We start from the raw sequence: 144,179 nt of genomic DNA, 5'->3' as shown, positions 1-144,179 counted from the left end.
TCCTCTGGGTGTGGCCTATATCCACGTGCGTAAAGCGGTGTATAACGTTGTGCAGAAAGGTATACTGTGCCCTATTGGCTGAAGTTTAATATAGATGCGGCTTTCAGTTCCCTGTATTCAATCTAAGTCAAAATATCATAACCACTTATCAGGACAATAATATAACACCACTTTCATAACCTGGGCAGGCAAGTTGTTCTGAGCACTTTAAATATGATCTAGAGCATGTTGTGTCCTTAATGCAAAGTGCTGATGTCGTCTATTTCTGTTTAAGCACTTCCTCCACTGCTTATAACAATTGCTAAAGTGTGGGTTTGTTTGATCACTTTTCTGCAAAATGTTATCTCGTGTGTGTGTCACCCCAGAGTAACTGTTTTGACAAATTATTGGAAATATTTACTTCTCTATTGGTACTTATTCAAGGCAGCTTGGGTAATGTTCTCCAATTAACTGTTGCAGAGCCTCTTGCAATATGACACCCCACTCTTAAAGTAAACTCTACACCGTCAATATCAATTTCTTCATTTGTTACTTTAAAAGTACTTGCTGTATTACTGCAAGCACATGTGATTCTATATATTCAAAGTTGGGGACATGACACTTTATGCTGCATTTATATTCTAAAACATATTCTACGTGATACAGCAAAAGACATAAACACAAGACATTATCATAAGAGGCTAAAAAAAAGGAAAAAACTAACAAAAATGTCTTAAGACAGGTCTGTCTTCAACTACACCTTACGCTTATTGATGTTTAAATGACACATAGACAGACAATCAGGCAACACTTAACATGTACGTAAAACACACTTAGTTTCATAAGGGCTGTATCCTAATTGGTTCAAACTGACTCCTAGGATCAGTCTTTGATGAAAGCCAGGTCCTGCCTATTACAGCTTCTATCAAAGAAAGTCCTTAACAGTCTTGTGAACACTGTTACACCTCATGACTTATATTGTGTTTACCACACATACAGACAAACAAACAAATACGCTTTAGATCTTTTCAACTGAGCGTTAACCAGAAGTAATACTCAGTGTTTATCGATCATCAGTCACGCCTCGTGAAGATGGCGTCCAGTCATCCAACATAAAACATACAGTTACTGACACACAGTAGACACACATAGTTACAATGACAATACAAACACAGTACAAAAATATTACAGCTATACTTAATGTTGTGTGATATCGAAGTACTTCTGGTTCTATAATAATGAAGTCTACAAGGAAGAACTGAAATGTACATTTACACTCTGCTTACTACATAGGTAACTAACAGATCTGAGCGAGCAAAGCAGTCTTATAATTAAAAACAGATTATACTCACTCAGATATGTAACGTAGCTTCAGCAGAGAACAATACACAGTTCTATTCCTTCAAATTTTCAATCCCGAACGAGATCCCCAAATGATGGCTTGTCTTTTGAGCCCCAGGAAAGTTTCAGTACTTGGAAATCACACGACACAGTTACGCTGACCGTCAGACAGATGATGGTGAAGGAGATGTGTTTTTAATATCAGCTGTTGCCTTTTTATACATAAAGTCACCATTTCTTTACTCCCATAAAAGGAGTGCTTATTACAAAAACATATTCATATACAACACACCCCTAAAGTGGGGTTAACATTAAATCTTTGGTTCGACATGAGAAACGTAAGAATAGTGAGATAAATGGTATCTCTTATATCCATTAAAGGAGTGAAGTTCTATAGACTGGGAGTTGCTTCTATATTATGCTGACTCTTGCAGTAAGTCTAAGTAGAACATACGTCTTTTGTATAAACATATGAGGTCTCATACATTCCTGTACTATCTTGGTTTACATTGAAGGGGCCCATTTTCAGTAATGTCTAGTTTTTCTAATGGAAACTAGACTTAAAGAGATATACATTTAAATTTAACTGTTTCAGCAGTCTGAGAGAGAGATACAATACGTTTCAGCAATACTTAATACTGGCTAGCAAGTCTAATATGATATAAGAAATATAATGTTAAGTACTATAACTCTATCAGTAATAATACAGGGACATGACTGGGAAAGTGAGGGGATCTGGCAGTGTCACTGTGACATCACTTATATCTATAGTAATAATACAGGGACGTGACTGGGGAGGTGAGGGGATCTGGGAGCGTCACTGTGACATCACTTATATCTATAGTAATAATACAGGGACGTGACTGGGTAGGTGAGGGGATCTGGGAGTGTCACTGTGACGTCACTTATATCTATAGTAATAATACAGGGACGTGACTGGGGAGGTGAGAGGATCTGGGAGCGTCACTGTGACATCACTTATATCTATAGTACTAATACAGGGAAGTGACTGGGGAGGTGAGGGGATCTGGGAGCGTCACTGTGACATCACTTATATCTATAGTAATAATACAGGGACGTGACGGGGGAGGTGAGGGGATCCGGGAGTGTCACCGTGACATCACTTATATCTTTAGTAATAATACCGGGAGGTGAGGGGATCTGGGAGCGTCACTGTGACCCCACTTATATCTATAGTAATAATACAGAGAGGTGAGCTTATCTGGGAGTGTCACTGTGACATCACTTATATCTATAGTAATAATACAGGGACGTGACGGGGGAGGTGAGGGGATCTGGGAGTGTCACCGTGACATCACTTATAGTAATAATAGAGGGTCATAACTGGGAGTGTCTCCAGTGATAGTGTATTTTCTTATACACAGGGTTACACAGTAGTGAAGAAGACCTCTGGTGATCATGAGACACCCAGTAGCCATCACTGTGTGTCAGAAGGACAGAAGAGGACCCAGATTCCCATCATGGTGCCTCCACCTCACTCACTGATACATGGGAAAGTCAATGAGCAGAAGATCTTGGAACTCACTAACAAGATCAATCAACTGCTGACTGGAGAGGTGACTGCTGGGAATGGGACATTATACAGTAATACTGGGGGATATGAACAGAGAGGTGACTGCTGGGAATGGGACATTATACAGTAACATCGGGGGCTGTGACCGGAGAGGTGACTGCTGGGAATGGGACGTTATACAGTAACACCGGGGGATATGACCGGAGAGGTGACTGCTGGGAATGGGACATTATACAGTAACATCGGGTTATGTGACCGGAGAGGTGACTGCCGAGAATGGGATATTATACAGTAACACGGGGGGATGTGACCGGAGAGGTGACTGCTGGGAATGGGACGTTATACAGTAACACCGGGGGATGTGACCGGAGAGATGACTGCTGTGAATGGGACGGTATACAGTAACACCGGGGGGATGTGACCGGAGAGAGGACTGCTGGGAATGGGACGTTATACAGTAAAACCGGGGGATGTGACCGGAGAGAGGACTGCTGGGAATGGGACGTTATACAGTAACACCGGAGGATGTGACCGGAGACTGCCGGCAATGGGATGTTATACAGCAACACCGGGGATGTGCCTGGAGAGGTGACTTTCGAGAATGGGACATTATACTGTAACACCGGGGGATGTGACCGGAGAGGTGAATGCTGGTAATAGGGCATTATACAGTAACACCGGGGGATGTGACCGGAGAGGTGACTGCTGGGAATGGGACGTTATACAGTATAACACCGGGGGATATGACCGGAGAGGTGACTGCTGGGAATGGGACATTATACAGTAACACAGGGGGATGTGACCGGAGAGGTGACTGCTGGGAATGGGACATTATACAGTAACACCGGGGGATGTGACTGCTGGGAATGGGACATTATAGAGTAACACCGGGGGATGTGACCAGAGAGGTAACTGCTGGGAATGGGACATTATACAGTAACACCGGGGGATTTGACCAGAGAGGTGACTGCCGGGAATGGGACATTATACAGTAACACCGGGGGATGTGACTGCTGGGAATGGGACATTATACAGTAACACCGGGGGATGTGACCAGAGAGGTGACTGCCGGGAATGGGACATTATACAGTAACACCGGGGGATGTGACCAGAGAGGTGACTGCCGTGAATGGGACATTATACAGTAACACCGGGGGCTGTGACCGGAGAGGTGACCAATGGGAATGGGACGTTATACAGTAACACCGGGGGATGTGACCAGAGAGGTGACTGCTGGGAATGGGACATTATACAGTAACACCGGGGGGATGTGACCGGAGAGGGGACTGCTGGGAATGGGACGTTATACAGTAACACCGGGGGGATGTGACCGGAGAGGTGACTGCTGGGAATGGGACGTTATACAGTAACACCGGGGGATGTGACCGGAGAGGTGACTGCTGGGAATGGGACGTTATACAGTAACACCGGGGGATGTGACCGGAGAGGTAACTGCTGGGAATGGGATGTTATACAGTAACACCGGAGGATGTGAGTGCTGGGAATGGGACATTATACGGTAACACCGGGGGATGTGCCTGAAGAGGTGACTTCTGAGAATGGGACATTATACAGTAACACCGGGGAATGTGTCTGGGTGATGACTGTATCATTGTGTGTGTCAGGTTCCTATAAGGTGTCAGGATGTCGCTGTCTATCTCTCCATGGAGGAGTGGGAGTATATAGAGGAACACAAGGGTCTGTTCAAGGACGTGATGATGGAGATTCACCGGCCCCTCACATCACTGGGTAAGCAGAGATTACATTTTATTGCACATGGTAGAGCAGGTATGGGAGCCCCCTATATAATCGCACATCTGCTAATCGCACATGTACAATGTCCTCAGTCACTGTGTGTCTCCTACAGATGGGCCCAGTAACAGAGATACCCCAGAGAGATGTCCCCGTCCTCTGTATTCCCAGGATAATCACATATATACCATGTCCTCAGTCACTGTGCGTCTCCTACAGATGGACCCAGTAACAGAGATACCCCAGAGAGATGTCCCCGTCCTCTGTATTCCCAGGATAATCACATGTATACCATGTACTCAGTCACTGCGTGTCTCCTACAGATGGACCCAGTAACAGAGATACCCCAGAGAGATGTCCCCGTCCTCTGTATTCCCAGCATTGTACAGAGGAGACTCACAGGACCCCACAGGTTCATCAGGTAGGTGGGAATTAGGGTCTCCCCAATATACCAAAGTGACTGTCACTATATGAATTGCAGCAGTTGTGTGTGTGTGTGTGTGTGTGTGTGTGTGTGTGTGTGAGTGTGTGTGTCTGTCTTATACAATGATATTCTATCTCCATAACATCAGACATTACTAATGTGATTTTTTTTTTTTAGGTTTATTGTGAAGATTTGTCTGATATTAAGGCCGAAGAAATAAAGGGAGAAGAAGAGACGGATGTGACTGATATTAAGGCAGAAGGAGAAGAGTCTTGTGTGACAGATAAGGAAGAAGATACAGAGACAGAAGACACATATATGAGGGATGACCAGCAGTGTAAGGAGGAGGAAATCCCTACAGATACCAGCACAGGTGAGGAATAATCACTTATTACATACTATCTGACCTGCCCGGGAAAACCTGGGAGTTTTATTTATTTTTATTCCAAAATTGCTGTAAAATTTCGTCTTATGCTGCGCCAAAGGCCCAAGATTGTAAATTGTTAAAACATTCACCGTAATGTTAGTGTCTGCATTGACACTCAATGACCGCAATTAGATCAGGTGTGGTGGGGTTTCAAACACACCGCTCCTGACTTGTGTGCATACTTGCCTACCTGACCCTCTCCATGCAGGAGAAAATGCTCTGTTCCTGGACTTCCCTGGTAATGTATGACTGCCATCACCTGTGGGGAGCTGGGTAATTGATAAGAAAAGGTGTCACCATAGGTGATGGCAATCATACATTACAGGGAAGTCCAGGTACAGAGCACTTTCTCCCGCATGGAGAGGGTCAGGTAGGCAAGTATGCTTGTGTGTTGATGAATTCTACATCCACTCCTGAGATTTAGCACCTATAATGCATTTCTTTTTTCTGTGTGCTGTACTGTTTTTGTGTATGTGGTGTTATGTATGTGTTGTGTTGTGTGTTTCTCTCCCGGGACGGGGGCGACCAAATGACCGCCCTGGCGCCGGAGACCCCACCCCCGTTCACCGCCCCGCTGACAACCTAAATTACCTCCTGTGTGCAGCCAGCGGGGGTCCGGTGACAGGCAGCGGGGTTCCGAGAAGCCGCTGTAGCGGCAGCTTGACTCCGTCCGTCTCTCCTCTCTCCTACTAGTGCGGCGTCGGGAAGCGCTGGTGATGACTTCGAAAAGACTTGCCGGACGCTAATTGGCTGACCCCGCTGGCTGTCCCCGGACCTGAGAGCGCCCCCCCCCCCCTCCAGCGCCCGGTGCGCGTGCCCCCCCCCCTAATTACGGCCCTGCTCTGGTGTATCTCATACATCAGGAGCCATCAGCCCCTATTATACTCCTGCTCTCCCCCTCACACCATGTCACTGTGTGTTACCAGCCCAGAGATCTGACCAGTCTCCTCCCCACCGCTGGTATATATCTGCTCCTGGTGTCTTAAGGACTTCCTTTTCCTGTAACTCCCGGTGCTGTAAAGTGACCTGTCGCTTTGCAGCATCACTTTACTGCACTAGGGGTCACAGCACAGCAGGAGGCCCTGTAGACTGGAAGCAATCCCCTGGGGTGGTGAGTGTGATTGTTTTTTACACTGTGATCAGCATGTGTGACACAGGACACACTCAGCTGATCATCCTGGCCCCATCCCCGCACAGCTCTCTCTGCCTAGGAACAGAGAGAGCTGTGCAGAAGCCCAGAATTTGCACCTGAGCTCTGTGATTCCCCAGCTGAAGCTGCATTATTATCACAGGGTATTTGACTATTTTTTTTTTTTAGTTAATTTGGCTAGAGCACGTTTCTCAGGTATAAGTATGGGAGATGTGATCTGCTTACAAAAAAAAAATGCGAATTGAAGGGTTTTGATCAGGTTTATCATGAAAATTTAACCAATTAAAGATAGCGCATGTATACCAATGTATAAAGTTTTTTTATTAAAAGACAATAATTAAAAATACATTAGTTAATATCAACCTTGTAATAAACCTATTAGGTATAATTGCCCCTTAGGCAAAATGTCCCGTTGACAATTAGCAATGTCCCAAGACCCGTGCTAATCACAGTCTCTAACTGGCGCTTAGGGACCAATAGTCAATATAAATCCTGTAGGGTAAAACACATGTGCAGATCTAATGTTACTTGAATGGTATGCTTCCCAGAGCAAAAGATCTCACCACTTGTCTTTCCCTCTTTAGAGGATATTAATTGCGGGCATTGATGGTTTTGTAATTCCACGCAAGAAAGTCTCCACACTGATGTATTTGCGGCCGTCTCAGACTCGGCGCTTACGGGGTCCTAGCAGTATCCGTTTGGCAGTGTGTGGGCTCCCGGCTCCGTCTAGGTTGAGCGGTCCTCTGCAGCCGCACACCACGTGGCTGACAGGTGCTGTGTCAGTATTATTAGCCGTGCCCCTCCTGCTATACCTCAACCCTCAGCACCGCACATCAGTTTCCTGATGGGCACCGGATGGGTGATCGGGCAGGTCCTAAGGTTAGGACGGTGGGGTTTTAATTGCCGCGGCTGAGGAGACGTAATGGCAAGTCTCTGTGGATATGCTCCTGGGTGGCCCAAGGAGGTGAGAAAACCTCTTTTACTTGACGCGTTTCTCTGTCTATGTATTCAGACGGTTTCCTCAGAAGGTATAAGAACCCATTTCCTCTGCCTGTCTTATAAAGCACTCCTGCCCAATCAGCCTGGGGCTTTCATTTGCATACACCTGTTGTTTAATTAACTGTATCTCCAGGTGTAATCATCTATGAAGTTTTCACTTTTTAGGTATTCTCATTTTCTTCTTCATCCACCTGTGACACCTCACTGGAGTAACAGTGGGGAATAGAAGGGCGACTGCAGGGAGCATGGGCACTTTAAGAATTTTGTGGCCAGCTCCTCCCCTTCTACTTCCCCCAGACAGTCAGTCTTATGTTGTGCCCTGCGGGAGCTAGGCACACTTCTGGCTTGCTCCAGGGCAAGTTCAGGAGAATTTCTTTATTTTTTGATTTTTTTTACTATACAATCAGCAAGAGGAGGGTCAGACAGCCTCTGCCCTCTGTCTGACCCTGCCGTTGGAGCTGCCGGGGGGACCAGTTCGCAGCTGCATGCGGCTTGTGCTCTGGCCCCGGCTGAGGAAACCACAGTTTCCAGAGTGGACAGAGACACTGATGCGTGCGGCGCGTGTCCTGATCTCCCACCAGCCACACTACCCACTGGCCAGCCTGGCAGGGGTGAGTAGAGCCCGGTCCCTCTACTAGAGAGGGTGCCACGGCAGTGGCGTATATAAACAAGCAGGGCGGCACTCGCAGCCATGAGAGGTCAGTCGGATTCTCCTCTGGGCCCAGGACAACACTCAGGCTATTTCCGCAGTATTCCTCCCAGGGGTCGAAAACTAGGAGGCAGACTTCTTGAGCTGACACGACATGCACCCCGGAGAGTGGTGTCTGCATCCTCAGGTGTTCGAGCAACTGGTGAGGAGGTGGGGTTTCCCTCAAGTCAACCTCATGGCGTCTGGACACAATCACCAGTTGCCCCTATACGGAGCTCGGACTCTAGATCCATGAGCAGTGGGAGTAGATGCCCTGACAATGCCTTGGCCTTACCGGTTTGTGTATCCTGTTTCCTCCATTCCCTCTGCTTCCGGGACTGCTACAGCGCATTCAGAGGGAGGCGGCCACGGTTCTTCTGATAGCACTGTATTGGCCGCGCAGGTCTTAGTACACAAACCTCACGTCCATGCTCGTCGACGAACCATGGCCATTGCCTCTGCAGGAGGATCTGCTCGGTCAAGGCCCTTTCTACCATCAGAGCCTGGAACATCATTTGACGGCGTGGGTACTGAGAAGTCCATCCTGAGGAAGGCAGGGATTCCGGCTATGGTTATCCCTATGATGCTGAGGGCCAGGAAAGAGGTGACATCTCTCCACTATTACCATATCTGGAGAGCTTACATCAATTGGTGGGAGGGGCGGGGTGTTTCACCGAAGTTGTTCAAAAAGTCGAGACTCCTTCTCTTCTTACAAGCAGGCCTGTCCACAGTCTTGAGGCTGGGCTCCCTCAAGGTACAAGTATCGGCCTTGTCTGTATATTTCCAGAGCCGTTTGGCCTTACTTTTGGAGGTACAGACCTTTTTCCATGGGGTCCTCCGTATTCAACCCCCTTTTAGGGCTCCTACCGCACCATGGGACTTGGATTTGGTTTTAACCTTTCTCCAATCCTCTTTGTTCGAACCTCTAGAATCGGTGGAATTAAAATATCTTGCATGGAAGACTGTGCTCCTTTTGGCCTTGCCCTCCGCAAGGAGGGTCTGTGACCTAGGTAGGGGCGCTTTCTTGTAAACCACCATTCCTGATCTTTCACCCGGACAGGACGGAACCTGCAAGGCTTTTCTGCCTAAAGTGGTTACAGCCTTTCACATAAACCAGCCCATTGTAGTTCCGGCATTTGAGGGGGATTCTCCGGCTGATGAGTTTTTGGATGTGGTGCAGACCCTCCATATCTATGTAGAAAGGACGGCCTCCATTAGAAAGACTGATGCTTTGTTCGTGGTCTACGATCCGGTAAAAAGAGATCGGTAAAAAGAGATTGGCCTGCAACCAAACAGACGCTATCTCGGTGGATTCGTCTGACCATCAGACAGGCATACATCGCGGAGGCTCGTCATCCTCCTTCTACCATATCGGCGCACTCTACGCGCTCGGAAGGTCCCTCTTGGGTGGCTGCCCAAAGGGTTTCCATTCAGCAGCTCTGCCAGGCTGCTACCTGGTCGAGTAGGAAGACCTTTGTCAGGTTCTACCAATTTGATACCATTACAGACCCTGCTTCTCAGTTTGGTCGCGTGGTTTTGATGGGATCTCAGCGCTGTCCCGCCTGTGTTGGGAGCTCTGGGACGTCGCCACTGTTACTCCAGTGACACCTGGTGGATGAAGGAGAAAACGGGATTTTGTACTTACCGTTAAATCCTTTTCTCCGATTCCACAGGTGTCACTGGACGCCCGCCTCGGAGCTAAAGTTCTTGTTTGCTTCATTCAGACTAGTTTGTTTTCTTTGGTTTTCTACAGCACCATAGGTCTGTTCCAGTAAGATTAGAGTTTCAGTCAGTTGGCTTTGCTGAAACTCTCCATGATGGTATGTGTGGTCTAGTTTGTGTTTTCTGACCTTTTTCCATTTCAGTTCTTTTCTTATGTTGTTCTGTGTAAGAGTGTATTGTTTGTACTAATCTCCTCCTGGGAAGTGTTTTTTCCTATCTTCCAGCTCCCTCCGGGCACAATTCTGTTGACTGTCTGGGGGAAGTAGAAGGGGAGGAGCTGGCCACACTGTCTCTAAAAATTATTAAAGTGCCCATGCTCCCTGCAGTCGACCTTCGATTCCCCACTGTAACTCCAGTGACACCTGTGGAATCAGAGAAAAGGATTGGAGCAATTCTATTTAAACATACATAACAAATATGACCTCATATTATACAATATATAAAAAATGCATATACATACACAAATAAAAGTATCTATAAGTATTGGCATCGCTGAACGTAATCACTTTATTAACATTACTAGTCCTCAACATTAATTGTTTATTCACATTCATTTGAGCCAGCTCTTGGCTCGACGGTAAAGACCCGGACCTTCAGTTTACACCAACCTTCCGATTGCTGGTTCGAGTCACACATCAGACCAAACCCAACTATGGGTGTGTATAAATAGATTTATTTTTTATATTATTTTATATTGATTTTTTTAGAATATTTTATATTGTGCCAGGCATAAAAGGCTATATAATTAAAAGTGGTAACATAAAGATATATAATAATAATAATAATAAATGTTAATTTAACCATAATCAAAATATAAATGAGAATAAATAAATATAGATAAATAATAAAAAATAGTAAATAAATGAAAATAAAAATAAATAAAAATCCAAATAAAATAAAAAATGTAAAATAAAATAAATGTAAATAAAGATAAAAAGAAAAATATTTATACACACCCACAGTTGGGTTTGGTCTGATGTGTGACTCGAACCAGCAAGAGCTGGCTCAAATGAATGTGAATAAACAATTTAATGTTGAGGACTAGTAATGTTATTAAAGTGAAGTAAGGTGATTACGTTCAGCGATGCCAATACTTATAGATACTTTTATTTGTGTATGTGTATGCATTTTTTATATATAGTATAATATGAGTTTATAATTATGTATGTTTAAATAGAATTGCTCCAAATAATGAGAAGAGCTAAAAAGTGCAAAACTTCATAGGTTGATTACACCTGGAGATACAGTTAATTAAACAACAGGTGTATGCAAATGAAAGACCCAGGCTGATTGGGCAGGAGTGCTTTATAAGACAGGCAGAGGATATGGGTTCTTATACCTTCTGAGGAAACAGTCTGAATACATAGACGGAGAAACGCGTCAAGTAAAAGAGGTTTTCTCACCTCCTTGGGCCACCCAGGAGCATATCATCACCCTTGCCATCTCCACAGAGACTTGCCATTACGTCTCCTCAGCCGCGGCAATCAAAACCCCACCGTCCTAACCTTAGGACCTGCCCGATCACCCATCCGGTGCCCGTCAGGAAACTGATGTGCGGTGCTGAGGGTTGAGGTATAGCAGGAGGGGCATGGCTAATAATACTGACACAGCACCTGTCAGCCACGTGGTGTGCGGCTGCAGAGGACCGCTCAACCTAGATGGAGCCGGGAGCCCACACACTGCCAAACGGATACTGCTAGGACCCCGTAAGCGCCGAGTCTGAGACGGCCGCAAATAGATCTGTGTGGAGACTTTCTTGCGTGGAATTACAAAACCATCAATGCCCGCAATTAATATCCTCTAAATAGGGGAAAGACAAGTGGTGAGATATTTTGCTCTGGGAAGCATACCATTCAAGTAACATTAGATCTGCACATGTGTTTTACCCTACAGGATTTATATTGACTATTGGTCCCTAAGCGCCAATTAGAGACTGTGTGATTAGCACGGGTCTTGGGACATTGCTAATTGTCAACGGGACATTTTGCCTAAGGGGCAATTATACCTAATAGGTTTATTAGAAGGTTGATATTAACTAATGTATTTTTAATTATTGTCTTTTAATAAAACTTTATACATTGGTATACATGCGCTCTCTTTAATTGGTTCTTTTTTCGCTCTTTAACTACTGTTGCCTTGGTAGCTGCACATATATACCAATCATAAGCACTCATAGTGAATTGTGATATATATATTTGGAGTAATTGATTATTTAGAAGTTTTGCGACTGAACTATTATTGTTTTGCTTTCATAAAAACTGCTCTAAAAGCCCGCTAGTACATTCAGGGGAAACTAAAATAATGTACAAATACCCTTTATCGGATTATTTTGGTAAAAATAATGTAAATGGGTCCTTCTATTTCGAGGGGCTGATGGGATACAGAGGGGAGAGACTGGGGATCATAGAGAGGGGATTTAGAGGGAAGAGACTGGGGATCATAGAGAGGGGATACAGAGCGGAGAGACTGGGGATCATAGAGAGGGGATACAGAGCAGAGAGACTGGGGATCATAGACAGGGATACAGAGCGGAGAGACTGAGGATCATAGAGAGGGGATACAGAGCGGAGAGTCTGGGGATCATAGACAGGGGATACAGAGCGGAGAGACTGGGGATCATAGAGCGGGGATACAGAGCGGAGAGACTGGGGATCATAGAGAGGGGATACAGAGGGGAGAGACTGGGGATCATAGAGAGGGGATACAGAGCGGAGAGACTGGGCATCATAGAGAGGGGATACAGAGCGGAGAGACCGGGGATCATAAAGAGGGGATACAGAGCGGAGAGACTGGGGATCATAAAGAGGGGATACAGAGCGGAGAGACTGGGGATCATAGAGAGGGGATACAGAGGGGAGAGACTGGGGATCATAGAGAGGGGATACAGAGGGGAGAGACTGGGGATCATAAAGAGGGTATACAGAGCCGAGAGACTGGGGATCATAGAGAGGGGTTACAGAGCAGAGAGACTGGGGATCATAGAGAGGGGAGAGACTGGAGATCATAGAGAGCGGTTACAGAGCAGAGAGACTGAGGATCATAGAGAGGGGTTACAGAGCAGAGGGTACTTATGAGTTATCCGGGCGCCCGATGTTGTCCTTAAGTTTGGTTAACTTAAGGACACCCGACCGACGCGATGCCCACGATTTAGCTCCAAATCGGGGGCATCGCGTCGGTCGTGGCCGTTATAAGGGGCCGCGACGCGATGCCCCCGATTTCCCATAGACAGTAATGTTAAAAGACACGATATCGGGGGCATCGCGTCTGTCGTGGCCGTTATAAGGGGCCGCGACGCGATGCCCACGATTTCCCATAGACAGTAATGTTAAAAGACGCGATGGACCCGATTTCCCATAGACAGCAATGTTTTTAAAAAATATGTTTCATGGCCCCCCACCACCGTTAACGCCACCCCGCTATTGACGCCAACCCGAAGCGTGGCGAGCGCAGCGAGCCCGCGAGGGGCGGCGGTACTCGTCCTCCGACCTTTTCATGCCCTACTATCCACTAGGGCGTGGAGTGAGAATAGAATAGTGTGGCGAGCGCAGCGGATACCTGTGAAGGTGTCCGCGTCCCCTCGCGGGGCTCGCCTCGCTGCGCTCGCCACACTATTCTATTCTCACTCCACGCCCTAGTGGATAGTAGGGCATGAAAAGGTCGGAGGACGCGTATCGCCGCCCCTCGCGGGCTCGCTGCGCTCGCCACGCTTCGGGTTGGCGTCAATAGCGGGGTGGCGTTAACGGTGGTGGGGGGCCATGAAACATTTTTTTTAAAAACATATTGGCCAATTTCACCTTGTAATTTTATTTTAACATTGCTGTCTATGGGAAATCGGGTCCATCGCGTCTTTTAACATTACTGTCTATGGGAAATCGTGTCGGAAATCGGGTCCATCGCGTCTTTTAACATTACTGTCTATGGGAAATCGTGGGCATCGCGTCGCGGCTCGTTATAACGGCCACGACCGACGCGATGCCCCCGATTTCGGGCGCGATGAAAATATCGGGCGCCCGGATAACTCATAAGTACCGAGCAGAGAGACTGGAGATCATAGAGAGGGGGGTACTGAGCAGAGAGACTGGAGATCATAGAGAGGGGGTCCAGAGCCGAGAGACTGAGTATCATAGAGAGGGGATACAGAGTGGAGAGACTGGGGATCATAGAGAGGGGGGTACAGAGCGGAGAGACTGAGGATCATAGAGAGGGGGGATACAGAGTGACAGCAGGAAAGCATTAGTAAGGAATTGGGGTATCAGAGTCTGACTGATACATCAGAGAGAGGGGAAGAGCTGGGCGGGGAAAGTTCCCATGGTGGTGGGCAAAGTCTTGCAGGCCTGAGTGGGAGGAGGTAATTAGGTGGGAGGTGAGGTGCCCGTCATTGTCATTGGACAGAGATGGAAGTTGGGGAGGAGACATAGGAGCAGGTTACAGTAATCCAGTCTGGTCTGTAACCAGTGATTGGATGAGAGTCTTAGGGCCCTATTCAGACCTGCTCGCTGTGCTGCGTGCTCTGAACACACGCCGCCCCCTGCCCTCTCCGACCCTGTGCAGGGATACATACGGGTACACATCCATCCGCTAGCGCCCGCACAGAGAAGAAATCATTTCATGGTTACCTACCATCGTATGATTGGTCCTGTCCCTGACGCTCACAGCCGCCACGTAACCCGGAATCACTCGGCGGCTGTGAGGATGTTAGCGATTTTCGTTTGGGAGCCCACAACCAGCTCAGACGTCAGGTGGCACACGCGGTTCCTGCTGTTATTTATTACATCTCTATTACATATGGACAATTCCACCTGCTCTGGCGTGTTTTCTACTCCTTTACCGTTTCCACTATTTTCTATCCGATTTATCATTCGATCAACACTGGCTTCAGGCAGGAGATGGACATGGACTGGAATGCTGCAGTGATGCATTAGATTTCCGCTATATAGTCTTGGCTGCTATGACTATTTTTCTTTATCGTCCACTAGGGGGCACAGGAGTTCACGCTGGGTATGAGAGGTGAGGTAGCAGAGCGTGCACCAAAGGGTTACAAAAATGTACCCAGCATGCTCCCTGCCTCCCTTCTCCCTCATAACCCGCCCCCTGACCCTGGGTTACCAGTTTTTTCTTTGGTGCCAAGGAGAGAGCAGCACCATTATCGCGGCTGTTAGAACAGCCATGGGTTAGAGCTGCTGCGGAGGGTGCTCTTTTAGTGAATCACCGGCAGCGCAGCTCCATCACTCGGCGGCGGCGACGGCAGCGCTGGCGACTGGGCTGGGGACTTCCATCGCGGGACCCTCTCTCGGAGGCTCCCGCATGCTGCACTCCGTTCCCGGGCAGGTAAGCGGCGGTTCCCTGCTTGCAGGCAGCCGCGTCTAGCAGCGATCCCCCCCGTTTGTATGGGAGTCAGCGGGGGGGCAGGCAGTGGGGGTCTGGACTGCTCCACCTTTCCACTAGATCACCAGGGACAATTAGTCAGGCTATGTCCCGGGGGTTGATGCCTGAGGGGGAGGTTAGACAGCCTGGGAACCTACAGCCATACACATTGGAAATGTTGTATATTGGGCCTGGTTAGTACTTGAGTGGGAGACCACATAGGAACACCAGGTGCTGTAGGTTAGTCCCTCCCCCACCCCTGGGGAAGTTCTGAGGCTTGCTCTCTGATTGCCCCAGGTGTCCCAGCTCCTCGTTAAGGTCCTAATCAGCAGCCATTCTGGCACTTGCTGGGTTTAGAGACGGAGGCTGCTGGGATTCTCCCCCACACCCTGCTCCTGGAAGCCTGGTGTGTGTGTAGTATTTCTCCTCTCCTGCTGCTGGCTGGATTGTTGAGCTCTGCTGATGTCTTCTTTCCAATATCATTGGAAGCTTGAAGACAGCCTGAGATCTACAGCTAATGCTGTATATTGGGCCTGGTTAGTACTTGACTTGAGTGGGTGACCACATAGGAACACCAGGTGCTGTAGGAGTACGGAGGGTGTAATGGTTAGCATTACTGCCTCACAGCACTGAGGTCCTGGGTTCGATTCCCACCATGGTCCTAACTGTGCGGAGTTTGTATATTCTCCCTATACTTGAGTGGGTTTCCTCCGGGTACTCCGGTTTCCTCCCACAATCCAAAAAAAATAAATTTGCCACAGGTGTCCCAGTTCCTCATTAAGGTCCTAATCAGCAGCCATTCTGGCACTTGCTGGGTTTAGAGATGAAGGCTGCTGGGATTCTCCCCCACACCCTGCTTCTGGAGCCTGGTGTTTGGGGTATTTATCCTCTCCTGCGGCTGGTACTCTGATGCTGTCTTCCTTCCAATATCATTGGAAGAGATGAAAGTTTGAAACACTGTCTCCATTCATAGTATTGGCTTTGCATATACGGTGTCTCCTTTTCAGCTTGCTGAATTGTTGAGTTTATCTGCCCATACCAAATGGCTTTGCTAAAGCTTTGTGGGTAAGGCTGCAAGTGTGTTGCTTGGGTGTCAGTGTTGTAACTGCTGGTGTTTTTTGTCTTTTATCATGGACAGTATGCCTAAGGCGAAACCTGGCAAGGAGACTCCATCTCCGATGCAGCGTACCTGTAGGGTATGTGTGGACATACTCTCTCGGCAGGAGGAGGATATCTGTTCCAGGTGTTTGGCCCTTGAAGCAGATCTTCTGCTGCCTTCACAGCAGGAACCAGCCTGGGCTTCGACCTTGACTCAGGTATTGACATATTGACCGCTTGTCATCTCCTTACCTCCTGCGCCCTGCCCCCTATGCCCATGCCCCCTGTGGCAGTGGCCAGCACCAGTGTTGGGGCAGCTCCTGCTTATGTAGAGCCCCCTTGGTGGCAATCCTTTGCACAATCTGTGCAGGGGTTGACGGCTACTCGGGCGGGCAGGGATTCCAGGAGGCAGTGTAGGCAGCAGAGTCCCGATTCGGGTTCTCCACGTTCCGATTCGGATTCCAGCTCAGTGGCGGAATCCGCAGGGGTCGATGACACTTTGTCCTCAGTGGAGGTAGAGTCTCTGATGCAGGAGGTTAAGGCAGTCCTCCAGAGGGAGGATGAGGCTCCTGCCCCTAAAAGTAAAGACCTGCTTTTTAAGCGTCTTAAGAAAGTATCGGCCCAGCTCCCGCCTTCGGCCCTCATGGAGGATTTATTGGAGACTGTGTGGTCTCAACCGTTTAGAAGGTTCCAGCTTTCCAAGCGACTTACTACTTTTTAACCTGTTCCTCCCACAGAGAGGGCTAAGTGGGGAAATCCTCCCCTGGCGGATGATCATGTTGCGCGATTAGCTCGCGCTTCAGTACTGCCCATTTCGGATTCTTCATCTTTGAAGGACCCCTCTGAGAATTTCCTCAGGACTGCTTTTCACAGGCAGGTGCCATTAGGTGTACCGCGCTTGCCGCGTCATGGGTGGCCAAGGCAGTGTCTGAGTGGGCGGGCAAGGTGGAGAGAGGTTTGTCCGACGGCACTAGTCCTTCCTCTAGATTTTCCTCATCCACTAAGGGAGCCAAGCCCTGCACCAAGCAGCCCTGGGCTACCAGACGTCCAGTGGCTAAACAGGTCAGGGAGGTGGTCTACAGGGGCTATGCCCTGACATTCCGGTTCCCCCCTCCTCGGTGTTATTTTTGCACGGGTCTTCCAAAGGACCCAGCGAAACGACAAGTGCTTCAGCTTTCCATCTGCTCTCTTTTGGACTCGAACGTCATTGTTCCAGTTCCTCAGGAGCAGAGGGGTCAGGGGTTCTTCTCCACCCTATTCTTGATTCACAAACTGGATGGTTCTCACCGTCCTATCCTGAATCTGAAGTCGCTCACTATTTTTCTGCGAGTGCCGAAGTTTTGCAGTCCCTGCGTTCGATCATTCTCTCACTGGAGCCAGGGGACTTCATGGCCTCGCTAGATATACTTCACATCCCCATCCAACAGGAACATCAGCACTTTGAGGTTCGCCCTCCGGGTCGAACACTTCCAGTTCAGGGCGCTACCTTTTGGTCCATCTACGGCTCCCAGGGTGTTCACCAAGGTGATGGCGGTCAGGGCTGCACACCTGCACCGGCTGGGGGTTCGGATGATTCCATACCTGGACGGCCCACTGATTTTGGAAAGTCCCCAGACCTACTACGGAGTCATTTGCAGGTCGTGATTACACTTCTGTTATCTCACGTTTGGAGGATAACCTGGAAGAAATCGTTTCTTACTCCTTCCCAAAGGACACTTCACTTGGAAGCTCGGCTGGGCACTCGGTTGTAGAGAGTATATCTTCCAGAGGATAAGATCCACTCCCTTCAGAGGAAGATTCATTCCCTTATAGGTCACAGAAGGGTTTCAGTACACAAGTGTATGGGGGTGTCTTCGACATGGTAGAGTATACACAGTTTCACTCGCGCCCACTTTGGCTTTACACTCTCAGCCAGTGGACAGGAGATCATACTCGTCTAAGGAGTCAATTGATCACACTGCCCCCGAAGGTTCGCCTGTCTCTCACATGGTGGTTAAAGACAGACAACTTGTCTCAGGGCCGCCCGTTTTGGATTCCAACCTGAGTCTTGCTTACCACGGATGCCAGCCTATGGGGCTGGGGAGCGGTTGGCAATTCTCAATCTTTTCAGGGTCGCTGGACGGCTCAGGAGAGTCGCCTTCCGATCAATCTCCTGGAATTGAGAGCAATCCTTCTGGCTCTTCAGAGGTTGGGGTCCCTCATCCGAGGGTGCCCTGTAAAGATCCGGTCCGACAGCACAAAGCCTGTGGCCTTTATCAACAGGCAGGGCGGGACATACAGCAAAGGAGCGATAAAAGAAGTCTCCAAGATATTCAGGTGGGCGGAGAAGCAGATTTCTGCAATTTCTGCAGTCTTCATCCCAGGGGTTCTCAATGTTGAGGCAGACTTTTTAAGTCGGCAAGATAGTGTACGCATTCCCCCTGTTTCAACTCCTACTTCGCCTTCTGTGGAAGTTCAGGAAGGAGGGAGGAATGATGATCCTAGTGGCCCCAGATTGGCCCCGTCGAGGTTGGTACGCGGATCTATGGAACCTGTTGGTAGCCTCTCCTCTGAGTCTACCTCTGCGTCCAGACCTAATTTCACAGGGGCCATTCCGACACCCGGACTCGAGTCGCCTGGCTTTGACGGGCTGGCTGTTGAGGGGTCCCTCTTTAGAGGTTTTCCAGGCACTTCAATCGTCTCCTTTCGACCCTCTGGAGGAGGTGGATCTGAAATGGCTATCCTGGAAGGTGGCTTCTTGTTGGCTATTTCCTCAGCACGAAGGGGGTCTGACATGAGTGCATTATCATGGAAACCGTCTTTTCTGGTATTTCACCCGGACAGGGCGGTTCTTTGTACTAAACTGGATTTTCATCCAAAGGTGGTGTCTGAGTTTCACCTTAACCAGGAAATAGTGGTGCCTTCTTTTCCAGGTTCTTCTGAAGCTGAAGCTTCTCTTGATGTAGTCCGTGCGTTGCAGATTTATCTTCGCAGGACTAAGTCAACTTGTAAGTCGGGTTCACTGTTTGTGCTTTATGGGGCCAATAAGAGGAGCTGGCCCGCTTCCAAACAGTCCTTGGCGAGATGGCTCAGATCAGTGGTTCGCCAAGCCTATCTTTCCACACTGATTACTCCCCCGGAGGGGATTACTGCACATTCTACCAGGTCTGTGGGTACATCCTGGGCCGCTAATCGAGGCGCCTCGGCTGAACAGCTCTGTAAGGCGGCTACTTGGTCCTCTTCCCAGACCTTTATCAAGTTTTATGCATTTGATACCTTTGCATCGGCTAATGCACAGTTTGGTAGACATGTGCTTTCCGCAGTCCAGGAGCGTCCCCCACCCGTGAGGGGACAGCTTTAGGACGTCCCAGCGTGAACTCCTGTGCCCCCTAGTGGACGATAAAGAAAATAGGATTTATGGTCTTACCTTGATAAATCCCTTTCTTTGAGTCCATAGGGGGCACAGGACGCCCTCCCAGACGCACCTGGTAGCGGGGCTTCCTATGTAGGAAAGTTCCATGGCTTTAGGGCCTGTATGCTATGTGGGTGTGCGTTTGCTCTTCCTTCTTCTCTGGCTCTGCTCCTACCTTGGGCTTGCTAACGAAACTGGTGACCCAGGGTCAGGGGGCGGGTTATGAGGGAGAAGGGAGGCAGGGAGCATGCTGGGTACATTTTTGTAACCCTTTGGTGCACGCTCTGCTACCTCACCTCTCATACCCAGCGTGAACTCCTGTGCCCCCTATGGACTCAAAGAAAGGGATTTATCAAGGTAAGACCATAAATCCTATTATCTATTTGATTTGCATTGGGATCCAATCTGCATCTAATGTGCAAAAAAACATTTGATGTCCATTCCATTTTCTATTCGATTTTGCTTCTATAAAGCCTATCTCACCATGTGTATGCTCTATTAGACATATATATCTGTGGATGGATTGTTCTCCATACACCCTGCCCAATCCATAGTGACTGATGTCACAACTGGGCGGGTACAATTACATGCGCCGGTCAATTCCGCTGCACATCACCGCTGCCTACTGCAGCGGGTGTATGGGAGGTCAGGAGATATCACACACAGCACCATGCACTATCTAGCTTTAGGTATGTTGACCATTGGCTGTGTTGCAGAGCTGACGCGATATGTCTGGTCATTCATAGACCTATCACTGGCTGACAGACCATCGATATATCGGCCAGTGTGTGCGCAGCATTAGACATGTTCAGTTTAAGTGATAAAACATCCATGAACATTTGTTTCTCAATCACAATCCTGTCTGTTGTCATTCATCTGTTTCCTGTAGATGGGCGCACAAGCAGGAATACCTCGGAGGGAGATCTCATTGTGTCTCCAGGTTATATACTAGAAGATAAGAACATCAGACAAGAGTCTCCAGAAGAAAACCCCATTATCCCCAATACACCCCCAACATTTCCCATTGCAGATATTTCATCTGGTCCCTCTAGTCATGAGGAACCTTCTCCTGATCATTCAGACCTTACTACACACAGTACAGACCATAAAGATGATACAGTATTATCCAGTTCTGAGTTTGGTAAGAGTTCTATACATCCGTCAGATTCTGTTTTACATCAGAGTCATCAAACAGGGGTGAAACCATTTCCATGCTCTGAGTGTGGGAAATGTTTTAGCAATAAAGACCGTCTAGTTAAACATGTGAGACTTCACACAGGCGAGAAATTACTTTCATGCTCTGAATGTGGGAAATGTTTTAGAAGGAAATCAAATCTTGTTAGACATGAGAGAATTCACACAGGCGAGAAACCATTTTCATGCTATGAATGTGGGAAATGTTTTAGAAGGAAATCAAATCTTGTTATACATGAGAGAAGTCACACAGGTGTGAAACCATATTCATGCTCTGAATGTGGGAAATGTTTTAGAGATAAATCAACTCTTCTTAAACATGAGAGAAATCACACAGGTGAAAAATCATTTCCATGTCCTGAATGTGGGAAATGCTTTAGCGAAAAATCAAATCAAGTTAGACATGAGAGAAGTCACACAGGTGAGAAACCATTTTCATGCTCTGAATGTGGGAAATGTTTTGCACATAAATCATCTCTTGTTACACATGAGAGAAGTCACACAGGTGAGATACCATTTCCATGCTCTGAATGTGGGAAATGTTTTAGAGAGAAATCAACTCTTCTTAAACATGAGAGAATTCACACAGGTGCAAAACCATTTCCATGTCCTGAATGTGGGAAATGTTTTAGCGAAAAATCAAATCAAGTTAGACATGAGAGAAGTCACACAGGTAAGAAACCATTTTCATGTTCTGAATGTGGGAAATGCTTTAGCGAAAAATCAAATCAAGTTATACATGAGAGAAGTCACACAGGTGAGAAACCATTTTCATGCTCTGAATGTGGGAAATGTTTTAGAAAGAAATCAAATCTTGTTATACATGAGAGAAGTCACACAGGTGTGAAACCATTTTCATGTTTGGAATGTGGGAAATGTTTTACACATAAATCAGCTGTTCATAAACACCAGAAAACTCACACACAAATAGTATAGGGTGAGATTTAATAGGATGAGAGATTCAGAAAGTGAGAGATTTGGTGAGAGAGAAATCTCCAGTTTTTATAAAGCGGCAATCATTTACACTTCAAAATCAAACTGGTTTAGCAGTGTTAATGATTGCCGCTTTAAAAAAACTGGAGATTTCTCACCAAATCTCTCACTTTCTGAATCTCTCATCCTATTAAATCTCACCCATAATTTTAATTAACTGATCTACATGAAACGGAAGCATCAATACTAAATTCCTCTATCATCCATTGTATGTGGATTCTTAGATACAGTGTCTAGGTAAACTTTCCTATGCCGAAATTGAATGTCTAACAGGGTCAAAATGTCGACCTGAAAAGGTCGACATGTGTTTTTCAAATTTTTTGGTGTCAGTGTTGACATGGACTCCCAATTAGTGTAAAGCATAACCTCTTGGTTCCCTCTCCACCCTTGGTGCAAGTTACACACATGTAATGCCGGTGGCCCCATCTGATTGGCTGAATGCCTCTGTCATTTATGCTGATGTTCCAGTTCTATTGCTGCTGTGATGTATTGCCATGGTTACAGTGACATGAGCGATCAGTGTGCAATAAGACTCCATGTCTCCTAGTCTGACTGTATATGGGAAAGCAGCTGGTGTATGTATTACTGAGTCATTATATAACCGCATTGTTGTACCTGTGCTTTATGTATAACAGCCTCTCTGTAATATATATGTAATAAATACACTGTGTGACCCTGTGCTGTAATGTGTGTGGTGTATACTGATATTTGGGCCATCACTATGACTCTGCGCCTCTTGTCATACCCCCGGCACCTATGTAGGAGGTGCATGTGCTGGGATTGCCGCACCAGCCACGTTCTGTGGTACTCACAGCCCAGGGGCCCAGCACCATGCAGCTTTATGGATCCCATTTGGCATCCGGTACTTAGACACAACTCCCGGCCACCTCCACATGAGCCCCATAATGTGGGATCTGTTACTCTGTCACTGGGGTCAGAGCTGGAAGATAATGTGTTCCCACAGGGCAGGTGCAGGTGTCTGATGCTATGTGGCAGGATCTGTACAACTGCCCCCATTATATAACATGAGACACATAGGGGGGAATGTACTAAGACGGGCGTATACGGCAGATCCCGATACAAATGGAAAGAAATGAGATTGGCCGTATAAGACCCAATAATAAGAATGGACCATACATTTACAGAGATGTCATATTCTCCTCATTTGTATTTTCCGATGATGTAGTCCATATTCTGTTACCGGTGGGTTAAAGTTCGAGGTGACCAAGATGGCTGGATCCCAGAAAAGTACTTCAATAAATTACTTTAGTTTTAAAGTACACTTACTGTATTTGCTGGCGTATAAAACTACTTTTTTCCCCTGAAAAACATGCCTCCAAGTGGGAGGGTCGTCTTATACGCCGGGTGCACTTGTATAACAAACTATATTTTGAGTGGAAATATTGGGGGGGGGTCGTCTTATACGCCGGCAAATACGGTATCTACCGTTATGATCAGCAGAATTTCCAATACAGCATACGGTACTTGTGTATTATCTGGGCGCCCGATTTTTTTCATCTTATGTGATTGTACAACCAAAAATCGGTCGCATCGCATGTGATGCGACCGATTTTGGACCCGATTTTTTATTGTACAGGCACCCAGATGACTAATTCCTATGTTAAATGCCCCCCAGACCCGATTTTTGATAGGCATTACCCATCAGGGTAGGTGTACAATGTCAAATGCCCCCCCATTGTTAACGCCACCCCACGATCAACACCAACCCGAAGCGTGGCGAGCGCAGCGGTACGCGTCCTCTGACCTTTTCATACCCCCACTATCCACATCGGCGTGGAGTTGATTTTATATAGTGTGGCGAGCCCCGCGGGATACGAGCCCAAAGCGTGGTGAGCGGACGTGGAATACATGTTAAGTAATCCGCTTCCCCTCGCCACGCTTCGGGCTCGTATTCCACGTCCCCTCGTGGGGCTCGCTGCGATTGCCACACTATATAAAATCCACGCCGACGTGGATAGTGGGGGTATGAAAAGGTCGGAGGATGCTGCGCTCGCCACGCTTCGGGTTGGAGTTAACAATGGGGGGGGGGGTTGCATTTAACATTGAGTACAATGTAAAAATCTGGTCGGAACGTCCAAAAACCCCAAAAATCGGGTCCCATCGCATGCCTTAAGTACTGGCATGCGATGGAAAAAATCGGGCGCCCACATATTACACAAGTACTCAGCATACACATCAGCAAACTCAGGAGCCCTGCCCCCTGCATCAAGAGGCTGAGTTGGTTTCTTCCTGGCACTTCTGCAGACAGTGTTCATCCAAGAATGAGGCTACCCTAACACTTACAGGGTCCTGGTTATATAGGCTACAGAGGCTACTCTAACACTGACAGGATCCTGGTTATATAGGCTACAGCAGGGGTTCCCAATCTTTTTTGAATCAAGGCACCCCTACAGTATCAGAATTTTCTCACGGCACCCCTAGGTCAAAGGAATAAAAGCAGAATAAATATAACATAGACATATAACAAATTAGTTGGGTTCATATGCGAACCTTCTGGTCAGTTATGTGGTAAAGGGCATGATTTGCTTCTGTTTGTACACATTTTATGATTGGCAGCCACCAGCACTGGTTTCGACCATAAAAAAATAACCATAAATAATTTGAATTGGTCCTGGACCACCAGGCCGGGGCACCCCTGCAAGTGTCCCAAGGCACCCCAGGGAGCCACGGCACACAGTTTGGGAACCACTGGGCTACAGTGACTACCCTAACACTGACAGGGTCCTGGTTATATAGATTACAGAAGCTACCCTAACACTGACAGGGTTCTGGTTATATAGGCTACAGTGACTACCCTAACACTTACAGGGTCCTGGTTATGTAGGCTACTGAGGCTACCCTAACACTGACGGGGTCCTGGTTATATAGGCTACAGAGGCTACCCTAACAGGCTCCTGGTTATATAGGCTACAGTGACTACCCTAACACTGACAGGGTCCTGGTTATATAGGCTACAGAGGCTACCCTAACACTGACAGGGTCCTGGTTATATAGGCTACAGTGGCTACCCTAACACTTACAGGGTCCTGGTTATATAGGTTACAGAAGCTACCCTAACACTTACAGGGTCCTGGTTATATAGGCTACAGAGGCTACCCTAACATAGTTACATAGTAGGTAAAGCTGGGTAAACATATGTACAATCGTCGGGCCGTTCTTCCGTTCTGCGGACGAACGGCCGTTCGATTGTATATATGTGTACGCAGTCCCAATCCCTTCGTTGCGATCGATAAACGGCCAAAAACGCTCTTGGCCGTCCACGGTCGGTCGGTCGGTCGGTCGAAGGTTCTTTGCTGCTTAATATTCTTCCGACAGGACGGCTCCATATCGAAAGAAAAGTGACATGTGTACGCACGTTCGATCGATATGCAGCCCGTTCCTGCGATCATTCCTCCCAAAAGCAGCACGCCCATGTGGATGTTGACTAGCTGCGTCATCCCTCCATCAGCGCAGCATGTAAACAACAGGAAGTCTTCTCCCCCGTACTTTCCGCGCCATGCTGTTAAAGAATATTCGTTGTGTGTGCATTCCTTTTGAAATAAATAATCGTTGTGTGTGCATTCCTGACAGATATAGTTATAGATAGATAGATAGATATGTGATGTTCATTGTTCTGCATAAACACTTAACATTTATTAAGAAATACTGACAAAAAATACTGTGAACACTTTGTTTATTTGAGGTAAAACGGTGGTCGGACCTGAACAGAGTGTCACATACAGGTGCTTGTCATGACATAAGTGCCACGTGTGAAGGTGTAGCAGGAACGCCCACCCACCCAAAAAACATCAAACACATTTGAACATGGTGGTGTATGTAGTGGAAAGCGGTCCCACGGCAGCAACGCATCACATGGGAACATCCCGGCCTGCTCACATGTGATGCATTGCTGCCGTGAGACTGCTTGCCATGACATAAGTGCCACGTGAAGGTGTAGCAGGAACGCCCAGCCACCCAATAAACATCTAACACATTGGAACATGGTGGTGTATGTAGTGGAAAGCGGTCCCACGGCAGCAACGCATCACATGGGAACATCCCGGCCTGCTCACATGTGATGCATTGCTGCCGTGAGACTGCTTGCCATGACATAAGTGCCACTGGTGGAGGTAGAGCGGATATTCTATGAAACGCTGTACCGGGCCCGTGTGGGGACTCTGTCCCGGCACACACGGCTCACCGATGACACCCCTCTGCCTAGGGTTGAATTTCAACCCATCAGCCCTGCCCCTATACCCCAACAACCGGTATTTCACCCGGGGCAATATCCGCAGTACCAACATTTCCAGCCACCAACCGGGCAAAGGCAGCACCAACCGGCAACGTCGGCTAATACACTCCCACCAGGTCCACCTGGTGGCCCCTTCCAGTGTTTAGTGGAAAGTCCATCTCCCTCACAACCACCGATGGATACAGGGGATTATGGGGTGGGACAAGTTTACTACCAGATGTAAATATTTTATATAGTTGATTTAATTGCATTATTGTTTTAATAATATAGTTTACATATTTTTATGTTTAAGTATTTCTTTATTATTTATTTCCTTGTTATTTATGTTATATTTGTTATAAGTTTATAAGTTAATAATTTATATAAAAATTAAAAATTCTCTAATCTAGTTGGTGTCCGTGTGAAAATATAATTTACCATGCAGGGTGACTATAGGGCACAGATATACATATGGGGTACATGTATGTTGTTTCAATATTTACCTTCATGTATTGCTCCTGGAGATTGTACAAAAGTACCAGGAGAAATTGGCATAGAAATAGGTGTGGTGGAGCCACTACTTGCTAGTACATAAACACCAGTACTGGGTACAGTCTGCACTCCAGGTGTCGTGGCATTGTGCCCTCCAGGAATGCCTGGCACCTGAGTACTACCACTCACTTGCCGTGATTCGGTCAGTAATCTGGCCCAAGACCAGGCTATCGCCTCCACCTCCTCCTCCTTGCTGCAAGAAGACGCGGAGGACAACTTGTGCGGCACTGAGTATACAAATTTTATTGGCAAAATATTGATTTGTACACACCAAAAAACAATATATTTACAATGACAAAAACGTACATTTTTAAGCAATCATGTCATTCTGCCACTCCACAGCCCCAACACCATTGAAATTATTCAAGTACTCGTCTCTTGACAACTTTGCTTGCGTTGATGCATTTCTGGTGTTTAAATTATTTGCCAAAGCTGTCAGACCAATAGGCTCGTCAACAACTTGGCTTTCGTCCACTGTAGCCCCCAGTTGTTGTGTGTGCACCGCTTTTCTGCGCATGTAGTTGTGCAGCACACAACAGGCCAGCACCACTTTGTCAATCTTATCTAGGCGCAGATTGATAGCACTGTGAAAAATTCTGAATTTATTACTCAGAATCCCAAACGCATTTTCAACCACTCGCCTGGCACGTGACAGGCGATAGTTAAAAATGCGTCATTCCCTGTTCAGTGCCCTTTGTGGGTAGGGTTTAAGGACATTAGGGTGCAATGCAAAGGCCTCATCCGCCACAAAAACAAAGTTCAAACCGTGCTCATTTTCAGTCCGCTCTGGCAGATTAAGTTCATTTTTTTTTCAGTTTGTCATGGAAAAATGTATTCTCCAGGGCTCCTCCATCTGAAACTCTACCATTTTTCCCAATGTCCACAAATACAAACTCGTATCGGGCATTAGCGATGGCCATTAGAACAATGCTGAAGAACCCCTTATAGTTATAATAAAAAGAGCCACTCTTTGCAGGGGGCATGATTCTGATGTGTTTGCCATCGATAGCTCCACCACAATTAGGGAAGTTCCAAAGATCACTGAAATCACGTGCAATAATTTGCCACTCCTCCTTGGACGATGGAAACTGCAATATAAAAGTATATGCGTATTAATAATCTGTTGGGTTGATTTTAGACCCATCAGCCCTCCCCCATTGCAGCCTCAAAGCTATTACCCGCCTTATCAAAATGACCCCCCACCCACTGGTGTAAAAGTTTAAATTAACAGGCATTGTAAAGATATACATATAGGGTACAGGTATGTGCACATATGGGGGACATGTATGTAATTTCCATATTTACCTTCATGTATTTGTCCTGTAGAACTTGGACGATGGCATCACAGGTGTCTGGTATTATCAGCCCCAGCGCTTGAGATGATATTGCGGTGGTGAATCTCAGGTCGGCAAGGGTCCTGCCTGTTGCCAGGTAACGCAGCGTTGCCACCAGTCTCTGCTCTGCAGAAATAGGCCTCCTGAAATAGGTGTCCTCTCTTTCTATTAAAGGGGTAACCAGTGTCAGCAGCTCCATGAAGGTAGCGTCATCCATACGGAGATAATTCCTGAAGTCATCAGGATTGTTCTCCCGTATCTCCTGTAGCAATGGCATGTGGGAGAAGGTGTCTCTCCTCAGAAGCCAGTCTCTGGTCCAGCAGCTCCGATTCTTGGTCCTTTTTCTTTTTTTAATAGCCTGCAATCTAATGGCCATAGCAGCCAAAATGCACGCACGAGCCTTCCTTCTCCTCAAGCTTATAATTAAAAAGGCCCAAATGCACCGATAGACAAACGTACGTACGTATATCCTGTACAGCTAGCAATGATCTGAATAGTCACGGCTCTATTCACTGTACTACACGAACGATTCTTTGTTCTGTGATCACGCCTTGTTTTGGTATGCTCTTTTAATCCAGCCCATTATGATAATGTTGTGTTCATTTTTATCGTGCAAATAGCCAGAACGGGAGAGTGTGTACGGTGGTACAATCTTTTTCTTGCGATTGTTTGGACGGGAGTACATCGGACGTCGCAAGTAAAATTGTACATATGTGTACGCGCAGATCGGTCGTATGTTTCGGACGGCCGAACGTGTATTCGGTCGATCGAACGGTCGCAAGAAAAATGAAATTGTACATATGTGTACCCAGCTTAAGGCTGAAAAAAGACTTGCGTCCATCTAGTTCAACCTGGTATAGATATCCATTGCTGATTTGGTAGGTTGTGGTATTTTACAGACAAATTATATTTCTTATTTGTACCCATGGATGTTTTTCTCCAGTAAATGTTTGTCCAACTTTGCCTTGAACGCATTTAATGAGCCAGCCGTTACCACCTCTCTGGGAAGAGAGTTCCAGAGTTTGACTGTTCTGACCGTAAAGAAATTCTTTCTACTAGCTGAATGAAATCTTTTTTCTTCTAATCTATACTCATGCCCTCGCGTCCTAGATTCCTTTCTAGTAGAAAAGAGGGTATGTGACAGTTCCTTATATTGGCCCTTGATATACTTGTACATGTTGAGCATGTCCCCCCTTAAACGTCTCTTTTCTAATGTAAATAGTCCCAAATTGCTTAATCTCTCCCCGTAGCTTAAATTCTCCATTCCCCTAATAAGCTTTGTTGCTCGCCTTTGGACTTTTTCTAATTCTATGATGTCCTTTTTATAGTGTGGAGCCCAGAACTGTACTCCGTACTCTAGGTGAGGTCTCACCAATGCTTTATATAGTGGCATAATTACCCTTGAGTCCCTAGTTTCCATTCCCCTCTTAATACATGCCAGAATTTTGTTGGCCTTTTTTGTAGCTACATTACAATGGGCACTACATCCTAGTTTGCTGTCTATTTGGACTCCTAGATCCTTTTCAAGTATGGAATTACCCAGTTCCTCTCCGCTAAGGTTGTAACTTGCACACTGGTTGTGTCTCCCAAGGTGCATAACCTTACATTTATCTACATTGAACCTCATCTTCCATTTTTTTGCCCACTCATCTAGAATTGCAAGATCATTTTGAAGCATGGTGACAGGGTCCTGGTTATATAGGCTACAGTGGCTACCCTAACACTTACAGGGTCCTGGTTATATAGGCTACAGAGGCTACGCTAACACTGACAGGGTCCTGGTTATATAGGCTACCATAACACTGACCGGGTCCTGGTTATATAGGCTACAGAGGCTACCCTAACACTGACAGGGTCCTGGTTATAAAGGGATTTTTGTAAGAACTTACCGTTCGAATCCCTTTCTCTGATATGGTCCTGGTGACACAGCTCAACACTGGGATGTAGGAGGGTCCGAAGGAGCCAGGCACCTATCCTAAAGCTTTTAGAGGGTAGGCTCCTCCTCTACTGCATCCCGGACTCTTCAGTTCAATCTTTCATAGCCACTGGAATACATTAACTCAGTACAAACGCCTGCACATATTATATGCACATTTTATAACAATGACTGTTAACTTTAACCGTTTTAACATGAACATCATGAAACTTCTGGCATACTTACTGAGCGTAAGGCAGGGATCGCTGTGTCACCAGGACCATATCAGAGAAAGGGATTCGAACGGTAAGTTCTTACAAAAATCCCTTTTTCTCTTTCAATGGTCCTGGTGACACAGCTCAACACTGGGACGTTCCAGAGCCGGTCCTTTGGGTGGGTACGCTCAGGTCTGCAGCTCTCAGCACTGCTCGCCCGAATGATGCGTCCTCCGACGCGAACTCATGGAATCTATAGAATTTGGCAAAGGTATGAACAGATGACCAAGTGGCAGCCCTGCAAACCTGCTCAGCTGTTGCCCCATGTCGAACCGCCCAAGAGGTGGCAACTGACCTGGTGGTATGCGCATTTATTCTGGCCGGTACATGCCTTCCCACTTTGGTGTATGCAAAAGCTATCACAGATCGCAACCACCTAGCAATAGTCTGCTTAGATGCAGGCCAACCAATTTTGTGTATGTCATACAACACCAACAAGGTGTCAGTCTTTCTGACACTCTTAACTCTGTCCACATAAATGCGTAAAGCACGCACAACATCCAAACTCCTCAACTTGTCCCTTTTCTTAGATCCCTCTGGGGGCTGAAACACAGGTAGAATTATCTCCTGATTTAGATGGAAGGCAGAGACTACCTTCGGTAAAAACTGAGGCACTGTCCGAAGAACTGCCCTATCGTCATGAAAAATTAAGAAAGGAGATTTGCATGACAAAGCTCCTAACTGACACCCTCTTAGCTGATGCCACTGCCAACAAGAACACCAGCTTCCATGTGAGAAACTTAAGGTCCGCCGACCTCAAAGGTTCAAAGGGTGCCTTTTGAAGGCATTCCAAGACCAGTGACAAATCCCAAGGCGCTACTGGTTGTTTGTATGGAGGTTTCAACCTAGATGCCCCCTGTAAAATAGTCTGAATTTCCGGTAAAATGGCTATCCTCTTCTGGAAATAGATGGACAAGGCCGAGATCTGCACCTTCAATGACTGAAGGCTTAGGCCCGATGAGAAACCATCTTGTAAAAATTCCATCATTTTAGAAAGCTTAAAACGAGATGTGTGTGACTTCCGTCTCTCGCACCATCGAATGTAAGTTTTCCAGACTCTATAATAATTTGCCGAGGATACAGATTTCCTGGCTTTAATCATAGTGTGAACCACTGCGTCAGAAAAACCTTTACTCTTCAAAATGGCGGTCTCAATAGCCAGGCCGTCAAAATTAATCGAGCTGAATCCAGGTGATTGAATGGGCCTTGTCTTAGAAGGTCTGGCCTCAGAGGTAGACGCCACGAGTCCACAGACAACCTCTGAAGCCTCGAGTACCAGGACCTCCTTGGCCAATCTGGGGCCACTAAGATCACCGGAACCGCCTGCGCCTGTATTTTCTTTAAAAGTCTCGCCAGCATTGGTACTGGTGGAAAGGCATAAAGGAGATTCCCCTCCCAGGGGATAGTCATGGCATCCACCGCCTCCGCTAGTGGATCCCTTGTTCTGGCATAGAACCTGGGCACTTGGTGGTTGAACCTGGATGCCATCAGGTCCACATCCGGAGTTCCCCACTTCAAGGTGATCTGCTGAAACACCTGAGGGTTTAAGCTCCATTCCCCTTCCTTGAGCTCCTCCCTGCTCAGGAAGTCGGCCTCTATATTCTCCACTACTGGTATGAATATAGCTGATACAGCTGGAACATTCTGTTCCGCCCACAGGAAGATTCTGGACACCTCCCACATGGCCAATTTGCTGCGTGTACCTCCCTGGTGATTCAGATATGCCACAGCTGTGGCATTGTCGGTCTGAATCCTTAAAGGAACGGACTGTAACCTGTCTCCAGCCAAGGAAATCACTTTCCAGACAGCCCTCAGCTCCAAGATGTTGATCGGTAGAGCCGACTCCTCTGTAGTCCACAAGCCCTGCAGCCTGAGGTCCAAGACTACTGCCCCCCAGCCCCTGAGGCTGGCATCGGTAGTAACTACTAGCCAGTTCCAGGTCTGCAATGACCGACCCCACTGAAGGGAGTCCACTTCTGTCCACCATTTCAAGGAGTCTCGGGTGTCCGAAGACAGCACTATCAGCTCCGACTTCATGGTCTGTGTGTTTCCTGACCAAACCGTCAAGATGTTCCATTAGAACACCCGAGAGTGGAACCTGGCAAATTGCAGCGTCTCGAACGACGCCACCATTTTCCCCAGCAGCTTGAGGCACCTCCATACTGAAATGCTCCGAGCGCTGAGAATCTCCTGGACTAAGGCGACCAGATCCCTGGCCTTTGCCTCTGGGAGAAATACCCGATGGAGATGGGTATCCAGAATAACTCCCAAGAATTGGAGCCTCTGTGATGGTACCAACTGAGATTTTTGCAAGTTTAAAATCCAGCCGTGAGCCTGCAAAAAACTGAAGGCTTCTGCCAAATGACTCTGAAGCATGGCTGCTGACTCTGCTTTGAACAGCAGGTCGTCCAAATAAGGTATCACTGCGATTCCCCTGAGCCTCAGCACAGCCGCCATCACTGACATTATTTTTGTGAATACCCTTGGCGCGGTGGCCAGACCAAAGGGCAACGCCTGGAACTGTAAATGCAGGTCTCCTATTGCAAACCTCAACAAGGCCTGATGTTCTGGGTGTATAGGAACATGCAGATATGCGTCCTGGACATCCATGGACGCCAAAAATTCTCCCTGGTCTAGGCTCAGGAGCACTGACCGTAGAGACTCCATTTTGAAATGGTCTACCCATAAATGGACATTTAGAGACTTCAAATTTAGTATTGGTCTGAAAGACCCGTCTGGTTTGGGCACAAGAAACAGAGTGGAATAAAAGCCTTTCTTCCACTCTGCCCTGGGAACCAGAGTAATCACCCCCTTCTCTAACAGGGAGTGAGCTGCTCTCACAAGAGCTGTACGAAGCCGAGCTTCCTTTGGCAAAGATGTGGGGATAAATATTTTCGGAGGTGGACCTCTGAAAGGAATTTTGTAGCCCTGAGTTATAATGTCTAACACCCAAGCATCCTGGTCTAGAGAAGCCCATGCGTCCCTGAAATGTGAGAGACGCCCCCCCACCTTTATCACTGCCGGGCAAATCCCCTGACAGTCATGCGGAGGGTTTATCCTCTCCTTTGGTGGCAGGCTTCTTGTGAAAGGAGCCAAACTTGGACTTCGGGGCCTTGCCCCTAGACGACTGAAACTTTCCCCTAAAGGACTGTCCTCGAAAGGACGCACCACCTCTAGGGGAGGGCCGAAATGACGGCCTAAAGGCAGAAAATCTGGATGTCTGCTTAGCCGTGGGGGCCGGCAGAAATGTACTTTTGCTGCCCGTGGCTTGTTTAATGATTTCCTCTAATTCTGATCCAAATAATAACTTTCCTTTCCTTTGAAAGCTAAAGTTTCTAAGGCCTTCTTAGACTCATTGTCTGCTTCCCAGGCCTTAAGCCAGAGCACTCTCCTGGCATTAATAGACACTGTGGACACTCCACACCATTTTGAGTGCTTCCTCCTATGCTTCCAACACATACTCCGCAGCCGCCTTAAGCTTCTCCGCAAGCAGCAATACACCAGGGTCAGCCTGTAGCATGGTGCACAACTCATTAGCCCACTCAATCATGGCCTTAGAGACCCAGGCTGAAGCAATAAGAGGACGTAGGGTGAATCCCACCCCCTCAAATATAGGCTTGAGGTTTCCCTCCAGCTTTTTGTCCACCGGATCTTTGAACGCTGCACCGCCTTGCACTGGTAATACAGTAGCCTTAGACAAACGTGCCACAGATGCATCCACAACTGGCACTTTTTCCCAGAGCTCCGCATGAGACTCTGGCATGGGGTACAGACTGAGGAATCTCTTAGGCATCTGCAGCCTCTTATCAGGGGGTTTCCAAGCCCCTTCCAACAATTCCTGTAAACCTTCATCCGAAGGAAAAGTAACAGCCTCCTTACGCTGTCGCTTAAATACACCTTTAGCAGGAGTCTTATCCTCCACTGAAAGTTTCAAAGCCTGTTTCACAGCTACAATAAGATCCTCTACCCCTGCAGAAGAGGTATCTTCCAAATCATCACCCTGATCCCAGGGGATGTCAGTATACGCTCCCTCCTCCTCATCTACCAATGTAGGCATAGCATAAGACCTTTTAGGGGTCCCTGCAACATCAACATCAATCTTGTCTAGTATCTCACTAAACCTGTTGATCCCCCTTGCAGTATCCTGCATCACCTGAATAAAGGCAGGATCTGCCTGGGTAAGAGGCAAGGAGCCAGAGGACTGCTGAGATGATGGCATAGGTCTCTGAGATTCTACCAAGACATCACTCTGTCCAGTAACTGCACCAAAGCGTTCACTGACCTGCCCAGGGCACTAGCCCACGCGGGTTCAATCTGCTCTGCCCTCTGAGGTTCACTCCCCATGGGTCTCACAGCAGCGCAAGTATTACATAAGCCCCCCTTGGCCATCTGCTCAGGGACAAATTTTTGAGTACACACATTACAAGCGCTCAGTGCAATAAGGGCTCCCTCCCCGAAAACCACAGCATGTTGCTCAGACATGATGAAAAGTGAACTACACAGTGCATACAATGTACAAGCGATTATACAGTTTTAATGCACTCAGTCACTTAGCTGTCTGTTGGTTTCAGATGCGGGGAAACGATGCCCAGGAAATCCAAACACTCTGCCAGGATCTGTAAGCCAGCTCAGCTCCGCTGCAAGCGTTCTGAAAGGCGCCAAACACAGAGTGAGGGAAGAGACCAAAGTCCCTGCTGCTGCGGGGTCCGTGACCTTTTGGCGCCAACCACCCCCAGTCAGCCGCTCCCTTGGTAGGATTTCCTAGTTCCAGTATCTCCCCCTCGGCTGGGGACCACTTGGAACATGCCTGTAACAACACTGCTGTCCTCTCATATAGGAGCTCAGTGTGTAAGCTCCGCAGAAAATGGCCGCCGCCATCACGGAGCGCCTGTCCCCCATGATCCCCACCTAAACGTGAAGCCGGTGTCAGGACACTCCGGAGCCCAGGCAGCTTCTTAAAAGAAGCTGTAAGCGCTGCACAGGGAGGCCAGACAGCGTCTCCCCTGTGCACAGTGAGCTGACAGGACGCGCTTCTGTCAGCTCCTGCTGCGCTATCAGTGTGATGATTCACTATGAGAATCCTCACACTGTGCCTACCTAGCTAGAGTAAAATTAATAAAACAATAAAATTCCCCTAACTACTCTAATTCTTCAGCTGCTCCTGCAGCCCTTTAGAATAGCACCCACTCCAGTGTGCACCTAACACGAACTGAAGAGTCCGGGATGCAGTAGGGAAGGAGCCTACCCTCTAAAAGCTTTAGGATAGGTGCCTGGCTCCTTCGAACCCTCCTACATCCCAGTGTTGAGCTGTGTCACCAGGACCATTGAAAGAGAAAGAGGCTACAGAGGCTACCCTAACACTGACAGGGTCCTGTTTATATAGGCTACAGAGGCTACCCTAACACTGACAGGGTCCTGGTTATATAGGCTACCCTAACACTGACAGGGTCCTGGATATATAGGCTACAGAGGCTACCCTAACACTGACAGGGTCCTGGTTATATAGACTACAGAACTCCTGTGTAAGCTGTTTTATAAGTGCAAAGGCTAAACTGTAATATCATAAATGTAAATAACAGTAGAGGGCGCTATTGCCTGAATTATGAATGTTCAAACTAATGTACTGACAAATGTGTACATAGGATTACATAGATTAAAGACACAATGTGAATGCAATGTCCCAGGATTGAGAAGCAAGGACACAAGCACGTGAATTAGTTTAGTCTAATATAACCAGTGACCGTTGTCTATTGGGACAAACATGTTAGAATCAAAAACCGCCTCTATCATCTCATAAGGGAATATACAGATATCCCTTCTTGTCCTATCACCACTTATTTATATTCATGAAATAAACACCCACCATACTTCTAAAGATTATATTATATACAAAAGCAACAATACCTGACATCAGACTTAAATGAGCAATGACAATATATTCATCAGTCCTGATACATTCCACCCTTGGTCTCAGGTAGTTTTCCACCATATACCTTCCAGGTTTCTCCTGTGGGGAGACCTCTGTTGTCCTGTATTGCACCAGGGCATCTGAGATTTCATTGCCTTCTAGCCCAGTGTGTAATAGACATGTCCCACAGACACAGGCCGTCCATAACACTGGTTATATAGCTCAGTCTCCAGCTTGGTGCCACAACAAGGCGAGCATCCATGTCATCCATCCTTGGGATACAGTACAGCTGTTGGTGTTAATGATGATGATGGGAGGAGCTTTGGTTTCTTCCAGCAGCCTGACTACAGCATGTAGCTCTGCTTACTGACATGTTCCTTCTTCACCACCCCCATGTATCAGTTCTGGGTGCTTCCTGTGGAGACCACTGTTGCTGACCACTCTGTGGACCTGATGCTGTGGATTGCTTGGGCAGTCTCTTGTATGGACGCTCCACCTCTTTCCGACAGGAACCACTTCCATTCCTGCAGCATCTGCTCCTGGACCATGGCTGTGTGTGCCTAGGCCCTTGTGCCTCACCCACCCTGCCACTGGTAAGTCAGTGCGTATAGTGACCGGCTGTGGCATGATGACGCTCCCCACATGCTGGAGTGCAGTGTATGCTGTCTGTGGGTGTGGTAACTGCTTGCTCCAAAGTTCAATAGGAGTCTTCAGTTCAGTACTCTGGGTGGCAGTGGAGTCAAATGCTCTTCTGCCATAGACCCAGTCATACCAGATGAGGTGCCTACTGCTAAATCCAGGGGTGCTTTCATGTAGGTGGGAGCTGCCTGGACAAACATACAGAGATCAGGTCCTTCCCGCTGTATTACACTCACTCCCCCACCTCATGGATTTGCAACTTTCACCAAACGTCGAACACACCCTAACAAATATACCTGCTGAATACCCTCTCTAGTAGTGTGCCACGGTGAGGTGGGCATCATCTGTATTTTTATTACTTCACAAGTCAATAATGTCCAGGTACCATCCCTACTGTGAAACCTCTGTGCCTGTAAATGCACCCGGGAATCTATTGGCAAAGTTCCCATTTGTGCCATTTCTGTGGAAATTAACTTAATTGAATCTCCACCCTCCTCCCACAACCGGAGTATCCCTGTAGGATTTGTAGCATATTTAAATCAAAGGGTGTGGTATAGGATCCAGACAGTCATTAGCCCAATGTTGGGATCCTGACTGCCCGGACTCAGGCAGCAAGGGGAGTGTAACAAAGCCCCTTGCGGGCTCGGTGCTCTCACCACCTATTCTATTCTCCCTCTATCACATCATGGACCCCCATGAGGGAGGATAGCCAGGGGCCGTTGGGACCCCAAGTGTCGGGGTTTTAACAGTCAAGATCCTGACTGTCGGGCACCCATATCAAATCACTCTTATTTCCCATCATCAATCACTATGGGAGCTTTCTCTGTCTCTGATGCAGTAGCTTCCTTCTCACAAACCGCTGGTCGTGTTCCTTGTATAATTACAGGTATAGCTTTAGCGGGGTTTGTATACAGTGGATCCCTGAAAAACATTTGACGTATAGGACAGTCATTGTGAGACGTATGGGTCAGTGGATCAGTCAGTCAGTGTGAGACATATGGGTCAGCCAGTCAGTGTGAGATGTATGGGTCAGCCAGTCAGTGTGAGATGTATGGTTCAGTCAGTCAGTCAGTGTGAGACATTTGGGTCAATCAGTAAGAAACGTATGGGTCAGTCCATGTGAGATGTATGGGTCAGTCAGTGTGAGAAGTATTGGTGAGTGGGTCTGTCAGTCAGTCCGTGTGTAACGTATGGGTCAGTTAGTCAGTCAGTGTGAGACATATGGGTTAACGGGTCAATCAGTGTGAGACGTATGGACTAGTGGGTCGGTTAGTGTAAGACCTATTGGTCAGTGTGTCAATCGATCAGTGAGACATATGGGTCAGTCAGACTGTGTGATACGTGTTGGTCAGTCCGTATGAGATTTATGGGTCAGTCCGTGTGAGACTTATGGGTCAGTCCGTGTGAGACTTATGGGTCAGTGGGTCAATCAATCAGTGTGAGATATATGGATCAGTCAGACTGTGTGATACGGGTGGGTCAGACCGTGTGAGAAGTATGGGTCAGTCCATGTGAGAAGTATGGATCAGTGGGTCAGTCAGTTAGTGTGAGATGTACGGGTCAGTCAGTGTGAGACGTATGAGTCAGTCAGTGTGAGGTGTATGGATTAGTCAGTCAGTGTGAGATGTATGGGTCAGTCAGTCACTGTGAGACGTATGGGTTAGTGGGTCAGTTAGTCACTGTGAGATGTATGGTTTAGTGGGTCAGTCAGCGTAAGACTTATGGGTCAGTGGGTCAGTCCCTGTGAGACGAATAGGCCAGTTAGTGTGAGATGTATGGGCACACCTTATACAGCCTCATGCCTGGCACATATACCCCCCATACCCACAGTCACTGCCCAGCATTACACCTCATACATACACACCTGGGCACACCTTATACATCCTCATGCCTGGCACATATACCCCCATACCCACAGTCACCGCCCAGCATTACACCTCATACACACACACACACACCTGGGCACACCTTATACAGCCTCATGCCTGGCACATATACCCCCCATACCCACAGTCACCGCCCAGCATTACACCTCATACATACATACATACCTGGGCACACCTTATACATCCTCATGCCTGGCATATATACCCCCCATACCCACAGTCACCGCCCAGCATTACACCTCATACATACACACCTGGGCACACCTTATACATCCTCATGCCTGGCACATATACCCCCCATACCCACAGTCACCTTCCAGCATTACACCTCATACACAGCTGGGCACACCTTATACACCCTCCTACCTAGCACATATACCCCCCCCCCCCCCCCCCATACCCACAGTCACCTCCCAGCATTACACCTCATACATACACACCTGGGCACACCTTATACACCCTCATGCCTGGCACATATACCCCCATACCCACAGTCACTTCCCAGCATTACACCACATACATACACACCTGGGCACACCTTATACAGCCTCATACCTGGCACTTATACCCCTATACCCACAGTCACCTCCCAGCATTACACCTCATACATACACACCTGGGCACACCTTATACATCCTCATGCCTGGCACATATACCCCCATAACCACAGTCACCGCCCAGCATTACACCTCATACATACACACCTGGGCACACCTTATACATCCTCATGGCTGGCACATATACCCCCCATACCCACAGTCACCACCCAGCATTACACCACATACATACACACCTGGGCACACCTTATACATCCTCATGCCCGGCACATATACCCCCCATTACCCACAGTCACCGCCCAGCATTACACCTCATACATATACACCTGGGCACACCTTATACATCCTCATGCCTGGCACATATACCCCATATACCCACTGTCACTTCCCAGCATTACACCACATACATACACATCTGGGCACACCTTATACATCCATATGCCTGGCACATATACCCCCCATACCCACAGTCACCACCCAGCATTACACCTCATACATACACATCTGGGCACACCTTATACATCCTCATGCCTGGCACATATACCCCCATACCTACAGTCACTGCCCAGCATTACAACACATACATACACATATGGTCATGGCTGAATAGTAAAAAAGAGGGCGGAGAACTACAAGTCCCAGCATGCACAGCAGTCTCTGCCTTGCAGCACCACAGCTAGGGCTGGGAGGACTCAGCTGCCTCTCCCTGGTCCCAGTGATAGCACACACCTGGTATTATACTGCAGCCTGTGTGAGTAGAACAGCAGCTCCCCTGCAAGTGCCCTTATGGCTCACAGCCAGCAATCACTACTATGCTGTTACTAGCAGTATAATACCTGGGGTCACCTGGTGCCAGCTGCAGCACTCTCCCTCCTGCCTGCCATGCACACCAGGAAGGAACGTTTCCCTGGTAACACAGCTCCTCCCACTCTGCCCCACACAGGAAATACACTTTGGCTACAGCCGCGGGGGATTCTGGGAGCAGAGTACAGCCCACAACAAAATGGCCGCCGCTATATGAGGACACAGAGACATCACAGCCGGACTGATAGAAGAGGTAATTGTTCCTGGGAGAAGTTATGTGATGAGAGGTCACCGGTAGCTGATAGATTCCATGCTGTATATATGACTAGTAAGGCGCCTTAACAATTGTCCTCTGTGTGAGGGAGCGGCGGCCATTTTCCGGAAGACCAATCCCCGCGTTCATTGGCTGCAGCATCTCGGCTTCCTGCTGGGGCAGCGCTGCTGATCTTACCTGAGGCCTCTCACTTCCAGCAGCCACGGTGATTAAGTTACGGCCCGGGGGACCGAGAGAAGACATTGCTGTATCTGGCAGCAGGTGATGGTATTGTGCTGCCTTGGTGTTATTATACAGGTGGAGTAGCCTGTGGTGTCCTGTTTATACAGGGGGAGCGGCCTGTGGTGTCCCATTCATACAGGGGGAGCGGCCTGCGGTGTCCCGTTCATACAGGGGGTGCGGCCTGCGGTGTCCCGTTCACACAGGGGGGGCGGCCTGCGGTGTCCCGTTCACACAGGGGGAGCGGCCTGCGGTGTCCCGTTCACACAGGGGGAGCGGCCTGCGTTGTCCCGTTCACACAGGGGGAGCGGCCTGCGGTTTATTCATGTGGAGCGCCCTGTTGTGGCCTGTTACAAATGTTATAGAGGGGGAGCAGACTCTTGTGTGTTGTTTTTATTGTACAGTTGAGCAGCCTCTTAAGGGTGCGAGGGCTGTGTGCTGTGTCCCTCGTGTGACCTCACTCCCAACCCCAACTGAAATAATGCTCAGAGACAGTACTTGGGATTGAATTATTGGCCACAGTTTATTTAGACTCCTAATTACATAATGCAGGGTAGCAACCTGTCAATGACCTTCATTGATTTATGACGTGGGGCGTGGGGCGTGCCCCTGCCTACGCTGTAGGCCCTCGGCTACACCCCCTCCCGTGAGCCAGCCCCTGCGGATCACCCCCCTTCCTGGCGTGCAGCCGGACGGCCTGCCGTCGACAGCTAGAGCCTGGCGTGCGGCCCGACCGAGGGTGAATCTGCGAACCTCAGCTGGCTCCTCCTGTCCCGATGCCTTGCGCACCGCTTCTTCCCGCCACTGAGGCCCCTCTACCCGGGGTCGAACACCCCCCACCCTGCCTTATGCACTTGGCTCAAACCTCCCTCGCCTCCTGCAGCCCGTTGCTGCACAGCTCTGCACCGACCTCTGACGGGTGCACCCCGTCGCCCGATTGCACCGCTGCATACCGGTCTTACCTACTGATCTGGTTTTCTAGGAATGGCCCTTGACCGTCGATGATTAGCAATCGTCGATGGTTTATGGCCGCCGTCTAATAGTTTTGCCATCGATGGCGGGTAACCAGCTGGTTTCCCGTCTTCGATGTAAAACCTAAACAAATAGCTCCTTCCTTGTTTTCTGCTCCCAAAGTGCAGGCATATGGAGCATAGCTCCGCCCCTGATGCACCGCCCCCGCCTTCTGACTGGCCCGCCTCATTGAACATGGAAGACCCTCGATATACCAAACATCGATGGTCCCGTATTGAATAGCTATACACTATCGATGGTTAGTTGCACTTTCGCCGTCGATGGCAACCATCGACTGTGGAGGCAACGATGGTAGTAAAACCTTCCTCCCCCCTCCCCGTAGCCCTTTGGCTTCTGCCCTTTGATATGTGGCTAGCCACGTCCGCATTATTAACGAGGCTCGCCGCTATTGTCTTCTTTTGTTGCTACGGGAACCTTCTTCCTGCCGCTACCCCCTTGCCTGGTACACTCCTTTGCTGCATGGTTAGCGCCACATGTGCTACATGCGTGTTTGAATTTGCACTGCACGCGGGTGCAGCGCATATCGTTAAATGCCCAGCATTTAAGATCCTGCTCCTGGACGCTAGGCCCCGCTGCGCCCACTTCCTGTTGCGCTGCTGCCTTTTCTGCCAACCCTGCTGACTGCGCATTCAGCCACAAGTCAACGTCCCTAGACCCGAAGTCTATGGGCTTTTGGCTCTTGCCCTGAAATCCTCGTCGTATTTGCGCCATACCGACCCCCCTGCTCCTTGTAAGCTGTGTAAATAAAATCAGTATATCTTGATAACCCTACCCGTGCCCCGGGGTAGGCCTCAGTATAGCAAGCTGTGTAAGCGAACATGCCGCTCAGCCAGTGCTCAGTTGTTTTGTAGCTATCATCCAGCCCCCCCCCCCCCCCCCCCTTCCAGCTTGGCCTTCTCTTTATCCTTTAGTCCTTCTTTAGTTAAAGAACATATGTCTATAAATGCCCCTTTCTCTATCTCCTTCTGGGTCACCGGTGGCAGATGTGCCGCTAATGACCGAACGCATATCCCATGGCGGTGTTGCCCTGCGCAAAGGATGCCACCTTATCCGGCTGTATACCGCCCAACTGATCCCTGACCGCATCCGCTCCTGGGATGCTGCCCTTCTTGCTTCTCCATTTAGCTACTGCGGCCCTCCACTGTTCCCTTAAAACTCTGCATGCCTCGTCTGACTCCGTGGTGCCCCCCATTAAATTAAGGTCCCCTTGTGACCCGTTCCCACCCCCTCCCGGTGGAACGCCTGGATTTTGCAACCCCAAACTACTAGCTACACCTACGACATTACCTGTGGCATTGCTAAAGCTCTGAGCCCCTGCCGATGTAATACATACATTATGTGAAACAACACGGGGTACCCTCAAACCCTCGCCTATAGCATTGCTAACATTCAGGCTATTGCATACATTTGCTGCTGTGCTAAACATGCTATGCTGGGTATCATTAACGACATTTGTCTTACCAATCCTGTGCGACGTCTGGTCCGTTCTTGTGTCGATACTCGGGAGGTTTCTCTCGTGTCCCCCGTTACCTACGCCGAACAAAGTGCAAGGAGGTGACCGAGTGTGTTCCATCCGCTGGGGCGTGAGTGTTGGAGCCACGCTGACCATAGCGTTGGCCGTGCTTTGATGTACTTGCTCCCGCTCCCTCCCGCCTGAGTGCCTGTCGTGATACCTTCTTGGCGTGCTGTAAAGGGGATTCTTGCTCCTTTGTGGTGATCTGTGGGGGGATCCCCTGGCCTCTGGCCTAAAGTATCCCCGTGTCAGACTTCTGCTGTAACGACGTAGTGGACTTCTCCGCCTTCTGACATTCTCCCTTTCCCCGAGCTGGAAATCGCGCTCGGTATGATGGTAAGCTTGCTCCCGCCTTTCTGACCGCCGTGTGCAACTGCAACTGCGGCGGCCATGCTGCTCAGTGCGGGACCTGGGGTGGCGATGCCTGCTCCCTGGTGGTGAATCAAATGGGGCCTGACGCTGGTTTGAGCGGTCCCTTGCCTCCGTGTGCTGGAAAGGCGCCCTGCCGTGATGGGCTGCAGATGCCGTTGCTGTGGTGGGAGGCTGCGACAAAACAGCATACAGCTGCGTCGCTGCGTGTCCTCCTGGAATGCAGCCTCCCCCGCCAGCTCTGCCTTTTAACCCCCTCCCGGCCAGGCTCCCCCCCGCTCACCCTGACTGGTTGGCCGGAGTGCCGGGTGTGAAAAGGGGTCAGGCATACTTGCCTGTCCCCCCTAGCTTCCCGCCGTTCGGCCTCGGTCCGCCACTGCCCCGCCCCCCTATGCCGCTCCGGGCGCCATCTTGGCTGCCTGCGCTCCCTGTGTGATGGTGATTATGATATTTATTAGTTATTTTCTTATTCCTTGATTACCAGTCTCTGAGTTCTTAATATTATTAGTATTATGATGATGATACAGAGCGAGCAGCCTTTGGTGCCTATTATTACGTTTTATTTTAAGACCATTCACTACAATGGACATAGCAGTGCTATTATATCCTATACTACACATGTACCTGTTGTTCTCTATACGATATATATTTAAATGTGGGGAAACATTAGAAGCTGTTGTTGTGCCTCTATGTGGATTTCTCTTACCTTTATCTATTAGGTTTCATGTGTACTGTGTGGTGTTTATTGTAATTCTTATATTTTCTCCAGGACAACAGAGCGGTGAGGATGAGACACGTCACTGATTCCCCGAGGATGTACAAGAACCAGAGTCACATGACTGACAGGATACTAAATCTCACCCTGGAGATCATCTACCTGCTGACTGGGGAGGTGAGGGGATCTGGGAGTGTCACTGTGACATCACCTATATCTATAGTAATAATACAGGGATGTGACTGGGCAGGTGAGGGGATCTGGGAGTGTCACTGTGACATCACTTATATCTATAGTAATAATACAGGGACGTGACTGGGGAGGTGAGGGGATCTGGGAGTGTCACTGTGACATCACTTATATCTATAGTAATAATACAGGGACGTGACTGGGGAGGTGAGGGGATCTGGGAGTGTCACTGTGACGTCACTTATATCTATAGTAATAATACAGGGACGTGACTGGGGAGGTGAGGGGATCTGGGAGTGTCACTGTGACGTCACTTATATCTATAGTAATAATACAGGGACGTGACTGGGGAGGTGAGGGGATCTGGGAGCGTCACTGTGACGTCACTTATATCTATAGTAATAATACAGGGACGTGACTGGGGAGGTGAGGGGATCTGGGAGCGTCACTGTGACGTCACTTATATCTATAGTAATAATACAGGGACGTGACTGGGGAGGTATGGAGATCTGGGAGTGTCACTGTGACATCACTTATATTTATAGTAATAATACAGGGACGTGACTGGGGAGGTGAGGGGATCTGGGAGCGTCACTGTGACGTCACTTATATCTATAGTAATAATACAGGGACGTGACTGGGGAGGTGAGGGGATCTGGGAGCGTCACTGTGACATCACTTATATCTATAGTAATAATACAGAGACGTGACTGGGGAGGTGAGGGGATCTGGGAGCGTCACTGTGACATCACTTATATCTATAGTAATAATACAGGGACGTGACTGGGGAGGTGAGGGGATCTGGGAGCGTCACTGTGACATCACTTATATCTATAGTAATAATACAGGGACGTGACTGGGGAGGTGAGGGGATCTGGGAGCGTCACTGTGACATCACTTATATCTATAGTAATAATACAGGGACGTGACTGGGGAGGTGAGGGGATCTGGGAGCGTCACTGTGACATCACTTATATCTATAGTAATAATACAGGGACGTGACTGGGGAGGTGAGGGGATCTGGGAGCGTCACTGTGACGTCACTTATATCTATAGTAATAATACAGGGACGTGACTGGGGAGGTGAGGGGATCTGGGAGTGTCACTGTGACATCACTTATATCTATAGTAATAATACAGGGACATGACTGGGGAGGTGAGGGGATCTGGGAGCGTCACTGTGACGTCACTTATATCTATAGTAATAATACAGGGAGGTGACTGGGGAGGTGAGGGGATCTGGGAGCGTCACTGTGACATCACTTATATCTATAGTAATAATACAGGGACGTGACTGGGGAGGTGTGGGGATCTGGGAGTGTCACTGTGACATCACTTATATCTATAGTAAAAATACAGGGACGTGACTGGGGAGGTGAGGGGATCTGGGAGCGTCACTGTGACATCACTTATATCTATAGTAATAATACAGGGACGTGACTGGGGAGGTGAGGGGATCTGGGAGTGTCACTGTGACATCACGGTACTTGTTTCCTAGCACGGCCACAACGATCTTTATCGCGGTCATCGGGGGTAAAATCGGGGCCATCGCGGCCGCTTAAAAAATCGGGTGCGATGGGCCAGACGCGATGCCCGCGATTTCCCCATAGAGAACAATGTTAAATGGCTCAATTTACCCACGATGACCACGATTTCCCATAGGAAACAATGTGAAATGGCTCAATTTACCCAAATTATCATAGGGAACAATGGTATATGGGCCAAAAACACCCCTGAACATAAAAATGTCCCCCCAAAAGTACTATACGCCACCCCGCGATCAACGTGAACCCGAAGCGTGGCAAGCGCAGGGATCTCGCGAGGGGCGGCGGTACCCGTCCTCCGACCTTTTCATGCCCTACTATCCACGTCGGCGTGGAGTTGAGAATAAAATAGTGTGGCGAGCGCAGCGAGCCACCGAGCCCGAAGCGTGGCGAGGGGACGCGGATACCTTCACAGTTATACGCGTCCCCTCGCGGGCTTCCCAGGTGTCCATGGCGACACCTGGGAAGCCCGCGAAGGGACGCGTTTACCTGTGAAGGTATCCGCGTCCCCTCGCGGGGCGCGCTGCGCTCGCCACGCTTCGGGCTCGGTGGCTCGCTGCGCTCGCCACACTATTCTATTCTCAACTCCACGCCGACGTGGATAGTAGGGCATGAAAAGGTCGGAGGACGCGTACCGCCGCCCCTCGCGGGCTCGCCACGCTTCGGGTTCACGTTGATGGCGGGGTGGCGTCAACTACTTTTGGGGGGACATTCCACTGGTCTGTGGGTTTTTTGGGGGTTTCTGGCCCATTTACCATTCTTCCCTATGCTGATTTGGGTAAATTGATCCATTTAACATTGTTTCCTATGGGAAATCGTGGTCATCGCGGGTAAATTGAGGCATTTAACATTGTTCCCTATGGGGAAATCGTGGGCATCGCGTCTGGACCATTTAAGCATTTTTAGGTGCACACGACGCGACCGACCCGATTTTTCACTGTTCTCAATGCATTTCAATGGAAAAATCAGGGGCATCGCGTCGGTCGCGTCGCAGGCCACTAAAAATTACCCCCGATGGCCGCGATTGTGGCCGTGCTAGGAAACAAGTACCGACATCACTTATATCTATAGTAATATTACAGGGACGTGACTGGGGAGGTGAGGGGATCTGGGAGTGTCACTGTGACATCACTTATATCTATAGTAATAATACAGGGACGTGACTGGGGAGGTGAGGGGATCTGGGAGTGTCACAGTGACATCACTGATATCTATAGTAATAATACAGGGACGTGACTGGGGAGGTGAGGGGATCTGGGAGCATCACTGTATCGTCACTTATATCTATAGTAATAATACAGGGACGTGACTGGGGAGGTGAGGGGATCTGGGAGCGTCACTGTGACGTCACTTATATCTATAGTAATAATACAGGGACATGACTGGGGAGGTGAGGGGATCTGGGAGCGTCACTGTGACATCACTTATATCTATAGTAATATTACAGGGACGTGACTAGGAAGGTGAGGGGATCTGGGAGTGTCATTGTGACATCACTTATATCTATAGTAATAATACAGGGACGTGAATGGGGAGGTGAGGGGATCTGGGAGTGTCATTGTGACATCACTTATATCTATATTAATAATACAGGGACATGACTGGGGAGGTGAGGGGATCTGGGAGCGTCACTGTGACATCACTTATATCTATAGTAATAATACAGTGACATGACTAGGGAGGTGAGGGGATCTGGGAGCGTCACTGTGACATCACTTACATCTATAGTAATAATACAGGGATGTGACTGGGGAGGTGAGGGGATCTGGGAGCGTCACAGTGACATCACTTATATCTATAGTAATAATACAGGGACGTGACTGGGGAGGTGAGCGGATCTGGGAGCGTCACTGTGACATCACTTATATCTATAGTAATATTACAGGGACGTGACTGGGGAGGTGAGGGGATCTGGGAGTGTCACTGTGACATCACTTATATCTATAGTAATAATACAGGGACGTGACTGGGGAGGTGAGGGGATCTGGGAGTGTCACAGTGACATCACTTATAGTAATAATAAAGGGTCATAACTGGGAGTGTCTACAGTGATAGTGTATTTTCTTATACACAGGGTTACATAGTAGTGAAGACCTCCAGTGATCATGAGACACCCAGTAACCGTCACTGTGTGTCAGAAGGACAGAAGAGGACCCAGATTCCCATCATGGTGCCTCCAGCTCACTCACTGTTACATGGGAAAGACAATGAGCAGAAGATCTTGGAACTCACCAACAAGATCATCCAGCTGCTGACTGGAGAGGTGACTGCTTGGAATGGGACATTATACAGTAACAATGGGGGATGTGACCGGAGAGGTGACTGCTGGCAATGGGACATTATACAGTAACACCGGGGATGTGACCGGAGAGGTGACTGCTGGGAATGGGGCATTTTACAGTAACACTGGGGGATGTGACCGGAGAGGTGACTGCTGGGAATGGGGCGTTATACAGTAACACCGGTAGATGTGACCGGAGAGGTGACTGCTGGGAATGGGGCACTATAGAGTAACACAGAGGGATGTGACCGGAGAGGTGACTGCTGGGAATGGGACATTATACAGTAACATTGGGGGATGTGACTGCTGGGAATGGAGCATTATACAGTAACACCGGGGGATGTGACTGCTGGGAATGGAGCATTATACAGTAACACCAGGGATGTGACCAAAGAGATGACTGCTGGGAATGGGGCATTATACAGTAACACCGGGGGATGTGACCAAAGAGATGACTGCTGGGAATGGGGCATTATACAGTAACACCGGGGGATGTGACCGGAGAGATGACTGCTGGGAATGGGGCATTATACAGTAACACCGGGGGATGTGACGGGAGAGGTGACTGCTGGGAATGGGGCATTATACAGTAACATCGGGGGATGTGACTGCTGGGAATGGAGCATTATACAGTAACACCAGGGATGTGACCAAAGAGATGACTGCTGGGAATGGGGCATTATACAGTAACACCGGGGAGATGTGACCGGAGAGATGACTGCCGGGAATGGTACATTATACGGGTGTGGTATAACACACCAACAGTTGGAATTCAGACAGTTATTAGCCCGACTTAGGAATCCCGACTGCACAGCAGGGGGAGCGCAATGAAGCCCCTTGCTGCTCTCGCCACCTATTTTATTCTCCCTCTATGGGGGTCGTGGACCCCCATGAGGGAGCATTCGGGATTCTGACGGAGTAATGACTGTCGGAATCCCTACTGTTGGTGAGCTGTCCGGCACCCCATTATACAGTAACAGCGGGGGATGTGACCGGAGAGGTGACTGCTGGGAATGGGACAATATACAGTAACCCCGGGGGATGTGTCTGGGTGATGACTGTATCACTGTGTGTGTATCAGGTTCCTATAAGGTGTCAGGATGTCGCTGTCTATCTCTCCATGGAGGAGTGGGAGTATGTAGAGGAACACAAGGGTCTGTACAAGGACGTGATGATGGAAAATTACCTGCCTCTCACATTACTGGGTAAGAGGAGACTTCAATTTATTGTAATGGGTAGAGCAGGTATGGGGGATGGGGGGGGGGGGGGGGGAGGTACGGGTGGGGATACCCCAGAGAGATGTCCCCGTCCTCTGTATTCCCAGGATAATCACATATATACAATGTCCTCAGTCACTGCGTGTCTCCTACAGATGGGCCCAGTAACAGAGATACACCAGAGAGATGTCCCCGTCCTCTGTATTCCCAGGATAATCACATATATACCATGTCCTCAGTCACTGTGTGTCTCCTACAGATGGGCCCAGTAACAGAGATACCCCAGAGAGATGTCCTCTGTATTCCCAGGATAATCACATATATACCATGTCCTCAGTCACTGTGTGTCTCCTACAGATGGGCCAGTAACAGGAATACCCCAGAGAGATGTCCCTGTCCTCTGTATTCCCAGGATAATCACATATATACCATGTCCTCAGTCACTGTGTGTCTCCTACAGATGGGCCAGTGACAGAGATACCCCAGAGAGATGTCCCCGTCCTCTGTATTCCCAGGATAATCACATATATACCATGTCCTCAGTCACTGTGTGTCTCCTACAGATGGGCCAGTAACAGGAATACCCCAGAGAGATGTCCCCGTCCTCTGTATTCCCAGGATAATCACATATATACCATGTCCTCAGTCGCTGCGTGTCTCCTACAGATGGGCCCAGTAACAGAGATACCCCAGAGAGATGTCCCCGTCCTCTGTATTCCCAGGATAATCACATATATACAACGTCCTCAGTCACTGTGTGTCTCCTACAGATGGGCCAGTAACAGGAATACCCCAGAGAGATGTCCCTGTCCTCTGTATTCCCAGGATAATCACATATATACCATGTCCTCAGTCACTGTGTGTCTCCTACAGATGGGCCAGTGACAGAGATACCCCAGAGAGATGTCCCCGTCCTCTGTATTCCCAGGATAATCACATATGTACCATGTCCTCAGTCACTGTGTGTCTCCTACAGATGGGCCAGTAACAGGAATACCCCAGAGAGATGTCCCCGTCCTCTGTATTCCCAGGATAATCACATATGTACCGTGTCCTCAGTCACTGTGTGTCTCCTACAGATGGGCCCAGTAACAGAGATACCCCAGAGAGATGTCCACGTCCTCTGTATTCCCAGGATAATCACATATATACCGTGTCCTCAGTCACTGCGTGTCTCCTACAGATGGGCCCAGTAACAGAGATACCCCAGAGAGATGTCCCCGTCCTCTGTATTCCCAGGATAATCACATATATACAATGTCCTCAGTCACTGCGTGTCTCCTACAGATGGGCCCAGTAACAGAGATACCCCAGAGAGATGTCCCCGTCCTCTGTATTCCCAGGATAATCACATATATACCATGTCCTCAGTCACTGCGTGTCTCCTACAGATGGGCCCAGTAACAGAGATACCCCAGAGAGATGTCCCCATCCTCTGTATTCCCAGGATAATCTCATATATACCATGTCCTCAGTCACTGCGTGTCTCCTACAGATGGGCCCAGTAACAGAGATACCCCAGAGAGATGTCCCCGTCCTCTGTATTCCAAGGATAATCACATATATACCGTGTCCTCAGTCACTGCGTGTCTCCTATAGATGGGCCCAGTAACAGAGATACCCCAGAGAGATGTCCCCGTCCTCTGTATTCCCAGGATAATCACATATATACCGTGTCCTCAGTCACTGCGTGTCTCCTACAGATGGGCCCAGTAACAGAGATACCCCAGAGAGATGTCCCCGTCCTCTGTATTCCCAGGATAATCACATATATACCGTGTCCTCAGTCACTGCGTGTCTCCTACAGATGGGCCCAGTAACAGAGATCCCCCAGAGAGATGTCCCCGTCCTCTGTATTCCCAGGATAATCACATATATACCGTGTCCTCAGTCACTGCGTGTCTCCTACAGATGGGCCCAGTAACAGCGATACCCCAGAGAGATGTCCCCGTCCTCTGTATTCCCAGGATAATCACATATATACCATGTCCTCAGTCACGGCGTGTCTCCTACAGATGGGCCCAGTAACCGAGATACCCCAGAGTGATGTCCCCGTCCTCTGTATTCCCAGGATAATCACATATATACAATGTCCTCAGTCACTGCGTGTCTCCTACAGATGGGCCCAGTAACAGATATACCCCAGAGAGATGTCCCCGTCCTCTGTATTCCCAGGATAATCACATATATACCATGTCCTCAGTCACTGCGTGTCTCCTACAGATGGGCCCAGTAACAGAGATACCCCAGAGAGATGTCCCCGTCCTCTGTATTCCCAGGATAATCACATATATACCATGTCCTCAGTCACTGCGTGTCTCCTACAGATGGGCCCAGTAACAGAGACACCCCAGAGAGATGTCCCCGTCCTCTGTATTCCCAGGATAATCACATATATACCATGTCCTCAGTCACTGCGTGTCTCCTACAGATGGGCCCAGTAACAGATACCCCAGAGAGATGTCCCCGTCCTCTGTATTCCCAGGATAATCACATATATACCATGTCCTCAGTCACTGCGTGTCTCCTACAGATGGGCCCAGTAACAGATACCCCAGAGAGATGTCCCCGTCCTCTGTATTCCCAGGATAATCACATATATACCATGTCCTCAGTCACTGCATGTCTCCTACAGATGGGCCCAGTAACAGAGATACCCCAGAGAGATGTCCCCGTCCTCTGTATTCCCAGGATAATCACATATATACCATGTCCTCAGTCACTGCGTGTCTCCTACAGATGGGCCCAGTAACAGATACCCCAGAGAGATGTCCCCGTACTCTGTATTCCCAGGATAATCACATATATACCATGTCCTCAGTCACTGCGTGTCTCCTACAGATGGGCCCAGTAACAGAGATACCCCAGAGAGATGTCCCCGTCCTCTGTATTCCCAGGATAATCACATATATACCATGTCCTCAGTCACTGTGTGTCTCCTACAGATGGGCCCAGTAACAGAGATACCCCAGAGAGATGTCCCCGTCCTCTGTATTCCCAGGATAATCACATATATACAATGTCCTCAGTCACTGCGTGTCTCCTACAGATGGGCCCAGTAACAGAGATACCCCAGAGAGATGTCCCCGTCCTCTGTATTCCCAGGATAATCACATATATACAATGTCCTCGGTCACTGCGTGTCTCCTACAGATGGGCCCAGTAACAGAGATACCCCAGAGAGATGTCCCCGTCCTCTGTATTCCCAGGATAATCACATATATACAATGTCCTCGGTCACTGCGTGTCTCCTACAGATGGGCCCAGTAACAGATTGCCCCAGAGAGATGTCCCCGTCCTCTGTATTCCCAGGATAATCACATATATACCATGTCCTCGGTCACTGTGTGTCTCCCACAGATGGGCCCAGTAACAGAGATACCCCAGAGAGATGTCCCCGTCCTCTGTATTCCCAGGATAATCACATATATACAGTGTCCTCAGTCACTGCGTGTCTCCTACAGATGGGGCCCAGTAACAGAGATACCCCAGAGAGATGTCCCCGTCCTCTGTATTCCCAGGATATCACATATATACCATGTCCTCAGTCACTGTGTGTCTCCTACAGATGGGCCCAGTAACAGAGATACCCCAGAGAGATGTCCCCGTCCTCTGTATTCCCAGAATAATCACATATATACAGTGTCCTCAGTCACTGCGTGTCTCCTACAGATGGGGCCCAGTAACAGAGATACCCCAGAGAGATGTCCCCGTCCTCTGTATTCCCAGGATAATCACATATATACCATGTCCTCAGTCACTGTGTGTCTCCTACAGATGGGCCAGTAACAGAGATACCCCAGAGAGATGTCCCTGTCCTCTGTATTCCCAGGATAATCACATATATACCATGTCCTCAGTCACTGCGTGTCTCCTACAGATGGGCCCAGTGACAGAGATACCCCAGAGAGATGTCCCCGTCCTCTGTATTCCCAGGATAATCACATATATACCATGTCCTCAGTCACTGTGTGTCTCCTACAGATGGGCCCAGTAACAGAGATACCCCAGAGAGATGTCCCCGTCCTCTGTATTCCCAGGATAATCACATATATACCATGTCCTCAGTCACTGTGTGTCTCCTACAGATGGGCCCAGTAACAGAGATACCCCAGAGAGATGTCCCTGTCCTCTGTATTCCCAGGATAATCACATATATACCATGTCCTCAGTCACTGTGTGTCTCCTACAGATGGGCCCAGTAACACAGATACCTCAGAGAGATGTCCCCGTCCTCTGTATTCCCAGGATAATCACATATATACCATGTCCTCAGTCACTGTGTGTCTCCTAGAGATGGGCCCAGTAACAGAGATACCCCAGAGAGATGTCCCCGTCCTCTGTATTCCCAGGATAATCACATATATACCATGTCCTCAGTCACTGTGTGTCTCCTACAGATGGGCCCAGTAACACAGATACCTCAGAGAGATGTCCCCGTCCTCTGTATTCCCAGGATAATCACATATATACCATGTCCTCAGTCACTGTATGTCTCCTACAGATGGGCCCAGTAACAGAGATCCCCCAGAGAGATGTCCCCGTCCTCTGTATTCCCAGGATAATCACATATATACCATGTCCTCAGTCACTGCGTGTCTCCTACAGATGGTCCCAGTAACAGAGATACCCCAGAGAGATGTCCCTGTCCTCTGTATTCCCAGGATAATCACATATATACCATGTCCTCAGTCACTGTGTGTCTCCTACAGATGGGCCCAGTAACAGAGATACCCCAGAGAGATGTCCCCGTCCTCTGTATTCCCAGCACTGTACAGAGGAGACTCACAGGACCCCACAGGAGGATCAGGTAGGTGGGATTTAGAGTCTCCCCAATATACCAAAGTGACTGTCACTATATGAATTGCAGTGTGTGTGTGTGTGTGTGTGTTATACACTGATATTCTACTTTGTAATCTCCATAACATCAGACAATACTAAGTGATATTTTTTTAGGTTCGTTGTGAAGATCTAGAGCCAAAAACGATTCGAGTTACTGCGCTATTATCCAATTAATTATTGCACCATGGATGAATACACTCACACAAATAAATTACAATTAATCAATGGTATATCACATTTACTATAAAGATATAAAATATACAATATATTCCAGGTGGCCACCTAGGAAAAAAACATACATAAAACAGATATTGACATCACTTTGAATACATATATAATAAAAAAATGGAATAATAAAATATTGGGATTAAATGCGTGTATATTTCTTTAAGAATTAAAGTGCTCCCAGTCCAGCGTCCACGACCTGCTGACTTATATGGTCAAATGCAAATATAACCTCAGGTATTGTAGCTGTGGGTATTACAGTTAGTGTCTCTGGATAATATTTTTCAATTAGTTGAATATATAGCAGCCATCCAAAAACAAGGTAACCCTGTTTAGGGCATTAGATGGAGTGATAGATTCTGTATGCGCAAATTTAGCGCTTCTCTCACCTGCGCTTTTGTGCGCTCGATGGACTCGGAGTGAGTCACAGCTGGAGTGTCCCTCCGGTTGGTGTGGGTGAGTGGGGAGCTGGACCCTGGATGTTACGGCTGGTCACTGCTCAACCCACCTTGCCCGAGCCTGTTGTTTGAATAAGCAGTGGCTGGCGTCTCTCTCACCGGCGCATTTGACCATATAAGTCAGCAGGTCGTGGACGCTGGACTGGGAGCACTTTAAGTCTTAAAGAAATATACACGCATTTATCCCAATATTTTATTATTCCATTTTTTTTATTATATATGTATTCAAAGTGATGTCAATATCTGTTTTATGTATGTTTTTTTCCTAGGTGGCCACCTGGAATATATTGTATATTTTATATCTTTATAATAAATGTGATATACCATTGATTAATTCTAATTCTATTTGTGTGAGTGTGTTCATCCATGGTGCAATAATTAATTGGATAATAGCGCAGTAACTCTAATCGTTTTTGGCTCTAGATGTGTTTTATCACTACATCAGTGCATGAGACTAAATCTCTCTGTGCACGGATGTGAGATAATTCTATGCACACACACTTGTGCATAAAAGAGAACTGCAGCTGAGTTATACTTTTACCTATATAAATTTTTTTTATAAACTTTTATTTATAAAAAAACTATATTTCTTGTATACATCAGATAGCGCCTAAATTAACACTATTTTATAGTGGCTGGTTCATTGTGAAGATCTGTCTGATATTAAGGCTGAAGAAATAAAGGGAGAAGAAGAGACGGATGTGACTGATATTAAGGCAGAAGGAGAAGAGTCTTGTGTGACAGATAAGAAAGAAGATACAGAGACAGAAGACACATATATGAGGGATGATCAGCAGTGTAAGGAGGAGGAAATCCCTACAGATACCAGCACAGGTGAGGAATAATCACTTATTATATACTATCTGACCTGCCCGGGAAAACCTTTTTTTTTTTTTTTTTTTTATTCCAAAATTGCTGTAAAATTTCGTCTTATGCTGCGCCAAAGGCCCAAGATTGTAAATTGTTAAAACATCCACCGTAATGTTAGTGTTTGCATTGATACTCATTGACAGCAATGAAGTCAGGTGTGGTGGTGGTGTTTCAAACACACCGCTCCTGACTTTATAGTTTGTGTGTGTTGATGAATTCTACATCCACTCCTGAGATTTAGCACCTATAATGCATTTATTTTTTTCTGTGTTCTGTGTGTGCTGTACTGTTTTTGTGTATGTGGTGTTATGGGTGTATGTGTATCTCTCCAATGTGTAAGTGTGTGCGGTGCGCTACGTATAAATGTGTGTGTTGTGTATCTGCAATGTTTAAGTGTGTGTTTTGTAGTGAATATGGGTGTGTGGTGTGTTGTATTGTGTGTATCTGTCCAATGTGTAAGTGTGTGAGTTGTGTAACATATATATATGTGTGTGTGGTGTGATGTGTGGTTTATGTATATCCCCAATTTTTCCTAAATGTTGAAATTCTCCACCACAATGTTAGAATGTGTTTGCATTCATACCCAATGACGGCAATGACTTTTACCTTTGGAGCTGTGCAATGAGATGTGTGCAGAACCGCGCATCTCATCAGTCCCAACCAATGTACCGTGTATGGGCACCATTAGATTAGTGCCCGACGAAGGTGGACATGTTGTTCATGTTCTCCTTCCTGTAGGGTTAGTTATTAGGGGATTTTCATGAATGAAATCACCTAAGCGCCATTTATCCACCAACCTTTCTTCTGTCCTATTGGGGGCTGAGGGTGAAGGCCTTGTGTGTTATATAGGTTGCACTGGTGTCGTATTTGCACAGAAGTGTATCTGTATACAATCAGCATGTGAGGAGGACGGGCAGCGCTGCCATTACCTGTCCATGCCGCGGGACTGCCGGGGAAACCCCACCGCCACTATGGTTCGTGCTGGGGTTCCCAGCTTCAGAGACCTCCGGATGCCCAGACCTGCTGTGCTCAGCGAGAGTCTCCTGCCCCAAGCCTGTCCGCATCCGGCAGTGCGTTGGGGCAGAGGTGAGTAGCCTGCCGGTAACCGGACTAGCGGGGGTCTCGGCAGTACAAATACAGCGGTCTGTTGCCATTTTAAAAGAGGGCACCATAATGATGGGGGCGGAGCTTCCCTCCTGGTTACTCTTCCTGCTCCCAGGTTATGGCAGGTCTATCAAGGGAGCTCCTAGCAGCCCGTAAGGAAAGGGAAGCTGCTAGACAACCAGTTCATCAGCCGCCAGAACCAGCCTGGGCTCAGGCGCTGGCCTCTTCGGTGGCTAGTTTGTCTAAGGCTTTAGTCCTCTCTAAATCTCCTAGAAAAAATTACCACTAGGCGCTTTGGATATAGAAAATGAACCAATCACATATGTAAAAAAGTTTTATTGTAAAACATTAAAAATAAGAGAAATCTACACATAACATTTAAGAAAATATATATCAAGAAAAAATGTATAGGGGTAACTTGCAGTCCGAATTGGTGTTGAATTGCCGCTTCGGTTGTATAGCCGGCTGGCACACACTTAGTAAACGAGCAATGTCCACATTTGCTCTATAGCGTCTTCAGCGTCTCCCTGCTGAGCCGCCGGAATGTGTAACCGGGTTAGGCTTCCAGGCTTGATGGGGAGAGGGAGCTGTGGTAAGCCGGGCAGGAGGCTGTGTGTGGCCGAATAACAGCGCCTGCCGGGATTTGCGCGCGTCGCTGCAGAGATCTCCGTGCTCGGGGTTTGCTGAATGCTAAATGCACGATGTGCTGGGTCCCCTCAGTTTGCACTGATTTAAGGCTGGAGCTTGTGGGTCCTCAAGACGCGTTTCGCCGCACACTGGGCGGCTTTATCAATTGGAATAACTGAGAGCCTATCTTTGCCCTTATTTATATCCGTTCTGGGTCGTTACAGCTCTTTGTGATTAGGCTGAAGCCGATCATGAGCTTTCAGTTTTAGCATTACATCTACGCGTGTACTATTTGTAAATTGTTTTATAGACAGTGCATTCCTAATTGTATACTTTAACATTTATCAATTATTATTTATGCTGACAGGTATTTAGAGTTCAAAGGAGATTGGACCATAACACATTTAAAATGATAATAATATGTGATACAAAATGGCAATAATATTCATTTTAAAAGCAAGTCCTATGCTGTTCATTCTTAGATTACGTCATCAACAATGGTTATAGCAACATAAGGAATTAATACAGATATATAAATGATAGTAGTAATAAAAATAATAGTTATTATAATCATGAAATAAATAAAAAGTAATAGTAATAATACTAATAATATATTTTTTTTTTGTTAGCACAATCCGTATTTAACATCTTTGTTTTATAAAAAATATATGTAGCGGTGCCGCTCTCTAAATCTCCTCCTCATTTAATGGATCAGTTGGTCACCAGCAAGTTGTTAGACAGCCATTAGGTCGACATGCAGGAAGGTCGATGGGGTCATTAGGTCAACATGGGGTTTTTCGCTTTTTTTTTTTTACCCGAATTTTGACACTGTCGACAGACACATGTTAAAGTGCACCGCGTCCCCTCTAGGGTGGCCAATCCCGGGATCGGGATCGGCGGGATCCCGGGATTTGGCCCCCAAAACGCCGGGATTCCAATCGGGATTTCGGGATTAGACTGCGCATGCGCGCAGTCTAATGCCGGGCAGCGTCTGAGCATCGCTCAGACGCTGCCCGACTTCTCCCGGCAGCACTGTGTGCAGCGTGACCTCTCAGCGTGAGATCAGGGGTCACGCTGCGCAGGCAGAGGACGCGCCCGGCATTGTAATGCCGTGCCGGACAGCGCACCCAAGCACCCACCCGCCCAGCCCAAGCACCCAGCCAGCCAGCGCGCCCACTCGCCCAGCCCAAGCGCCCACAGCCAGCGCGAAGCCAGCACGCCAGCGGCATGGACGACCCGTCCCCCCACAACCGGCAACCATCAAATATAAGTTTGTGGGGCAGTCTTTTAATTAGGAAAGCCAATCCCGGGAATCCCGGGATTGAGCATTTTTCAATCCCGAATCCCGGGATTGAAAAAATGCCCCGGGATTGGCTTCCCTAGTCCCCTCGCATGGCTCGCTGCGCCAGAAATAATTATGTGAGAGGATGAAGTGTATGTTCTCCATAATGAAATGAATTTGTGAGTTCTTTAAAGATGAGTCTGTTGAAAGGAAATGTCTTACATGGTCACATCCTTTGTCATGTTTGTCACAAGCCTGGTGGAAAAAAAATCCATACAGAACAAAGGGTTCTTCAAATGTTTAAATTGCAAATCATGTAGAAACGGCAAGGGATCAACCAAATCAATAAATAACATCAAATCAAACTGGTAAAGAATACAAAATCAGTGACCATCTTTCCTGCGACTCAGAGGAGGTATTATATTTACTGGAATGCAGAGGCGGATTGGCCCACTGGGAAACCGGGCCATTTCCCGGTGGGCCGGTCCAGATTCCCCACTGGCAGAGCCGTCGACTGTGCCTCCGGGGCTGGCGTCATCCTAGGTGCAAGTTGGATGCATCGCTTAAGGCGATATGCTCGGTGGCGGGGGGGTTATGTTGCGACCAGCCATGGTGGGCTGCTGGGTGAACAAAGCAATGGAGACCTGGGCTGCTCAATTCATACAGAGTTTACGTGCAGGTGCTCCAATCGAAGAGATTGCCAGTTTAGCTGAACATGTACAGGAATCCGCTATGTATCTCGGAGAAGGTTCAAAAGATGTCTGTCTTGTCTGTTTCTGCATGTCGAACCCTATGGTTACGACAGTGGCAGGCTAATTCTGAATCGAAGAAAGCAGTAGAGGCTCTTCCATTCATGGGTTTCGTTTCGTTTGGGGAGGAATTAGACAAATGGATATCACTGGCCCTTGGCCACACCTCCTCGACACTACACTGGACCTTCCTTTCGGCCGACGGCATGTTTCGGGTCGCATCAGAGGAGCGGCCTCTTCATCCAGAGTTTTCAGAGGCTGAGGTAGAGTCTCTGCTCCTTTCTCCCAAACAGAGGGAGCTCAAGCTGCCAACCGCTCTCAGACCCAGTGGATGACGGGCATCTGGCCCACCTGGGAAACCCCATAGTGGCAGAGCCGAATTTCCCGTGAGGCACGTGCCTAGGGGCGGCACATGTTTGGGGGCGGCACTTGGATGCCTGTGATAGTACTGTCAGCCCAAAATGTACCAATAACTGCAAAATATCCACTGTACTGTACTATATTCCATCTTAAATAGAGTGTAAATGGATAGGACATGCAGTTACTGCCCCTGTAAACTGCTCTACTTAGTAAACATTATTGTTGTGCCTAGGGGCGCCCTCATCCCTAAATAGTGGGAGGACGACTTTGGCTGTTTCAGGATGTTTAGAAAGACACTTGCCTAGATGCATGGGTAAAGGAACTCGTTCTTTCTTCAAGATTCCAAGATGATTTTTCTTTCACCTGCTCATTCACGATTCTTCACTACCGGGTTACCGGCATCGAAGGATACGTTTCTAGCAGTGTCCGCCCTTCTAAATGCAGGAGTGATCATTCCAGTATCCTCCACACAGCAAAAACAGGGTTTTTATTTCTGTTCCTAGTCTCAAAACCGGATGGTTAGGTGAGACCGATCCTCAATTTCAAGGATCTCAATCTTTTCTCTGTAAAATATTGGTTCAAGATGGAATCCCATCAGTCATTGCTTTGCTGGACCAGGGAGAATTCCTTGTGTCAATCGATGTAAAGGATCATCTACGCACCACGATTTGGCCTCCTCACCAACAATACTTGCGATTCACCATCAGATCCGCTCACCTCCAGTTCAGAGCCCTGCCGTTCAGACTCTCATCCGCACCCAGTTTCAAAGGTGATGGCGGTGATGAAGAGCATACTCCGTCTACAAGGAATAACAATTATTCCAGGGATCATACTTCCAGAGATCAGCTTCTTCAGGATTTACAGAGGACTTAGTTCAGAATCCTGCCGTGCTGTTGAAGAGGGGACTATCAAAAATCTCAGTTGGAACCATCCCAGAGGCTGGTTTTTCGAGGCACGGTACTGGACACCGTCATGGCTCGGATTTTCCTACCACAGGACAAAAAAAAAGTGTCAGTGCACATTTGTATCCAGCTCCTAGGACGGATGGTGGCTGTTTATTGTGGCAGTTCCCTAAGGTCGTTTTCACCCCAGGCCTTTTCAGCTAGACCTGCTACATCAATGGTTGGGCTCACATCTTTTCCTTCACAAGTGAGTTCGTTTATCACCAACAACCAGACTATCCCTCCTTTGGTGGTTAGACTCTAAAACACCACTTGGAGGGGCGGAGGTTCAAGCTTTTTCCAGTGGACTCTACTCACTACAGATGCGAGTCTAAAGGTGCATATACACGTACAGATTTTCTGTCTGATCTATCTGGTGGGAACAAAAACCTGGAAATGTATGGGAGCAACTGACACTTAAAAACAGACAGTGATCAGTCAGACAAATTGTTTAATCATTCTGATATAACAAATTTATCAACGCATATATTTTTTTTCTGTTTTCCTGCATTTGGGTGGAAATTTTTGATTGTCATATGCTCCTATACATTTCCAGGTTTTTGTTCCCGCCAGATAGATCAGACCGAAAATCTGTACGTGTGTACGCACCTTATGCGGTTGGGGCGCATTGATGACGGGAGCCCATTTCAAGGGAACCTGATCTCTGACAGAGTTAACCTTACCAATCAACATCTTAGATCTGAGAGTAATCTTTTGCGCTCTATAATCAGCCCACACTTCTTCAAGGATGGGTGGTGAGAGTCCAAACGGACAATGCCACGGCTGTGGCGTACATAAACCGCCAAGGCGAGATGAGGAGTCGCACAGCCATGAAGGAGGTGACCAGAATCTTACTTTTGGCAGAAAGGTACACTGAGGCTCTATCGGTGATTTTCAAACCAGGGGTAGAAAATTGGGAAGCCAACTTCCTGAGTCGGCTGGTCGTGGATCCGGGGAGTGGTCTCTCCACCCTCAGGTGTTCCACATGCTGACACTGAGATGGGGACACAAATACAATAAAAAATGACAGAAATTTGACCGCGCTCATTGAGCTCTTACCACCTGGACTACTGGGTGGTCAGGGTACAGTCCTTTCCAAATTCTTTTTCACATAATTTTATTATACTTTGATAACGGAGACTTATTTATGTGTCCTTTATAACCCTTAAATATAATGGCAAACACTCAAATAATTGCAGGCCAACACAAACTTGAAAAAATGTATGACAAAGCTTTACTTGCAAGATAGCTTAATTACAGGTATTTGCAAATGCAGACTAACACAAGAGACATAAAATTGATTAGCTAATACTTAAACAATAATTCTAAATCAAATCAAAATGGAAACCTATTAAGGACAGTGATCCGCCATTAAACCTCATTTCATAGTTACATCCAGCCCCCTGCTTGCCTGTTCTTCCTCAACTGCCTGCCCCTTCCTTCTCTAACGCTAATATTTAAACCTTAATTACATTAATTACTCATAAGCATTGAGTCTTATTGGCAAGCTCTACTTTCAATCATGATGTCATAATTAACCCAACACCCAACTTCCTTGTTACTAGGGAAAGATTCAGTGGCCTTGGGGTCTATGCATGTGTGGCCCTGTTCTCATAATGTTGACAAGTTTGTGGAGACTAGCTGGCTGTCCTTGCTCTACTATACTGTCAACATCACATTCTTAAACTTATAAAACCAAAAACAGTTTTCTATAAGAAATCACTTTTCCAGCACTGCTCTGAATCTTCAGCCATTTTATAATGTTTTTATGCAAGTCATAGTTGGTTGCTGACAAACACCTGCTACTTAGCGCAAAGGGCAGTCCTCATATGCCGTGGCTAGTAGCTTGTGCAACAAGCTAACGCCAACTGCAGCAATAATAAAAGTATTTAAGAAAACAGTGTAATAAAAGCATAGAATTGTTGATGCGTTATTTCTGTTTTAACATCTTCCACAAAGTTTATAACCTATGAAGATACCAAGCGAGACTGTGTAAGCTAACGTGTGCGCCTACTTTTGAATTGCTTGTATGGTGTGGTAGTCTGGATAAAAGATACCTTTATCGGTTTTATAAAATATGTGTGAATGTAAGCATTGTATAAGAGAATAATCTTCCATCACTGTGGTGTCCCACTAAGAAGGAAAGAACTTATCACAACCCATAGCAGAAGAGTCGGTACTTATGTAGTATCTGGACTGCCGATTTTGTGATTGTATGCCTTACCTTAAGGCATACAATCAGATGCGATTCAATGCGATTTTGCATAGGATTCAATGTTAAGAAGGTCCTGTTCATTTCCCCACTATCCAAGTGGGCATAGAGTTGATTTTATATAGCGTGGCGAGCGCAGCGAGCCACCGAGCCCGAAGCGTGCCCCGCGAGGGGACGCATATTTCTTAAAAAGTATTCTGTGTCCCCTCGCGGGGCTCGCCACGCTTCGGGCTTGGTGGCTCGCTACGCTCGCCACAGGTTTATATCCAACTTCATGCCCACTTGGATAGTGGGGAAAGGAAAAGGACCCCTTTTTCCCATTGAATTCTATGTTAAAATGGACTCAGACCATTTTAACATTGAATCCTATGGAAAAATCTTGACCCATCGCATCGCATACGATTTGGTCGCATGCGATGCGATCCGATCAGATTTCTAAATCGGACGCCCAGATACTACATAAGTACCGAAGAGTCTTTTTGGATTTCCCCTTCTGATCAGAAACTGATTTAAAAAAAAAAACTGGTTACACTATGATCTTTTTCATCTGTTCTTTCTACATTTTATAAACTTTGTAGAAGAATAAGAAAATCATGTGAAAAAGAATTTGGAAAGAACTGTACCCTGACCATCCAGTAGTCCAGGTGGTAAGAGTGCAATTTAAGGAATTATCTAATATATTTTTCTTGAAACTGAGATGGGGACGTCCACAGGTCGATCTCGTGGTGTCCAGAACAAATCAACACCCCCTGTATTTCGTGAGATCCCGAGACCCTGAAGCTCTTCAAGTAGACGCTTTAGTGGCTTCCAGGTCGCTTATCTATTTCCTCCATTTCCGTTACTGCCGCATCTCTTACACCGCATAAAGAAGGTTGGGAGCTTTAAAGGTGCAGGTCTCGGCTTTGTCCATGTTTTTGTTTCCAAAAAGTTGTCTCTCCTGGCAGAAGTGCAAACATTTTTTTCAGGGTGTACTTAGGTTGCAGTGTCTTTTTGTTGCACCTTCTGCTCCTTGGGACCTGCAGTTGGTTCTGTCCTTTTTACAGTCCTCGGTTTTCGAGCCATTGGATTCGATGGCTTTCAGATCTCTCCTTTTAAAGTGGTACTGCTTCTTGCCTTAGCCTCCACAAGGAGTTCTCTCCTTCCCAAGGTGGTTTCCAGTTTTCATTTAAATCAGCCAATTGTAGTTCTGGTCTTTTCAGAGGATTCCCCTGCTTCCAGGTCCCTTGACGTGGTATGGGCTCTTCGCATTTATGTGGCTACTGCAGCCTCATTGTGAAAATCTGATTGTCTATTTGTTCGCTATGATGCGGCTCATAAGAGATGGCCTGTCTCAAAACAAACTTTGGCCCGTTAGCTTCGCTTGGTCATTGACCCGTTAGCTTCGCATATGTGGCGGATTCTAGGGTTCATCCAGTTTCCATTTCGGCAAATTCAACTAGGTCTGTGGCTTCCTCATGGCAGCTGCCAGGGGGGCGGTGTCTTGGTCTAGCTGTCATACGTTTCTAAAAAATTTCAGGTTTAATACTTCTTCGACCCTGTCCTCTCATTTCAGACAAATGGTGCTGCAGGGTTCCCAGTGCTCTGGGACCATGTTGGGGGCTCTGGGACTTCCCCAATGTGAACATCTCCAGTGTCTCCTGCTGCATGAGGAGAAAATTGGGATTTTGGTACTTACCAGGTAAATCCTTTTCGCCAATTCCACAGGAGACACTGGAAGCCCACCCAGCACTGGTTCTTTACCTGCCATGGTGTATTGTTATGTTGTTGTTGTTTATTGCTTGCGTTATCTGTTCTTTTGTTATGTGTGTGTGTGTGTATTTGTTTCTGTTTCTTCTTGTCTAATCTTTCAGCTCTTTTAGTTCCTAGGACTGCAGTGAGGGAGGGTTATAGAGTGGGAGGAGCAGCCGCACTATGTTACATTTCTTACAGTGTCATGCTCCCAGTGACTACCAATCTATAACTAACTGTGAACATCTCCTGTGGAGTCACTGTGTGTTACCAGCCCAGAGATCTGACCAGTCTCCTCCCCACACTCTCTGGTGTATCTCATACATCAGGAGCCATCAGCCCCTATTATACTCCTGCTCTCCCCCTCACATCATGTCACTGTGTGTTACCAGCCCAGAGATCTGACCAGTGTCCTCCCCACACTCTCTGGTGTATATCATACATCAGGAGCCATCAGCCCCTATTATACTCCTGCTCTCCCCCTCACATCATGTCACTGTGTGTTACCAGCCCAGAGATCTGACCAGTCTCCTCCCCGCACTCTCTGGTGTATCTCATACATCAGGAGCCATCAGCCCCTATTATACGCCTGCTCTCCCCCTTACATCATGTCACTGTGTGTTACCAGCCCAGAGATCTGACCAGTCTCCTCCCCGCACTCTCTGGTGTATCTCATACATCAGGAGCCATCAGCCCCTATTATACTCCTGCTCTCCCCTTCACATCATGTCACTGTGTTACCAGAGATCTGACCAGTCTCCTCCCCACACTCTGGTGTATATCATACATCAGGAGCCATCAGCCCCTGTTATACTCCTGCTCTCCCCCTCACATCATGTCACTGTGTGTTACCAGAGATCTGACCAGTCTCCTCCCCACACTCTCCGGTGTATCTCATACATCAGGAGCCATTAGCCCCTATTATACTCCTGCTCTCCCGTCACATCATGTCACTGTTTGTTACCAGTCCAGAGATCTGACCAGTCTGCTCCCCACACTCTCTGGTGTATCTCATACATCAGGAGCCATCAGCCCCTATTATACTCCTGCTCTCCCCTCACATCATGTCACTGTGTGTTACCAGAGATCTGACCAGTCTCCTCCCCACACTCTCTGGTGTATCTCATACATCAGGAGCCATCAGCCCCTATTACACTCCTGCTCTCCCCCTCACATCATGTCACTGTGTGTTACCAGCCCAGAGATCTGACCAGTCTCCTCCCCACACACTCTGGTGTATCTCATACATCAGGAGCCATCAGCCCCTATTATACTCCTGCTCTCCCGTCACATCATGTCACTGTGTGTTACCAGTCCAGAGATCTGACCAGTCTCCTCCCCACACTCTCTGGTGTATCTCATACATCAGGAGCCATCAGCCCCTATTATACTCCTGCTCTCCCCCTCACAAAATATCACTGTGTGTTACCATCCCAGAGATCTGACCAGTCTGCTCCCCACACTCTCTGGTGTATCTCATACATCAGGAGCCATCAGCCCCTATTATACTCCTGCTCTCCCGTCACATCATGTCACTGTGTGTTACCAGTCCAGAGATCTGACCAGTCTGCTCCCCACACTCTCTGGTGTATCTCATACATCAGGAGCCATCAGCCCCTATTGTACTCCTGCTCTCCCCCTCACATCATGTCACTGTGTGTTACCAGCCCAGAGATCTGACCAGTCTCCTCCCCACACTCTCTGGTATATCTCATACATCAGGAGCTATCAGCCCCTATTATACTCCTGCTCTCCCCCTCACATCATGTCACTGTGTGTTACCAGCCCAGAGATCTGACCAGTCTCCTCCGCCTACACTCTCTGGTGTATCTCATACATCAGGAGCCATCAGCCCCTATTATACTCCTGCTCTCCCCATCACATCATGTCACTGTGTGTTATCAGCCCAGAGATCTGACCAGTCTCCTCCCCGCACTCTCTGGTGTATCTCATACATCAGCAGCCATCAGTCCCTATTATACTCCTGCTCTCCCCCTCACATCATGTCACTGTGTGTTACCAGCCCAGAGATCTGACCTGTCTCCTCCCCACACTCTCTGGTGTATCTCATACATCAGGAGACATCAGCCCCTATTATACTCCTGCTCTCCCCCTCACATGTCACTGTGTGTTTCCAGCCCAGAGATCTGACCAGTCTCCTGCGCCTACACTCTCTGGTGTATCTCATACATCAGCAGCCATCAGCCCCTATTATACTCCTGCTCTCCCCCTCACATCATGTCACTGTGTGTTACCAGCCCAGAGATCTGACCAGTCTCCTCCCCACACTCTCTGGTGTATCTCATACATCTGGAGCCATCAGACCCTATTATACTCCTGCTCTCCCCTCACATCATGTCACTTTGTGTTACCAGCCCAGAGATCTGACCAGCCTCCTCCCCGCACTCTCTGGTGTATCTCATACATCAGGAGCCATCAGCCCCTATTATACTCCTGCTCTCCCCTCACATCATGTTACTGTGTGTTACCAGCCCAGAGATCTGACCAGTCTCCTCCCCACACTCTCTGGTGTATCTCATACATCTGGAGCCATCAGACCCTATTATACTCCTGCTCTCTCCTTCACATCATGTCACTTTGTGTTACCAGCCCAGAGATCTGACCAGTCTCCTCCCCACACTCTCTGGTGTATCTCATACATCTGGAGCCATCAGACCCTATTATACACCTGCTCTCTCCTTCACATCATGTCACTGTGTGTTACCAGCCCAGAGATCTGACCAGTCTCCTCCCCACACTCTCTGGTGTATCTCATACATCTGGAGCCATCAGACCCTATTATACTCCTGCTCTCCCCTCACATCATGTCACTTTGTGTTACCAGCCCAGAGATCTGACCAGTCTCCTCCCCACACTCTCTGGTGTATCTCATACATCTGGAGCCATCAGACCCTATTATACACCTGCTCTCTCCTTCACATCATGTCACTGTGTGTTACCAGCCCAGAGATCTGACCAGTCTCCTCCCCACACTCTCTGGTATATCTCATACATCAGCAGCCATCAGCCCCTATTATACTCCTGCTCTCCCCTCACATCATGTCACTGTGTGTTACCAGAGATCTGACCAGTCTCCTCCCCACACTCTCTGGTGTATCTCATACATCAGGAGCCATCAGCCCCTATTATACTCCTGCTCTCCCCCTCACATCATGTCACTGTGTGTTACCAGCCCAGAGATCTGACCAGTCTCCTCCCTACACTCTCTGGTGTATCTCATACATCAGGAGCCATCAGCCCCTATTATACTCCTGCTCTCCCCTCACATCATGTCACTGTGTGTTACCAGCCCAGACATCTGACCAGTCTCCTCCCCGCACTCTCTGGTGTATCTCATACATCAGGAGCCATCAGCACCTATTATACTCCTGCTCCCCCCTCACATCATGTCACTGTGTGTTACAGCCCAGACATCTGACCAGTCTCCTCCCCACCGCTGGTATATATCAGCTCCTGGTGTCTTAAGGACTTCCTTTTCCTGTAACCCCCGGTGCTGTAAAGTGACCTGTCGCTTTGCAGCATCACTTTACTGCACTAGGGGTCACAGCTCAGCAGGAGGCCCTGTAGACTGGAAGCAATCCCCTGGGGAGGTGAGTATGATTGTTTTTTACACTGTGATCAGCATGTGTGACACAGGACACACACAGCTGATCACCCTGGCCCCGTCCCCGCACAGCTCTCTCTGCCTAGGAACAGAGAGAGCTGTGCAGAAGCCCAGAATTTGCACCTGAGCCCTGCAATTCCCCAGCTGAAGCTGCATTATTATCACAGGGTATTTGACTCTTTTTTAGTTTTGGTTAATTTGGCTAGATCACGTTCCTATTAGAAGTATGGGAGATGTGATCTGCTTACAAAAAAAAATGCGAACTGAAGGGTTTTGATCAGTTGATTTACACTACACGGGAGCGCGCATTGGGATCCAGTATGCATCTAATGTACAAAAACCATTCGATTTTCTATTTGACTTTGCTTCTGTAAGCCTATCTCACCATGTGTGTGCTCTATTAGAGATATATCTGTGGACGGATCGGGCAGCGTGTTCTCCATACACCCTGCCCAACCCATAGTGACTGATGTCATAACTGGGCGTGTGCCATTATATGCGCCGGCCAATGCAGCTGCTGATCACCGCCGGCTCCTGCAGCGGGTGTACGGGAGGTCAGGAGATCACCCTCACACACAGCGCCATCTAGCTTTAGGTATGTTGACGTTGACTGACATTGTTCACAGACCTATCACTGGCTTATGGACCAGCGATATATCGGCCAGTGTGTGCGCAGCATTAGACATGTTCAGTTTAAGTGATAAAACATCCATGAACATTTGCTTCTCAATGTAAACAATTCTGTCTGTTGTCATTCATCTGTTTCCTGTAGATGGGCGCACAAGCAGGAATACCTCGGAGGGAGATCTCATTGTGTCTCCAGGTTATATACTAGAAGATAAGAACATCAGACAAGATTCTCCAGAGGAAAACCCCATTATCCCCAATACACACCCAACATTTCCCAGTGCAGATATTTCATCTGGTCCCTCTAGTCATGAGGAACCTTCTCCTGATCATTCAGACCTTACTACACACATTAAAGATCATAAAGATGATACAATAGCATCCAGTTCTGAGTTTGGTAAGAGTTCTATACATCCGTCAGATTCTGTTTTACATCAGATACATCACACAGCTGAGAAACCGTTTCCATGCTCTGAATGTGAGAAATGTTTTACAAAGAAATCAACTCTTGTTACACATGAGAGAATTCACACAGGTGAGAAACCATTTTCATGCTCTGAATGTGGGAAATGTTTTAGAAGCAAATCAACTCTTGTTAGACATGAGAGAAGTCACACAGGTGAGAAACCATTTTCATGCTCTGAATGTGGGAAATGTTTTGGAGATAAATCAGGTCTAGTTACACATGAGAGATATCACACAGGTGAGAAACCATTTTCATGTTCTGAATGTGGGAAATGTTTTAGAAGCAAATCATCTCTTGTTATACATGAGAGAAGTCACACAGATGAGAGACCATTTTCATGTCCTGAGTGTGGGAAATGTTTTAGACAAAAAGCCAGTCTAGTTATACATGAGAGGCATCACACAGGAGAGAAACCATTTTCATGTTCTGAGTGTGGGAAATGTTTTAGACAAAAAGACAGTCTAGTTAAACATGAGAGACTTCACACGGGCGAGAAACCATTTTCATGCACTGAATGTAAGAAATGTTTTACAACTCAATCGTCTCTTGTTCTACATAAGAGAAGTCACACAGGTGAGAAACCATATTCATGCTTGGAATGTGGGAAATGTTTTATAATGAAATCACAACTTGTTACACATGAGAGCGGTCACACAGGTGAGAAACAATTTTCATGCTCTGAATGTGGGAAATGTTTTACAAATAAATCGTATCTTGTTATACATCAGAAAAATCACACAGGTGAGAAACCATTTTCATGCTCTGAATGTGGGAAATGTTTTACATATAAATCGTATCTTGTTACACATCAGAGAAGTCACACAGGTGAGAAACCATTTTCATGCTCTGAATGTGGGAAATGTTTTACATATAATTCATCTCTTGTTTCACATAAGAAGTCACACAGGTGAGAAACCATTTTCATGCTCTGAATATGGGAAATGTTTTACATATAATTCATCTCTTGTTTCACATAAGAAGTCACACAGGTGAGAAACCATTTTCATGCTCTGAATGTGGGAAATGTTTTAGCAAAAGAGACAAGTCTAGTTAAACATGAGAGACTTCACACAGGCGAGAAACCATTTCCATGCTCTGAAAGTGTGATTTCTGTGCAAAACATTTCCCATCTTGTTACACATGAGAGAAGTCACACAGGACAGAAACCATTTTCATGTTTTGAATGTGGGAAATGTTTTACACATAAACCAGTTGTTCGTAGACACCAGAAAACTCACACACAAAAAATATAGTTTAAATGAACTGATCTACATGAAACGGAAGCATCAATACTAAATCCCTCTATCATCCATTGTATGTGGATTCTTAGATAGACAGTGTCTAGATAGACATTCAATTTCAGCATAGGAATGTTTCACAGGGTCAAAATATCGATCTAAAAAAGTCAGCATATATTTTTCACATTTTCTCGTGTCAATGTTTATAACTGTTTACATGGACTCCCAATTAGTGTAAAGCGTAACCTCTTGGTACCCTCTCCACCCTTGGTGCAAGTTACACACATGATTCTATCATTTATGATTGTAACTGTGCTTTATGTTATGTATAACAGCCTCTCTGTAATATATATGTAATAAATACACTGTGTGACCCTGTACTGTAATGTGTGTGGTGTATACTGATATTTGGGCCATCACTATGACTCTGCGCCTCTTGTCACACCCCGGGCACCTATGTAGGAGGTGCATGTGCTGGGATTGCCGAGCCAGCCACGTTCCGTGGTACTCACAGCCCATGAGCCCAGCATCATGCAGCTTTATGGATCCCATTTGGCATCCGGTACTTAGACACAACTCCCGGCCACCTCCACATGAGCCCCATAATGTGGGATCTGTTACTCTGTCACTGGGGTCAGAGCTGGAAGATAATGTGTTCCCACAGGGCAGATGCCGGTGTCTGATGCTATGTGGCAGGATCTGTACAACTGCCCCCATTATATAACATGAGACACATAGGGGGGGATGTACTAAGATGGGCGTATACGGCAGATCCCCATACAAATGGAAAGAAATGAGATTGGCCGTATAAGACCCGATAATACGAATGGACCATACATTTACAGAGATGTCATATTCTCCTCATTTGTATTTTCTGATGATGTAGTCCATATTCTGTTACCGGTTGGTTAAAGTTCGAGGGGACCAAGATGGCTGGATCCCAGTAATAAATTACTTTCATTTTAAAGTACACTACGGTTATTATCAGCAGGGTTTCCAATACAGCATACACATCAGCAAACTCAGGCACCCCGGCCCTGAATCAAGAATCCTGGTTATATAAGCTACAGCAGCTACCCTAATACTGACAGGCTCCTGGTTATATAGGCTACAGAGGCTACCCTAACACTGACAGGCTCCTGGTTATATAGGCTACAGAGGCTACCCTAACACTGACAGGGTCCTGGCTATATAGGCTACAGAGGCTACCCTAACACTGACAGGGTCCTGGTTATATAGGCTGCAGAGGCTACCCTAACACAGACAGGGTCCTGGTTATATAGGCTACAGCAGCTACCCTAATACTGACAGGGTCCTGGTTATATAGGCTACAGAGGCTACCCTAACACTGACAGGGTCCTGGTTATATAGGCTACAGTGACTACCCTAACACTGACTGGGTCCTGGTTATATAGGCTACAGTGACTACCCTAACACTGACAGGGTCCTGGTTATATAGGCTACAGAGGCTACCCTAACACTGACAGGGTCCTGGTTATATAGGCTACAGAGGCTACCCTAACACTGACAGGGTCCTGGTTATATAGGCTGCAGAGGCTACCCTAACACTGACAGGGTCCTGGTTATATAGGCTGCAGAGGCTACCCTAACACAGACAGGGTCCTGGTTATATAGGCTACAGCTATCAACAGCTGCTGGCACTAGGGTTGTCAAGCCCAAATATATAAGAAAAAGAAAGAAGGTTGTGCCAGCGCTGGCTGTTTTAGGATAAATACAATGCACAGTTCTCAAAAATTATAACAATTTATTAATATCAACAATAAAACAATATTAAAATAGTGAATCACTCTAGTGACATATAATGAGGTAATTAGGAGCTAGCTATCACGGGGATAATCAGGTTGTTTAGCTATTCAGCTTAGGGTGAGTTCGATTGTGAAACAAGAAAGTTTGAGCTGTATATTACCATCCCATTTGGCCCGATTTGAATTGGCCCGGTGCTGTGACACGATGTCCTGTGGTTGTCCTATATTTTCAAGGACTCAAGGTTCCCAATGGTATCCTCTTGTATACGTCTGGAGCAATTAGGGATCATGCAGTTGTCCCACAGATATTTGTAGTCCAGGAAAAACGAGGGTCCTTTGTGGGATGTGGACGGGTCACTTGGCAGAATGGTGGGTGGTGGATGAGCAGCAGTATTCACAGGTGCTCAACGCGTTTCCCCGGTATCACCGGCTTCATCAGGAGCAAGTATAAGCAAGTATAGGCTACAGAGGCTACCCTAACACAGACAGGGTCCTGGTTATACAGGTTACAAAGGCTACCCTAACACTGACAGGGTCCTGGTTATATAGGCTACAGAGGCTACCCTAACACTGACAGGGTCCTGGTGATATAGGCTACCCTAACACTGACAGGGTCCTGGTTATATAGGCTACAGCAGCTACCCTAACACTGACAGGGTCCTGGTTATATAGGCTACAGAGGCTACCCTAACACTGACAGGGTCCTGGTTATATAGGCTACCCTAACAATGACAGGGCCCTGGTTATATAGGCTACAGAGGCTACCCTAACACTGACAGGGTCCTGGTTATATAGGCTACAGAAGCAACTCTAACACTGACAGGGTCCTGGTTATATAGGCTACAGAGGCTACCCTAACACTGACAGGGTCCTGGTTATATAGGCTACAGAGGCTACCCTAACACTGACAGGGTCCTGGTTATATAGGCTACAGAGTCTAACCTAACACTGACAGTTTCCTGGTTATATAGGCTACAGAGGCTACCCTAACACTGACAGGGTCATGGTTATATAGGCTACAGAGGCTACCCTAACACTGACAGGGTCATGGTTATATAGGCTACAGTGGCAACCCTTACACTGACAGGGTCCTGGTTATATAGGCTACCATAACACTGACCGGGTCCTGGTTATATAGGCTACAGCAGCTACCCTAACACTGACAGGGTCCTGGTTATATAGGTTACAGAGGCTACCCTAACACTGACAGGGTCCTGGTTATATAGGCTACAGAGGCTACCCTAACACTGACAGGGTCCTGGTTATATAGGCTACAGAGGCTACCCTAACACTGACAGGGTCCTGGTTATATAGGCTACAGCAGCTACCCTAACACTGACAGGGTCCTGGTTATATAGGCTACAGAGGCTACCCTAACACTGGCAGGGTCCTGGTTATATAGGCTACAGAGGCTACCCTAACACTGACAGGGTCCTGGTTATATAGGCTACAGAGGCAACCCTAACACTGACAGGGTCCTGGCTACAGAGGCTACCTTAACGCTGTATACACCTGGTACTATCCAGCATGCGATCCGATGCACGCTCCCGGGACAGCATAGACAGGGCAGCAATGACTATATAGTGCAAATCGAATGTAGATAGCATGAATTGTATGTAGATAGTACAGAGTTTGCAAAGATTGTATAGCAGTCGCATAGCAAGGAAATCTCACTGTGTGTAGACACCATAACACTGACAGGTGTAACTGTAATATCATAAATGTAAATAACAGTAGAGGGCGCTGCTGCCTTAATTATGAATGTTCAAACGAATGTACTGACAAATGTGTACATAGGATTACATAGATTAAAGACACAATGTGAATGCAATGTCCCAGGATTGAGAAGCAAGGACACAAACACGTGACTTCAGGCCCCCATACACTGTGCGATTTTGGACCGATTCCACGCGATTTGAATACTTGGGGCGATAAATCGTGCGAAATCGGCCCAAAATCGCATGTTTGACGTTTGATCCGATGCGCATGGGACCGGACCAGGAGGTCGGACGTGCAGCATGTACGATCACGTCCGACCTCCTGCAGCGGTGGCTCCTAAATGAGTGGCCGTGGGTGCCGTGAGGAAGCAGTCCAGCCGCAGCGGTGATCACCAGCTTGCTGTCACGGTGTGCAGCAGCGGCAATTACAACTTTAAAATAACATGTCAAATGACTGCCCAGCTAATGATTGGCTGAGATAGAGCACTCTCAGCCAATCAAAAGCCAGAGAGTCATTTGACACATTATTTTAAAGCTGTAATAGCCCGCTGCGCACCCGCTGCGGCACTGGATACTGATGATCAGATCACCGCCGCCAGCCCCAGCACTGTTCTGATTACCACCACCGCCCACCCGCCCCACTGTTCTAATTACCGCTGCGGCCGCACTGCTTCCTCCCCAGCCGGCCACTCATTTGAAAGCCGCAGACGCCGCCTGCCCCCACTGCCGCTGTCCCCCCCCCCCATACTGCTCCTCACCGCCCTGCAGATCCCTGTTTTTTTTTTTGCATGTGATTTATCATATGTAAAAACTGGCACATCAAGTTCTAAATTGTATGTTAGCCTCCCAGGGAACTGCCGGGTGGCTCGGAGGAGAATTGGGTCCAACTTAATTCGGCCTAATGTATGGGGGCCTTTAGTTTAGTCTAATATAACCAGACAGTGGGCCTTATTTAGATCTGAGCTCACTACAAATTTGTTTGGAAAATAGGCAAAACCATGTGCACTGCAGGTGGGGCAGATGTAACATGTATAGAGAGAGTTGAGTTATTTTGTTTCTGTGCAGGGTAAATACTGGCTGCATTATTTTTACACTGCAATTTAGATTTCAGTTTCAGCACACCCCACCCAAATCTAACTCTGCACATGTTACATCTGCCCCACCTGCAGTGCACATGGTTTTGGCCATTTTCCAGGTGAGAAATACCCGGAGATAAATATCCCAAAGTTGAACTACTTCCAGATAAGAAGCTATGTAATTAGTACACCGAATAGCTTGACAGTAAAGGAACTAACGGGGCCTGGAATTGGTGACATGTCAGGCAACAAGTAAGGGAATTACTACCTCCGGTACTTGTTTCCTAGCACGGCACCCGTCGGGTCCCATTGCATACCATTAGTTAAGGTATGCGATGGGACCCGATCTGACCTGATATAAGGGTTTTCAGCGTTCATTGTACAATTTTAAGATCGCATCGCATGCTATTACAATGGCATGCGATGTGATGCGATTACAGCCGATTTCCCATTGATTCCTATGTTAAATGCACCCCCACCCACGCTGATGGGTAATTACTATGTGAAATGCCCCCCAATTGTTAACGCCACCCCAGTATCAACGCCAACCCGAAGCGTGGCGAGTGGAGCTAGCCCACGAGAGGCGGCGGTACGCGTCCTATGACCTTTTCATACCGCTACTATCCACGTCGGCGTGGAGTTGTTTTTAGATAGTGTGGCGAGCCACCGAGCCTGAAGCGTGGTGAGCGGACGCGGAATACAGGTGAAGTAATACGCGTGCACTCGCCACGCTTCGGGCTCGGTGGCTCGCTGCGCTCGCCACACTATATAAAATGAACTCCCCGCCGACGTGGATAGTGGCGGTATGAAAAGGTCGGAGGATGCGTACCGCCGCCCCTCGCGGGCTCGCTGCACTCGCCACGCTTCAGGTTGGCATTGATAGTGGGGTGGCGTTAACAATGGGGGGGCATTTGACAGTACAATTAAAACTCGGGTCTGGTAGTGCACTTAACATAGGAATCAGTCATTAGGGTGGCTGTACAATTAAAAACCGGGTATCATCGCATCGTATACGATCTGGTCACACGCGGTGCGACCCGATCTGATAGACCCGATGCCATAAGATTAACATCGGTGGCGCCGTGCTAGGAAACAAGTACCCTACCTCCTTATTGTACACACACATTAAAAGACATTGTACCAAATCTAATTCTCTCTGCACAAGTTACCTGCAGTGCACATGGTTTTGCCCATCTAAGAAGGATTTTGTCAGAAAGAGTGAACTTGAGTAAGGCCTAATATGGAGGTGGAGGCGAATGGAATAGGTCCCTTTTGAAAGAAAGAGAAAGAACATTATATAACAAGCAAGGGCGATGAAAGGGAAGAAGGCAGGATAGTAGACAATGGGGTGCGGGAAAAGTGAACTGTCAAGTATAGGCAAAGGTTGGAGGAAAGAAGAGAAGTACTGTATTGTATGTATAATAACGCAGATAGTTTATGGTAATGCAATTTTTATTAATAGAATTGTTTGTGGTTTCTTTTGTTATATGAACAAGGAAAGACATATGATGTAATGTAAAAGTTTTTAATTGTGTTTCAAAAACGTTGTCAATAAAATATATAAGAAAAAAAAGAATCTAAAACCACCTCTATCATCTCATAAGGGAATATACAGATATCCCTTCTTGTCCTATCACCATTTACATTAATGAAATAAACACCCACCTTACTTCTAAAGATTATATTCTATACAAAAGCAACAATACCTGACATCAGACTTAAATGAGCAATGACAATATATTCATCAGTCCTGATACCTTCCACCCTTGGTCTCAGGTAGTTTTCCACCATATACCTTCCAGGTTTCTCCTGTGGGGAGACCTCTGTTGTCCTGTATTGCACCAGGGCATCTGAGATTTCATTGCCTTCTAGCCCAGTGTGTAATAGACATGTCCCACAGACACAGGCCGTCCATAACACTGGTTATATAGCTCAGTTTCCAGCTTGGTGCTACAACAAGGCGAGCATCCATGTCATCCATCCTTGGGATACAGTACAGCTGTTGGTGTTAATGATGATGATGGGAGGAGCTTTGGTTTCTTCCAGCAGCATGACTACAGCATGTAGCTCTGCTTACTGACGTGTTCCTTCTTCACCACCCCCATGTATCAGTTCTGGGGTGCTTCCTGTGGAGACCACTGTTGCTGACCACTCTGTGGACCTGCTGCTGTGGATTGCTTGGGCAGTCTCTTGTATGGACGCTCCACCTCTTTCCGACAGGAACCACTTCCATTCCTGCAGCATCTGCTCCTGGGCCATGGCTGTGTGTGCCTAGGCCCTTGGGCCTCACCCACCCTGCACTGGTAAGTCAGTGAGTATAGTGACCGGTTGTGGCATGATGATGCTCTCCACATGCTGGAGTGTAGTGTATGCGGTCTGTGGGTGTGGTACAGATGTAGCACTGCTCATCCAGCGCCGGGGCCCACCAGAACGCTCCCACTGGTGAGCAGATGCTACATCTGACTGGGACACACGTCCCAGTTTCCCGTCAGCGAGGAACAGGAACCCTGCCCGTCTCCGCTTCAGGGAGCCTGGCAGGGTTATGTGGGGGGAACTCCGTTGTAAGGGGACACGCCCGTGGTGAACCTACCGCCAGCCCCTGCAAAGACTACAGGTGCTTCATCTGTAACTGCTTGGTCCAAAGTTCAATAGGAGTCCTCAGTTCAGTACTCCGTGTGGCAGTTGAGTCAAATGTTTTCCTTTGTGAGCTCTTCTGCCATAGACCAATTCACACCAGATGGGGTGCCTACTTCTAAATCCAGGGGTGCTTTCATGCTGGAGGGACTTGACTTCGACAAACATCACACATTTCCTCATCCAACATACAGAGATCAGGTCTTTCCCACTGTATTACATTCTCTGGATGTGGTAAGAGCTCTGCGATTTTATGTTTCCAGGACTGCTTCCATTAGATAATCGGATGTTCTTTTTTTATCACTTATGATCCGATGAAGAGAGGTTGGCCAGCGTCAAAACAAACGATGGCCAGATGGGTACGTATCACTATTCGTCAGGCCTCTGTAGCGGCGTCTTTGCCTCCTCTGGTATCCATTGAATCGCACTCTACATGTTCGGTTGGCCTGTCCTGGGCGGCTGCCCGAGTAGTTGCAATTCAACAATTTTGTAGAGCTGCCACTTGGTTGGGTCGGCAAACCTTTGTAAGGTTCTACAGATCCGATACTTTTGCGGCCTCTGCTTTGCAGTTTGGTCGTTCCGTTTTAGGGGGTTCCCAGCGCCTTCCCGCCCGTGTTGGGAGCTCTGGGACTTCCCCACTGATACACTCCAGTCTCCTGGACGCCCACCTCGGCGCTGTTGTTGCCGTTTCAGGTTTATTTTGAAAAGTTTGGACTTCTTCCTGTCAGAATAGTTTTTCTTAATATAAAAAGTATACATATCTTGTGTGGTTGATTTTGTTGCAGTGTTTCCTCACTGTTGTTTCATTCTGTCCTTATGGTTTCAATGTGTGTGTTATATTTACCTCCTCTTCGGAAGTATGTGGTATCTTCCAGCTCCCTCTGGGCACAATCCTTATGACTGCCATGGAGGGGAAGTAGAAGGGGAGGAGTCAGCCACATTAATTTAAATAATAGTGCCTATGTTCGCCCCTCTATTCCCCACTGTCTACGGTCCAGTTACACCTGTGGACTCAGAGAAAAGGATTTATGGTAAGTACAAAATCCGTTTTTTATTACTTCACAAATAGAATCTCGGACACCAGTCAATAATGTCCAGTTACCATCCCTACTGTGAAATCTCTGTGCCTGTAAATGCTCCAGGGGATCTATTGGCAAAGTTCCCAATTGTGCTGTTTCTGTGGAATTTAAGAGCAAGGGGAGTGTAACAAAGCCCCTTGCGCACTCACTGCTCTCACCACCTATTCTATTCTCCCTCTATCACATCATGGACCCCCACGAGTGAGAATAGCCGGGGATCCCGACGGTCGGGCACCCATATCAAATCACTCTGTTTCCCATCCTCTATCACTATGGGAGCTTTCTCTGTCTCTGATGCAGTAGCTTCCTTCTCACAAACCCCTGGTCGTGTTCCTTGTATAATTACAGGTATAGCTTTAGCTGGGGTTGTATACAGCAGGTCCCTGATAAACATTTGACGTATGGGTCAGTCAGTCAGTGCGAGACGTATGGGTCAGTGGATCAGTCAGTCAGTGTGAGACATATGGGTCAGTGGGTCAGTGTGAGATGTATGGGTCAGTCAGTCAATGTGTGAGATGTACGGGTCAGTCAGTGTGAGACGTATGGGTCAGTTAGTTAGTGTGAGATGTATGGGTCAGTCAATGTGAGACGTGGGTCACTCAGTCAGTGTGAGACGTATGGGATAGTGTCAGTCAGTCCTCACAAACCCCTGGCGTTGTTCCTTGTATAATTACAGGTATTGCTTTAGAAAGCTTTGTATACCGCAGACCCATTTGACGTATGGGTCCGTCAGTGTGAGATGTATGGGTCAGTCCGTGTGTGTCAGTCAGTGTGAGACGTATGGGTCAGTGGATCAGTCAGTCTGTGTGAGACGTATGGATTAGTCAGTCAGTGTGAGACGTATGGATTAGTCAGTCAGTGTGAGATGTATGGGTCAGTGTGAGATGTATGGGTCAGTGTGAGACGTATGGTTCAGTTAGTCCATGTGTAATGTATGGGTCAGTCAGTCAGTGTGAGACGTATGGGTCAGTGAGTCAGTGTGAGACGTATGAGTCAGTCATTGTGAGACGTATGGGTCAATCAGTCAGTGTGAGACGTATGGGTCAGTCAGTCAGTGTGAGACATATCAGTCAGTCAGTGTGTGTGAGACGTATGGGTCACTGGGTCAGTTCCTGTGAGACGTATGGGTCAGTCAGTCAGCGTAAGACCTATGGGTCAGTGTGAGACGTATTGGTTAGTGGGTCAATCAATCAGTGAGAGATGCATGGGTCAGTGGATAAGTCAGTGTGAGACGTATGGGTCAGTGAGTCAGTGTGAGACGTATGAGTCAGTCATTGTGAGACGTATGGGTCAATCAGTCAGTGTGAGACGTATGGGTCAGTCAGTCAGTGTGAGACATATCAGTCAGTCAGTGTGTGTGAGACGTATGGGTCACTGGGTCAGTTCCTGTGAGACGTATGGGTCAGTCAGTCAGCGTAAGACCTATGGGTCAGTGTGAGACGTATTGGTTAGTGGGTCAATCAATCAGTGAGAGATGCATGGGTCAGTGGATAAGTCAGTGTGAGACGTATGGGTTAACAGGTCAATCCGTGTGAGACATATGGGTTAGTGGGTCAGTCAGCGTAAGACCTATGGGTCAGTGTGAGACATATGGTTCAGTGGGTCAGTCAGACTGTGTGAGACGTATGGGTCAGTGTGTCAGTCAGTGTGAGACGTATGAGTCAGTCAGTGTGAAACGTATGAGTCAGTCAGTCAGTGGGAGAAATATGGGTCAGTCAGTCTGTGTGAGACCTATGGGTCAGTGTGAGACGTATGGGTCAGTCAGTTAGTGTGAGATGTATTGGTCAGTGGGTCAATCAATCAGTGTGACATATGTGGAAGTCGAAATTGCAGCTCTACGCCATTAAGGTATTACGACCGCCCTCTTCGCAATTCCAATACGCCATGTGCGTCTTATTAGCTTAAACGTAACTACCAGGTTTGGACGTGAAACATTAATGGTTAGTTATTTTATATGTTCTCTTGTGTCTTTCTTATGTGTGTGAAACCATTTTGTGTATATCCAGATTTAGTTTCTATTTAACTTGTCACAATTGCCGTCAACAGTCGCAAAGGTCAGTATAGTTAAACATTCACTATATATGACCTTACAGATACCTAGTCTGTTGTTATAGAATGAGTCAGTGTGCTTAAGAAACAAAGTCTATAATTCCAGCTCACACAAGTTCTCAGTTTCACCTCACCTCAAGGACAAAGATTCCCATGAACAGGAAGACGTCCCCGTGAAGCTGAGAGCCAATGAAGAGTTGCCCAAGCCCCTTTCTTGTACCCAATGATCATCCAGTCTGACCCCACACCCCTTTGCTTTAAAAGCCTAAGCCCGGAGCGTATATACTGTATGTGATCTAGCCAGAACACATATCCCAAGAGCTTCGGGGATTCTTGTCCGGTCGTGGTCTCTGCTTCCTCTTGACGGTAATTGCTGTTCCTTATATGTGTTAGCGGTTATGTGTGTTAGCGGTACCTGCATTTATATCTATTGTAGTAATGTCTCTATTCCATGTATAAGCTGTACTGTACTAATCTATAGTATATATATATATATATATATATATATATATATATATAGTTCCTTACACTGTGTCTACTTCAGACTTCAATATATAAGGCACGGGGTCAGATCAGTGATCTCCATATAACCAATGTCTGCGTGTATTATTTCTTTATAATCAAACGAGCGTCTCAAACACATTATCAGCTGTAATCGTCATCAGTGTGCAATACGATTGATGGAATTGGTGAGCTGATCGTGTACTTAAGGTTATAAAGTGATATTCATTGCATAAACTCTCATTGAGAGTCTCAGTCGCATATGCGTCTGTATAGCACGTTTTAATAGCCGTGCGGCTGCATTAGACATTATATAAAGGGTATAGCTTTAATTCCTATATAGCAGGGAACAGGTTAATCTTGTAAGGACAGAAAGGTAAACGGCGCTAATGGACTATACCACAAGTATCAAAAAATATAAATATATTTTATTAAACAAAATAATTCAATTCACAATACCACCGGCCGGTAGAACAATCTCAAAAGGCTGTGTGCACAACAATTATTTTTATATCTCATAAAAACATAAGTTAAAAATCTAAATCTAAACCCAATTGGGCTATTATGCAATAAACCAGAGGCTTGATATATGTTAGTGGAACTGTGAGTGATATACTCAATACTGATGCTGTGACAGTTCTTATGTTTGGGGATAATTCTCCCAGAGTCACACCATATGCACAGTAATGCTGTTTTAGATTGCAAGCATGTCAATCACACAGTAGCTTGATTATACAGAACCATCAGGTTACTCAGTATTATTAGTAGAGCTGCAAATGCCCATTCATTCAAGCGGTGTTGCATATGACAATTTTTCCACAATACTTAGACTTCCATTTGGGTGCAGACAGATGAATGATAATTGTAATCCACTTTGGGTGAGAATTGTTGTCCTGGAGCGGGTTCCCAGCTGCTAGTCTTCCCGATGATGCAGCCCTCTCTAGGACTCCCTGCTCCGGCATGGATCTCCCCGACTCTCCTGGTTTGGATATTGACGGCAGTGTATTGATGACGCGTTTCCCCGCCTTTCTCCTCGTCAGCGGCTTCATCAGATCATATTATTCGGCGTGTTATTTAAATGTATGCGGTGGGTAACCCGGGATACAAAGAAACACATTGAAATAATGAGTATAAGGACAAGTGATCCCCCGGAAGACTCAGGTTACAATAGAGACCATTATTCAATAAGGGATACCATACTTAGAAATGCATGTCTGCTTTGTTCTCTTACTCTAATTATTATATATCACCTCCCTTTAATTTTTCTCTATTTCTTTTCATTTTTATCCTAATAGTGTCTCTATGACTCCTCCTTTCTTTCTTCTTAGATACACCCTACCTGGAAAATGTAAATAAATGTAAACACCCCTGTTTTTATTTTGGTCCCAAAATGTGTACATTATTCCCCTTGTCACCCTGAGTAAATTGTTAGGTAAATGTGCTCCCCATTTATCCATAATCTCGGATTGGACATAGCGCACAATGGTTTATTCCCCTTTTATGTTTAATTATGTAACTCAATATATTACAGTTATGAATTATTTGTATGTGTCTCCAGATATTGTGAAATGTGACAGTTTTATTTGACTGTCAAAAGGTGGACCGTGGAAGTCGAAATTGCAGCTGTACGCCATTAAGGTATTACGACCGCCCTCTGCGCAATTCCAATACGCCATGTGTGTCTTATTAGCTTAAACGTAACTACCAGGTTTGGACGTGAAACATTAATGGTTAGTTATTTTATATGTTCTCTTGTGTCTTTCTTATGTCTGTGAAACCCTTTTGTGTATATCCAGATTTAGTTTCTATTTAACTTGTCACAATTGCCGTCAACAGTCGCAAAGGTCAGTATAGTGAAAGAATCACTATATATGACCTTACAGATACCTAGTCTGTTGTTATAGAATGAAACAAAGGCTATAATTCCAGCTCAAACAAGTTCTCAGTTTCACCTCACCTCAAGGACAAAGAGATTCCCATGAACAGGAAGACGTCCCCGTGAAGCTGAGAGCCAATGAAGAGTTGCCCAAGCCCCTTTCTTGTACCCAATGATCATCCAGTCTGACCCCACACCCCTTTGCTTTAAAAGCCTAAGCCTGGGATCCTGGAGCGTATATACTGTATGTGATCTAGCCAGAACACATATCCCAAGAGCTTGGGGGATTCTTATCCGGTCGTGGTCTCTGCTTCCTCTTGACGGTAATTGCTGTTCCTTATATTTGTTAGCGGTTATGTGTGTTAGCGGTACCTGCATTTATTTCTATTGTAGTAATGTCTCTATTCCATGTATAAACTGTACTGTACTAATCTATAGTATATATATATATATATATATATATATATATATATAGAAACTGTTTGTTTTCACCCTGCACATTATGCATGACCTGAAGAAAAGACCGCACAGGTCTTGAAACGTTGTCGTTTGCACCTATTATAATGCTGTAAGAATTGCTTAATACATCAGCACTTGATTTCAAATCCGTTGGAGTGCCGCCTCTTTTCTCATCCATTGCTGTAATACGTGATTGGTGAGAGTTTGCTGCTATATCTAACCTACTGGAAGGCACCGCGGTCCACTGCCCGCATTGTCCTGAGTGCCAATCATCGTTGGACTATATATATATATATATTTTGTTCGTTACACTGTACCCCCCTGTGACTACTTCAGACTTCAATATATAAGGCACGGGGTCAGATCCATGATCTCCATATAACCAATGTCTGCGTGTATTATTTCTTTATAATCACACGAGCGTCTCGAACACATTATCAGCTGTAATCGTCATCAGTGTGCAATACGATTGATGGAATTGGTGAGCTGATCGTGTACTTAAGGTTATAAAGTGATATTCATTGCATAAACTCTCATTGAGAGTCTCAGTCGCATATGCGTCTGTAAAGCATGTTTTAATTAATTAATTAGACATTATATAAAGGGAATAGCTTTAATTCCTATATAGCAGGGAACAGGTTAATCTTGTAAGAAATCTGTACACTGGAGCCAGCAGCCTCTATTCATATGCAAATGCGGTTTACAACCATTCACATGGTTTGTGAATGGGGAAACTTTTACACTGGAAGAGCTATTGATTGCTGAAATCACTGTGGCAACCTGCGGTTGCTAGGGGTAACCGGTTGCATGATTTATAAAGTAACGAATACAGTGTAACTACTTTATTATCCACTGGTTTATTAGAATATAAATTTTAATACATATGGGTCAGTCAGTCAGTGAGAGACGTATGGGTCAGTCAGACTGTTTGATACATGTGGGTCAGTCAGTTTGAGATGTATGGGTCAGTCAGTCAGTGTGAGACGTATTGGTTAGTGAGTCAGTCCGTGTGAGATGTATGGGTCAGTTAGTCCGTGTATAATGTATGGGTCAGTCAGTCAATGTGAGATGTATGGGTCAGTTAGTCCGTGTATAATGTATGGGTCAGTCAGTCAATGTGAGATGTATGGGTCAATCAGTTTGTGTGAGATGTATGGGTCAGTCAGTCTGTGTGATACGTATTGGTTAGTGGGTCAGTCAGCGTAAGACTTATGGGTCAGAGCGAGATATATTGGTCAGTGGGTGAGTGAGTCAGTATGAGACGCATGGGTCAGTGTGAGACGTATGGATCAGTGGGTCAGTCCGTGTGAGACATATGGGTTAGTCAGTCAGTGTGAGACGTATGGGTCAGTGGATCAGTCAGTGTGAGACGTATGGGTCATATACACTTGGGCACACCTTATACATCCTTACACCTGGCACATATACCCCGATACCCACAGTCACTGCCCAACATTACACCTCATACATACACACCGGGGCACACCTTATACATCCTCATGCCTGGCACATATACCCCCATGCCCACAGTCACCGCTCAGCATTACAACTCATACATACACACCTGGGCACACCTTATACATCCTCATACCTAGCACATATACCCCCATACCCACAGTCACCTCCCAGCATTACACCTCATACATACACACCTGGGCACACCTTACACATCCTCATACCCGGCACATATACCCCCCATACCCACAGTCACCGCCCAGCATTACAACTCATACATACACACCTGGGCACACCTTATACATCCTCATGCCTGGCACATATACCCCCCATACCCACAGTCACCACCCAGCATTACACCGCATACATACACACCTGGGCACACCTTATACATCCTCATGTCCGGCACATATACCCCCATACCCACAGTCACCACCCAGCATTACACCTCATACATACACACCTGGGCACACCTTATACATCCTCATACCCGGCACATATACCCCCCATACCCACAGTCACCTCCCAGCATTACACCTCATACATACACACCTGGGCACACCTTATACATCCTCATGCCCGGCACATATACCCCCCATACCCACAGTCACCACCCAGCATTACACCTCATACATACACACCTGGGCACACCTTATACATCCTCCTACCTGGCACATATACCCCCCATACCCACAGTCACCTTCCAGTATTACACCTCATACATACACACCTGGGCACACCTTATACATCGTCATACCTAGCACATATACCACCCATACCCACAGTCACCGCCCAGCATTACACCTCATACATACACACCTGAGCACACCTTATACAACCTCATACCTGGCACATATACCCCCCATACCCACAGTCACCGCAGAGTATTACACCTCATACATACACACCTGGGCACACCTCATACATCCTCATACCTGGCACATATACCCCCATACCCACAGTCACCACCCAGCATTACACCTCATACATACACACCTGGGCACACCTTCTAAAACCTCATACCTGGCACATATACCCCCCATACCCACAGTCACCGCCCAGCATTACACCTCATACAAACACACCTGGGCACACCTTATACATCCTCATACCCACAGTCACCTCTCAGCAGTACACCGCATACATACACACCTGGGCACACCTTATACAGCCTCATGCCTAGCACATATACCCTCCATACCCACAGTCACCACCCAGCATTACACCTCATACATACACACCTGGGCACACCTTATACATCCTCATGCCTGGCATAAATAACCCCCTATACCCACAGTCACCGCCCAGCATTACACCTCATACATACACACCTGGGCACACCTTATACATCCTCATACCCGGCATATATACCCCCCATACCCACAGTCACCTCCCAGCACTACACCTCATACATACACACCTGGGCACACCTTATACATCCTCATACCCGGAACATATACCCCCATACCCACAGTCACCGCCCAGCATTACACCTCATACATACACACCTGCATACCTCCCAACTGTCACGATTTTAGAGGGACAGTCCCGATTTTCGGGTCCTGTCCCGCTGTCCCACCCGCGGCAGGCATTGTCCCGCTGCGGGGGGTGGCAGTTGGGAGACCCCCCAATCTAGTAGAATAGACGCTGTGCGCATGCGCACAGCGTCTATTCTCGTATAAAAAGGAGGTCGCTGCTAATTAGCATAAGCCGTGCCCTCATTTGCATACGCCCCGCCCCCTTTTCGGACACGCGCGAGTGTCCCTATTTCTTCTACTGAGAAGTTGGGAGGTATGCACCTTGGCACACCTTATACATCCTCATACCCGGCATATATACCCCCCATACCCACAGTCACCTCCCAGCACTACACCTCATACATACACACCTGGGCACACCTTATACATCCTCATACCCGGAACATATACCCCCATACCCACAGTCACCACCCAGCATTACACCTCATACATACACACCTGGGCACACCATATACATCCTCATGGCTGGCACATATACCCCCCATACCCACAGTCACCGCCCAGCATTACACCACATACATACACATCTGGGCACGGCAGAACAGTAAAGAAGAGGCTTAGAGAACTACAAGTCCCAGCATGCAGACCTGTGTACAAGAACTATAAGTCCCAGCATGCACAGCAGTCTCTGCCTTGCAGCACCACAGCTAGGGCTGGGAGGACTCAGCTGCCTCTCCCTGGTCCCAGTGATAGCACACACCTGGTATTATACTGCAGCCTGTGTGAGTAGAACAGCAGCTCCCCTGTAAGTGCCCTTATGGCTCACACCCAGCAATCACTACTATGCTGTTACTAGCAGTATAATACCTGGGGTTACCTGGTGCCAGCTGCAGCACTCTCCCTCCTGCCTGCCATGCACACCAGGAAGGGACGTTTCCCTGGTAACACAGCTCCTCCCACTCTGCCCCACACAGAAAAAGACACTTTGAATACAGCCGCGGGGTGGTCTGGGAGCTGAGTAAAAACCATAACAAAATGGCCGCCGAAATATGAGAACACACAATGAGACATCCCATGGAAAATGTTTATAAAGAATTTCGCGATGTGCCGTCACCGGTAGTGGATAGATTCCGTACTGCAAATACGACGCCTAGTAAGGCTCCATAAAGCGGACTTCTAGAAGAGGCATTTGCCCCTGGGAGAGTGTATAGAGTTATGTGATGTGAGGTCACCGATAGCTGATAGATTCCATGCTGAGTATATGACTAGCAGCCCAAGTTAACAATTGTCCCCTATGTGCGATGGAGCGGCGGCCATTTTCCCGTAGACCAATTCTCGCGTTTTGCGGCGGCAGCATCTCGGCTCCCTGCTGGGGCAGCGCTGCTGGTCTTACCTGAGGCCTCTCACTGACCGAAAGACATTGCTGTATCTGGCAGCAGGTGATGGTATTGTGCTGCCCTGGTGTTATTGTACAGGGGGAGCGGCCTGTGGTGTCCTGTTATACAGGTGGAGCAGCCTGCTGTGTCCTGTTATACAGGGGGAGCGGCCTGTGGTGTCCTGTTATACAGGGGGAGCGGCCTGTGGTGTCCTGTTATACAGGGGGAGCGGCCTGTGGTGTCCTGTTATACAGGGGGAGCGGCCTGTGGTGTCCTGTTATACAGGGGGAGCGGCCTGTGGTGTCCTGTTATACAGGGGGAGCGGCCTGTGGTGTCCTGTTATACAGGGGGAGCGGCCTGTGGTGTCCTGTTATACAGGGGGAGCGGCCTGTGGTGTCCTGTTATACAGGGGGAGCAGCCTGTGGTGTCCTGTTTTACAGGGGAAGCGGCCTGTGGGTTCTGTTATACAGGGGGAGTGGCCTGTGGTGTCCTGTTATACAGGGGCAGCGGTCTGTAATGTCCTGTTCATACGGGGGAGCGGCTTGTGGTGTCCTGTTATACAGGGGGAGCGGCCTGTGGTGTCCTGTTATACAGGGGGAGCGGCCTGTGGTGTCCTGTTATACAGGGGGAGCGGCCTGTGGTGTCCTGTTTTACAGGGGAAGCGGCCTGTGGGTTCTGTTATACAGGGGGAGTGGCCTGTGGTGTCCTGTTATACAGGGGCAACGGTCTGTAATGTCCTGTTCATACGGGGGAGCGGCTTGTGGTGTCCTGTAGCACAGGAGGAGCCGCCTGTAGTTTCCTATTCATACAGGGGAGCAGCATCCGGTTTATACAGGTGGAGCGGCCTATGGTGGCCTGTTACAAATGTTATAGAGGGGGAGCAGACTCTTGTGCGTTGTTATTATTATTATTGTACAGTTGAGCAGCCTCTGTGTGATGATGATGATTATTATAATATATTTTCTTATTCCTTGATTACCAGTCTCTGAGTTCTTAATATTATTAGTATTATGATGATTATACAGAGCGAGCAGCCTTTGGTGCCTATTATTACATTTTATTTTAAGATCATTCACTACAATGGACATAGCAGTGCTATTATATCCTATACTATACATGTACCTGTTGTTCTCTATATGATATATATTTAAATGTGGGGAAACCTTAGAAGCTGCTGTTGTTGTGCCTCTATGTGGATTTCTCTTACCTTTTTTCTAATAGGTTTCATGTGTACTGTGTGGTGTTTATTGTAATTCTTATATTTACTCCAGGACAACATCGCGTGAGGGTGAGACACGTCACTGATTCCCCGAGGATGGAAAGGGACCAAAGTCACATGACTGAGAGGATACTAAATATCACCCTGGAGATCATCTACCTGCTGACTGGGGAGGTGAGGGGATCTGGGAGTGTCACAGTGACATCACTTATATCTATAGTAATAATACAGGGACGTGACTGGGGAGGGGAGGGGATCTGGGAGCGTCACTGTGACATCACTTATATCTATAGTAATAATACAGGGACGTGACTGGGGAGGTGAGGGATCTGGCAGTGTCACTGTGACATCACTTATATCTATAGTAATAATACAGGGACGTGACTGGGGAGGTGAGGGGATCTGGCAGTGTCACTGTGACATCACTTATATCTATAGTAATAATACAGGGACGTGACTGGGGAGGTGAGGGGATCTGGGAGCGTCACTGTGACATCACTTATTTCTATAGTAATAATACAGGGACGTGACTGGGAAGGTGAGGGGATCTGGGAGTGTCACTGTGACGTCACTTATATCTATAGTAATAATACAGGGACGTGACTGGGGAGGTGAGGGGATCTGGGAGTGTCACTGTGACGTCACTTATATCTATAGTAATAATACAGGGACGTGACTGGGGAGGTGAGGGGATCTGGGAGTGTCACTGTGACGTCACTTATATCTATAGTAATAATACAGGGACGTGACTGGGGAGGTGAAGGGATCTGGGAGCGTCACTAATGTCACATATCTATAGTAATAATACAGGGACGTGACTGGGGAGGTGAGGGGATCTGGGAGCGTCACTGTGACATCACTTATATCTATAGTAATAATACAGGGACGTGACTGGGGAGGTGAGGGGATCTGGGAGCGTCACTGTGACATCACTTATATCTATAGTAATAATACTGTAACATGATTGGGGAGGTGAGGGGATCTGGGAGCGTCACTGTGACATCACTTATATCTATAGTAATAATACAGGGACGTGACTGGGGAGGTGAGGGGATCTGGGAGCGTCACTGTGACATCACTTATATCTATAGTAATAATACAGGGACGTGACTGGGGAGGTGAGGGGATCTGGGAACGTCACTGTGACATCACATATATCTATAGTAATAATACAGGGACGTGACTGGGGAGGTGAGGGGATCTGGGAGCGTCACTGTGACATCACTTATATCTATAGTAATAATACTGTAACATGACTGGGGAGGGGTCTGAGAGTGTCAGTGAAATCACTGATCTATTAATACTACAGTGATCTGATTGGTGGATCTTGTGAGTGACCTCACATAGTAATAATAGAGAGTGATGACTGGGAGTGTCTGCAGTGATAGTATATTTTCTAATACACAGGGTTACACAGTAGTGAAGAAGACATCCGGTGAGCATGAGATACCTGGTAGCCACCCTGGTGTGTCAGGCGGACTGAGCAGGATCCAGAGCCTCATCACAGTGCCCCCACCTCACTCACTGATACATTTGAGAGACAATGAGCAAAGGATTTTGGAACTGACCAACAAGATCATTGAGCTGCTGACAGGAGAGGTGACTGCTGGGAATGGGGCATTATACAGTAACACCGGGGGATGTGACCGGAGAGGTGACTGCTGGGAATGGGACATTATACAGTAACACTGGGGGATGTGACCGGAGAGGTGACTGCTGGGAATGGGGCATTATACAGTAACACTGGGGGATGTGACAGGAGAGGTGACTGCTGGGAATGGGACATTATACAGTAACACGGGGGGGATGTGACCGGAGAGGTGACTTCTGGGAATGGGACATTATACAGTAACACCGGGGGATGTGACCGGAGAGGTGACTGCTGGGAATGGGGCATTATACAGTAACACCGGGGGATGTGACCTGAGAGGTGACTGCTGGGAATGGGGCATTATACAGTAACACTGGGGGGATGTGACCGGAGAGGTGACTGCTGGGAATGGGACGTTATACAGTAACACCGGGGTATGTGACAGGAGAGGTGACTGCTAGGAATAAGGCATTATACAGTAACACCGGGGGATGTGACCGGAGAGATGACTGCTGGGAATGGGGCATTATACAGTAACACCGGGGATGTGACCGGAGAGATGACTGCTGGGAATGGGGCATTATACAGTAACACCGGGGATGTGACCGGAGAGGTGACTGCTGGGAATGGGGCATTATACAGTAACACCGGGGGATGTGACCGGAGATGTGACTGCTGGGAATGGGACATTATACAGTAACACCGGGGAATGTGACCGGAGAGGTGACTGCTGGGAATGGGACGTCATACAGTAACACCGGGGGATGTGACCAGAGAGGTGACTGCTGGGAATGGGACATTATACAGTAACACCAGGGGATGTGACCGGAGAGGTGACTGCTGGGAATGGGGCATTATATAGTAACACCGGGGAATGTGACCGGAGAGGTGACTGCTGGGAATGGGACATTATACAGTAACACCGGGGGATGTGACCGGAGAGGTGACTGCTGGGAATGGGACATTATACAGTAACACAGGGGGATGTGACCGGAGAGGTGACTGCTGGGAATGGGACGTTATACAGTAACACTGGGGGATGTGGCCGGAGAGGTGACTGCTGGGAATGGGACATTATACAGTAACACGGGGGATGTGACCGGAGAGGTGACTGCTGGGAATGGGACATTATACAGTAACACCGGGGGATGTGACCGGAGAGGTGACTGCTGGGAATAAGACATTATACAGTAATACTGGGGGATGTGACCAGAGAGGTGACTGCTGGGAATGGGACAATATACAGTAACACCGGGGGATGTGACCGGAGAGGTGACTGCTGGGAATGGGACATTATACAGTAATACTGGGGGATGTGACCAGAGAGGTGACTGCTGGGAATGGGACATTATACAGTAACAACGGGGGATGTGACCGGAGAGGTGACTGCTGGGAATGGGACATTATACAGTAATACTGGGGGATGTGACCAGAGAGGTGACTGCTGGGAATGGGACAATATACAGTAACACGGGGGATGTGACCGGAGAGGTGACTGCTGGGAATGGGACATTATACAGTAACACCGGGGGATGTGACCGGAGAGGTGACTGCTGGGAATGGGACATTATACAGTAATACTGGGGGATGTGACCAGAGAGGTGACTGCTGGGAATGGGACAATATACAGTAACACCGGGGGATGTGACCGGAGAGGTGACTGCTGGGAATGGGACATTATACAGTAACACCGGGGGATGTGACCGGAGAGGTGACTGCTGGGAATGGGGCATTATACAGTAACACCGGGGGATGTGACCTGAGAGGTGACTGCTGGGAATGGGGCATTATACAGTAACACTGGGGGGATGTGACCGGAGAGGTGACTGCTGGGAATGGGACGTTATACAGTAACACCGGGGTATGTGACAGGAGAGGTGACTGCTAGGAATAAGGCATTATACAGTAACACCGGGGGATGTGACCGGAGAGATGACTGCTGGGAATGGGGCATTATACAGTAACACCGGGGATGTGACCGGAGAGATGACTGCTGGGAATGGGGCATTATACAGTAACACCGGGGATGTGACCGGAGAGGTGACTGCTGGGAATGGGGCATTATACAGTAACACCGGGGGATGTGACCGGAGATGTGACTGCTGGGAATGGGACATTATACAGTAACACCGGGGAATGTGACCGGAGAGGTGACTGCTGGGAATGGGACGTCATACAGTAACACCGGGGGATGTGACCAGAGAGGTGACTGCTGGGAATGGGACATTATACAGTAACACCAGGGGATGTGACCGGAGAGGTGACTGCTGGGAATGGGGCATTATACAGTAACACCGGGGAATGTGACCGGAGAGGTGACTGCTGGGAATGGGACATTATACAGTAACACCGGGGGATGTGACTGGAGAGGTGACTGCTGGGAATGGGACATTATACAGTAACACAGGGGGATGTGACCGGAGAGGTGACTGCTGGGAATGGGACATTATACAGTAACACCGGGGGATGTGACCGGAGAGGTGACTGCTGGGAATGGGACATTATACAGTAATACTGGGGGATGTGACCAGAGAGGTGACTGCTGGGAATGGGACAATATACAGTAACACCGGGGGATGTGACCGGAGAGGTGACTGCTGGGAATGGGACATTATACAGTAATACTGGGGGATGTGACCAGAGAGGTGACTGCTGGGAATGGGACATTATACAGTAACAACGGGGGATGTGACCGGAGAGGTGACTGCTGGGAATGGGACAATATACAGTAACACCGGGGGATGTGTCTGGGTGATGACTGTATCATTGTTTGTGTCAGGTTCCTATAAGATGTCAGGATGTCACTGTATATCTCTCCATGGAGGAGGAGGGATATATAGAGGAACACAAGGGTCTGTGCAGGATTGCTAAGATGAAGAATCAGTTGCCCCTCACATCACTGGGTAAGAGGAGACAATTCACAGCCTTGCGAGTCGACTAAACCCCACCCGGCGAATGGACGCCCACCCGCCCACCCCTCGCAGGATAATCACATATATACCATGTCCTCAGTCACTGTGTGTCTCCTACAGATGGGCCCAGTAACAGAGATACCCCAGAGAGATGTCCCCGTCCTCTGTATTCCCAGGATAGTCACATATATACCATGTACTCAGTCACTGCGTGTCTCCTACAGATGGGCCCAGTAACAGAGATACCCCAGAGAGATGCCCCCGTCCTCTGTATTCCCAGGATAATCACATATATACCATGTCCTCAGTCACTGTGCGTCTCCTACAGATGGGCCCAGTAACAGAGATACCCCAGAGAGATGTCCCCGTCCTCTGTATTCCCAGGATAATCACATATATACCATGTCCTCAGTCACTGCGTGTCTCCTACAGATGGGCCCAGTAACAGAGATACCCCAGAGAGATGTCCCCGTCCTCTGTATTCCCAGGATAGTCACATATATACCATGTCCTCAGTCACTGTGTGTCTCCTACAGATGGGCCCAGTAACACAGATACCCCAGAGAGATGTCCCCGTCCTCTGTATTCCCAGGATAATCACATATATACCATATCCTCAGTCACTGTGTGTCTCCTACAGATGGGCCCAGTAACAGAGATACCCCAGAGAGATGTCCCCGTCCTCTGTATTCCCAGGATAATCACATATATACCATGTACTCAGTCACTGTGTGTCTCCTACAGATGGGCCCAGTAACAGAGATACCCCAGAGAGATGTCCCCGTCCTCTGTATTCCCAGGATAATCACATATATATATATATATACCATGTCCTCAGTCACTGCGTGTCTCCTACAGATGGGCCCAGTAACAGAGATACCCCAGAGAGATGTCCCCGTCCTCTGTATTCCCAGGATAATCACATATATACAATGTCCTCAGTCACTGCGTGTCTCCTACAGATGGAGCCAGTAACAGAGATACCCCAGAGAGATGTCCCCGTCCTCTGTATTCCCAGGATAATCACATATATACCATGTCCTCAGTCACTGTGTGTCTCCTACAGATGGGCCCAGAAACAGAGATACCCCAGAGAGATGTCCCTGTCCTCTGTATTCCCAGGATAATCACATATATACCATGTCCTCAGTCACTGTGTGTCTCCTACAGATGGAGCCAGTAACAGAGATACCCCAGAGAGATGTCCCCAGCCTCTGTATTCCCAGGATAATCACATATATACCATGTCCTCAGTCACTGTGTGATATCCCAGAGAGATGTCCCCGTCCTCTGTATTCCCAGGATAATCACATATATACCATGTACTCAGTCACTGTGTGTCTCCTACAGATGGGCCCAGTAACAGAGATACCCCAGAGAGATGTCCCCGTCCCCTGTATTCCCAGGATAATTACATATATACCATGTCCTCAGTCACTGTGTGTCTCCTACAGATGGGCCCAGTAACAGAGATACCCCAGAGAGATGTCCCCGTCCTCTGTATTCCCAGCACTGTACAGAGGAAACTCACAGGACCTCACAGGAGGATCAGGTACGTGGGAATTAGGGTCTCCTCAATATAACAAAGTGACTATCACTATATGAATTGCACAATACGTTTGTTGGCAAGCTGCTCAGATTGTAATGTCACTCAGGTGCAAAAAGGGAGGGGTAATTTTGACTAGGAAAAAAAACATTTTGTATCCCAATTGAACACGGAGGGGTAGATTTATTAAGCTTGGTGAAGTGATAAAGTGTCTGGTTTTGATCACCAGCCAATCGGCTCCTACCTGTCATTTTTCAAATCAAGCCTGTAACTTCACAGATAGGAGCTAATTGGCCGGTGATAAAAAAAACAGACACTTTATCACTTCACCAAGCTTAATAAATCTAGTGAGAAATATCTACATAATAATCAGATAATACAGAGATCTTGGTTGTATATATCTGCAGATATAGGGCTAAGTCCCCAGGCCGTATGTCAAGGCGTCTCTGTGTCACTGGGGGTGCCTAATACTGGGTATGGGTCTGGGGTGTGGGCCCCCAATATGCCGGCACAGGCTGAGTACTCCAGGGCAGCACACAAATGAAAATAAGTAGGGGTTAATAAGAAGCATATAAGTGCTATGTAAGGGAGTGAAGGTGTGATTAAAATAATACAAAATATATACGTATATGAATTGCAGCAGGTGTGTGTCTTATACACTGATATTGTACTGAGTTATATCCATAACATTGTAGGATCAGTGTGAAGATTTAGCTGATATTAAGATTGAAGAAGTAAAGGTAAAAGATACGTATATGACTGACATTGAGGCAGAAGATACAGATGGAGAAGAAGAGATCGATGTGCCTGATATGAAGATAAAAGAGCCTTATGTGACAGATATGGAGGAAGATACAGAAGGAGAAGACACATATATGAGGGGGGACCAGCAGTGTAAGGAGGAGGAAATCCCTACAGATATCAGCACAGGTGAGGAGGATACAGACACAGAAGACACATATATGAGGGGTGATCAGCAGTGTAAGGAGGAGGAAATCCCTACAGATATCAGCACAGGTGAGGAATAATCACTTATTCCATATTTTCATTGTTCTGTCAATACAGCTTTCTCTTATCCTACACCCTCCTCTGACAGACCAAACTAATGAGGACAATGCATCTGCCTAGTGGGGGAGTCAGGAGCCATCAGCTCCTATTATACTCCTGCTCTCCCCTCACATCATGTCACTGTGTGTTACCAGCCCAGAGATCTGACCAGTCTCCTCCCCACACTCTCTGGTGTATCTCATACATCAGGTACCATCAGCCCCTATTATACTCCTGCTCTCCCCTCACATCATGTCACTGTGTGTTACCAGCCCATAGATCTGACCAGTCTCCTCCCCGCACTCTCTGGTATATCTCATACATCAGGAGCCATCAGCCCCTATTATACTCCTGCTCTCCCCCTCACATCATGTCACTGTGTGTTACCAGCCCAGAGATCTGACCAGTCTCCTCCCCACACTCTGTGGTGTATCTCATACATCAGGATCCATCAGCCTCTATTATACTCCTGCTCTCCCCCTCACATCATGTCACTGTGTGTTACCAGAGATCTGACCAGTCTCCTCCCCACATTCTCTGGTGTATCTCATACATCAGGAGCCATCAGCCCCAATTATACTCCTGCTCTCCCCCTCACATCATGTCACTGTGTGTTATCAGCCCAGAGATCTGACCAGTCTCCTCCCCACACTCTCTGGTGTATCTCATACATCAGGAGCCATCAGCCCCAATTATACTCCTGCTCTCCCCTCACATCATGTCACTGTGTGTTACCAGCCCAGAGATCTGACCAGTCTCCTCCCCACACTCTCTGGTGTATCTCATACATCAGGAGCCATCAGCCCCTATTATACTCCTGCTCTCCCCCTCACATCATGTCATTGTGTGTTACCAGCCCAGAGATCTGACCAGTCTCCTCCCCACACTCTCTGGTGTATCTCATACATCAGGTACCATCAGCCCCTATTATACTCCTGCTCTCCCCTCACATCATGTCACTGTGTGTTACCAGCCCATAGATCTGACCAGTCTCCTCCCCGCACTCTCTGGTATATGATGGCTTGTATTTTGAGCCCCAGGATAGTTTTAGTACTTTAGACATCACACCACACAGTTACGCTGACCGTCAGACAGATGATGGTGAAGCAGATGTGTTTTTAATATCAGCTGTTGCCTTTTTATACATAAAGACACCATTTCTTTACTCCCATAAAGGAGTGTTCATTACAAAAAACATGCATATTCATATACAACACACCCCTTAAGGTGGGGTTAACAATTAAAACTTTGGTTCGACATGAGTAACGTAAGAATACGTAAGATAAATGGTATCTCTTATATCCATTAAAGGAGCGAAGTTCTATAGACTGGGAGTTGCTTCTATATTATGCTGACTCTTGCAGTAAGTCTAAGTAGAACATACGTCTTTTGTTTAAACATATGAGGTCTCACATTCCTGTACTATCTTGGTTTACATTGAAGGGGCCCATTTTCAATAATGTCTAGTTTTTCTAATGGAAACAGATATACATTTGAATTTAACTGTTTCAGCAGTCTAAAGAGAGAGGCACAATAAAATTTAAGCAATACTTAATACTGGCTAGCAAGTCTAATATGATATAAGAAACATAATGTTAAGTACTATAACGTTATCATTTTCCCTCCTTTTTATAATAATTAAACATTACAATTGAGATTACATTGTTTACATACAGTAGTAAACAAAACACACAAAAAATTATTATAAATGTAAGAAAAAACTCATAGTGGTCGGACATCTTACAATACAAACTGCCTACACTATGCTAAGGATTAGTCACATCAGATGGTTCTAGTGGGTTATAGCCCTGAGAACAAGGTAGCTTCTCCCTGCCGTCAGAGAGCAACTGGCTGTTCGCTCACATCCATCGGAATAGACTGATCCTCTGCTTTCTGTGTCCTTCCAGATATGAGTTGTTTTGAACTTGGTTGTAGTTATTGCAGACTGGCACTGTTTCAAACAGACAGAGAAAACACACATCAATATCTTGACAACAATATAAACCAGTATGCATAATCCTATAATTTTTAAGGCTGAACATGAGAATTCCCATAAACCATCCACTGATTCCTGAAAACCATGTGGATGGATTCAAGAATGATAGCCAGCCCCAATTTCCTCCTAGAGTGTCAGGTGTATTATGCTCAGTGGCATAAATCCGTTTTTCCTCTTCTATCTCTTGTATATGTTTTTCTATTGTCTCTTGAGCATTGTCAGTCTCATTGGTAATAAATGTACAACACAATATTCCTGTCTGAGTATATAAGGTCATACAATAGCCTCCTGTCTGTGCCGTTAAGTGGTCCAGAACTAATCTGTGTTGTAACTGTTCTTTTTATTACCTCTTGGATTTTTCTACCTACATATCTGAAGGTGTTATCGTATATTTCAGTAATGTTATCTAATAACATTGCAAGTGATTCAACTCTATAATATGATTTTGACCCAAATAGGTCCAAAAATCCCATTCTCTCATGCCAGGGTGTGTAGATTAGCTTTCTTGCCTTTTTCCCTGCTTCTTTTATTTCCCTTAGTGCAGGTTTATCATCATATGGTGTTAAAAACATTTGGTATGGAGGTACTCCTGGTTTGAAGGTATCAGGGGCACTACCAACTCTAAAAGGGGCCTTTGAGCAAGGATGAAATGTTCCTAAGTAGGTGTTTGAGGGGGAAATCTTTTTAATTATTAAAGCCAAGTATGGTTTCACTTTGTTTTTTCTTAAATTCAATGCAAAAAGATACATTTATCTTCAAATAGTGCCCATTCTTCATATGTGATGGGGATAAATGTCCACTCTCCTCCTCCTGAGGTAGGACCTTGAGAGCAGATCCAACAGTTTGTAGTGTTAAGGGCATTCCCTACCAAATTATGTAATTGCAACAACATATTTCGGTTTTCTCCAGTAGGGGCCTTACACCATTCTATACATGTCTCCTCAGGTGACTGTTTACAATACTCACACATACACCTTGAGATGTGTGGTAAATTTCTACATTCATGATCAGGGTTTGTTACTTCCCTTTTTCTCACATAATATGATTTGGGATAGACTATAGAGATGCTTTGTACTGTACTGTTGTTATTAGCATAATCTGGTACCTCTAGTACTGTACATAACCATATTATTGCCACTATTGTGGTTGCCAAACACATAATACATCCCCATAGACTTTTATCGGATTTGGGCCCCAATAACATTTCAGCAAACTGCATCATCAAACTTAACTCGTAATTGATGACAATGGGATGAGTGTATCCCTTCCTTCTAGCTTCACTGATGTTGGTGTAGTCAGTAGAACCTGGAATGGACCATCAAATCTGGGCTCAAGTGATTTCCGAACGTGTCTTTTGAGATATACCCAATCTCCTGGCTGGAGATGATGAGGATTGTTCTCTACTGTAGAATCTGTGTCTTTTTCCTACTGGCTGGGCTTTTGCTGCTCTCTTAGCTTCTGCATCTGCAAGAGTGTTTCCTCTTGTTTCTTTTGTTTGATTCTTTGTGTGTGCTTGAATCTTGATGATGGCAACTTTGTATGGCTTCATTAATGCTTGAAAAAGTTTTTTTTTAATGAGGTCAGCATGTTGTATCTGTTTACCTGTAACTGTTTTAAAGTCTCTGCTTTTTCCAGATCAACACATAGTCCATTGTCACTCTCCAGCTGTATCTGGAATCTGTATAAATGGTCGCTGTTGTATGCTCTGCGTGCTCCAATGCTTTAGTAAGTGTCACAAGTTCAGCTGCTTGTGCTGATAAGTGTGCTGGTAGGGCTCCAGAAGTTACTACTTCAGTGTCGGTAGTGACAGCATATCCAGTGTAGGGCGTGCCATTTTCATAGTATCTGGACCCATCAACATATAGTTCGTAATGAGCATTGGGTATGGGCATATCTTGGACGTGTGGCAATGTCTGGGTTTCTTGTTCCATCAAAGCAAGACAGTCATGAGAAAAATTTTGAGTACAAGTATTTTCATTTTTTTTGTCCTCACCGTCACCTTCTGGATCTACTTCAATTCTCTGGGCTGTTGTAGACGATACTGTGCTGACAGAAGGTGCCCTCATTCTCCCTCCTTTTTGAACATTTATGTTCATACTCCTTCTGTTCTGGCAACAGGGCGGGGAGAAGCGTTGCTGGATTTAGAGTGACACCTCTTGATTGTCACATTGGTTGCACTCAATAGGGACACTTCGTACTTGGTGAGTCTAGCTGCTGAAAGATGTTTGGTTCTTGCTTGTTGTAGGATTTCTGTTACAGCATGTGGTACTTGTATGGTTAGTTCATGATTAAGAACAATGTCTATGCACTTATCCTTCAATACAGCAGCCGCTGCTACAGCTTTAATACATGTAGGTGATCCTTGAATGATATTGTCAAGCCTGCTGGAATAGTAAGCAAGAGGTCTTTGTCTTGTTCCGTGGCTTTGTTGTTAACACTCCCAAAGCATGTCCTTTTTCCTCATGGCAATACACGGTAAAAGGTTTAGAATAGTCTGGTAGGCCTAGGGCAGGTGAAGAGGCAATGGCCAACTTTAATTGCTGAACTGCTTGAGCCATTTCTTCATCTGTTGGATGCAGACCATCTGTTTTTGATTGCATTGTATAATGTTTGCATGTAAACTGATGCAAGAGGTATCCAGTCCCTGCAGTAGCCCACCAGGCCTAGAAATGACCTGACTTGTTTAACAGTCTTTGGTATTTTAGCTTGTAGTATTAGCTTCTTCCTGTCTTCTGTCAGGTGTTTGATGCCTTGAGAGATACAATGTCCAAGGAAGACAACTTTTTGCTTACAGATCTGTAGTTGTTTTTCTTTTGAAGCCCTGCAGTCTTGTTCTCCCAGGAACTTGAGTAGAGACACTGTTTCTTGCTGGCACTTGTCTTGAGTTGTTGTAGTTAACAAGAGGTCATCGTCATACTGGATAAGCTGAGTTTCTTCTGAGTAAAAGGGTCTCCAAGCCTGGAGAACCAGTGACATTGCTTCAGAGTAGTCACTGGGGCTAGTGGCGCCCCCTTGAGGCAATCTTGTCCAGCAGTATTGTTTGCCATCATGTGTAAAAGCTAACAGTTCTTGAGAGTCTTTAGTGATAGGCATAGCATTTGCCAGATCGCTCACCGTAAACCAGGCCCCTGATGGTGGGATCTGATTCAGCAAGGTGTATGGATTAGGCACAATGGGACAATTAATTAACAGTCTCTTGTTGACCTCTCTTAGATCATGAATTATTCGTAAAACAAAGGCGTCGACCATTCGGATCTACATTGAACAAGGATGCCGGACTGTAGATAAGCTTGTAGTTGCTTGGTGATGGCGACTCTTTGATCAGGATTCAGTGGATTTTGCTTTACGGATACTGGCACTGCTCCTGACTTTAGTTGCAGTTGGACAGGTTGTACTTTCAGCTTGCCAGTGTCTATCTTCCCCTTAGACCACAGCTTGTCCGGTACTTGGGATGTGATCCAGTCTGGGAGGATATCTTCAGCAGAATCTGTAATAGATGATTGGGAGAGAAACACATACAGCCTCTATTTGAGGTAGTAAGTCCTTGGATATATTGGATTTATATTTGATACAAAGTAGCAGTGGAGACTGTTAGTTGATAAGAGAGAAACTGCCTATACCCACTAATGACACAAAACAGACTATAAAATCCACTAATGAGCACACAAGCTACACTTGTGCAGCCTAACAGAACACTTAAGCTATAGATCCATAGGAGCAACTGTGCTCACAGATACAAGAACGATTGAATAAGGTAAAACCCCAAAAATTAATGCAAAACCTAGAAAACTAATCCGGAGAGACCATACAAACTAAACACAGAACATAAAATTTCTAACGAAATATCCAAAACAGGAATGAGCCACTCTGTGGCTTGCAACAATGTTCCAGTAAAGTATCATTGTTCATATTAGGCTATGAAAGATAACATAGTCACATATGAACAACAAAAGGAACTGTGTTTATCTTAGCACTACATTTTTTAACGAAAAACTTAATTTCCAAATAATGTCATAGTAAAGAAGTATAACATTCCCTTCAAATACTAAGTTCTTATTAAATGCACACATGTGTTTGAGTATGTGTGCATGTACCCACATATTTTCTTACTTTAAGGAAAAATTCAAGTAGTAATACCCAATGAAAAATAAGAAATATCTGATATGCAAAAAAAAAAAGCACTTAATTGTACTGAAGTTTGCTATGATTCTATAAAAGAAAGAACAGCAAATAGCAGTCAGCTCGTATCTTTAACTCTCTACTAAGGAGACAAAAAACAAATGTTACTGTCACATAATTGTTTTAAAAAAACAAATAAAACATACAACTTAAATACTGATCAGATTTCTAAAATAAAAATAAAAAAAACAATTTTAAAGTTAGCGCATTCAATTCTAAAGAATGATTCTTTTAGCTAGCGTACTACAATAGCAGCTGTTGTCGACGTCATATGCATTGAACATAAAAAGACATTCACTGTTACATACTGCAGCTACGTAACCTTTCGTGAACTTTGGCTGTCATGCAGTCAGTTAAATCCTTAACGTGCTTAAATGTTAAATACTGAATGTTCAAATACACTTTAGTATTAAAATTCACCAAATGCAAAGATCATAATTGCATACATATGAATTTGAGATGCACATTAAACATTACACACATGTAATGACACAAACTTGATACTTTTAGTTCATTACTTTGAACACAAAACTGTACATTTGATTCTGCTCATTGGTAATATAGGGAAAATTTAAAATATTTATTTATTCTCCTGGCCAGGATATTTTCCAAAATTACCAACTTACAGACTTTCAAACATAAAGTTTTTTTTTTTTTTCTCAGATCAGTTATTTGATCTGGGCACATATTTATTTATTCCTAGGATTTTTAAATAAAAAAACAAAACTTTAATTTCTTCTTATAGTTACTTTGGTTGCCATTATTTTTATCTGGATTTTTATACTGTCTGTCTTTGTTTACGATACTTATTTTTATTCTTAATTGCTTGCGTGTCCTAGCCTCAGATAACCCATCTTTGGGTGGACTTTAGTTGTAATCTTTTAGCCTTATTACAGATCTTACTTCTGGGTCACATGAAAAACAAAGAAACCTCTGACCCTACCCAATTCCCACAATTAGGACATTTTGTGCCTCCTTCTGGTATACAAAACACACATAATGGACACTTCCTCTGTGGACAATACTTTTCAATTTTAAGGGCCTGCAAATCTGAAGTTGGATACAATTCCTCAGTCCCTATGCCTGACCTGGCTATACCAGCTGTATTTCTACCTGCTGTTGGAATTGTGGTTTTGGGTGTGGTGGCCCCTGCTGCGAACAAGTCTAGTTCTTCTATGTTCTGCCCCCCAACTGCCTGGGGTTGCTCAATTACCTGTGGTGGTTGGTGTACAAATGGTGCATATGGTGCATTATCTACCTGATTATCTACTTGTGGTGGTGCATTAAGTCTTGGTAAGTGATTACAACTCCCCAACTTTTCTTTTCTCATCATCTAATTCTTGTGACACTGTAAGCCATATATTAACTGTATCTATATAACCTTTTTTCTGTAGCCAATGAGCGTTCGTCACTTGAAATTGCTTCCATGCGACAGGATTTAAAATTTCCATTTGTAGGAAAAATTAGCCCTTCTTAAAATCGAACCGATCGATTTGTTACCTTCCCTTTCTGCCACAACCTCTAGGGGAGCGCTCCATGAACCTTCCACTTTTTCCTCCCATTGGGGTAATTAATCCCTCTGGGCGTGGCCTTATCCACTTGCGGAAAGCAGTGTATAACGTTGTGCAGAAAGGTATACTGTGCCCTATTGGCTGAAGTTTAATATAGATGCGGCTTTCAGTTCCCTGTATTCAATCTAAGTCAAAATATCATAACCACTTATCAGGACAATAATAAAACACCACTTTCATAACCTGGGCAGGCACCTTGTTCTGAGCAGTTTAAATATGATCTAGAGCGTGTTGTGTCCTTAATGCAAAGTGCTGATGTCGTCTATTTCTATTTAAGCACTTCCTCCACTGCTTATAACAATTGCTAAAGTGTGGGATTGTTTGATCACTTAACAAAGTCTGCACACTGTCAATATCAATTTCTTCATTTGTTACTTTAAAATGTGCTTGTGGTTTTACTGCAAGCACTTCTGGTTCTCTATATTGCAGGCCAGGTAAAATAAATTCTAGAACTATGCTGCATTTACACTCTGAACATGTTCCATGTGATGCATTATGAGACATAAATACATAAACACAAGACACTATATCATAAGGGCTTTTTCAAGATGAAATTGACCTGGTAATCACCAAAGAGACAGTTCCTAGCCTTTATAAGAGGCTACAAAGGAGAAATATCTTTGGTGGTCCCAGGTCTGTCTTGATTTATATACACCTTACGCTTATTGATGTTTAAATGACACATAGACAGACAATCAGGCAACACTTAACATGTACGTAAAACACACTTAGTTTCATAAGGGCTGTATCCTAATTGGTTCAAACTGACTGCCAGGGTCAGTCTTTGATGAAAGCCAGGTCCTGCCTATTACAGCTTCCATCAAAGAAAGTCTTAACAGTCTTGTGAACACTGTTACACCTTATGACTTATATTGTGTTTACCAGACAAACAGACAAACAAACAAATACGCTTTAGATCTTTTCAACTGAGCGTTAACCAGAAGTAATACTCAGTGTTTATCGATCATCAGTCACGCCTCGTGAAGATGGCGTCCAGTCATCCAACATAAAACATACAGTTACTGACACACAGTAGACACTGACAATACAGTAAACAATGACAATACAAACACAGTACAATCACAGTACAAACATATTACAGCTATACTATATATCTCATACATCAGGAGCCATCAGCCCCTATTATACTCCTGCTCTCCCCCTCACATCATGTCACTGTGTGTTACCAGCCCAGAGATCTGACCAGTCTCCTCCCCACACTCTGTGGTGTATCTCATACATCAGGATCCATCAGCCTCTATTATACTCCTGCTCTCCCCCTCACATCATGTCACTGTGTGTTACCAGCGATCTGACCAGTCTCCTCCCCACACTCTCTGGTGTATCTTATACATCAGGAGCTATCAGCCCCTATTATACTCCTGCTCTCCCCTCACATCATGTCACTGTGTGTTACCAGCCCAGAGATCTGACCAGTCTCCTCCCCACACTCTCTGGTGTATCTCATACATCAGGAGCCATCAGCCCCTATTATACTCCTGCTCTCCCCCTCACATCATGTCACTGTGTGTTACCAGCCCAGAGATCTGACCAGTCTCCTCCTCACACTCTCTGGTGTATCTCATACATCAGGAGCCATCAGCCCCTATTATACTCCTGCTCTCCCCCTCACATCATGTCACTGTGTGTTACCAGCCCAGAGATCTGACCAGTCTCCTCCCCACACTCTCTGGTGTATCTCATACATCAGGTACCATCAGCCCCTATTATACTCCTGCTCTCCCCTCACATCATGTCACTGTGTGTTACCAGCCCATAGATCTGACCAGTCTCCTCCCCGCACTCTCTGGTATATCTCATACATCAGGAGCCATCAGCCCCTATTATACTCCCGCTGGAGTAGTGGTAACCAGTGACTAGGTCACGCTGCTAGTGTACCCCACAGCTACTGTGTTGCCACATGTATAGTGTGTGAGAGAAGTGACTGGCTGCACAGTGTCACTGGCTTATGTGGGCTCCTGTCCCATAGTACTAGCTGGGCAATGTGTAAGCTGGGAAATGTGACTCCCCTCAGTCTGCATGTCACTGTGGCTGGGTCTATGCAGTCTGCATGTCACTGTGGCTGGGTCTAAGCAGTCTGCATGTCACTGTGGCTGGGTCTAAGCAGTCTGCATGTCACTGTGGCTGGGTCTATGCAGTCTGCATGTCACTGTGGCTGGGTCTATGCAGTCTGCAGGTCACTGTGGCTGGGTCTATGCAGTCTGCAGGTCACTGTGGCTGGGTCTATGCAGTCTGCAGGTCACTGTGGCTGGGTCTATGCAGTCTGCCTGTCACTGTGGCTGGGTCTATGCAGTCTGCCTGTCACTGTGGCTGGGTCTATGCAGTCTGCATGTCACTGTGGCTGGGTCTATGCAGTACAATACAGTGTAGCCTATGAGATATAAGCTATAACCACATTGCAGCAGGTGCAGTCACAGCAGCCATGTAAGCAGTGCCGGATGAGCCCAGAGGTTCCGTGCCGCTGTCGGTATTGGGGAGAAGATGACAGTATAGGTCAGGGAAGATAAAGCACATAAGGGAGAGGGCCCTGCTTGTTAGACCGTACAGTATATGGGGCCCATTTATCACCATCTGCACCTGAGAATGTGATAATATCAGACAAACCTATATCTCCCAAATGGGAGTCAGATGCAGGCGCAGCCGCACAAGTTGTGTATACAGACAAAGCAGCTGCTCCGGTGTATAGAGCCCTTTTTCTCCCTGATGATGTAAGCGTTCCCACTGCAATGCGAGTTTCTCACAGAGAGCTTTCAAGTGGGCAGATATCCCGGCTGGTTGGGACATATAACCCTACGGTGCAGTAGTGTCTGGGCAGTGCAGCAACTGATCCCCATCATGATGGACCCCCCCATGCACTGCGACCCCCACCACTGGTCTACTCACCAACCCCCGGGGATCAGCTTCTGCAGAGCTGTCTGTCATCGGTGCTTCCTTCTCCTGCAACCCCCGGTGCTGTAAGGTGACCTCCCGCTTAGCAGTGTCATTTTACTGCACCAGCGCAGCAGGAGGCCCTGAGACCGGCAGCAATCCCCAGACCCTGGGGAGGTGAGTATGATTTATTGTTTTTATGGTGGGGTGGGTGACATTGGACACACACATCTGATCACCCTGGCCCCGTCCCCGCACAGCTCTCTCTGCCTAGGAGCAGAGAGAGCTGTGCAGAAGCTCAGAATTCGCATCTGAGCCCTGTGATTCACCGGCTGAAGTTGCGATATTTTCACAGGGCCAAATGCGACTTTTTGTTTTTATAGTAAATTTTGCCAAATCACGTGATCTGCTTACTAAAAGGAAATGCTAATTGAAGGGTTCTGTGAAAAACTGCTCCAAAAGCCCGTTAGTACATTCAAGTGAAACTAATATAATGTGAAAACACCATTTATTACATTATTTTAGGAAATATAATATTAGTAATGGGCCCCTATGGCACATGTGACAGAGCGCAGAGACTGTGAATCATAGAGGAGGGATTCAGAGCGGAGAGACTGAGGATCATAGAGGGGGGGACACAGAGCGGAAAGACTGAGGATCATAGAGGGGGGGATACAGAGCGGAGAGACTGGGGATCATAGAGAGGGGGTACAGAGTGGAGAGACTGGGGATCATAGAGAGGGGATACAGAGCAGAGAGACTGGGGATCATAGAGGGGGGGATACAGAGCGGAGAGACTGGGGATCATAGAGGGGGATACAGAGCGGAGAGACTGGGGATAATAGAGAGGGAGTACAGAGCAGAGAGACTGAGGATCATAGAGCGGGGATACAGAGCAGAGAGACTGGGGATAATAGAGAGGGACTACAGAGCAGAGAGACTGAGGATCATAGAGAGGGGATACAGAGCAGAGAGACTGAGGATCATAGAGAGGGGATACAGAGCGGAAAGACTGAGGATCATAGAGAGGGGATACAGAGCAGAGAGACTGAGGATCATATGGTCTTATTCTAGTTCACTCTTAGAGACAAATTCCTTCTCAAATGGACAAAACCATGTGCACTGCAGGTGGGGCAGATGTAACATGTGCATAGAGAATTAGATTCGGGTGAATTATTTTGTTTCTTTGCAGGGAAAATACTGACTGCCTTATTTCTACTCTGCAGTATTGATCTCACTTTAAAGAAAAACCCCACCCAAATCTAATCTATGGTTTTGTCCATTTGAGAAGGAATTTGCCTCTAAGAGTGAACCAGAATAAGGCCCATAGAGAGGGGATACAGAGCGGAAAGTGTCACAGGTGGTGGATTAGATGGTATCGTGTGGTGCACAGGAATATATGATTGACCAGAAGATGTAAGTTTCAAAACGAGCAGGTTTAATGAAAGAACTCATATATAAATGACACGAACATGAATCAAATATTTCTTTGAGTAGTCACAAATCATATGTGGTACTTATATGTTAGTTGGGCGCCCGTTACGTAGTTTGCGTAGTGGTGTATTGAGAATACCAATACACCACTATGCTGCCTACGTAAGTTACGCAAATGATGTAACTGGAGCCCTGCTAACATATAAAGGATCATATGGCCACTATCCACGTCCTAACCCCCTTTTTAAAAATAATGGAAGTAAAAGTAAAGTTTTAAATTTATTAATCGTTTATCAACAAGCTGAAAGTGTGCCTCCAAAAAAGAAATCTCTTTGTTAATAGTATCAACGGTCTCTTGCAATTTACCTTTTTCTTTTTGAGTACTAGCTTAATCAATTTCTTGGGGGCACCAACGTGTCTCTCACGGCTAGATTTATTAAGCTCGGTGAAGTGATATAGGGCCTTATTCTAGTTCACTCTTTCTGACAAAATCCTTCTTAGATGGACAAAACCATGTGCACTGCAGGTGGGGCAGATGTAACATGTGCACAGAGAATTAGATTTGGGCGAGTTATTTTGTTTCTGTGCAGGGTAAATACTGGCTGCTTTATATTTACACTGCAATATAGATCTCATTTTGAAGTAAAACCCCACCCAAATCTAGTTCTCTCTGCGCAAGTAACATCTGCCCCACCTGCAGTGCACTTGGTTTTGTCCTTCTAAGAAGGAATTTGTCAGAAAGAGTGAACCAAAATAACCCCCTAGTGTCTGTTTTTTTAACACCGGCCAATCAGCTCCTACCTGTTGTTTTTCAAACCAAGCCTGTAACTTCACAGGTAGGAGCTGATTGGCCGGTGATAAAAACCAGACACTTTATCACTTCACCGAGCTTAATAAATCTACCCCTCAATACCTACAGGGCACTACACATACGTCCAAAAATGTTGGTTTATTAATAAACATTGTATGTATTCATCCTGTGCGGGATACTCCTCTCTCTAGTAAATTGGAGGGAGATGCATGGGGAGAGGTAGATGGATGATTGCGTTACAGGGGATGATTAGGAAGGAATGGGAGCCAGTGTAGGGTCTGTAGGAGAGGAGGGGGGGGGGGGCAGAAGCAGTCAGGTTGGAGATGGAGGATGCAGATGGATGAGTGCGTTATTGGGGAGGATTAGGGATCTGGAAGGAATGGGAGCCAGTGTAGGGCCTGTAGAAGAGCCCCCCTCTTCTACAGGCCCTACACTGGCTCCCATTCCTTCCAGGGGATGATTAGGAAGGAATGGGAGCCAGTGTAGGGCCTGTAGGAGAGGGGGGGCAGAAGCAGTCAGGTTGGAGATGGAGCATGTAGATGGATGAGTGCGTTATTGGGGAGGATTAGGGTCTGGAAGGAATGGGAGCCAGTGTAGGGCCTGTAGGAGGGGGGGGGGCAGAAGCAGTCAGGTTGGAGATGGAGGATGTAGATGGATGAGTGCGTTATTGGGGAGGATTAGGGTCTGGAAGGAATGGGAGCCAGTGTAGGGCCTGTAGGAGAGGGGGGGGGGCAGAAGCAGTCAGGTTGAAGATGGAGGATGTAGATGGATGAGTGTGTTATTGAGGAGGATTGGGATCTGGAAGGAATGGGAGCCAGTGTAGGGCCTGTAGGAGAGGGGGGGGGCAGAAGCAGTCAGGTTGGAGATGGAGGATGTAGATGGATGAGTGCGTTATTGGGGAGGATTGGGATCTGGAAGGAATGGGAGCCAGTGTAGGGCCTGTAGGAGAGGGGGGGGGACAGAAGCAGTCAGGTTGGAGATGGAGGATGCAGATGGATGAGTGCGTTATTGGGGAGGATTAGGGTCTGGAAGGAATGGGAGCCAGTGTGGGGCCTGTAGTAGGGGGGGGGGGGCAGAAGCAGTCAGGTTGGAGATGGAGGATGTAGATGGATGAGTGCGTTATTGGGGAGGATTGGGGTCTGGAAGGAATGGGAGCCAGTGTAGGTCCTGTAGGAGAGGGGGGGCAGAAGCAGTCAGGTTGGAGATGGAGGATGTAAATGGATGAGTGCGTTATTGGGGAGGATTGGGGTCTGGAAGGAATGGGAGCCAGTGTAGGGCCTGTAGGAGAGGGGGGACAGAAGCAATCAGGTTGGAGATGGAGGATGTAGATGGATGAGTGCGTTATTGGGGAGGATTAGGGTCTGGAAGGAATGGGAGCCAGTGTAGGGCCTGTAGGAGAGGGGGGGGCAGAAGCAGTCAGGTTGGAGATGGAGGATGTAGATGGATGAGTGCGTTATTGGGGAGGATTAGGGTCTGGAAGGAATGGGAGCCAGTGTGGGGCCTGTAGGAGAGGGGGGGCAGAAGCAGTCAGGTTGGAGATGGAGGATGTAGATGGATGAGTGCGTTATTGGGGAGGATTAGGGTCTGGAAGGAATGGGAGCCAGTGTGGGGCCTGTAGGAGGGGGGGGGGGCAGAAGCAGTCAGGTTGGAGATGGACGATGTAGATGGATGAGTGCGTTATTGGGGAGGATTGGGGTCTGGAAGGAATGGGAGCCAGTGTAGGGCCTGTAGGAGAGGGGGGGCAGAAGCAGTCAGGTTGGAGATGGAGGATGTAGATAGATGAGTGCGTTATTGGGGAGGATTGGGGTCTGGGAGGAATGGGAGCCAGTGTAGGGCCTGTAGGGGGGGGGGGGGGCAGAAGCAGTCAGGTTGGAGATGGAGGATGTAGATGGATGAGTGCGTTATTGGGGAGGATTGGGGTCTGGAAGGAATGGGAGCCAGTGTAGGGCCTGTAGGAGAGGGGGGACAGAAGCAGTCAGGTTGGAGATGGAGGATGTAGATGGATGAGTGCGTTATTGGGGAGGATTAGGGTCTGGAAGGAATGGGAGCCAGTGTGGGGCCTGTAGGAGAGGTGGGGCAGAAGCAGTCAGGTTGGAGATGGAGAATGTAGATGGATGAGTGTGTTATTGGGGAGGATTAGGGTCTGGAAGGAATGGGAGCCAGTGTAGGGCCTGTAGGAGAGGGGGGGCAGAAGCAGTCAGGTTGGAGATGGAGGATGTAGATAGATGAGTGCGTTATTGGGGAGGATTGGGGTCTGGAAGGAATGGGAGCCAGTGTAGGGCCTGTAGGAGAGGGGGGGGGCAGAAGCAGTCAGGTTGGAGATGGAGGATGTAGATGGATGAGTGTGTTATTGGGGAGGATTGGGGTCTGGAAGGAATGGGAGCCAGTGTAGGGCCTGTAGGAGAGGGGGGGCAGAAGCAGTCAGGTTGGAGATGGAGGATGTAGATGGATGAGTGCATTATTGGGGAGGATTAGGGTCTGGAAGGAATGGGAGCCAGTGTGGGGCCTGTAGGAGAGGGGGGGGGGCAGAAGCAGTCAGGTTGGAGATGGAGGATGCAGATGGATGAGTGCGTTATTGGGGAGGATTGGGGTCTGGAAGGAATGGGAGCCAGTGTAGGGCCTGTAGGAGAGGGGGGGGGGGCAGAAGCAGTCAGGTTGGAGATGGAGGATGCAGATGGATGAGTGCGTTATTGGGGAGGATTGGGATCTGGAAGGAATGGGAGCCAGTGTGGGGCCTGTAGGAGGGGGGGGGCAGAAGCAGTCAGGTTGTGGATGGAGGATGTAGATGGATGAGTGCGTTATTGGGGAGGATTAGGGTCTGGAAGGAATGGGAGCCAGTGTGGGGCCTGTAGGAGAGGGGGGACAGAAGCAGTCAGGTTGGAGATGGAGGATGTAGATGGATGAGTGCGTTATTGGGGAGGATTGGGGTCTGGAAGGAATGGGAGCCAGTGTGGGGCCTGTAGGAGAGGGGGGGCAGAAGCAGTCAGGTTGGAGATGGAGGATGTAGATGGATGAGTGCGTTATTGGGGAGGATTAGGGTCTGGAAGAAATGGGAGCCAGTGTAGGGCCTGTAGGAGAGGGGGGGGCAGAAGCAGTCAGGTTGGAGATGGAGGATGTAGATAGATGAGTGCGTTATTGGGGAGGATTGGGATCTGGAAGGAATGGGAGCCAGTGTAGGGCCTGTAGGAGAGGGGGGGCAGAAGCAGTCAGGTTGGAGATGGAGGATGTAGATGGATGAGTGCGTTATTGGGGAGGGTTAGGGTCTGGAAGGAATGGGAGCCAGTGTAGGGCCTGTAGGAGAGGGGGCAGAAGCAGTCAGGTTGGAGATGGAGGATGTAGATGGATGAGTGCGTTATTGGGGAGGATTAGGGTCTGGAAGGAATTGGAGCCAGTGTAGGGACTGTAGGAGAGGGGGGACAGAAGCAGTCAGGTTGGAGATGGAGGATGTAGATAGATGAGTGCGTTATTGGGGAGGATTGGGATCTGGAAGGAATGGGAGCCAGTGTAGGGCCTGTAGGAGAGGGGGGGCAGAAGCAGTCAGGTTGGAGATGGAGGATGTAGATGGATGAGTGCGTTATTGGGGAGGATTAGGGTCTGGAAGGAATGGGAGCCAGTGTAGGGCCTGTAGGAGAGGGGGCAGAAGCAGTCAGGTTGGAGATGGAGGATGTAGATGGATGAGTGCGTTATTGGGGAGGATTAGGGTCTGGAAGGAATGGGAGCCAGTGTAGGGCCTGTAGGAGAGGGGGGGGGGGGGGCAGAAGCAGTCAGGTTGTAGATGGAGGATGTGGATGGATGAGTGCGTTATTGGGGAGGATTGGGGTCTGGAAGGAATGGGAGCCAGTGTAGGTCCTGTAGGAGAGGGGGGGCAGAATCAGTCAGGTTGGAGATGGAGGATGTAGATAGATGAGTGCGTTATTGGGGAGGATTGGGGTCTGGAAGGAATGGGAGCCAGTGTGGGGCCTGTAGGAGAGGGGGGGCAGAAGCAGTCAGGTTGGAGATGGAGGATGTAGATGGATGAGTGCATTATTGGGGAGGATTAGGGTCTGGAAGGAATGGGAGCCAGTGTAGGGCCTGTAGGAGAGGGGGGGGGGGGGCAGAAGCAGTCAGGTTGGAGATGGAGGATGCAGATGGATGAGTGCGTTATTGGGGAGGATTAGGGTCTGGAAGGAATGGGAGCCAGTGTAGGGCCTGTAGGAGAGGGGGGGCAGAAGCAGTCAGGTTGGAGATGGAGGATGTAGATGGATGAGTGCGTTATTGGGGAGGATTGGGGTCTGGAAGGAATGGGAGCCAGTGTGGGGCCTGTAGAAGAGGGGGGGCAGAAGCAGTCAGGTTGGAGATGGAGGATGTAGATGGATGAGTGCATTATTGGGGAGGATTAGGGTCTGGAAGGAATGGGAGCCAGTGTGGGGCCTGTAGGAGGGGGGGGGGGGCAGAAGCAGTCAGGTTGGAGATGGAGGATGTAGATGGATGAGTGCATTATTGGGGAGGATTAGGGTCTGGAAGGAATGGGAGCCAGTATAGGGTCTGTAGGAGAGGGGGGGCAGAATCAGTCAGGTTGGAGATGGAGGATGTAGATAGATGAGTGCGTTATTGGGGAGGATTAGGGTCTGGAAGGAATGGGAGCCAGTGTAGGGCCTGTAGGAGAGGGGGGGCAGAATCAGTCAGGTTGGAGATGGAGGATGTAGATAGATGAGTGCGTTATTGGGGAGGATTGGGGTCTGGAAGGAATGGGAGCCAGTGTAGGTCCTGTAGGAGAGGGGGGGCAGAATCAGTCAGGTTGGAGATGGAGGATGTAGATAGATGAGTGCGTTATTGGGGAGGATTGGGGTCTGGAAGGAATGGGAGCCAGTGTAGGGCCTGTAGGAGAGGGGGGACAGAAGTAGTCAGGTTGGAGATGGAGGATGTAGATGGATGAGTGCGTTATTGGGGAGGATTGGGGTCTGGAAGGAATGGGAGCCAGTGTGGGGCCAGTAGGAGAGGGGGGGAGATGCAGGTGGAGATGGAGGATGTAGATGGATGAGTGCGTTATTGGGGAGGATTGGGGTCTGGAAGGAATGGGAGCCAGTGTGGGGCCAGTAGGAGAGGGGGGGAGATGCAGGTGGAGATGGAGGATGTAGATGGATGAGTGCGTTATTGGGGAGGATTGGGGTCTGGAAGGAATGGGAGCCAGTGTAGGGCCTGTAGGAGAGGGGGGGGGGCAGAAGCAGTCAGGTTGGAGATGGAGGATGTAGATGGATGAGTGCGTTATTGGGGAGGATTAGGGTCTGGAAGGAATGGGAGCCAGTGTGGGGCCTGTAGGAGGGGGGGGGGGGCAGAAGCAGTCAGGTTGAAGATGGAGGATGCAGATGGATGAGTGCGTTATTTGGGAGGATTGGGGTCTGGAAGGAATGGGAGCCAGTGTAGGGCCTGTAGGAGAGGGGGGGCAGAAGCAGTCAGGTTGGAGATGGAGGATGTAGATGGATGAGTGCGTTATTGGGGAGGATTAGGGTCTGGAAGGAATGGGAGCCAGTGTGGGGCCTGTAGGAGAGGGGGGGGGGGCAGAAGCAGTCAGGTTGGAGATGGAGGATGCAGATGGATGAGTGCGTTATTGGGGAGGATTGGGGTCTGGAAGGAATGGGAGCCAGTGTAGGGTCTGTAGTAGAGGGGGGGGGGGGGGGGGCAGAAGCAGTCAGGTTGGAGATGGAGGATGCAGATGGATGAGTGCGTTATTGGGGAGGATTGGGATCTGGAAGGAATGGGAGCCAGTGTGGGGCCTGTAGGAGGGGGGGGGGGGCAGAAGCAGTCAGGTTGTGGATGGAGGATGTAGATGGATGAGTGCGTTATTGGGGAGGATTAGGGTCTGGAAGGAATGGGAGCCAGTGTGGGGCCTGTAGGAGAGGGGGGACAGAAGCAGTCAGGTTGGAGATGGAGGATGTAGATGGATGAGTGCGTTATTGGGGAGGATTGGGGTCTGGAAGGAATGGGAGCCAGTGTGGGGCCTGTAGGAGAGGGGGGGCAGAAGCAGTCAGGTTGGAGATGGAGGATGTAGATGGATGAGTGCGTTATTGGGGAGGATTAGGGTCTGGAAGGAATGGGAGCCAGTGTAGGGCCTGTAGGAGAGGGGGGGGGCAGAAGCAGTCAGGTTGGAGATGGAGGATGTAGATAGATGAGTGCGTTATTGGGGAGGATTGGGATTTGGAAGGAATGGGAGCCAGTGTAGGGCCTGTAGGAGAGGGGGGGCAGAAGCAGTCAGGTTGGAGATGGAGGATGTAGATGGATGAGTGCGTTATTGGGGAGGATTAGGGTCTGGAAGGAATGGGAGCCAGTGTAGGGCCTGTAGGAGAGGGGGCAGAAGCAGTCAGGTTGGAGATGGAGGATGTAGATGGATGAGTGCGTTATTGGGGAGGATTAGGGTCTGGAAGGAATGGGAGCCAGTGTAGGGACTGTAGGAGAGGGGGGACAGAAGCAGTCAGGTTGGAGATGGAGGATGTAGATAGATGAGTGCGTTATTGGGGAGGATTGGGATCTGGAAGGAATGGGAGCCAGTGTAGGGCCTGTAGGAGAGGGGGGGCAGAAGCAGTCAGGTTGGAGATGGAGGATGTAGATGGATGAGTGCGTTATTGGGGAGGATTAGGGTCTGGAAGGAATGGGAGCCAGTGTAGGGCCTGTAGGAGAGGGGGCAGAAGCAGTCAGGTTGGAGATGGAGGATGTAGATGGATGAGTGCGTTATTGGGGAGGATTAGGGTCTGGAAGGAATGGGAGCCAGTGTAGGGCCTGTAGGAGAGGGGGGGGGGGGCAGAAGCAGTCAGGTTGTGGATGGAGGATGTGGATGGATGAGTGCGTTATTGGGGAGGATTGGGGTCTGGAAGGAATGGGAGCCAGTGTAGGTCCTGTAGGAGAGGGGGGGCAGAATCAGTCAGGTTGGAGATGGAGGATGTAGATAGATGAGTACGTTATTGGGGAGGATTGGGGTCTGGAAGGAATGGGAGCCAGTGTGGGGCCTGTAGGAGAGGGGGGGCAGAAGCAGTCAGGTTGGAGATGGAGGATGTAGATGGATGAGTGCATTATTGGGGAGGATTAGGGTCTGGAAGGAATGGGAGCCAGTGTGGGGCCTGTAGGAGAGGGGGGGGGGGGCAGAAGCAGTCAGGTTGGAGATGGAGGATGCAGATGGATGAGTGCGTTATTGGGGAGGATTAGGGTCTGGAAGGAATGGGAGCCAGTGTAGGGCCTGTAGGAGAGGGGGGGCAGAAGCAGTTAGGTTGGAGATGGAGGATGTAGATGGATGAGTGCGTTATTGGGGAGGATTGGGGTCTGGAAGGAATGGGAGCCAGTGTGGGGCCTGTAGGAGAGGGGGGGCAGAATCAGTCAGGTTGGAGATGGAGGATGTAGATAGATGAGTGCGTTATTGGGGAGGATTAGGGTCTGGAAGGAATGGGAGCCAGTGTAGGGCCTGTAGGAGAGGGGGGCAGAATCAGTCAGGTTGGAGATGGAGGATGTAGATAGATGAGTGCGTTATTGGGGAGGATTGGGGTCTGGAAGGAATGGGAGCCAGTGTAGGTCCTGTAGGAGAGGGGGGGCAGAATCAGTCAGGTTGGAGATGGAGGATGTAGATAGATGAGTGCGTTATTGGGGAGGATTGGGGTCTGGAAGGAATGGGAGCCAGTGTAGGGCCTGTAGGAGAGGGGGGACAGAAGCAGTCAGGTTGGAGATGGAGGATGTAGATGGATGAGTGCGTTATTGGGGAGGATTGGGGTCTGGAAGGAATGGGAGCCAGTGTGGGGCCAGTAGGAGAGGGGGGGAGATGCAGGTGGAGATGGAGGATGTAGATGGATGAGTGCGTTATTGGGGAGGATTGGGGTCTGGAAGGAATGGGAGCCAGTGTGGGGCCAGTAGGAGAGGGGGGGAGATGCAGGTGGAGATGGAGGATGTAGATGGATGAGTGCGTTATTGGGGAGGATTGGGGTCTGGAAGGAATGGGAGCCAGTGTAGGGCCTGTAGGAGAGGGGGGGGGGGGGCAGAAGCAGTCAGGTTGGAGATGGAGGATGTAGATGGATGAGTGCGTTATTGGGGAGGATTAGGGTCTGGAAGGAATGGGAGCCAGTGTGGAGCCTGTAGGAGAGGGGGGGGGGGGCAGAAGCAGTCAGGTTGGAGATGGAGGATGCAGATGGATGAGTGCGTTATTGGGGAGGATTGGGGTCTGGAAGGAATGGGAGCCAGTGTAGGGCCTGTAGGAGAGGGGGGGCAGAAGCAGTCAAGTTTGGAGATGGAGGATGTAGATGGATGAGTGCGTTATTGGGGAGGATTAGGGTCTGGAAGGAATGGGAGCCAGTGTAGGTCCTGTAGGAGAGGGGGGGGGCAGAATCAGTCAGGTTGGAGATGGAGGATGTAGATAGATGAGTGCGTTATTGGGGAGGATTGGGGTCTGGAAGGAATGGGAGCCAGTGTGGGGCCTGTAGGAGAGGGGGGGCAGAAGCAGTCAGGTTGGAGATGGAGGATGTAGATGGATGAGTGCGTTATTGGGGAGGATTAGGGTCTGGAAGGAATGGGAGCCAGTGTAGGGCCTGTAGGAGAGGGGGGGCAGAAGCAGTCAGGTTGGAGATGGAGGATGTAGATGGATGAGTGCGTTATTGGGGAGGATTGGGGTCTGGAAGGAATGGGAGCCAGTGTGGGGCCTGTAGGAGAGGGGGGGCAGAAGCAGTCAGGTTGGAGATGGAGGATGTAGATGGATGAGTGCGTTATTGGGGAGGATTAGGTTCTGGAAGGAATAGGAGCCAGTGTGGGGCCTGTAGGAGAGGGGGGGCAGAAGCAGTCAGGTTGGAGATGGAGGATGTAGATGGATGAGTGCGTTATTGGGGAGGATTAGGGTCTGGAAGGAATAGGAGCCAGTGTGGGGCCTGTAGGAGAGGGGGGGCAGAAGCAGTCAGGTTGGAGATGGAGGATGTAGATAGATGAGTGCGTTATTGGGGAGGATTGGGGTCTGGAAGGAATGGCAGCCAGTGTGGGGCCTGTAGGAGAGGGGGGGGGGGCAGAATCAGTCAGGTTGGAGATGGAGGATGTAGATAGATGAGTGCGTTATTGAGGAGGATTGGGGTCTGGAAGGAATGGCAGCCAGTGTGGGGCCTGTAGGAGAGGGGGGGGGCAGAAGCAGTCAGGTTGGAGATGGACGATGTAGATGGATGAGTGCGTTATTGGGAAGGATTAGGGTCTGGAAGGAATGGGAGCCAGTGTAGGGCCTGTAGGAGGGGGGGGGGGCAGAAGCAGTCAGGTTGGAGATGGACGATGTAGATGGATGAGTGCGTTATTGGGAAGGATTAGGGTCTGGAAGGAATGGGAGCCAGTGTAGGGCCTGTAGGAGGGGGGGGGGGGGGCAGAAGCAGTCAGGTTGGAGATGAGCTGTGGACAGAGATGGAATTTGGGGAGGAGACATAGGAGCAGGTTACAGTAACCCAGTCTGGCCAGTGACCATTGAGTGGATGAGGGTCTTAGGGCCCTATTCAGACCTGTTTGCTGTGCTGCATAGGTTCAGAGCCCAGGGAGCAGGATAACCCCCCCTGCCGAACACACGTATAGAAATATCTGCAGAACAATTGATCTATAGATCTATCTGTGGATGGATTGTTCTCCATACACCCTGCCCAATCCATACTGACTGATGTCACAACTGGACTAAACCAGCACCAGATTCAAAGGCCAGTCCTGGTTCCCAAAATACGGGGGACAAAATGAGTAACGGTCCCCCGTATTTCAAGAACCAGCACCAGGACCAACCATCCAGCAGGGTAATGCATTAAAGGGCCCGCTGGGACTTGTAGTTCCACTACAGTAAAAACAGTAAAAAAAATGATACAGATACATACGAACAGTAAAAGTTTATTTCACACTTGTACTATACTCACCTACACTATCTTGACACATAGGTATCGGTCCCCTTGTCCAAGTAGAATTTATTTTGGATTCCTGTGGAAAGAAAACTCAAGGCTGTAGATTCAAGTGGGATTTGGCTCCGCCCAGAGACTGGGAGGCCCGCCCACCAGCTACTCCTGTTCGGGTGTCGGATTCTCCAAACATGATTGGCTGGTGGGGGTAATGCCTGGCTGTGGCATTACCCTGCTGGCTGGTTGGGCCCAGTGCTGGTTCTTGAAATACGGGGGACCCCTACTCGTTTTGTCCCCCATATTTTGGGAACCAGGACCAGGCCTTGAGCCTGGTGCTGGTTTTAAAAAATCAAGGAGACCTTTATTTGGACCGGTTGGTTATGCTCAGGAAGGGGGTCCCCTTACCGTTTTTTTTTTTTTTTTTTTACTTTTATACATTCTATCACAACCTGGTCTGTTTGTGTTGCGATTTTTGGTACAATTTTCCCAAAATAGCATCCCTTTTAAATTTGCGAATTGTATACTTTGTAAAGGGAAAACATCTGAATGCGAATTGAAGTTTGTGAAAAGATTGACAATTCAGAATGTACGATACCGCAATTTGCATCCTATTAAGTTCGCGATTTCACAAAAACTTGCAAATTCTGAAATTTTTTGACTAAATATGGCAAAAGTTGGGATATCTCATCCCATTAAATGTCACCCTATATGTCTGAACTACATCTTTCAAAGACCTATCACTGGCTGACAGACCATCGATATATCGGCCAGTGTGTGCGCAGCATTAGACATGTTTAGTTTAAGTGATAAAACATCCATGAACATTTCCTTCTCAATGTCAACAATACTGTCTGTTGTCATTCATCTGTTTCCTGTAGATGGGCGCACAAGCAGGAATACCTCGGAGGGAGATCTCATTGTGTCTCCAGATTATATACTAGAAGATAAGAACATCAGACAAGATTCTCCAGAAGAAACCACTATTATCCCCAATACACACCCAACATTTCCCAGTGCGGATATTTCATCTGGTCCCTGTAGTCATGAGGAACCTTCTCCTGATCATTCAGACCTTACTACACACAGTGCAGACCATAAAGATGATACAATATCATCCAGTTCTGAGATTGGTGACAGTTCTATACATCAGTCAGATTCTGTTTTACATCAGAGACATCACACAGGGGAGAAACCATTTCCATGCTCTGAGTGTGGGAAATCTTTTACAAAGAAATCATTTCTTGTTACACATCAGAGAAGTCACACAGGTGAGATGCCATTTTCATGCTCTGAGTGTGGGAAATATTTCTCAAAGAAATCAGCTCTTGTTACACATCAGAGAAGTCACACAGGTGAGAAACCATTTTCATGCTTGGAGTGTGAGAAATGTTTTAGAAGGAAATCACAGCTTATTAGACATGAGAAAGTTCACACAGGCGATAAACCATTTTCGTGCTCTGAATGTGGGAAATGTTTTGCATTTAAATCATCTCTTGTTACACATGAGAGATTTCACACTGGTGAGAAACCATTTTCGTGCTCTGAATGTGGGAAATGTTTTGCAACTAAATACGCTCTTGTTACACATGAGAGAGTTCACACTGGTGAGAAACCATTTTCATGCTCTGAATGTGGGAAATGTTTTAAAGGGAAATCAACTCTTGTCACACATGAGAGAGTTCACACAGGTGAGAAACCATTTTCATGTCCTGAGTGTGGGAAATGTTTTCAATATCAATCATCTCTTGTTATACATCAGAGACATCACACAGGTGAGAAACCATATTCATGCTCTAAATGTGGGAAATGTTTTACAGCAAAACAATCTCTTGTAAAACATGAGAGAACGCACACAGGTGAGAAACCATTTTCATGTCCTGAGTGTGGGAAATGTTTTGCAATGAAATCAGCTCTTGTTACACATGAGAGACGTCACACAGGTGAAAAACCATTTTCATGCTCTGAATGTGGAAAATGTTTTACAGATAAATCAGCTCTTGTCGCACATGAGAGACTTCACACAGGTGAGAAACCATTTTCATGCTCTGAATGTGGGAAATGTTTTCAACAGAAATCACATCTTATTAAACATGAGAGAAGTCACACAGGAGAGAAACCATTTTCATGCTCTGAGTGTGGGAAATGTTTTGCAACTAAATACGCTCTCGTTACACATGAGAGAATTCACACTGGTGAGAAACCATTTTCATGCTCTGAATGTGGGAAATGTTTTACAGAGAAATCAGCTCTTGTCACACATGAGAGAACGCACACACGTGAGAAACCATTTTCATGTCCTGAGTGTGGGAAATGTTTTCAATATCAATCATGTCTTGTTATACATCAGAGACATCACACAGGTGAGAAACCATATTCATGCTCTGAATGTGGGAAATGTTTTACAGCGAAACAATCTCTTATAAAACATGAGAGAACGCACACAGGTGAGAAACCATTTTCATGTCCTGAGTGTGGGAAATGTTTTGCAATGAAATCAGCTCTTGTTACACATGAGAGACTTCACACAGGTCAAAAACCATTTTCATGCTCTGAATGTGGGAAATGTTTTACAGATAAATCAGGTCTTGTCGCACATGAGAGACTTCACACAGGTGAGAAACCATTTTCATGCTCTGAATGTGGGAAATGTTTTGCACATACGTCATCTCTTATTAAACATGAGAGACGTCACACAGGTGAGAAACCATTTTCATGCTCTGAGTGTGGGAAATGTTTTGCAGTTAAATCCACCCTTGTTACACATGAGAGAAGTCACACTGGTGAGAAACCATTTTCATGCTCTGAATGTGGGAAATGTTTCACAAAAAAATCAGCTGTTTGTAGACACCAGAAAACTTGCACACAAAAAATATAATTTCTCCTTCATCCACCAGGGGACACTGCAGTTTTCATACAGTGGGGATAGAGTGGTGATATTAGTTGACTCTTTAACAATCTTAGTGTGACTGGCTCCTCTCCCTCTATCCCCCTCCCAGTCCCAGTCCTCATCCTTAGAAAAGTGCCCAGAGGAGTCAGATCCATGGGCTTGATCTCCTTAGGGGCCTAAGGGCCTTATTCTGGTTGGTGCGGGTGGGCCGTACGCGTACGTTCCGGGGTTTTTAATGCTCTGCGCATGCGTACCATCTCCAATGCGCAGGCGCGAACACTCCACAACGCTTACGGACGGGTCTCTCCGTGCGAAAAAACCTGTACGCGAGAGAAATAATGAGGGAAAATGGGCGTAAACATGGCCGTACACGGGGGTGTGCACCAAAAATGAACGGTGCTACTACCGCTCGATCGGCTAAAGCACCGTTCATTTCGGACACAAAACAGGCGGCCGCCAACCGCCACCTCAGACCACCCCTACAGATACCGCATGACAGCGTGCGCCTGGGTTTGCTAATTTACGCTGATTACTACTCAAACACATACACCTGAATGTAATAAGCAATGCTGCAGTCTATTAAGTCCAAACCATGATTTCACTACCTGCAAGCCACACACAGCACTCAAACACATTGGAAGCTTATCTCCTATATATTTGGCTACATCTGTCACTCAAAGTGGGTGTCTGTGTCTATAACGCTTTGTTCCTGGACTTTCCTCTTAATGTGTGATTGCCTTCATCTGTGCTGAACACCTTTCTGAGAAATTAACCTGTTTAAAACAGGTGATGGCAATCATACATTTAGGGGAAGTCTAGAAACAGAGCATTGTGTCCCTCCTGGAGAGGGTCATGTTGGGAGGTATGTGACAGAGAACCAGCCCAGTGAGCCCACAGACAGTGCCAGACACCCACTGCCTTCCCATGTTGCCCAGCACTGCTACTCCACAGCCACCAGGTGAGCGCCCCCCTCCCGCGATTTGCGTCAAAACCTCCCCCCCGCGCGCCCCCCCTCCCGCGATTCGCGGCAAAAACACCCGCTCCCCCGCGACCCCCCCTACCGCGATTCGCAGCAAAAACACCCCCGCGACCCCCCCTCCCGCGATTCGCTGCAAAAAGAACCCCCCCACGACCCCTCCCGCAATTCGCGGCATAACCACCACCCCGCGACCCCCCCATCCCGCGAATCGCGGGAAACCCTCCCCCGTGACCCCCCCCCCCCCGATTCGCGGAACCCCCCCCCCGCGCGACTCGCGGCAAAAAGAACCCCCCGCGACCCCCCCTTGCACGATTGGCGGCACCCCCCCTGCGACCCTCCCTCCCGCGATTCGCGGCACCCCCCGCAATTCGCAGCAGCCCCAGGATTAAATGGCACATGCAAAACACTGACATGGCTATGGTCGACAATGAAAAAGGTTGACATGAGTTTTTGAAGATTTATTTTTAATTTTTTGAATTTTTTCATATTCATTGTCATGTGTCGACATGGACACCAATGAAGTGGCACACTTATGTCAACATTTACATGTGTTGACCTTTCTGTGTTGATTTTTTCTTGTGGCGATTCGCGTCACACCCCCCCCGCAACCCCCCCTCCCGCGATTCGCGGCACCCCCCGTGACCCCCCACCTCCCGCAATTCGCGGCAACCCCCCACCGGAACCCCTGTGAACCCCGCCCTCCCGCGATTCGCGGCACCCACCCCCGCAACCCCCCCTCCCGCAATTCGCGGCACCCCCCCGTGATTCGCTGCAGCTCCAGAATTAAATTGCACATGGAAAACACTGACATGGCTATGGTCGACAATGAAAAAGGTTGACATGAGTTTTTGAAGTTTTTTTGTCATTTTTTGAATATTTTCATATTCATTGTCATGTGTCGACATGGACACCAATGAAGTGGCACACTTATGTCAACATTTACATGTGTTGACCTTTCTGTGTTGATTTTTTCTTGTGGCGATTCGCGTCACACCCCCCCGCAACCCCCCCTCCCGCGATTCGCGGAACCCTCCTTGACCCCCCACCTCCCGCAATTCGCGGCAACCCCCCACCGGAACCCCTGTGAACCCCGCCCTCCCGCGATTCGCGGCACCCACCCCCGCAACCCCCCCTCCCGCAATTTGCGGCACCCCCCCGTGATTCGCTGCAGCTCCAGAATTAAATTGCACATGGAAAACACTGACATGGCTATGGTCGACAATGAAAAAGGTTGACATGAGTTTTTGAAGTTTTTTTGTCATTTTTTGAATATTTTCATATTCATTCTCATGTGTCGACATGGACACCAATGAAGTGCCACACTTATGTCAACATTTACATGTGTTGACCTTTCTGTGTTGATTTTTTTCTTGTGGCGATTCGCGTCACACCCCCCGCAACCCCCCCTCCGGCGATTAGCGGCACCCCGGCACCCCCCCGCGACCCCCCCCCCCCTCCCGCAATTCGCGGCAACCCCCCACCGGAACCCCCATGAACCCCGCTCTCCCGCGATTCGCGGCACCCACCCCCCGCAACCCCCCCCCTCCCGCAAATCGCGGCACCCCCCGCGATTCGCGGCAGCCCCAGGATTAAATGGCACATGCATAACACTGGCACGGCTATGGTAGACAATGAAAAAGGTTGACATGAGTTTTTGAAGATTTATTTCATTTTTTTAATGTTTTCATATTCATTGTCATGTGTCAACATGGACACCAATGAAGTGGCACACTTATGTCAACATTTACATGTGTTGACCTTTCTGTGTTGATTTTTTCTTTTTACGATTCGCGTCACAGCCCCCCGCAACCCCCCCTCCCGCGATTCGCGGCACCCCCTGTGACCCCCCACCTCCCGCAATTCGCGGCAACCCCCCACCGGAACCCCTGTGAACCCCGCCCTCCCGCGATTCGCGGCACCCAACCCCGCGACCCCCCCCCTCCCGCAATTCGCGGCACCCCCCGTGATTCGCGGCAGCTCCAGAATTAAATTGCACATGGAAAACACTGACATGGCTATGGTCGACAATGAAAAAGGTTGACATGAGTTTTTGAAGTTTTTTTTCCCGCGATTCATATTCATTCTCATGTGTCGACATGGACACCAATGAAGTGCCACACTTATGTCAACATTTACATGTGTTGACCTTTCTGTGTTGATTTTTTCTTGTGGCGATTCGCATCACACACCCCCCCCCCCGCAACCCCCACTCCCGCGATTCACGGCACACACACACCCCCCCGCGATTCTCGGCACCCCACCCCGTGACCCCCCCTCCCGTGATTCACGGCACACCCCCCGCGACCCCCCCCACCATGATTCGCCGCAACCCCCGCCCCCGTAACCCCCCTCCCGCGATTTGCGGCAACCCACCCCGCGACCCCCCTCCCGCGATTCTCTGCAATCCCTCCCGCGATTCGCAGCATCCACCCACCCACAACCCCCCCTCCTGCAATTCGCGGCACCCCCCGCGACCCCCCCTCCCGCGATTCGCGGACACCTAAGTTGCAATACAGGGCATCTTTCATACAATTCTAACCATATTTCTCATATACAAACGTTCACAAATTAAGGGGGCGCAGCCCCTTACGACGGTGTGAAGAGCGCCCGTAGGGCGCGATGAATCACCTAGTCTTTCTATACTTCTCTACATTTAAAGGTTTGTTTAATTTAAGGTAAGAATCTTTGTAAGACCTGCTTATATATGCTAAGGTAGGTATTTGTTAAACAGTTATACACATTCACTATGTGCTTTCATAGACTTTACACAGTAGCACACTCAATCTACACAAGTCGACATGTGTCAACGTGTTCACTCTAATATTAATAATATTATTAGGGTCTTTATTAAGGTAGTCAATTGAGTTAATAGAAAACAATAATTGAATAACAATTAGAATAATTAATTAATTTTCTTAATTATAGATGAAAGGCAAGATTTGCAGGTCCATATATGTGAAGGGTATGCCAGCGTGCACGGACGTACGCTCACTCTCATGAGCGGTGACATACGCTGAGTTTTCCATTGAAAACAATAGAGACCCGTCCGTGCAAGGTGGCGTACGCTCAGATAGCCGCAAGAAGTCGGTGGGAAGACGGACGAGAGACGTCTGTAAACGGTGGCATACGCTCTGTTGTACGCCAGTTGTCGGAGTCTAAGGGGTGAGCCGTCCGTGTACGTTGACGTACGCTCAATTGTACGCCACTCCCCTTTGTCTGTGTTTCTGCCCGTACGTATGCGGCTGATTTGTGGGTGGACTTAACCTCAACGGCCGCGTACGGAGAGCGTGCGCTAATATGGGACGTACGCACGTTTGGCCGCACCAACCAGAATAACCCCCTAAGTTTCTAATATTTTTTCTTTGTATTAACTTACATTTTACAATGAGGACAGGCAGATGGAGGAAGGCAATTGCCTGCGATGTGGGAACCCCTGCTGAGGGTCAGGTCACCACCGCCTGTGGTGTGGCTTGCTGACTTGGCCACTGGTGCCTCTGCATCAGAGACCAGTCATGGTAGCTCGTGTTACCGGTCCATGGCCCATACCACACCACCAGGGGTCCAGGCTCAGGTAAGGGCTCACATGCGCTATGTGGTATCCTGGCCAGTTCAGGGGAGTCTGTAAGGCCGCTGTACACCACGTGCGTGCTACTACCCAGCCTCTTCCTGCAGAGCTGGCATCCTCCTACGGACAAGTGTCATTACCCACAGTACGGACAGCAGATTCTGTGCTCCTGGCGTGATCTCCACTGACCTGCACAGTCTCAGCGCTTCCCCATAGCTTTATTTTCTCTCACAGGACCGTGAGTTGTATTGCATTGTCGTGGGGTCTATGCACATATAGATATATCTATATTATTACAATTGTGGGTGTCAATTTGGGGTTTGGCAGCTCCTCTCCCCCTATTGTCTTATTTCTCTATCCACCTTGTATATCTTGGTGTGTGAGAGTGACCTTGCTGTGAGAATGACACATGGTCCATCTTCCACTTAGAAGCTGCTCACTTGCAGCGCAAGGAACAGTTGTACTCCGCATACTGGTGCTGCTCTCTGTGGCTCATGTTACAGTGAGTCAGATCACCGGTGCTGCCTCCTGGGCATGCCAAGACAGGCTGCTGAGGTAGTAGTCACTGTAAAGCCCCGTACACACGGGGGAGATATATTGCTCAGCCATATATGGCTGAGCAATATATTGCTCAGTTTCTCCTTTTCATCAGCGACCAGAGATGGTCGCTGATGAAAAAGAAACTGCCGGGGGAGCCCGGCAGTGGTAATCAGCTGGTCACAGGAGCATGTTCCTGCGACCAGCGATCACTACAGGGGTAAAAACGGGAGCGCGCACCCGGCGATATATCACCGGTGCACACTCCCATCGTGGGCAATATGGTCGCTTAGCGACCATATTTCCCACAATATTGTACAAAATCGCCCCCGTGTGTACGCACCTTGTGACCTGATTTAGCTCCAGAGCTAGCAGTGTCCAGCAGAGACAGAGAGACCGTGTAAAACCATCTCTCCGCATTGAGCTCAGTTGAGCCAACAATGGCCAAATCTTAAGGTGCGTACACACGGGGGCGATTTTGTGTAATATCGTGGGAAATATGGTCGCTGAGCGACCATATTGCCCGCGATGGGAGTGTGCACCGGCGATATATCGCTGGGTGCGCGCTCCCGTTTTTACCCCTGTAGTATTCCTTCATTATTACAATCTGATGTATCTGAGTAAGATGAAGGATCTTTCCCAGTGGAAATTTCTACGAGTCTGACCCAGTAAATCCTCTAGAGGAGGAGCTAGTACATATATGGACATAGATGTATTATTCGGACAGTTAAACGGACCATTAATTTTACTAACCATGAGCCTACAGCTCCGGTGTCCAAGTTAAAAATGGTGAATCCAATAAACCACGGTTACCTTCCCAGCTTAACAGGAACTGGACGGTCCCTTATTGATTACATGGCAGACTCCTGATCGAAAGGTTTCATCTATCCACCGGAGTCCCGTCACGGTTGTCATACTCCGCCCACAGCTGACGCCTCAATGTCTAGATTACCTCGGAAAAATACACTCCCTGTCCCGGGTGCTGTCACTTTAAAGAAGGCACCTGCCTGCAGTCTAGAGACTATTTGCAAGTCTGTCTATTCCACTGCAGTAGTGCTCCTAAAGGTGTGTATACACGGTTCAATTCCATTTTCGATTTGATTTCTATTCGACATGGACTATTCCACCTGCTCTGGTTTCTTCTGCTCTGCGGGTCATCACTGAAATCATGGCCTGCATGGTATCGGAGCTACGTCTACAAGGGATTATAATAATCTCAGACCTAGATGATCATCTTCTCACAGCACCTTCACAGGAAAAGCTACTAAAAGATGCCTTTTGGGCATATGATTTTCTTTTACAGCTTGGATGGATATTACATTTCTAAAAGTCCCAGCTGTTGCCATCCCAGAGACTACTGTTTATGGGATTGATTCTGAACACAGTAGACCAGAAGGTTTTCCTGCCACTAGACAGGATTCTCTCCTTACAGGACTTGGTTCGGCAGGTGTTGCTGCCCCAAAGGGTGTCGGTACACCTTTGCATTTGCCTCCTTGGGAAGATAGTACTTCCTTTAAAGCTCTCCCAAATGACCAATTCCATTCCCAGAGTTTCCAACTAGATCTCCCTGCCCAGTGGACAGGATCTCTTCTCCATATGCACCAGTTGGTGAAGCTGGCACCTGAGATCTGACACTCAAGACAAGCTCTCAATCAACATCCTGGAGCTTCAGGCTATACACCTGCTTCAGGGGCAGGAGGCTCATCTCCTGCGAGTATGTGCCATCAGAATACAGTCACTCAATCCTACAGCTGTGACATCGCAATCATCAAGGAGGGATTTGCAGTTGCGGAGTAGTGAAAGAGGTCCTTCCCATCTTACTCTGGTTGGAGCGCTATGCAATAATTCTGTCAGCATTCTTCATTCCTGGTGTGGAATATTGGGAGGCTGATTTTCTCAACTGTCAGGATCTCCACCCAGGAGAATTGCTTCACCCTTACATCTTTCACAACCAACTCAGCGATTGTGGGTTCCCAGATTCATTTGATGGCATCCAGACTGGGGGCCTTATTTTGGTTCATTCTTTCTGACAAAATCCTTCATAGATGGGCAAAACCATGTGCACTGCAGGTGGGGCAGGTGTTACTTGTGCAGAGAGAATTAGATTTGGGTGGGGTTTTACTTCAAAGTGAGATCTATATTGCAGTGTAAAAATAAAGCAGTCAGTATTTTCCCTGCACAGAAACAAAATTACTCACCCAAATCTAATTCTCTCTGCACATGTTACATCTGCCCCCCCTGCAGTGCACATGGTTTTGTCCATCTAAGAAGGATTTTGTCAGAAAGAATGAACCAAAATAAGGCCCTGAATCACAGACTTCCCAGATACTGTTCTCATATGAAGGACCTGGCTGCCGAGGCATTGGCTGGCCTGTTATTTCCTTGGAATTACAGTCTAATCTACCTTTGCTTGTTGATTCCATGTTGCTGAGTAGGCCGGGTATCCTGACAGTCATCCCTACTATGCTTAGGGCAAGAAAGGCTGTTACTTCGGCCAATTACCATAGGATCTGGAAATTCTATATCTCCTGCTGTGAGCAGCACAGACTAGCTATGGCTGTGTTTAGTCTGTGTGAACTTCTTCAAGCTGGATTTTCAGCAGGGCTTAGGTTGGGTTCTCTGTAGGTCCAGGTTTTGGCCCTGTTGGTCTTCTTTCAACAACTTCTGGCCCTACTTCCTGAAGTCCAAATATTTTTGATTGGTGTTATACAACTTCAGCAACAATGTATGGCTCCTACAGAACCATGGGATTTGTCCTTGGTCCTATCCTCAGTTGGATATGTTTGAGCCATTAGTTATCTTGCTGGTACTGGCTTTGGCCAGAAGGTTTTCTGACCTCGGTGTTCTTCCTGCGGTTCCCCTTACCTGGTCTTTCACGAGGATAGGGTGGAACTGGTTGGATTTCTTCCCATTGTGGTTCTGGCCTTGGCAGGGGGTTCCAGCTCCTTGGATGTGGTATGCGCTCTGCATATCTATGTGGACAGAATGACTTCCTTGAGCAAGTCGGATTCCCTCTTTGTTCTCTATGATGCAGCCAAGAGAGTATGGCGTGCCTCCAAATACAGACGCTGGTGCGCTGGATTTGCCTGTCCATTAATTAGGCTTACCTGACTTCTTCTCAGTGGATTTCATTGGATATTTCAGCTCATTCAACTCATTCAACATGACCTTCATGGGCTGCTGCGTACGGGGCATGACTTGGCTGTGTAGAGAGCCATGTGGTCTCATTTGCACACCTTTCTACGAGTTTACAGGTTTGACACCAGTTGCAGTTGCCGAGTCCCGGTTTGGCCGAGCAGTGTTACAGGATGCACAGCGCTCTCCCATCCGTGGGGGTAGCTTTGTGACATCTTCAATGTATGAGGACTGCAGTGTCCCCTGGTGGATGAGAGAGAAAACTGGAATTTGGTACTCACTGGTAATTCCAATTCCACAGTGGACACTGCTCGCCCGCCCGGCGCTACTCTTTCTGGTGTGTCCTGAATGCCTTGGGTGTTGTGACTCTAGGCTTCTAGCTTGGTCCTGTACTGTCTTCTTCTGCTCCTCCTACTCTGGAGATTCCCTGGTCTATATTCTAAGACTGAGGTCTGGGAGGGGGAGGAGCCTGCCACACTGTAAGAATTTTAAAGTGCTAACTCCTATCACTACTCTATCCCCAATTTATGAAGACTGCAGTGTCCCCTGTGGGATCATAGAAATAGAATTATCGGTGATACCAAATTCCTGTTTTCAACGAGCTGAAGCATCGATACTAAATTCCTCTATCATCCATCGAGTGGGGATTATTACATAGACAGTGTCTAGATAGCCAGTCAATAAGTCTACACCAAAGGTCGGCATAGGAAAGTTTAACAAGGTTAAAATGATGACCTTAAAAGGTCAACATGAGTTTTTCACATTTTTTGATGTCCATGTTGCCCATAGCAACATGACCTATGAAATGTATTTCACATCTTAGTAAATTTCACCCCATGTCTCCTAGTCTGACTGTATATGGGAAAGCAGCTGGTGTATGTATTACTGAGTCATTATATAACCGCATTGTTGTACCTGTGCTTTATGTATAACAGCCTCTCTGCAATATATATGTAATAAATACACTGTGTGACCCTGTACTGTAATGTGTGTGGTGTATACTGATATTTGGACCATCACTATGACTCTGCGCCTCTTCTCACACCCCGGCACCTATGTAGGAGGTGCATGTGCTGGGATTGCCGAGCCGGCCACGTTCCGTGGTACTCACAGCCCACGAGCCCAGCACCATGCAGCTTTATGGATCCCATTTGGCATCCGGTACTTAGACACAACTCCCGGCCACCTCCACATGAGCCCCATAATGTGGGATCTGTTACTCTGTCACTGGGGTCAGAGCTGGAAGGGTGAAATGGCTTAGGCTGACACAGGTAAATTTGGCAGGGTTGGAAGGTCGACAATGGCAAGGTTGACATGAGTTTCCTGTTTATTTGTCCCGATTGTTGACATAGATGAAATGTACACCGTGTCAGTGTACCATCCTTCGCCATGCTTCAGGTACCACGCCATAGTGGATGGTAGGGCATGAAATTCCACCTGTCACTCGTGAAGAACTCAACCTTTTGACTGTTGACCTTGCCATTGTCAACCTAATGTTTGTGTCGACCTTCCAACCTTGTTGGCCTATTTCATGTGTCGACGAAGCCATGTCAACCCACAGAATGTCCGCCTGATGTCTGTGTCCCCTCTCTGTATCACGTGCTCTCTGCATATACATCTTACTCTGGGGTGTGGTTATTGCTCCCATCACTGGTCTGTGTCACAGCATCAGCCCCTCCCCCTCCCAGCTCTGTAATATCCAATGGCTCAGATGTGGCCTGTATGTGGGTGATGCCAGCAATAGTGATTGCCAGCTGGCAGCCATTTCTGGGAGTGCCTGGGAAAATGCAGGCTGTGCAGGCATACCCATCACAGCACTGAGTAAGTATAGACCAGGCATGTCCAAACTGTGGCCCTCCCAGCATGCCTTGCCATAGCTTTAACATTCCCTTATAGCAATACTGTGGCAAGGCATGATGGGACTTGTAGTTTCGCAACAGCTGGAGGGCCATAGTTCGGACATGCCTGGTCTAGACACTCTGTAGCTGTGAACAGGGGGAACCCCATTCCATGGCGAGGGATTACAATTGAATTCCCCTGTGTGTACATGGGGGGGGGGGGGGGATTCTAATGGGGATTCGCGGACCAGTGGTCAGGTCAGAATTGGGCCCTTTGGGTAATAAGTAACTACCTCATTCCTTCTATGCTCTGAGAGAGTGATAAACAACCAGCCAATCAGCTCCTACCTGTCATTTTTCAAACCCAGCCTGTAACATGGTAGTTAAGAGCTGATTGGCTGGCTGTTTATCACTCTCCATTTTACCACTCTCCGATGCTTGATACATCTGGCCCAATGTGTTAAATACAGAGACCACTCAGAACATTGCAGACCTAGATAAGCATTTATTTATCCTCATTACAACAACCAGTAAATAGTCCAGCAACAACCAACAATTACATTGAGACCACAATAACTGCCTGACTTATCTCAGATGTTTAAGAATGAGATTGTCGTCTACAGGGTCCTGTCTTGATAAATCCTTCTGAGTTTTTAAGATGAAGCCTGTTTTGTTGTACACTAATCACCACTGCTGATAGAACCAGGTACAATTGGGGTTCTGGTATAGCGGGTCGGCAGCATCTACTGTAGATCGACAGTCACGTGGTGACCACTATTTATCGAATGCATCTAGATCGTCAGTAACCAAAGTTAGATGCGAGCATTCGATCGACAGGGACTTGATGGACAGTTACTAGGTCAACATGAGTTTTCAACTCCCATAGCATCATACTGGCCTTTGCTGGCTTGCCTTCCACCCATAGTACATTAGTGTCCTCTCTTCTCCAGGTCAATAACGCACCCACACACCTGACAGTCCGCATTATATAAAATGGGATTCTTTAGACCAAGCAATCTTCTTCCATTGTCCTTCGGTCCAGCTCTAATACTTAAGTTCCCACTGTGGGGGCGCATAGAGGTCAACCCTGGCCCTCTGACCGGTCTGCAGCTACAGGGCCCCATACGTAGCAAGCTGTGCCTTCTAACACCTAGCATAGCCACAATTCTGTTTCAGCTATTTGTGCTACAGGTCTTCCATTAGATTGTACCAGAAGGGTAACGGTGGCCATACACACACAGATTTATCTTCAGATCTGGCTGGTTGGAAAAAAACATGGTTATGGATGAGAGCAAATGACAGTTGACCATTTGCTTGGAAATGCTGGAAAAATGACAAACTGCCACTCATCCATAACCAGGTTTTTGTTCCAACCAGCCAGATCTGAAGATAAATCTTACTAGTGTATGGGCACCTTTAGTCTTGGCTGTCCACGCACATCAATGAGCCTTGGGTGACCATGACCCAGTTACGGTTGTCCTTCCTTGGGCCAATTTTGGTATACACTGACCACTGCATACTGGAAACCCCCACGAAGACCCTCAGTTTTGGAGATGCTCTGACCCAGTTATTCAGCCAACACAATATGGCATGTTAAAGTCACTCAGATCCCTATTCGAGGGCATACAAACAATATGTCCCTCTATGGTCCCCACCACACACTCCCATTTTGGGTAGAGCAGGCATGTCCAAACTTGGTCCTCCAGCTATTATGAAACATATATATTGTTAGGGGAGAGACTACTCCATGCCAGCTGCTGCTAATTGCGCAACACACAAAGTTTAGAGGCCTGTCCCATCAGGCAGTGAGCTTGTCGGTTTTAGGGGAAGCCTGTCTGGTCCCCCAGGGTTGCCTGGCCTTAGGTTTGGCTGACTTAGCCTGACCTGCTTGTCTGCCAAACACTTGCCCCTTGCTTTTTCCCGTGGGACAAAAGGAACTAACCTTAGACGAGTAGAGGAAGAGGCTGACAGGAAGCATGCTGCAGCAAGCGAAGCCACTTTTTTGTTAAATTCTTCCACAAACATGACCTCCCCTGCAAAGGGTAACACTTCTAGCGCTCTCTTGGATTCAGTGTCCACCTTCCAAGAACGCAACCAGAGTATACGTCTGACAAGAATAGACGGGATGCAGTCGAAATCCCGAATGGGTCATAATACCGACAAGGACAAAATCCCGACATTTCAAATCCTGACAGGGTCAAAATACCGACATTTAGAATGTACAGGTGAAACAGTCAACATGACATTCTGTTGACAGGTCGCGAGGTCGACGTGGGTTTTTTCACTGTTTTTTGACCCGACATGTCCCGACAGGCTGTATTTCATGCCCTACCATCCACTAGGGCGTGGTGGGAGAATAAAATAGTGTGCCGAGCGCAGCGAGGCACCGTGGCCGAAGCATCGCGAGCGAAGCGAGGGGCTGTGGTTCGCTTCCAACTGTGTCCATGTCGACTGTGTCAACATTCGGGTTAAAAAAAACAGTGAAAAAACCCATGGCGACCTCGCGACCTGTCGACGTAAATTCATGTAGACTGTTTCACCTGTAAATTCTATATGTCGGTATTTTGACCCTTTCGGGAATTTAAATGTCGGGATTTTGTCCTTGTCGGGATAATGACACATTCGGGATTTTGACCGTCGGGATTTCATACCGAATCCGAATAGACACAGCAGAGACTTTAGCTGTTATTGACCTGCATCCATCATGGCTTCTGTAAAGGAAGCTGCGGCCTGTTCAGCCTCCATCACCTTTAACCAGTCCTGCATTGCCCTTGCCACCCAGGATGTGGCAATAGTAGGCCTGTTAACCGCTCCCGCCAGACAAAATATCGATTGTAGGCATTGCTCCAGACGTCTATCAGTGACATCTTTCAGGGAGCAAGCAGGAGGAGGAGATGGCAGGTGCACACTAAATATAAATGCTAAACCTATTAATATCTTTGCTAAATTGCATTTCTAAGGTTCTTAGCATAATAATGAGCATTATTATGGACTTGTCCACCGCGTCCAGGTAACCTCTATCGGACAAGTCCCTAACACTACTTTGAGACAAGTCCAGGGCCCGGGCCCAGCAGAACCACCCCATGGCATCCCATTGGTGTGACATTTAGCAAAGAGATCAATAGGTTCAGCATTTATATTTAGTGTGCACCTGCAATCTCCTGCTAGCTGCACTACAAGTCTCAGCAGGTAGCCCCTCATATGTCCAGGGTGTGCAGTTTAGGTCCCCTCCCCTTATGTACATCTTTCATAAAAATATAACTGGAATATATGTTGTGATTTGAAGATTGTTGCTTTATTGCAGAGTTTGTAACTTGGTTACACTGAATTCTGCTGCATCTTGTGTGACCGTGACAGCTGGGCTATGGAGGCTCACTACAATGGCCTACACCTCAATCTCCTATTCCTGGCCAGCAAACACTACAACGTTTTAGGTCAGCCAGAATGAGGTGTATATTAGTCATTCACACTTAAGCCATCGTTAACAAAGCACAGGAGTGCGCATCGCTAATGATATGGAGTGTACACACTGAATGAGTTTTTGTAAGATAGTGTAGAAGTCGAGTTATATATACCCCACAGTAGAATAGTATGGCCACCATTTTGGTTCGCAGAGTTCTAAGGGATGGGAGGGGGGGGGGTTACGTATCAGGTAGCGCTGTCTTTAGCTGCTGCTCTAGAGGGAATGTGGGTGCCCTCTGGAAAGGCAAAAATGGACAAAAGAAGGGTTTGAGTAGCGCTGGGTTTTCACTGAGAGATTCACTGTAAGATTAAACAATTTATTGTGTACACATATAAAGATATAACCTAAAGAATTAAAAAAAGAATGATAAAAGGGTCAAGGTTGCAACCAATTATTCTGGCATATTAGAGGAAAATTTAGAATTTATTTGCAATATATCTGGTCTCCAAGAAGGCCTTTAGGATCTCCAGTGATTTAGTGGTGGAGATAGTTCATCACATAGATCAGTGGTTCCCAACCCTGGTCCTCAAGTACCCCCAACAGTGCACGTTTTGCAGGTCTCCACACAGGTTCACAGGTGATATAATTAGCTCCACCTGTGGATCTTTTGAAAGGTGCCTGAATAATGAGTGCACCTGCTGGGTGACCTGGAAAACGTGCACTGTTGGGGGTACTTGAGGACCTGGGTTGGGAACCACTGACATAGATGAATAAAACCAGTATCTATCTCTTAATATTGACATCACAACAGAGGTAAATACACCAATGTTGCACCCATTTGCCAAATCTTTTTTCCCGTCACGTAATAAATGTATAGTATGTGTCTATGTATGTAAATCCCTTTTTAACCTCTTATTTCACCTTATCTAAATACTACATGCCCCTGAGTTTCAACTAAATAAAAGAAAAACAACATGGGACATTTTTATCAGTTTATTAAAAATTTAAGATATCCAAATACAAATTTTTGGTTGTCTTGGATAGCACCATCACCTAACCAATAAATTAATTAATACAAAAAGTGGTTTCATAAAACCTATATTCATGGTTTGGAGAAAAGTAGTGTGCGGACCTACCCCCCCTGTTCTATGGTTATTAATACAGAAAGTTTGTTATTTTCGGTTCTTCAAAGCAAGCAAATCAAACGGTATTTTAGTAAATTCTTACAGTACTATTTAAGGGGTCTATACTCGTATAGCATCTGGTGAGAAACTGCCAACCCGGGAAAATTTTCTGTACAGAAATATTTATTTTTATTTTAAAAAGCCCAGAAATAAATAAGACCCAGAGTGTTAAGATAACACCGGTCTTGGACCCAGTGTGTGTTTACAATGGGGTTGATGGGCGCATGACGCACTATAGAAATAGGAAAGTGTGTTAAATGAGAACATACGTTGGTGTGTGACGACACACCATTTTTTAACTGCCCCTACCCTAGGTACGACTCTTTAAATCTATTGGAAGGGAAATGAAGCTAAGAGCAGAACCAAAGGATCTGCCTGGCTTCTCATTTAAATACCGATTTTGTAGAATACAAGAAAAACAAGTTTTCTTGTGTTCTGCTAAATTGGCTGCACGATTGTGGAACGTGACCAACGGACGCCGACAAAAGGCATGGGTCATACACACTGTGTGATTGAGTAAAATGGATTCCTCGCAGGTGGTGCTTCACGCTTAATTGCGGAAAAGTTCATCGAAGGAGTGTTTTGGGTGCTTCTCACGGACAAACCACCCACCAACCTCTTCTAGCGGTGAACAACGAATTCCCATAAACTAAAGTTACCAAGGGAGGTATTAGAAAAATTGGGAAATAGTGGCTCACAGGGAGGTTGTGCTACGTAGGGACCAGGAACCAAAGAGACCCAAAGCATCAGCGATGTTCATAATGAAAATGAAATATGGAGAGTTTGCAGTAGCTCATGTTGAAAAAAATGGATTAAGATGACAGAGGGCAGCAAAGTAGAATTTCCCAGTGTCGGCAGTTTCGACCCAGAAGTCTTAACCGCAGTTAAAGATAAGATATGTTTGCTCTGGTCACTCAAGGCGAGAGTTGAGCAAAATGAATGTTTAAACTTGTGGCAAGAAGAAGGTCAAACTGAAAGGGAAGATGGGTGTTTGTCAGATGTAAATACAGTCGGCTCCATAAATGCAACTACACCAACCCCTCCATATTTGCCAGAGGGGGCAATTACCTTCAAAAGGGAAATAGACAAAAATGTAAAGATGACTAACCTGTACCCTGTTTTTACTCCCTATAAGGAAAATACAGGTGGAAACGAGATGTTTCTGACATCAGCCGTCTCTTACGCAATTAATATGAATGAGGGAAAGGCTGAGACAGCCAAAGCTGCTGTCACTCTAGCAGAGGAGACGGCTGATGCCAGCAACACATTCAGAGACACAGGTAAGTACACACAACACATCACAGAGGCAATTATTCCCAAAGTAGGGTCCAATGGCGCGGAAGGGGTACAAATCTACCCTTTGCACACATTGAAGGTTCCTTATGGAAAGGAAGATAAGGATGGGGTGATGCCTGTAAAGTTTATTAACATGCAGAATACTTGGACACAATTGGAACGTCATTCAATCATCTCAAATTTTCCTGATCCTAGTGGAGATCTGGCACTTTTTCAGAAATTCATAAAGCATCCGGGAAATTCAGATGAACCCACCAATAAGGATTGGCTTCCCTTCACACATAGACATCCCGAAATTCATTCGGAATAGTGGTGTGAAGAGTGATAAGACTTTGACTGAGGAGGGTAACCAGGAAAATATGCGCCTAATAAATCTACAATTGGGTGTATATTTCCCTGCGATGGTTGAGTATAACAGGATGCTCACTATCAAACAGAAATATAGTGAATCTGCCAGTGAATATTTCAACTGTGCTTTACAGAAGGTGTCAAAACACACTGGTGTCCCTAACCCCAAGGACATCCCAGCACTTGAGGGAAATGATTGTCTCTGTGCTAGTGGAGGGTCTTAAAGAAAATCTGAAGATCAAAGTACAGACTTCTTTCCCTAATTGGACGAACATGACAGTAGAGGCCTTGAAAGACTCTGCTGTAAATCATGACAAATACATAAAGAAACAAAAAGAAATACAAGCAGAAAGATTAACACCCAAGCTTTCAGCCATGATTCACCCAAATGCACACAATATACAATACCTCAAAATGTCAGCCGAAAGCCAATAGTGTGCTTTAAGTGTAAGAAAGAGGGACACATCGCCAGAAACTGCATGTCAGGAAGCCCCATGAGAAATGACACACATTGAAGGGACTGGGAACCACACCGAAGGGAGACAGACCGGTCATGACACATGACAACAAATGAAAAAAAAAAGTCCCAAGGCGCTACCCAGCACCTTCTGCCAAGCCTTCAAATTAGGACCACCACAAGGTCCTTTCCAACGACAATCTCTCTACGAAATCAGGCACACGGTGATGGTGCTTGTTCCTACACCAATGTTTCTTATTGATAGAGTTCTCTTTCTCTTGTGACCAGATACATATGTCAAGGAGAAAATAAAAAAATACAATATCTAGTACGTTTAGATAAAAATAATGTAGGAATAATAAGAAGGGCCCAGAGATGGGTACCCTCACTCACATAGAGAGAAGTGAGAACCTGTGCATAAAGGTATCTTTAACATGGATCACACTCCGTTATATCAGCATTTGTTCCCTCCACCGGATCGTTTAAGATAAACGTACCGTACTCACATAAAATACACTTGAATAACTCCTATAAAAGGTATCTTTTAGGTACTGGAATAATTCCTGGAGGTCGTGTTAATATACCATAAACATGAACTCGGGTACATGTTTGAAAAATACAAAGAGAGGATCTCTAGATTCGCGCAGTGGCCACATGCGCAGAAACTTCACCATCCAGAAAATCACAGTCCACAGTGGTTGGCACCCCTCTCTACCGACGCATTTTGATAGGTACTCCTATCTTTGTCAACCTTGACAAAGATAGGAGTACCTATCGAAACGCCTATCATACCAAGTCTTGTTGACCAGCACTACCTCAATTCCAGTCGCAGAGATGACGATTCCATCTACGTTGGTTAAGTGCCCACCCATTCCATCCTCCAGTGGCCATTGTGGGTGGCCATACCACCAGAAAGGACTCTGGGCACTGTCCATGAAACTATAAACATCTGCATTCCAAGAATTCCTCCAGCGGCATTAAAGTGTTACACCGCATCAATAGAGAGGATCTGGACTCAATCCCACTATTAAATAGCAGTGAAACAAGTACCAGCAACATTGGTAAAGTGCACTTACCATAACATACAGTATGACTGCAGATTATAGATAAATCTACAGCTCTTTCTACTAATCCTGTGAGTGAGGTTTACTGATTATCTTTTAAATTAAAGGTTCTTAACTGATTGCTGTAAAATTGTTGTATATTTTTTACCCTGTTTCTCTTGTGAATTCATTGTAGTATCAGCGCTACTTATTTTTGTATTTTCCTTGTGCTTAGTACACACTTAAGTAAAATACTTTGCACTGCTACTTTTTCAAACATAACACTAGGGCAGTTTTTGAGAGTGTGGCTGGGTTCCCATAAAGTGTCAGGATTAACCAGCAGATGAAGGGGTTTGTCACCTACTCAACCCTTCTTTGGATGTCAAACAGAGAGACCATTATCATTGTAGGCACGTAAATTGTGTCCCTCCCACTACAATGGCCAGCTTAAAACCAAAGAAATTCAAGCTCCGCCCATCAACGCCTATTTCAAATATGGCATCCCCAGTTTGAAAAAAGATGCACCGCCAGTGGACAGATACTCCGAAGCAACCATGGAAAGCCATAGTAGTGGAGAAAGTTCAGTCAAGCGGCAGCACTTCATTGGGGTGTAGTATTTAAGAGCACTATTGTCAAGGCCTGCAGTCAGGGCTTCACCTGCATTTAAGAACACATTTGAAAGATTCAATTTCAAGGATGCTGTTAGAATCAGAGTTTAAACTGGATTTTGATTTTGGATTAATCTTGAAGCTCTAATTAATTAATTTTTACAAACACAGCAGCCCAGAATCATTATGTGGCCTCTCCACATCTCAGCCATGAGAACACTGGACCAATCCGTCTGAGACATTGTAGCCGGGCCTACCCATCAAGATGAGCAGAGCGCTAAGGGTGGAAATAACCAGGCTGAGCAAGGACATTTCCATTGGGTATTAGTTACAATATTTTTCAGGGTGTTCGGTTTGATTTAAATGCCGTAAAATCATATCTATCAACCTTTACTAGGGTCCCTAGTAACGGCTTATCACTATACACTAGATTACCATCAAGGCTTGGAAGAGATTTCATGGCATTTGAATCAAACCAAGTAACCTGAAGTTTCATTCTAGAAAACAACTACTTCTTCGAAGGAGATTATTATCTTTAGAAAAAAGGAACTGTGATGGGCACTCACTTTGCCCCAAGTTACGCCAACTTATTTACGGCCAACTTGGAAAACATTTAATCTATGCTAAGGTAACTTGGGACAATCAACTATACTGTTGGAATTGCTACATTTTTAACATTCTGGTCCTGCCGAAAGGTGACTAAGAGACCAGGGTTCGCAAATACTCGCTATAGCAAGTATTTTACCCACTTTGGAGCACCAGGGACTCATTTTTTATGAATGGCTGGGTCCTGGGACCCAGCCATTTCGGCATGCACGCTGTGTTAATATGTGTGACAATGGCAGAGGGATCTGTTTCCCCCTCAAAGCTGCCTGTAGTAGAGGAGCCTATAGACTCTGCTGGGATTTCACTCACCCTATCCCTCCTGCCATTACTTTTACAATCCTGATTGGTGCAGCACAGGTGTCAATATTTCGACATTATGCCTTTTTCTAGTATATGTGTATCTTGCTTTATGTGTGTGGGCAAATTGCCAATTGATTAGCCCCCCCCCCCCCACAGTTTTGGGGTGCCCAAATCTATGTTTGCTTACCCCCCCCAAAAAAATAGGCTCAGGCTGGCCATTGGCTCAGGGTATATGCCATATGGAAGAGAGGAGGAGGCTTCTGTATGTGCCATGCTGGGGAAGGGGAGATGAGGCTTTATTCCGTTGGGACCCAGAAAAGGTCAAGTAAGACCCCGATTTTTGTAAGTGAGGTGTCCCAAGGACCCATCATTTTGGGGGGTTTTCGCGATCACTGGAGACCCTTGATTGATTGCCCCTTTAAAAGAAAAACCTCCTAGTTCAGCCAGCATCCTGCACAGCCGCAGGACTCGGAGGCCATTATATTTGGCAGATGGTCTCAAAACTAGTTGGCACGGACATCTGGATTTGCTTCCATTTGGTACAGACTGGTGGTTTTCTGACCAGAACGCTTAAGAGCCATAGCAGGGTAAATCCGGATTACCCTACCAACACCTGTGGCTCCTCACATTCCTTTATGGTACGATTCATCTACTTCCCCAAGAACCTACATGCTTCGTTTAAACAAGAAAACAGCCCAGTACCACAAAATAAATACAGTAATGAGGCTAAACATGGCTTTGCGCCTCACACTACAAACATTTTAGTCTTTACAATGAGGATATCTGTATACAAGCAACCCAAGGGTGACTTATCTATTGTGATGGTGGTCTTTGACCCAGCTGGCAGAAAGCCTAGCTTCTTCTGGTCAATCTTTGCAAATAAACCCAAAAGCCTCAAAGTTACTGCCAGAAGGTGGGCTATCAGACCTCAAGGGTGACATTTAATTAGATGCAAAAATTTGATTTTTGAGATTTTTTTTTTTGCAAAAAAATGGCAGAAGTTGCACTTTTTCCCGAATTCGCATATTTAATGATGCGGGAAAATGGCAAAAACGCAGATTATGCTGCAAAATCGCACATTCTGAAAGTGCGATTTTTATTTGCGCCAACACACGCATCCAGATGTTTTTCCATTGAAAAGTATACAATTCGCATATTTAATGATATGGGAATTCAGGAAAATGTGTCTAAAAATCGCCAATTCGCATATCAGACCAGGTTCTGATATGCGAATTGGCCAGAACCCTGCCCAGATCATTGAGATCTGTGCATGGCCCTGTGTAAAAAAAAAAAAGTGTTAAAGTGTTTCTTTATTTTTTTAAACGGTGTGGGGTCCCCCCTTCTGAGCATAACCAGCCCCGGGCTCATTAAACCGGACCTGGTTCCAAAAATACAGGGGGACAAAAAATCTGGGGGTCCCCCGTATTTTTAATCCAGAACCGGGCACCAATAGCTCATTGTGTCATGCCACAGCCGGGGGACACTTTTTATATATTAAGGTCCCCCGACCGAAACATGAGCACCGTGGCTGGTCAGCCTTGGATGGGGTACCTGTAGGAGTGGGAAACCCCCCCAATAAAGGGGTCCCCCCCCCTCAGGCTTCACCAGTCCAGGGCTGAAGCCCAAGTCTGTCACCGGCATCCGTGGCCAGTGGACGCCGGCCTGATAGGGTTAAATCTCACATACCTTACATTGCTTTATGCAGGAGAACTACAAGTGCCAGCAGACCTCCCCTGCATGCTGGGACTTGGAGAACCACAAGTCCCAGCATGCGGGGCATTAATGGGGCTGCTGGGACTTGTAGTCCACCTGTAAAAAGAATGTTAAAATAAAAAACACACACAGAAAAGTATAACTTTATTTCACACCCAAACACACACCTCACTTTTACACCAATATACTTACCAATCCAGGATCCAGCGCTGGTCTGTCTTCTGCATAGCCAGCTCACCCCGCACTGACAGCGGGGTGAGCCGGCTTTCTCCAGAGTAGATAACAACCTCTGTAGCGCTGTCCTAGCGCTACAGAGGCCGATAGTGTGATTGGCCGATGCGTCTCCATGGAGAAGCATAGCTAAGCTCTGATTGGCTTTACAATAGGCAGCAATTGCCTTTATAGAGTATTGGCTAGCTTGAGGAAGCTATATGCGAAACACGTGTCCTAACCTCCTAACCCGTGTTAGGCAGATTGTAGGATGTTGTGATGTAGGTTATATATATATATATATGTGATTCAACGCGCCCTACGGGCGCTCTTCACACCGTCGTAAGGGGCTGCTCCCCCTTAATTTGTGAACATTTGTATTGTGAGAAATATGGTTAGAATTGTATGAAAGATGTGTATTGCAACTTGAGTTATAGGTGAAATGTGTTAAATAGAGAGCATATGATTTGGAACGGGGTGTGTATTGTTTTGTTTAATTAAAAAGCGGTTACAGAGAAAGATGTACATTGATAGTGTGGATGGTACAGTGACATTTGTGGGTGTGGGGGGGGGCTGTGTGTGCATGTTGTTTAGGTGTGTGTGTGTGCAATAGTATAGTAGGGTGTTTTTGAGTAAGCGGCCCCCCACTGGCGGAGGTCACGACACAGGAAAACAGGAGGCTGGGTAGTG

The 144,179-nt window shown here is 47.3% G+C and overlaps 2 protein-coding genes across 2 annotated transcripts; both read left to right on the top strand.

Annotated features, from left to right (window-relative positions):
- Positions 1 to 4,441: 4,441 nt before the first annotated feature.
- On the top strand, positions 4,442 to 22,030 carry LOC146010087 (uncharacterized). Its single transcript, XM_083150987.1, has 4 exons — positions 4,442 to 4,603; positions 4,930 to 5,027; positions 5,208 to 5,403; positions 20,759 to 22,030. The coding sequence occupies exons 1-4, from the start codon at positions 4,519 to 4,521 to the stop codon at positions 21,997 to 21,999; spliced, it is 1,620 nt and encodes a 539-aa protein (XP_083007113.1). The 5' UTR covers positions 4,442 to 4,518; the 3' UTR covers positions 22,000 to 22,030.
- Positions 22,031 to 49,353: 27,323 nt separating this feature from the next.
- LOC146009539 (uncharacterized) lies at positions 49,354 to 123,338 on the top strand. Its single transcript, XM_083149983.1, has 12 exons — positions 49,354 to 49,498; positions 54,223 to 54,320; positions 55,668 to 55,869; positions 69,306 to 70,535; positions 70,659 to 70,729; positions 88,283 to 88,394; positions 89,603 to 89,724; positions 90,958 to 91,149; positions 93,921 to 94,044; positions 95,508 to 95,605; positions 96,295 to 96,616; positions 120,259 to 123,338. Exons 1-12 carry the CDS (start codon positions 49,414 to 49,416, stop codon positions 122,253 to 122,255), a joined length of 4,653 nt encoding a protein of 1,550 aa, XP_083006109.1. The 5' UTR covers positions 49,354 to 49,413; the 3' UTR covers positions 122,256 to 123,338.
- The last annotated feature ends 20,841 nt before the right edge of the window (positions 123,339 to 144,179 follow it).

The sequence above is a fragment of the Crinia signifera genome, chromosome 6 (genome assembly GCF_055691185.1).
Source record: "Crinia signifera chromosome 6, ASM5569118v1, whole genome shotgun sequence".
Classification (NCBI taxonomy): Eukaryota; Metazoa; Chordata; class Amphibia; order Anura; family Myobatrachidae; genus Crinia; species Crinia signifera.
The sequence above is the reverse complement of the archived record's forward strand: the minus strand, read 5'-3'. Positions and strand labels throughout refer to the sequence as shown.

Coding starts and splice junctions, on each gene's coding strand:
- LOC146010087 (XM_083150987.1), top strand. CDS start 4,519: ATGGAGGAGTGGGAGTATATAGAGGAACACAAGGGTCTGTTCAAGGAC. Junction 4,604..4,929: donor CCGGCCCCTCACATCACTGG/GTAAGCAGAGAT, acceptor TGTCTCCTACAG/ATGGACCCAGTAACAGAGAT. Junction 5,028..5,207: donor GGACCCCACAGGTTCATCAG/GTAGGTGGGAAT, acceptor TTTTTTTTTTAG/GTTTATTGTGAAGATTTGTC.
- LOC146009539 (XM_083149983.1), top strand. CDS start 49,414: ATGGAGGAGTGGGAGTATGTAGAGGAACACAAGGGTCTGTACAAGGAC. Junction 54,321..55,667: donor GGACCCCACAGGAGGATCAG/GTAGGTGGGATT, acceptor ACTATTTTATAG/TGGCTGGTTCATTGTGAAGA. Junction 88,395..89,602: donor ATTGCTGTATCTGGCAGCAG/GTGATGGTATTG, acceptor TATTTACTCCAG/GACAACATCGCGTGAGGGTG.